This window comes from Apis florea, unplaced genomic scaffold (assembly GCF_048593485.1).
Source record: "Apis florea isolate Af1SG1 unplaced genomic scaffold, ASM4859348v1 contig_3683_pilon, whole genome shotgun sequence".
Classification (NCBI taxonomy): Eukaryota; Metazoa; Arthropoda; class Insecta; order Hymenoptera; family Apidae; genus Apis; species Apis florea.
In genome coordinates, this window is record NW_028256803.1 from 83,809 (window position 1) to 216,634 (window position 132,826).

At 31.1% G+C, this 132,826-nt stretch overlaps 1 protein-coding gene and 4 long non-coding RNA genes across 17 annotated transcripts; 2 read left to right on the top strand and 3 right to left on the bottom strand.

Annotated features, from left to right (window-relative positions):
- Positions 1-12,723: 12,723 nt before the first annotated feature.
- Positions 12,724-116,318, top strand: LOC100865130 (uncharacterized). Of its 12 annotated transcripts, none has more exons than XR_015294221.1 (12): positions 12,724-13,171; positions 34,815-35,023; positions 44,656-44,791; positions 53,212-53,345; positions 56,457-56,769; positions 72,825-72,926; positions 106,232-106,682; positions 106,774-107,336; positions 107,554-107,706; positions 108,155-108,257; positions 108,410-109,141; positions 109,227-109,591. XR_015294221.1 is itself a non-coding variant. In XM_086914515.1 (7 exons), exons 1-7 carry the CDS (start codon positions 13,135-13,137, stop codon positions 115,944-115,946), a joined length of 1,155 nt encoding a protein of 384 aa, XP_086770641.1. In that variant the 5' UTR covers positions 12,724-13,134; the 3' UTR covers positions 115,947-116,312. The 12 variants fall into 12 exon arrangements, 6 of the variants coding, with proteins under 6 accessions (XP_086770641.1, XP_086770644.1, XP_086770645.1 ...); XR_015294222.1 differs by having other exon boundaries at positions 107,589-107,706; XR_015294220.1 differs by having other exon boundaries at positions 106,774-107,706.
- LOC147656554 (uncharacterized) lies at positions 17,719-18,636 on the bottom strand. Its single transcript, XR_015294230.1, has 2 exons — positions 18,300-18,636; positions 17,719-18,093 (listed from the first exon to the last, which is right to left on the bottom strand). It is a non-coding gene; the product is annotated as an uncharacterized LOC147656554 (long non-coding RNA).
- LOC147656555 (uncharacterized) lies at positions 19,638-22,049 on the bottom strand. Its single transcript, XR_015294229.1, has 2 exons — positions 20,486-22,049; positions 19,638-20,319 (listed from the first exon to the last, which is right to left on the bottom strand). It is a non-coding gene; the product is annotated as an uncharacterized LOC147656555 (long non-coding RNA).
- On the top strand, positions 67,336-69,305 carry LOC147656556 (uncharacterized). 2 transcript variants are annotated; one of them, XR_015294226.1, is made up of 2 exons: positions 67,336-68,190; positions 69,079-69,305. It is a non-coding gene; the product is annotated as an uncharacterized LOC147656556 (long non-coding RNA). The 2 variants fall into 2 exon arrangements; XR_015294227.1 differs by lacking the exon at positions 69,079-69,305 and adding an exon at positions 68,253-68,799.
- On the bottom strand, positions 69,317-70,386 carry LOC147656557 (uncharacterized). The gene is made up of 2 exons (XR_015294228.1): positions 69,789-70,386; positions 69,317-69,714 (listed from the first exon to the last, which is right to left on the bottom strand). It is a non-coding gene; the product is annotated as an uncharacterized LOC147656557 (long non-coding RNA).
- Positions 116,319-132,826: the final 16,508 nt, after the last annotated feature.

The following is a 132,826-nucleotide window of genomic DNA, read 5'->3' on the forward strand; positions in this document are numbered from 1 at the left end:
GGAAAGCGAAGAAAAGAGAGGAAGGGAAAGGAAGAAGGACGGTGAGCTTAAGCAATCACATTTTCAAGATCTTAATATAGAGACACGTCATCGTCTCTGTTCCCCTCTGTTCTCTCAACCATCTCTCCACTACGTGTGCACCGTATACATCTTTCTCTCTCTCCCTGTGGAACTGAGCAACGATGAAACAGGGAAACGGAGAGAAAGAGAGAAAGAGAGAGAGAGAGAAGGAGAAATGAAGAGACAGAGGGTGGCTGGAGGCACTGGCAAGGAAGGGTGGAAATAACGGTGGCTGTGCAGAAGTTTTCGCATTGCACGTAAATTACAGACGACATCGATGCATCCGAAGTTTCCTATATTTGCAACGCTCCACTCCCTGTGAAACAATCCCGCGGTACCTCCGATACTATTCGCGGAGGGGGAGGTAGGTTCCTGTTCCCCTTCCGGGGAGACGTTGGTTTGATTTACCAGGGCAACTTTAATCACGACACGCTATGGCTAATTTTATTCCTTAACCTGGCTGCAATCAATTCAATAAAGGAAAACGCGGTGAGAAGGGAAAGGATTTGCAGGAATTGGAGGGAAGAAAATAGGCGCTGCCCCGAGCGAACGATGAATCTTATTTTCTGATTATGTAAAAAGGGAAGGCGTAAACGGACTTGATCCAACGATTTCGTTGAAAGTAACTTCTGCTTGGATTGGATTTTGGTTTTACGTTATATCGGGGTTGAATCGCGAGTTGTGGAGGCTGGGAGATGCGGGATAGGTTGCCAGGTCTCCCTGTTGACGTTGATAGGTACCTTGGGTCTGTTCTATGGTCGTGGAATTTCTTACCTTGTAATCGATTTATTGTAAACATCGTTGAAGGCACGAAGATAACAAGTATAGAACAAAGGAGGTTAGATTGGGGTTGGATTTCCCTTGTAAGGTGAAACTCGTAACAGAGTTTGAAGTAAGATTTTACGATAATCTTGTGTTGTAGTTTCTTATACCTTTTTTGAATAAAATGTAACGGGATATTGTGGTGGATTGTCCGGAAAGTTTGTGTTCGTTTTTAGGCGAATAGAAGAAAGAATAGTGGAGTCATTTTGATCCAAATCGATCATTATTTCATATCCACGTTTAGAATTCTTTTCAAATTGACATTTTTTTCAATATATTTAAAAATATGATAAACTTTAACTTGGAAAGTTAAAATGTTTATTACACTTCAATAAAATGTTTCTGTATCGAAAAATTATTATCATGTTCGAGCATAAAAGCTCTTGATATTTTAAGGCAAATTGAGATCCATTGGTCAACCGGACAAACTGCTCGAATATTTCTCAGGATCCAAATGAATAACCACGAATTCGTTTTATCTAAATAATACGGGGCCTGTCTGTAGGACGATTCGGCCGCCACGGCTTAAACAATCACATTTTCGAGGTCTCAAACAAAGGCCCTTGTCCCTCGTTATTTCCCCCTTTTCCGTTTAGATGACAGCGGCGAGACAGGGTACACAGACGTAGGGTTGCTCGAGGCCAAGCTTGAACATCGTAGAGGAGAAGAGTTAAGCTCAAGAGCTCGTTCATCTTCTGCGTTTTGTCACTCGATCGACAAATGAGAACTCATTTATTTATTAATATTTATACGATTTTAATTATTGGAAAAATTAATGTAATGGACTGTCGTCTATCTGAAGTAAATATTTAATTAACTCCATAGAATTTATTTATCAATATTCGTAATTGTCAATATTTATGATTAAAATTTATGATTATTATTGGAAAAATTAATGTAATGAATTGTCTATGTAGAACGAGCATTTAATTAACTTTGTTTTAAATAATTAAGTGGCATATCTATGCAATTTCCTTGCATAAAATTGTCAAAATTAACGTTCAAATAAGAAGAATATACACCAATCATTTTCTATATTATAATCAACGAAAATTTTGTAACAATCTCCTAACTATTTTAATTCCTCGAGCACGGTTCATCACTGAAAATACATTTCATAGTAACGTGAATTTTTCCTCGCTATTATTACATTATATCATTATTATATTTAAATATTAAATATGAAATTAAATAAAATACATAACGACTTGATTATGACGTGTAGGAAACAATAACATTAATGATAATTTTCCTCAATTTCAAATTTATCAAAAAACTTCTGGAAGAACAAGAAACACTACCTATCAATTTCAAATTCTTCAATAAAAATGATTCTTATTTTCATTTTTATAGCGGATTATATTAACCCTTTATCCATCGGAAACCGAGTAACAAAAGGAAATATAATTTTTTCAAATTGAATATTCAAATATTCCAACTCCGGTATTTAAAATTCCCGTGGAAAGCGTACGTTATTTTAAAAAGACAGAGAGTGTCAAGTGTCCCCGCGTTTTATTCGCACAACCCTTTTATTCAAAGGAAGGGGCGAAAAAAAAAGAAACATTTCAAATCTAGAGTGGAACATATCCCGAGTGACCAATTCTTCCAGGGCACCGTTCTTCGCTTCGCTTCTAACGCGGTTCTGCGTTTCCGCCAAAGCAGCGCGGATAACAGATAAGATGGATAATGGAAAAACTAGCAACCTAGGAGGGGAGAAAAAGCGACGAAACGACGGAAGGAAGATAGAAGGGATAAGAGTGGTAGAAAGGTAGAGTCGTGAAAGTTTTGCATCGGGCACCGACTTCGTTGCAGTCGGAAAAACTCGACGGTTGAAAGGATCGGAAAGTTTCGCTTAATCAAAGCAACGTTGATTCGAAATTGGAGGGTGTCCGTGTATACGTGCACATCTACGTGTACACCAAGGTAAACGCGTGTAGGCTTATACCCAGATCGAAAAAGATAATTATTATTGCTATTTCTTGACGAAAGAACGAGAACGGAACACTCGCGATTCGTAGAAAAGGGGCTCGAGTCTTGTAACGTTTGTTTAAATTAAAAAATGCATGCGTCTAAGCTAATTAAACCGGACGCTGCTTCCTTTAAAGCATCGCTGTCTAATCCGCTCGAGAGAAGAGCAACGTGTTTGCAACTTGTTGTTGCGTTGTTAATTAACCTCGACGCCGTTATTTCACCCCTAACGAGCGAAATTTTTCGCTTGCCAGGGACTTTCGATTGTTTTAACTACGCACACGCATGCGTGCGTTTCTTTTACTGGTTAATGGAAGAAATGGAGGTATTAACGTATTTATACGGATAATGTACACGCGTGTTGCGGGATGAAAAACAATTACATCCGTGAGTTTCAACGGTTTTTTTCACAAAATAAACGCAAGCAGGTTAAGCATATGTATGCTAACGCGATACGGATATTTTTTTGCGGAGAATTGCAAAAATTTTGACTTCATTATATTCAAAAACCTACATGTACTCTACGATATATATATATATATATATATATATATATATTATATATATTATATATATATATATATAAATTTGAGATATTCTATTGAAAGAATATTTATTGAATAGAGAAAACAATAAAAAATAATTATTCTCTCTAGGAATATTACGATTATTGAAGAGAAGTCAAGAATACTCGAAGATCACGAATAAATCGAAGATCACGTGGAAATCATCGAATCCTCGATGAAATTGAAAATTGTGTAAGTTATTGAAAAATCAAGCTAAGGATACTTGAAAGATTCATAAAAGATTTATATAAATTGATAATATAGGCAATTTGATTTTATAAATTTTTAAATTCCTGAATATGATGTTTTAGATATTGTCACTATTTTATAACGATTCACTTAATTTCTTCATTTAAAACTTACCAAATTCCCGTTTAGAATTAATTAATTCGCCAATACCGAAAGTTTATTCAAAACACGATTATAAAAAAGATGAAAACTTTCGAGATAAAAAGAGGATATCAACGCAATCGATGTACAGTTATGCTAAACGCTTTTCGAAAACTGTCCAGCCGCCTCTTAACTGAAATCTCAAAACTTGAAAAGTTCCCTCTTCTAAACTCTTCCGCCGGAGACGTTTCTTTTCAACTGGTGGAAATTTCGCCTCGACCGGGCACCGTGCACCTTTAAGTGCTTTTGTCAGCTTCGCGCACGTACACGTGCACACAATCCCCGTTGAATTACACCCGCTCTGTCCGAGGCACGCGCACACGTTTTCAAAATCTCAACTTACAAGTCCATTATACTCGGAAAGTCTCTCACCTCAGGAGAGAAACACAGTCGAGAATTTAACAAATTTTTCTTTTTTAGATCCTATACCATCACCCTTTATTACTTGGGTCATTTCAAACCGAACGATATCTGTTCGCGTTCATTTCCTCTCGTCGTTCTTCCCGTGCCTTGCAAACAAACTACGAGTTGAAATCCGCGTCTCTAATAAGATTGAAAATTCGCTCGATAAAACATGAATAATTAAATGCACGCGCAACAAGCGATCGAAATATCTCTGGTTCAACCACCTTTGACTTTCTTACTTTCTCGCTCCAACAGGTAAACAAACGATACACGTGGCAATTTCCAGCGAAATCTAATTCACGCCCCACACTTTCGCAGTTTCCGTGTTATCAACGCTTCAGCGGTTTCGTTTCCGCGTTTGAAACGAGTTTTGTTGTTGCTGTTGTTGTTGGTGGTGTCTTCTTAACGGGGTTCGCAGATGTCATGGAAATCCCTGTTCCTTGCAAAATTTCTGGAGACACGGTCGGACAACATCGCGTAGAAAGCGAACATCCCTGCTCCACCATAAACGTCACAGTTCATTTCGCGTGACAAACGAGATTTGCACCGTTACACACCTTCGGCAAATCTTGGCGCGGCATCGCGTACCAACCATAATATAATTCGTTGGATAAATTGAAAACGTAAGGGAAGAAGGATGCACGGAAAACATTGTACGTGTATACCACCGTGAAGGACCTCTCTTTGAGCTCTTTTTCGTGAGATGAATTTTGCCGAGGTGCCATATTTACGATGTTGGGTAGTGTTGGGTAGTAAGCAGCTTATTACGGTTGAATCCTTAAATTATTGTGGGGGAAAGTGTAAGTGTCTTGTTTAATGCAAACACGTATTATTATCGATCAAGAGGGTATTAATATTCATTACTCTAGTAATTGTTGAGTAATCTTGAGAGACTTTGAGAATTGAAAGAGTGATGAAATTTTGAAATGAATATGTTTCTTTCTTTTGTAACAATCATTAGATGTATTATTCGAAAAAGAGAGAGGATTCGAATTTTGTATCTGTCGTAGCTTAATTGTACGTTGGATCGAATTAAATAATTAAATTAAATGGAAATTTCTATTTCTTGTGAGGGAAGATAACTTTACATTTAGCAGTGGTATTTTTCTTTAGCGTGTTTCCTTCTTCTAGAAATTTATGTTATTATATGTTATGAAATATCGAAAATACGATGTACAATTGTTAATATACTTGTCCGTATTCTGAAAGAAAAAATAAAAATGTTAATATTATTTGTCGAATAAAGTATAAACATGGAGGAAAAAACACATAATTTTAAATAGGAATTTCTTTGTTCCAATATCTTGTGAAAATATCTACAAGAGAGGAAAAATCAAAAATCCCGTATTTCGTTCGAAATATCGGATCTTTTTGTCGCTCGACTAACAAGTCTTACAGTCGTATCGATGGAAAATTTTATGATAACCATTTTGTGATACCACAACATAAACGTTTGAATAAATTGAAAGTATTATTTTTCAATTTCATCGAATGATACCAAATCGAAATTCGTTAAAGATACTATTAGAAATTCCTATTAAAATATTACGAATAGGGAAATCGAACGCTATATTTAGTGAATTTTATAATATTTTTTTTTTTTTATCCTATAGATATCGAGTATCAAAAGCATTAAAAGTATTCATGGGAAAAATAGTTGGGGAACTTCATATTCGGTTATAAATATTGAAATTCGTTTCGTCCAAGGAATAAATTGCGTCCAATGTTTTATGTAGTTTCCAATGTCGGCTTTCCATCGGGGAAAATTCTGTCACTGCGATCATTTTCGAATATTAGAAAATTCACAATAACGAAAAATATAGCCACAAGAGAAGACTTGTCGTACAACAGTAATAGTCGCGGAGTTCATTTCGTATGAGGAACAAGTTCCAGTGTGGCAGCGCTGGCAAAGATTGCGACCTCGTCACAGTAAAACCCGGCTCAGTTCCCGCAGAATTGTGAGAAACGTTCTGCAATAAAATTATTATGATCAAAAGAACATCGTGTTTTAATGCGAGCATCAAAGTCGGTTTCATACGACGTCGCCAACGCCACCTTTTTCGAATGTTTCGTGAACATTTTGTCATAATGGTTTTGAATCGTAAAGACTTCTTCAGAAATCTGATAGTAAGTATATGCAGAAATAATCTTATATTCCCCTGTCTTACAAATTAATAAATAATACGAAATGAACTAGATACGCTGACAACGAGTATGCAATAATATCTCGCTATTTTATGAAAGAATCGAAAAAAGAAATTTATCCCGATAAACGAAACACCGATTTTAACCTACCTTTCCCTCTATTTATTTCCTTTGGTGGATAATTTTTCAGAACGATCAGAATACGAAACGGAATAAGAATCCCACGGTCCAACGAACGAGCCGTCATCGTTTTCGTTTTTTAGAACCAAGTTTCACAGTCGTATATTCACGAACACGTCGCGTGTCCCAACAAGGCAGACGCAGTCTTTCGGAAATATAAAATATAACCGGAGACAAGCGTAGGTAGTCGCGAGAGAAAGAAAACTCGGCCGGTGCCTACGCGTGGAACCACGTTTTGTCCTTTCTGTATCCTTCGCGGGTCTACGTAGATGTTGCGGAAAACCTGACACAGTTTCTTCGAACCGTAAAAAAACTTCGCCTGGAATAGGAGAAAATCAACGGATGACGGTGTACCGTGGGAACTCGGCGTTCGTTCTACCCGCCAACTTCGAGGATTCTCGTTCCTCGTGTGCAATCGAGTTTCGTCATCAACGAGAGTAGACGATCTCGCGGAAACTCTGACACGGCGTTTTTCGAAATACGCTACATTCGTCGAGACATCGCGAAAAAAAAAGGAATAAAGAAAGAAAAGAAGAAAGGGAGGGGGGAAAAAAAGAAAGAAAAGGAGAAAACTCAATGTTCCTCGTTTCGAGTAGTTCCCTTTCAATCTCGCGAAGTTAAAATACCGTGGCAACCGGATATGACAAGAGGTATGAAAGTGGAATGCCAAAATTGAACCTACCGTTTCGCAAGGAAAACACGAAATACTTTATTTCGCACTTTAAGCCTCGTCCCAAAGGGACATTGTTTGTATACGAGCTACGTTGCCTGTTCGTGTTATCGTTCGAGTTCGTGAATACTGAGAACTGTAGTCGATGAATACGAAGAATTGTAGATTATTTACAAACAGAGCTACAATTCTCAATGAGGAGCCTTTTAAAAAGAAATTAATACGATAACGACGATGATAAATAGAAGCTTATTGATAATAGAAATAATCTTCTTCGAATCTAAATGTTTGTTAAAACGTTTGTTGTGATTTTGAAATTCTATTATTAAAAAATTGATTCGAAAATTGTTTTAGATCGAGATATTTAGTTATATTCACTAATTTAATATATATTTTATTTGCACGTTTTCTGACCATTTGTCTACAGATATTGTCTCTCGTTTTCCATTCCAATGGAAGATAAAATACTTGTTTGTGCCTACGTACTGTTCTATTTTGTCTTTCATTATTTGTGAACTATTGGCGTACGACGATGGTGTACGTGGATTGTCAGTCTGAACGAGGTTTTACTGGAAGGACAAGAAATTCCGTTACATCCTCTCTCGAGTCGCGAAAAATTCGACTAAACAAAGGCATTCTAATAAGAAGAGTTAATCCGAACCTCGTTAAAATTATGTCGGGTGACCACGACACAAAATATAACAGGCTCCATTGACATCCAAAAGGAAGCGCATGAAAACGAGATTCTATTCCAAAGCTCCTTCGAACGGTCGTTTTAACAAAACTCTGGCAAACTGTGGCTGGAAAACCCCTGACGCAGCCTCTCAAAAACGCGCCAGTTTCCCGCAAATTGGAAGAACCATGGACGACGGTGAGAAGCAATTTCAAGTCCATTGCTTTCGCTTCTATTTCTGGCTTTCGCCGAAAAATCTGATTATTTAAAAAAAAAGAAAAGAAAAGAAAAAGGAAAGTGGAAAACGAAGATTCGAGTTTGAATTAGGTAGAAACGATCGAAATATGTATGGTATCGCGTTCAAAACAACGTCGGGAGTTTTATAGACGAGTATCGTTGCCATAGAGAGAACGATATCGTCATGAACTCGCAAATGTTGCGGAAATTTCACCCACCGTGTGTCTTACGCCGCGTTCACATTGACCAGAACAATTCTGTTCGTGAACAGAAAGTTGCTTGTATCATTAACGTGAATAAGAGCAATATTGCATCCATATATAAGTTGTTGTAAAGTTTGATTTTTGCAAACAGTTCGCTGTTAATTTTCGTCGTGCGTGTATTGAAGCAAATTTTGAAATTAAAAACAAAAAAAAAAAGAATATATAGTTGTTTAAACATAGAGACATCACTAAAGATAAAATATATTTTAAAAATATATTTTTTCGAAAATACAGTGATACATCCAGTACCATAGATTTACCAGATTGACTAGAACATCATAAAATGAATATTGAATAAGGTAATTGTGCAGAGAAATACGAGTTGGATATCAAACTTTGACATAAAACTTTGCTCGAACCAGAATTATTGATCAATACAAAATTTTAACGGACTATACACGTGATCTTTAATGTGCAGCACGTACTTAACATTACAATTACTAGATGAGCATAATAACCTTTAGTAACAATAGAGTCAACTGTCCTCTTTTGAGTAACAAATCTAGAATAAAATGCATTTCCGTCTTCCTAAATATCACATCGTCGAAAGTTTTATATTTAAAATTGTTCCATTTAGCTAGCGTTTACCAAAGTTAGACAACACACGATCCGACACTTGACGATTAGCATAACGCTGGTGTAGATGCATCCATAGATGGAGGATTTGAATCTACGTTCCAGAACTATCACAAGAGGTGACAGGGTAGAGAAACTATGCTGATAACGTAACATCATTTATCTAATTTAACACGAAACCATAACTCTTCTGACCACGAAATATTCCCTCTTGCTCGACAATAAAACAAATCTTGAGGAATTCGTTATTACCGTTCGATTATATTTTCTCTGTCTAGAAGAAACACCTTCTAAAACGCTTTTGGTCAGTGTGTACGCAGCATTACGAATCGAAGAGAACGCAACGACAAAGGGGGTTGATGGAGACCGCGCGACAACGTCGTGAAAAAAGGAAGCGGAAGATAGGAGAAGAAGGGTGAGTAGCCTTCGTGAAAGTTTCGCGTGACACGCCGTTGGGGGTGCTATCGTTTCATTCGTATAGAGACGGTTTTGTTAGCCATGGGGGAAGGGCTGTCGACCAAGGGTTGCGAGGAATCTATCGGTAGGCCAGATTTTACCCCTGTGTGCACGCGAGTTTCCTGCTGTATAGTTTTCCTCGCAATACCTGGGACTATTTCGTGCCGGTTGATAAACACGTGTAATGGAAGGAATTGACTGTCGTTGGGAAGAAGGGAAGATGGAAGGGTGGATAAAAAGAATCGTAGAGAACACGGGAGAAGAGGGTAAAAGTGATTCCGCGAAAATAATTTCCCTTTTCAATCGTAACGCCGCAGAAGAAAGGCTCGGTTCATTGTTTTCGTGTTAGAATCCTTTGGTTAGATAGGAGGTCGGATTTGTCGATAGGAGATTCATGGAGGGCATGTGAGCATGGAGAAAGATTCGTATTGCGTTAACGAGATACGAATTCGGGTATTAGTCGCTGATTTGCATAGAGAGAGAAATTTCATAAGTGTTTTTATCTTTTTATAGTGGAGGAATTTTAAAATTCGATGGATACGTAGTAATTTCGTATTATCGAAATTCTATTTTTATTTCGTTTTGGGATTAAATATGTGCTTTTGTCACCTATTTGTGTATTTTTAAAATATTCGTAATATTGCTTTTTTTTTTGTGAATGCATCCTACATACATATTTACAATCGAAATTGTAAAAATAAAACGTTAAAACTTTATATAAATTTTATATTTTATAATGTAATTCTATTTGTATTTTTACCTGCATGTTTCACAATGTTAAAATGTTTATTATTAATATTAAACGCTTATTATTATTAATATTATAATTTTATGTATAAACATTCATAATACATGATTATTAATATTAATATTTATATTTTATTAACATGACTAAATTAAAATTATATTATGATAATATTAAAATTTGATATTAAATTGATATGGATAGAAAAATTGATTACATTGAACCGTTTGACGAGATTAATTATAATCTCCTAAGGTATCTCTCATTTCAATCGCCAAAATTAGAAAATCAATAAAGCTTATCATATTTCTCTCATCCGATTTTTATGGAATCTTCGCTGATAAAATCGCGTTAAGTATTTCAAAAACCGCGTTTATTGCGCATATTTCTATTTTTCTTAATATAATATAATTTCATCGGTCAAAGTCCTCTCGTAATTTTTCGATAATCTTCATCTCGTATACACACAATCCGTCGAGTAATTTCTCCGCATTATAGCCAGTTACGCGGCCGCGTTAATTAAAATCTCTCTCTCCCTCTCTGCCGAAAAACTCGTCACTGAAATCCCAAACCGAAAGATATGAACAATACAACGATGAACGAGCAAAACAACGACCACACACTACTTGTTTCGGAATTGATGTGTAGACGATCGAAGTGTCTGCACGAACGTACTTCTCAAAGCGGGTGAAAATATCGTTCGTCGCGCGAGCAACTCGAAAGCCATTGTGTATTATTTAATGACTTCGAGATCTATTATCGTGGAAACTTTCTAAAAGTCTTCTTGCCTGGACGAGATTAAAAATACAATTCCAAAGTATAATTCTATCCCTTGAACAGAGTTCACCAAATCCATTATATTCACCGAATCCCTCGTATCTTGGGGATGCGTCATCGAAAAATCGTGCAATCTACGGGAAGAAGTTAAGTGTGACGAAGCACGCATGTGACAGAGCCTTTGGATCCGGTGGCAAATTTTCCGACAGATTATTCTGAAAAATTGCCACGGCAGAAAAGCAAGATCATGGAAATCCATCTCCTATATATTTTCTGGCCACATATTAACAGGAAATTGGATGTTTCGCGTTACCCTGTTTGGACAGCGTTCCAGATTCGCAATTTCTTTTTTTCTTTTTTTTTTCCTTTCTATGAACCATGCATTTTTTCAAATGCATCGCAGGATCGAAGATTTACGAGTGAATCCTTTTACCCCTCGAATATATGTACAAAAAAAAGAGTGACATATTTAAATCGATCGAGATACATTGAATCTATTTATATCCGATCATCCTCGAAGACACTCGATTATGCGGTAAGATATATCGATATCAGCCTTCTTCCACGACTTTGTGCGAGGCAATTTTTACCAGAGATCGAGATGAAATTGAAATTTACCATGCATCGACGTTCCACTAACAAAAAAAAAAAAAAAAAAAGAAAAAAAATTCTTTGACAGAATTTTATTGACGCAAAAACCACGGATTTCTCTTTCATACATACGATCAAGGATTGGCGTGAATATATCGTGGTACGAAAACGAAAAAAAAAAAAAAAAAGAAAAGAAGAAGAAGAAAAACAATAATAGAAGAAAGAAAAGTGGATCCCCCGGTGGACAACTTCACCTCGAATCGCTTACGAAACCCCTGAAAATAAAGTCGGCAATCCGGCCACGAAGGGTGCATACCGGCAGCAACCAACAGGTGTTACGTAACGAAATTTCATTAAAAAAACAACGAACGGCATCGACCCTCTCGCATCTCGGAATAACCTACTTAAATTCGCCAGACAATCTCGAGCCAACCCCTCTCCACTACCCCCATCCCGACTCCATCAAGTGGAGTGACTTGAAATCAGCCGCGAGCCGCGGGGAAAAGTACCGCGAGGCATTCGTGCGGATGGGATCTCCTTCGAGGAACAACCTCTCCTCTTCTTTTTCCGTTCTCGCCTGTGTCGCGCGCATGTAAAGGGATTGCCTGGTATCGATGGCCCGCCAAGTATTAATCGACGAGAACAATGGATTCGCGCACAAAGACCGAGAATGCATTCCCTTCCCTGTAACGCGAAGAAACGCTACGAGTTTAGCGTTCCGCGTACAACAGAGAGTCTGGCTTCGCCTTATCCTGTGCTCTAGAGAATACACCAAGCCAGTCCCTTCGAAGAGTGAGGGTTTTTGAACGCGAGACACATCGAGTTAACACGAAAGAAAAGGAGAAACAGAAGGAGAAAAACGGGTAGAGAGAGAGAGAGAGAGAAAAACAGGTTGGTATGGGTGGACGTAAGCGAAGGAAGGGGTTAGCCTATCGGCTCGGGGTTGCTCGGAATCTATCGGTGGGCCAGATTTCACTGACACACAGTTCTCCTCCCCGGCACACGCAAAACGATATCCTCTCACCGTGACCCCCTCCTCCCTGCGCCGGTGGTGAAAGACGGCGGAAGGCGACAGAAGAGGAGTAGCGGAGAGATCGGTTGCGAGGCGCTTGCGCGCGCACTCGCACTCGCGCCGCTCCTCGACGTCGTTTTGCAAGGAAATTGATTCTGCGCGAAACGGCAGGCTACGAGGGAGCACCGCCAGAAGAGCCGGGCTCCGCAGACCGCGCACACATCGCAGAGGGGGTTGCTCGCAACTCCACGCTCGCCTCCACGCTACCGCCGAGTAGTACGAGACTCGCCGCCTCTCTATCTACCCTTACCCGTCGGGGGCACCACGTCGTCCGTTGCGCGACGCTCGCTATTATGTAAGGGGACGTCGTTTGGCTCGCGTCGTCGAAACTGGGGTCAGGCCGAACGACGGTAAAGGACACGCACTGGACACGCGAAGGGGAGAGAAGCACGCGCTGGAAGGGCGACATGCGAAGAGACGCGTCGCGCCGGCCGCGTTACGACCACACACATCCGTGCCACCACGAATATCGTAGGGACGACGAGGGACGGCGATCGCAGAAATAAGACGCAATTCGAGGATCGGAGGAGAGGCATCGATGGAACTGAAAATTCTGTTGTTCGTTCATGTTGTGGGTGAGTGATCGGTTTATTGTTATCCTTTGGCCCTCGTGTCGTGGTAACGTGGTTTCGATCGGAATTTTCTTTTTTTTCTTTTTTTTTTTGGTAAATTGAAATTTGGCTTTTTACCGCGGTCACGTTTTATGCGAGGAGAGGGATCTTCCGCTCGTGCTAGAGGAGGTGAGTTCTACTTCTTCACGTTTCCGTCATTCTATCCGCTTGACCCTTCTCGGCCATCCTTGCGGGCCGTTGCCCCGATGTCTCGAGTCTTGTATGGATTAGGCTGCTCGAAGTCGATGGGGGGAAACGATAGTAATATTTGATGCGTGTTTATTCGTGGAAGTTTATTCATGGTCTAGGCAAGTTTGTGTTTTCTTCGTGCGAGGGATCTTGGATCCCCGGTTAAATTCAAGCAATTCTCTTACGGCCCGGCGTGTATCGTCACGTCGATGCCCCTTCGTTTTGTGCCGGTGGTTTTCTCTTTGATAGCGCGAGATTGAAGCGGAGGGTGGAAGGAAGACCAAGGCTCTCGGATGAGATCAGAGGCATGAATTTTAAGTATGATTTCATGCACCGGAGCAACGGGGTTGTTTGGTTGAAAAGCGTGCGGTCGGCTCTTTGAAGGGATTGAAACGCGATTTAATTTCCAGCCGTGCCGCCAGTCAACATTCTTTCGACTAGTTTACGATAGTTTGTGTATTTTCTATTTTCCAGTCTTTTGTTGCCCGAGAAAATAACGTTTAAGAAGAATGGATGGAGAACTTGCAAAGAATGTTTTATACAGTGATGCATGATAAATAAATGTGTGGTTACCAACGAGTCAAAGAAAGTGTATAAAAATTTCGGTGAAATAGTCGAGATCGGATTTCTAACGGATCGAATCGGTTCAATTAAAAATGAACGCATGAAATCAAGCTGTTCGTACGTGGACACGAGAGAAAAAAAGAGTGGGAGAGAAAGAAAGAGAGTAACTCTCGTCGAAATATATTGACGCTTCCGTGAAATTTTGTAATTTCGCCTCGCTTCACGTGTCGCGACCGTGTGTATCGACCGACTCTTTGTTTAGGGAGTGGAAAAAGCATAAAAAAAAAAAAAAAAAGAAAAAAGAAAAAAAGAAAAAAAGGAAAAAAAAGGGAAACAAGCGAGAAGAACGAAAAAGTGAATATATACACATGTATGCATATAACATATAAAAAAATACGCATAGAGGAAGAGAGCGTAACAAAAAAAGAGTGCAAGGTTGAAAAAGAATGAAAAAGAGGAGAAAACTGCGAAGAAAACTCGGATGTCGAGATCGTTTTCGACGATACAGCCGAGAGGGGTGAAGGGGAACGTGGTACTCTCGTCACCACGCGGTTAAAATATTTGTCCTCGCAACTATTTATTCGGCGAACGCGAATTGAGCAGTTCAATTGGCGAACGCGTTTACCGACGAATATCCCATCGACAAACAACGATATCGACTGTCAGGGGGAAAAAAATTATTTCGCGCAGATCCATGCTGGTAAATCAAGGTGCAAAAAAAAAAAAAAAAAAGAAAAAAGAAATTCGAGAAAGAAAAGAAAGAGACGAAAAACGAAGATAAAGAAAAAAGAAATAAAGTTGAAATGGTGTATGAACAAAGAAACGTAGGCAAAGATGTAGATAAAGATATAGACGAAGACATGGACAAAGTACGAGATACGAGAGAGAATGGGAATCGGAAGGATTCTTATCCATCGGAGCATTGAACTCGCGAAAGGGGGTGGCTTGCGACGTCGAGACGCTGGTTGGCAGGGTCACTGCTCCGATAAAATGATCGAGCAGAGCAGTTTCTCTAATAGAAATTTAGCAAATTTGATGAATAATTGTGCCAATGGATAATTACGTTAAGCCTGCTTGAACGGTTTCACGATATTCTCACTCTCTCCCTCGTATTTCATTCGGTACAACAAATCGCAATCCTTCCTCCGATTAGTTTGGCCTGATTCTCGACCAGCCACCTTCTACCTCGTTCATCGTCGGCTTATTTCATTGCCACTTTATCGAGTTCTCCATCTTTCTTTTCCTACCTTTCCTGCTCGATCTCTTCCTCTTCCATTTCAACCCCCCTCGAAGGAAACTCAACGCGGAAAAACCGTATCGATGCCACGGCTAATCGAATGTATCTGCCAGTTTTACGAGTTCACGCGGCGCGCGTATAGAAACGGGTAAGCTCACGAGAGAGGAACACGAACGATCCCAAGTCTCGTGTGGCTCTCAACCGCGAGAACATCCCTTTTCGTCGATCGCCGACGTGAAATACGATCGTGCGGCGTCGAAACGTCGATTCCATTGTAGCGATTCCATCGACATCGAGCTCTCTTCTCCTTCCTCTTTTTTCCGTTTAGTCTTTTTATTCTTTACCCGCGCGGCGCCGCTAGATTGTTTTCCTTGCCCCTTCCAACCCATCGTCCCATCCTATCACCTTCGACATTGCGCGCGCGCGCGCGCGTCTTTTCTTCCACGATTTCTTTCCACGTTTTTCCTATCTCTTTTTTCTATTTGTCCTCTTTTTTTTTTAATCATATCTCGGTAAGCCTCTCCCAATACACGTGCACTTGCATCGTGACATGAAAGATGCAAGTCAGTCTACTGGAACGTGTCACAACTTCGTCGCCCAGAGTTTTCTTTTATTTCCCCCTGTTCTTTCTCTTTTTCTCTCTCCCCTGATCCTACTCTCTCGGTTTCCTTTCCCTGTTACAATTCTTTTCCTCTTACAACACAGTTTCTCTCTCGCTTTCTCCTTCTTACTACTTACTATTTTTCCATTTCTCTTCTTGCAACTATATCCATCGGTTTCTTTTCTTTTCTTTGCTGGTGGCTGGTTTCTTTTCCACCCTTTTCCTCAACCTCCACTAGAGGTTAACGAGTCACGACGATTGTCATCTTTCACGCGGCATCGCTTCCACGTCGGTCGACGTCGGCGCTGCCAACCGAGTGAATAGTTCGCCACTCGTGGAACGCGGATCTGTGTTCCCTTTCCATCGTGGGGAAGCAATTCTTCCGGCGAGCAAGCGACCCGATTTATTCACATCCATCCGGTCGCCGCTTCTTATTCCGCTCTTACGCAATCGGCGATTCTTGGCGTGCGAGTGAGCTCTCTCTTACCCTATTTGTTTCGTTCGGGTATAGTCTATCACTGGAATGAGAAGAAAGAAATTTTTTGATTCGATTGATTTGTTGAAATGGAAAGGACAGAACATGATTAATTGTAGTGAAATCTTGATCGATTGATTTAATTGAAAGGTAAATAGGATGGATTAAGCTGGATGGATAATTGAGATATATGGAGAAAGGATTAACTTATTATTCGTACTTTTTTTTTTAATTAATTTCATCAAAAATGGAAAGTAAATTTTTAACAGAAATGTAAAAATAATAAAATACGTATAGGGATCTGTAAAGAAGAAAAATATTAAGAAATTAGAAATTCAAATAAAGAGTTAAATTTATTTTTCTATAATAAAATAATAATAATTGAATTCAAATCGTATTCAACTGGCTTCAAGTTTGATATGTAAATATTATTTAACGATACATTTAATCATTAAATTAGTTAATAAATGAATAATTTTATCATTTATATTATATAATATATTATAGATATATAATAGATATGGAGTCGGTATTTTATGTAACATAAAATACGAAATAAAAAAATAAAAAATAAAAAAATATTTTAATAAAATTGACAAACAAACAATAAAATAATTGGGAAAGAAAATTAATTGTCTAAATGAATTCTTTAATGGATAATTATTTAAAAATTATTTAAACAATTTAAATTTTTTATGTAAATAATATCCAAGCTTCCAAAATATATAAATAATGATCAATTCAGAAAATATACTTGTAGAAAAAGAACGTTTTGAGAATTATGTTTTCGGTTTACGTCTCTCGGATGGGAGGACTGCCACAAGATAATCAAGTGAATGAGGAATGAAGGAGCTTTAGGGATAGAAGAGGAAATAAGAGAAATCTTAAAAGGACAGATGGATAGATGAGAGAAATAATAAAGCTAAAGGAAAAGCAAAGGACAAAGATTTGAAGGAGAGAAGTTGCACTTAATTGCATCATTGATCTTTTAGCTTATAGCAAGAAGTCATACTCGTGTAACGAGTTTCGATTCAATATTGGAAAATTGTAATTTCAATAAAATTTAGTTTATAATTTAACTTTATTAGATATCTTTAATATCTTAATATAACATTTCTAACAGAGTGTTGTAAAATAAGTAACTTAATAGTTGTAAATTTAGTAGTAACAGTTATTTTAAGTAGTTAGTAAAGAAATCATAAACCAAAGATTTCAGAAACTTTTTACAAGTTGACTTGTATACAAGTAAATATAAAAAAATAGAAGAGAAAGTTAGAAAATATAACTTGTTATTAATAAAACGAAAAGTGAACATTTCAAAAAATGTTACACATATATATTATTTTATAAAAAGAATTACTTTTTTTTTATAAATTTAAATATATTTAAATGATTATTTTAAAGTAAAAAAAAAAAAATAACAGAAATGAAAAAATGTTTGAAAATTGATAAAGAATTATAAATTTTAATCAATTGTATATTGCATATAACATTTATATATTCTTATAATAATAGAAATTACAGAGACTATATATTTTAATAAATAAAATTTTTTCTCTTACATATTTCTCTTTTGTCGCAAGAAAAATTAAGAAACTTTCTTGGTTACCTGATATATTACTGTTCACGGTAACAAAACTGCCAAGATTTACCGTGATTGTAGTACTTAGTCTTGTCGTCGTTAAGACGCTGGGTTGTCGTAAATGCAACTCTGGCGACACCATCCACGCGATCTTGCTAATTTGCATTGGTGTTTATCATCCGGACTGGGTGAGAATTGTCGAGGGTACGTTCTCTCTCATGAAGGCACTACGAAAGACCTGTGTTTCAAGCCGAAAATCAGCGAGACATTCTCGTTGAACATTTAGTATCGCACCCGACAGAAGTAATTACAAGTATAATAGTTTCCGCAATGTGGTGACGTCGTAATACGGATCAAGCAATCGAACATGTAAACTTCGATTGCTTGAATGAGTTAATTTATTTGCATCTAAGAAGATAAGGATTTCATGAAATTATATATTACCTTTAGTTGAATTCATATTGAAGGTTGCAGAATGACCTGAATAGAATTCTAACTGCATTGCATCATTCGATGTTATTTGGTGCTTCACTTTTAATATAATTACGCAAAAGTCACTGTACACTTCCCACAAGTTCATCACTGAGATTTTGAATTCTTATTTTTCACAGTTTCTATTAATTTTCTTGTCGAAACACTCGAGCGCGTAAACTGACGCTAACCGACAAATTTAAAATTTCATAGGGACTTCAATGCCCTCTATTTCAAGATATAGAATACTCAGCAGAGTTCTGATGTCACTATGATAATTGGTGCTGCGATCTAGTTTCTCGATTTAGCACTACAATATATTTTAAAAAATAGTATATATTTTAAAAAATAGTAAAATAGTGAAAGATACTTCTCGTCTTTCAATATGCATATATTCTTCGTCTCCAAATTTTTTCACGATTTCTGTCAAGATCCTCGAATAAGTATAACACCTGACCGATTTTGCGATTTTATAATAACGATTATGCTAAAAATTTGATTTAATCTTCTATTAAAAACGAAAAGTATTCTAGAGAAATTCTTATAAATACAATAATTAATAAAGGTACTTGATAATTTTATTTTACATAATTTTTTTTAGGAAAGTTGCTGTAAATTTTTTAACACAAAAATGAGATTTTAAACTTTTATCTTCTATGTTTTATTAATTTATTTGTCAAAATATTCAAACATATAATACGATTTTACGAAATTGTATGTTATTTCTGGTTAAATTCATATCGGAAGTTGAAGAATGTCATTTCGATAGAATTCTAACTGCACTGCATTAATCGATGTTATTTGGTGTTTCACTTTTAACATAATTATGCAAAAGCCATTGTACACTTCCCACAAGTTCATCACTGAGATTTTGAATTCTTATTTTTCACAGTTTCTATCAATTTTCTTGTCGAAACACTCGAGCGCGTAAACTGACGCTAACTGACAAATTTAAAATTTCATAGGAACTTCAATGCCCTCTATTTCAAGATATAGAATACTCAGCAGAGTTCTGATGTCACTATGATAATTGGTGCTGCGATCTAGTTTCTCGATTTAGCACTTCAGTATATTTTAAAAAATAATATATATTTTAAAAAATAGTAAAATAGTGAAAGATACTTCTCGTCTTTCAATATGCATATATTCTTCATCTCCAAATTTTTTCACGATTTCTGTCAAGATTCTCGAATAAGTATAACACCTGACCGATTTTGCGATTTTATAATAACGATTATGCTAAAAATTTGATTTAATCTTCTATTGAAAAACGAAAAGTATCCTATAGAACTTCTATTATAAATACAATAATTAATAAAGGTACTTGATAATTTTATTTTTCATAATTTTTTTTAGGAAAGTTGCTGTAAATTTTTTAACACAAAAATGAGATTTTAAACTTTTATCTTCTATGTTTTATTAATTTATTTGTCAAAATATTCAAACATATAATACGATTTTACGAAATTTATGTTATTTCTGGTTAAATTCATATCGGAAGTTGCAGAATGTCATTTCGATAGAATTCTAACTGCACTGCATTAATCGATGTTATTTGGTGTTTCACTTTTAACATAATTATGCAAAAGCCATTGTACACTTCCCACAAGTTCATCACTGAGATTTTGAATTCTTATTTTTCACAGTTTCTATCAATTTTCTTGTCGAAACACTCGAGCGCGTAAACTGACGCTAACCGACAAATTTAAAATTTCATAGGAACTTCAATGCCCTCTATTTCAAGATATAGAATACTCAGCAGAGTTCTGATGTCACTATGATAATTGGTGCTGCGATCTAGTTTCTCGATTTAGCACTTCAGTATATTTTAAAAAATAATATATATTTTAAAAAATAGTAAAATAGTGAAAGATACTTCTCGTCTTTCAATATGCATATATTCTTCATCTCCAAATTTTTTCATGATTTCTGTCAAGATTCTCGAATAAGTATAACACCTGACCGATTTTGCGATTTTATAATAACGATTATGCTAAAAATTTGATTTAATCTTCTATTAAAAACGAAAAGTATTCTATAGAACTTCTATTATAAATACAATAATTAATAAAGGTAATTGATAATTTTATTTTTCATAATTTTTTTTAGGAAAGTTGCTGTAAATTTTTTAACACAAAAATGAGATTTTAAACTTTTACCTCCTATGTTTCATTAATTTATTTGTAAAAATATTCAAATATATAATACGATTTCATGAAATTGTATGTTATTTCTGATTGAATTCATATCGGAAGTTGCAGAATATCATTTTAACAGAATTCTAACTGCACTGCATCAATCGATGTTATTTGATGTTTCACTTTTAACATAATTATGCAAAAGCCATTGTATACTTGCCACAAGTTCATAACTGAGATTTTGAATTCCTATTTTTCACAGTTTCTATCAATTTTCGAAATACTCGAGCGCAGTAACTGGCGCTAACTGACAAATTTAAAATTTCATAGGGATTTCAATGCCCCCTATTTCAAAATATAGAATACTCAGCAGAGTTCTGATGTCACTATGATAATTAGTGCTGCTATCTAGTTTCTCGATTTAGCATTTTAGAATATTTTAAAAAATAGTGAAGGATATACTTGTCCTGTTTCAATTTGCATATATTTCTCGTCTTTCTTCCGTGGTGTCTAGCAAGACTTTCGAATAAGTACCCTGTCTGACTGATTTCTTGATCTTATATTTCAACTTGGGTCTGATTTTTTATTGAAAAACAAAAAGTGCTGTATAGAACTCTATTGTTAGTACAACAGTTAATAAAGGTATTCGATAATTTCATTTGTTATATTTTTTCATTATGAATATTGCTGGAAATTTTTTAGGCATGAATAAAATTTCAAACTTTTATTTTCATGTTTCGTTTTTATTTGTAAGGATATTCAAACACATAATACGATGATTGATTGATTTCGCGATTTAATGACGATCATTTTGTTTCGATCTTTCATTGAAATGTATAGAATGCTCAGCAGAGTTCTGATGTCACCATAAAAATTGGTGCTGCTATCTAGTTTCTCTTCGATTTAGCACTTCAGTATATTTCAAAAAATTCTAGAGGATGTACTTGTTGTCTTACAATTTGCATATATTTCTCATCTTTGAATTCTTCCGTGGTGTTTATCAAGACTTTCGAATGAGTACTTTGTTTATAACACATAATATGATGTTTGATTGATTTCGCGATTTAATGACAACCATTTTGTTTCGATTTTTCATTGAAATGTATAGAATACTCAGCAGAGTTCTGATATCTCTATAACAATTGATGCTGCTATCTAGTTTCTCGATTTAGCACTTCAGTATATTTTAAAAAATAATGCAGGATGTACGTGTCGTCTTTCAATTTGCATATATATTTCTTGTCTTTGAATTCTTCCGGGGTGTCTATCAAGACTTTCAAATAAGTACTGTGCCTAGCCGATTTCTCCATCTTTTAATAACTAATATATCTTGGGTTTGATTTTTTATTGAAAAACGAAATGTGCTGTATAGAACTTCTATTGTTAGTGCGGTTAATGAAGGTATTCGATAATTTTGTTATTTATTATGAAAGTTGCTGTAAATTTTTTAGGCCTGAATTAAATTTCAAACTTTTATCTTTTATGCTTCATTTTTATTTGTAAGGATATTTAAACACATATTCAAATACGATGTTTGATTGATTTCGCAATTTAATGATAACCATTTTGTTTCGATCTTTCATTGAAATGTATAGAATGCTCAGCAAAGTTCTGATGTCACCATAAAAATTGGTGCTGCTATCTAGTTTCTCGATTTAGCACTTCAGTATATTTTAAAAAATAGTGCAGGATGTACGTGTCGTCTTTCAATTTGCATATATATTTCTCATCTTTGAATTCTTCCGCGGTGTTTATCAAGACTTTCAAATAAGTACTGTGTCTAGCCGATTTCTCCATCTTTTAGTAACTAATATATCTTGGGTTTGATTTTTTATTGAAAAACGAAAAGTGCTGTATAGAACTTCTGTTGTTAGTGCAACGGTTAATGAAGGTATTCGATAATTTTATTTGTTATGTTTTTTTATTATGAATGTTGCTTAGGTATGAATAAAATTTCTAACTTTTATTTTCTATGCTTCGTTTTTATTTGTAAAAATATTCGAATGTAATATGTTGATTGATTTCGCGATATAATGATAACCATTTTGTTTCGATCTTTCATTGAAATGTATAGAATGCTCAGCAAAGTTCTGATGTCACCATAAAAATTGGTGCTGCTATCTAGTTTCTCGATTTAGCACTTCAGTATATTTTAAAAAATAGTGCAGGATGTACGTGTCGTCTTTCAATTTGCATATATATTTCTCATCTTTGAATTCTTCCGCGGTGTCTATCAAGACTTTCAAATAAGTACTGTGTCTAGCCGATTTCTCCATCTTTTAGTACTATATCTTGGGTTTGATTTTTTATTGAAGAACGAAAAGTGCTGTATAGAACTTCTGTTGTTAGTGCAACGGTTAATGAAGGTATTCGATAATTTTATTTGTTATGTTTTTTTATTATGAATGTTGCTTAGGTCTGAATAAAATTTCTAACTTTTATCTTCTATGCTTCGTTTTTATTTGTAAAAATATTCGAATGTAATACGTTGATTGATTTCGCGATATAATGATAACCATTTTGTTTGATCTTTCATTGAAATGTATAGAATGCTCAGCAGAGTTCTGATGTCACCATAAAAATTGATGCTGCTATCTAGTTTTTCTTCGATTTAGCACTTCAGTATATTTTAAGAAATTGTGGAGGATGTACTTGTTGTCTTACAATTTGCATATATTTCTCATCTTTGAATTCTTCCGTGGTATCTATCAACACTTTCGAATAAGTATCCTGTTGGCCGATTTCTCGATCTTGTAGTAACTATTATATCTCAACCTGCATTTGATATTTTATTGAAAAACGAAAAGTGCTCTATAGAACTTCCATTGTTAGTACAACGGTTATTACAGGTATTCTATAATTTTATTTGTTATATTTTTTATTATAAAAGTTACTGTAAATTTTTTAAGCATGAATAAAATTTCAAACTTTTATCTTTTATGCTTCGTTTTTATTTGTAAGGATATTCAAACACATAATACGATGTTTGATCGATTTCGCGATTTAATGATAGCCATTTTGTTTCGATCTTTCATTGAAATATATAGAATACTCAGCAGAGTTTTGATATCGCTGTAACAATTGGTGCTGCTATCTAGTTTCTCGATTTAGCACTTCAGTATATTTTAAAAAATAGTGCAGGATGTACGTGTCGTCTTTCAATTTGCATATATTTCTCATCTTTGAATGCTTCCGCGGTGTCTATCAAGACTTTCAAATAAGTACTCTGTCTGGCTGATTTCTCCATCTTTTAGTAACTAATATATCTTGGGTTTGATTTTTTATTGAAAAACGAAAAGTGCTATATAGAACTTCTGTTGTTAGTGCAACGGTTAATGAAGGTATTCAATAATTTTATTTGTTATGTTTTTTTATTATGAATGTTGCTTAGGTATGAATAAAATTTCTAACTTTTATTTTCTTTGTTTCGTTTTTATTTGTAAAAATATTCGAATGTAATACATTGATTGATTTCGCGATATAATGATAACCATTTTGTTTCGATCTTTCATTGAAATGTATAGAATGATCAGCAGAGTTCTGATGTCACCATAAAAATTGGTGCTGCTATCTAGTTTCTCTTCGATTTAGCACTTCAGTATATTTCAAAAAATTCTGGAGGATGTACTTGTTGTCTTACAATTTGCATATATTTCTCATCTTTGAATACTTCCGTGGTATCTATCAAGACTTTCGAATAAGTACCTTGTCTATAACACATAATATGATGTTTGATTGATTTCTCGATTTAATGACAACCATTTTGTTTCGATCTTTCATTGAAATGTATAGAATACTCAGCAGAGTTCTGATATCGCTGTAACAATTGGTGCTGCTATCTAGTTTCTCGATTTAGCACTTCAGTATATTTTAAAAAATAGTGCAGGATGTACGTGTCGTCTTTCAATTTGCATATATATTTCTCATCTTTGAATTCTTCCGCGGTGTTTATCAAGACTTTCAAATAAATACTGTGTCTAGCCGATTTCTCTATCTTTTAGTAATTAATATATCTTGGGTTTGATCTTTTATTGAAAAACGAAAAGTGCTGTATAGAACTTCTATTGTTAGTGCAACGGTTAATGAAGGTATTCGATAATTTTATTTGTTATGTTTTTTTATTATGAATGTTGCTTAGGTATGAATAAAATTTCTAACTTTTATTTTCTATGCTTCGTTTTTATTTGTAAAAATATTCGAATGTAATACGTTGATTGATTTCGCGATATAATGATAACCATTTTGTTTCGATCTTTCATTGAAATGTATAGAATGCTCAGCAAAGTTCTGATGTCACCATAAAAATTGGTGCTGCTATCTAGTTTCTCGATTTAGCACTTCAGTATATTTTAAAAAATAGTGCAGGATGTACTTGTTGTCTTACAATTTGCATATATTTCTCATCTTTGAATACTTCCGTGGTATCTATCAAGACTTTCGAATAAGTACCTTGTCTATAACACATAATATGATGTTTGATTGATTTCTCGATTTAATGACAACCATTTTGTTTCGATCTTTCATTGAAATGTATAGAATACTCAGCAGAGTTCTGATATCGCTGTAACAATTGGTGCTGCTATCTAGTTTCTCGATTTAGCACTTCAGTATATTTTAAAAAATAGTGCAGGATGTACGTGTCGTCTTTCAATTTGCATATATATTTCTCATCTTTGAATTCTTCCGCGGTGTTTATCAAGACTTTCAAATAAGTACTGTGTCTAGCCGATTTCTCTATCTTTTAGTAATTAATATATCTTGGGTTTGATCTTTTATTGAAAAACGAAAAGTGCTGTATAGAACTTCTGTTGTTAGTGCAACGGTTAATGAAGGTATTCGATAATTTTATTTGTTATGTTTTTTTATTATGAATGTTGCTTAGGTATGAATAAAATTTCTAACTTTTATTTTCTATGCTTCGTTTTTATTTGTAAAAATATTCGAATGTAATACGTTGATTGATTTCGCAATTTAATGACGACCATTTTGTTTCGATCTTTCATTGAAAAATGTGGAAGATGTGGAACTGTATAGAATCTTGATTGTCACACAGTAATTTGTTTCGCTATACAATGTTTTAATTTAAAAGCTTTGTTTGATCGTGAAAGCTGCTATATTCTTCACAATCTATGATTGAGTTTTCTAAGCTCTTTCTTTTATAGTTTCTATTGATCGAAATACTCGACATGTAAACTGATTCTGGATCGATGTAGTGGAGAATGGTACAGTCTATTACATTACATTTTAGTTCCATTTTGATTCAGTAGTGAAAAGTATAGTTTTATATGGAATATATTAATTTAAAATTTAATTAATTTACTCTCTCTAGTATGAACGATAAAATATTCTTCCTATGTTTATTTTCAATTCTAACTAAACATGAAATAATATTAATTGAAATCATGTTTTATAAAAATTTTTGATATTTGCGATTTCTTTTTTTCACAAGTTTAAATTTTTTCATTTTCCGAGATATATAACATTTAGTACATGAAAATATTCAATCAATCATCATTATATTTCCTAATTATTAATTAAGTCTTTTCACGATAATAATCTATGAGATTATTGAAATATTTGTAAGATTTCATCGTAAGAAATACGATTCACTAAAATTCAGTTAAATTCGTGAGATTTCATCTTTATAATCGATTTATTCGAATGAAAATCAAGCTTAAATCTACTAATACTAAGGGAGATTGTTCTTTGGTCTTTTGGTAACGTTATGAGTTATTGAAACCACTCTAGCACTGATGATTTTCTCTGAACATACGAGCTTTCACAGGCCCCAAGATTTAATCGTCGCCGTCTCGTAATGAATTCGCCAGGGTTTTCTTAAACGACCGGCACACCCGCCGCCAATTACATCGCCGATTAAATTACGACCGCCTGCTGGAAGGTGAGTTGGTGTCGCGAATGAAATTCCAGGGAACCGACTGTTCTAGAAATCTTGATACTTTCGGATATTTGATGCTCTTTAATCTGCTGACAATTTAAACGGAGTTTTATTATTATATATTTCTCAAAAATAGTTTCTAAAATCTTTCTTTTTTAATGTATCAAGTGATCTATTCGAAGTAAATTATGAATTAAAAAAATTAGTTGAATAATTGATAAAATTTCTCGCAATTTTTTTTGTATAAATAAAATATATTATTAAATAATAATATTTATTGATATATAATAAAATTAAAGATAATATTTTCTTAGATTTCTAAAAAAGAGAAGTTTTATATCTATTATAAGTAATAAGTTTAAATAGTATAGCATTTTAATGGCATTTTTATATTTTTCTCTAGATAAAACTATCCCTGGAAGACTAGTTAAATTTCGACTGTTTGAGGTTCATAAAAAATACATTTCAAGATATTAAAACTGGCAAAGTAGAAGGTGAATTTAATTATACGTTTAATTCTTAAAAACAAATAAGTTTTATTTGGCTCCATTTCTAATAATAAAAGAAAAATTTCTTCTAATTTCTTCCAATTTATTCATTATCAGATAAAGTGATCTTTTATTATTAAACATATTCTCATAATAAGTAATAAATTGTTTCTTCAATTAATGAACATAATCGTTATTTTTTCAAAAATATTTTCTCATATACTTCATTTCAATTCCTTAAGCAATTAAAATATTCCAATATATCTGGTACACCATGCAAGTTAAGTAACTTGTATGAACTATATTTCATGTCATATATTTCTCTCTGAGAAAATTCACTTCATCAATATCACTTTATCCTTAAACGATAGTAGATACTACAAAATCTTTGATATACTGTTCAAGTTAACTAACATGGACTATATCTCATGTCAAACACCTGCGTGAAATTCCATTCTCAAGATAAAATATATTTTTGCCAAGTTGATGAACATCAAATAAATTACATTTTTCCTAAACAAATATTTTTTTTAAAAAAAATCTATGAAATATTATCCAAGTTAGCCAACCTAAACTATATCTTGTACCACATTCTTTTCCTCAACAAATGAATGCTTCTTTGAATTAAGAACATGAAGAATTAATAGACATTGTGAAATTATTTTTCTAAAAATATCTTCATAAACTATTATCTGATTTTATTTTAAATCAAATATATTCTTTTGCAAAAAATATTCTAAAAAACAAATATATTTTTATAAATCATCAAATTATTGTCTCAAAAATATTTTATTAATAAGTGTTTCAAAATTTCAGATATCCAACTATTGCAAAGTGTAAAACACGCTTCAACAAATTCCTCATTATTCACATTACATTTCCTGAAACACGTAATCTCCTAATTACTTCCAACAACACGTCCTTCCGTCCATCTCTTCAATCCTTCATCAGAATCCACCTCGTTCCTCCAAAAACATTCACCTACAAGGATACAAGCGTTCATTAAGAATCTTCTTTAAACAATCTCACTTGCGATCTACGATTAAGTTACGAGGGTAAAGGTATGCACAGGGTGAAGTCGCAAATGAAATTCCGACGAATGGAATCCGCCAGAAATCTTAACGATCCTCGCTATCTCTTTCGGACAGCGTGGCACAGTGACTGGAAAGCGCGGTGGTTCAAGGAAGGGGATGCAATTTAAATCTGTGCCCACCCGCGACGCCACCCTCTATCAAGCGGGGAACGAGACGTTTAAAATGCCTCTGTGTCCGATTAAATCTTAACAACCTAATTTCCCTCGCGCTCACCTCTATTCGATGTTCCATCCTTCGATCCCTTCCCGACTATTTTTCATCCTTCCTTCCCTTCTTCCCAGTCTATCTTTCTCCTTTAACCCTATTTTTTTTCGTCGATCCGTGGATTACTTTTGATTTTCTTGAATCGAGAGTTGAATTGGAACGAACGAGTGAGAACGAGGAAGGAGGAGAACTTGGTTGTTGCAGTTCATTCAACTGTATGTTGAAAATCGCCCTCCTTTGAGGGTTGAAATGGACCGATTGTGGACACCTGTGGGCTGCGTTTGATTGGGTTAATAGAGAGACGTTCTTCTGAGGTTTCCATTCGCTTCTTGCGATCAAAGATAGGGTGATATGGACGTTGGTTTGTCGGTGGTAAGATCATGTTCAAAATTATTGAATTGTCTGGGAATTTTGTTTATACAGATAGCATGAATTATATCGAATAAGTTATTGATGAAAGAGAAAGAGATGTTTTTTAGTTTTTGAAGGGATGATAATGGAAAATAGGAATTTGTGTATTTTGTTATTAATTTGATTGAAATGTATGGTTGTTTCTTTTTTTAGTTAGCTTTTCTTCAAAACAGAAATTAAGTAATTAATTTTTAATAATTGATATTCATTTTATTTTTTTAATTATTGATTGTCAATTGTTGATACACACATAATAGAGTTGATACAAATATTTATATTGGAAATTATAAATTATTGGGGAATTATGTTTTCAAAAATGAAATGAGCTATATTGTTGATTGGAGATATTAATTGATATCTTCTAGAATTTTATTATTTTTTTTTTGTTTCTTAAAAAACAAATGGATTATTTTCACTAAGATATTTAATAATTAATTTCTATCGTTATTATAATTATCTTTAATATCTAATAATTTATTAGATATTGTTGTAGAACATATTGTTGTAAAATTGGTCATCTCTATTATTAAATTTAAAATATTCTTATTATTAAAATATTCTTTAAAAGTATAAATTGAATTTTTACATTATTATATTAAATTTTGTTATAGTTTAATTATCTAATAATTGAAACAATATTTAAATAATGTTAAAAATATTCAAATAAAACATAGTAATAAAATCTTTTCGATCAATCTCATATTTTAATTTATTTAATTAAGGGATATTTAAATATAGAATATCCAATTATTGACTTAACACTGAAAATTTTCGTTTTAAATACATACTTCCATGTTAGAAAAAATTATTTTATAATATAAAATAATACATTCTGCATTATGTGATAAATTAAAAATAAGGAATACGTTATTTTTTCAATTGTTAATTTTTAAAAAATGTATAATCATTGTTAGAAATTGTAATTGTACATTTTAAAAGGAAAATTATTATATTTATGGATTTATATTTATATTGCATTTAGATTTAGATTTATATTGCATATTTTGCTCCATTATCTAAATTTCTTTTAATTGAAAAATTATTTAAATGTTCAATTTTTAATACAAATAATTGTTAAAATAGTTAAAAGACAACTATATTTTCTTTATTATAAAAAATATTGAATTAAAAGTGGATGAACATCAAATTTTTTTTATAATTTATTTCATCATTTGATTTTATTCTTCAAATTTTGCAAAAAAATAAATTTCAAATTCCCAAGTGTTAATAATTAATTTTGATGAAATTTTTCGAGAGAATAGTTTTTGGAAAAATATTTGACCCATATTCTTTTTATCAGTGACCATTTACACCTAGATAGTGAAAATAACTCTCAATGTAGCGGAAAAACAAATTCTCCAATAATTCTCGGGTATTATTCGTTTTGTAAAAAAATTATTTCAAAAATAATCTTTTAACAAGTTTAGCTGCATAATCCGTTTTTTTAAAATGTCCATTCATTGAAAAAAATATATTAAAAAACGATATCCTTTCATTAATTTCTTTCGTAAAGTGATAAACCATTTTTGCGTAACTTTATTTACGCAAACTATACACCAATTTAAAAAAGCGTAGATGCTATAAAATTTTATGTTATTACGATATTGGAGTTTTAAACCAAATTAAAATATCGGAATTTTAAATTAAATTACAATATTGCATTTTGGAAGTTTAAGTGAAATTACAATTATTGAAATATCGGAATTTTAAATCAAAATTTCAAGCTGTTAAAATATTGGTATCATTACCTCGATTTAAAGCTTTATAATGAGTTGTGAAAATTGGAGAATGAAGATATATAGGAGAATTGCAGATATAATGTTTGCAGAAAGTCTGCATTAATTTTTCACTATTATTATTCGTAAAAAGTATCATAGTTTATTTCATTGGTGAAAATGTTTACACAATTACGATTTCGAATAGAAACAATTTCATCGCGATATTAATTTCAGGACAGATGTACGATAAAATTGTACAGAAAATCAATACTCATCTTTCCTTGAATAATTGCATCGCAATCTGAAATCTGGTTTAGATACTTAAGCAATTAAGACGAATCTTCGTTCATTGAAACTTCAATATCAGATGTCTTTCTAAATAATGCATATTCATCCAAATGCATGGATATGGAGACTATGCTCTAGATTTGCCTAGTTTCGGTCTAGATTCTACGTACTAGACAAAATTTAGTTGAAATCGATGGCCCCTACAACGTTTTCTTGGGATTTAGCGAAAATATATACTCGCCTTGCGTTAAACCAGTTAAGTTATACGAGAAATAAACTTATCAAACTAATTTCCAAGAATGCGAAAATTCTCGATTACTTCTCCTCTGTATAATTGAGAGGAGGAAAGTCTACAAGTGGCGAGATCTTTAATTTGAAGGAACTATGTATATCTAGTCTGAATGAAATTATAAATTTTAATAGAAAGTTTTATATATTTTAAAAATATATTGATAATAAATTTATAAAAATTATATTCTAAAAATTACAAAAGTTAAAATTATAAATATAAAATTAAAATCATTAAAAAATTAAGAAATTTAAATTTTGTTTGATATACCAAATATATTATAAAAATATTATATATAAAATTATATTATAAAAATCAATAGGAGTTCATATTATAATAATCAAAATCATATATATATATATTTTTTTTTATAACTTTTATAATTTCGATAATTTTATAAAATAAATTTAATTCTTAATATAACGACTTTCATAAGAAAATAATTTTAATAAATCGGTGAATAAATTTTATATGATTAAAAATAAAAATTAATATTACGAGATTAAACGAACAATTTATAAATGGTTGTAAATTAATAATAATAATAATAAAATTCCTCTAAATATATACGAACCTCTGCTTTCTACGCAATACTCGTTAAAAAAAAAAAAAGAAAAAATACACTTCAATCATTTCAATTTAACATTATTTCATTCCACGTTAAAAAGAACGTTGAAAGAGATCACATTTGATTTTACATCGTAATACGATAATACAAATTTCGATACGACTATAGTACGTGAAATGATTACGAGCATTTGAATACAATAACACGAAAGTAGGATAAATTACCGGAGAAAAAAAAGAAATACACGATTACGTATAAACAACGGGGCAATATTTTGGTGCTTTAAATATCTGGAAAAGATTGCGCTTAACTAGCCCGTAGGATATTAAATTCTGTTGGTCGTAATCAGCGAAATTCATTTCGCTCGGCTCATGCGGTATTTGTCTGTTGTGCTTTAAACTGCATTCAAAGTGGTGGATCTGCTCCGGACAGGTCGATTGAAGTGCCTCAAACCCTTTCACGATTTCCACTGATGACAAACATCGATCTTCCTTCAGTGTTGCTCGCGAAGCGATGTTCTTCTCTTCTCTATAGACATCGATTATTGTTATGTCAGCTTTTATTGCAGTATTTGGGAAATCGTCTTTTGAAATAATAATTGAAAACTAGGCATTTTCATCGTTTTCTTTTTTTCTTCCTTTTCTCTTCAGAGAATAAATATGATTAATAGTCCGATCTTCTATGTTTTGATACAAATATTCATCGTTTGTTAAATGTCAAATTTAAGTATAGATCCATTTAATTAAATAAGTGCAAAATACATAATTGAGTATCTTATATTTTTAATTGAATTGAATCTCGTAAAGGGATAGATTTAAACTATTTTTAAATCAGTTTTTGAATTATTACGCGTAATGTAATTAAAAACATAATTTCGCAGTATAAAGTAACATAAATGCAAACATCGATAAAAAAGTAGCGATTTATTACTTTTAAAGTGTTTCGTGTAATAAAGATGCAAATCCGGTTTCTCCCTTGGCAAACGGATTGTATTTCCTTTGATATTTTGTGCGTATTAAAAGCAATTTCAAATTTGAAAAATTAAAAACTTATCAATTAACTAATAATTATTTTTTGAAAAAATATATTTTTTCCATTAATGATTCCTTTTTTAATGTTAAGTCAACGTAATTTTTTTGTTAATTTTTCTAAAATAATTACAAAAAGATGAATTAATTTAACTTCTTTATTTCCATAATCATCATGCCTACTAATACCCATGTATATTTATAAAATAGAATAAAATTTTCATTAGAAATTAATAATAAAATTCCAAAGAAGTTTAATTCGATTAAAAAACGATAGCCATCGAATATAATATAGAAATAAGAATACTAAAAATATATTTAAGAAAGAAGAAAATAGGAAATTTCTTTGATAAATATATCCATTGTAAAATTCAACTTCTCTGTTTACCAGTTCGAAAACTTTGAGAAATATACGTAGCAAATGGGTTGACGTCCATTTTTCCAAATAAAATATTCACGTCGGAATTTGTATTATTCAGCCGCATCGTGGCGGAAGTCGCAATTATCCCTAGAGAAACGCGAGTATCTTGAAGAACGTGGAACGAAGGGGGGTTGCATTTACAAAATTACGAACACGCAACCCGACGAAAAACTTCAACATTTTCAACCGTGTAACTCAATGAAACATATAATTCTCGTGGCGCAATGCATATATCTGAAACCAAGCTTACACTTGAATTTAACCTAAAAAAAAAAAAAAAAGAAAGAAAAGAGAAGAGAAAAGAAAATTCAACCCTTGAGTTTCTTGCTTCCATGCCGAAACAAAATTCAACGATAAAACCTCATGCTTTCTTGTCGTTAAACGCATTGCTCTGTTATGTAATACATGTGTGTAAAAAATATTAGAATATTTAAAAAAAAACGTGGAAAATGATTGGAGTATTATCAAAATCTTTAAGAATCATTGCTTTGTTTGAAATTTGAGATTGTAAAAAAATCTTACATTTCCATTTTTATAATAATCTTAAATTGTTAGGAGAGATTCAATATTATAATAAAAATTGTAAAAATCTAAGAAAAATTAATTTCATATTATAAAGGAAATTTTAAACTTTATTATAAAGAGAATCTTTTCTAAAACAGTTTGTTTTTATTTGTATAAAATTGAAGTACATCATAAGTTTCGAGAGGTATCGAATTAACTTGATCCTCATTGTTTATTACGTTTTGTTATTAGCTACTGTTTCTAACAAGAGAATCAACAACATTGAATTTCATAAGAGTTGTGTCATCGAAACGCGAATAAATCACGAATAAATTAGTTTTTCAACAGAATCCATATTCAAGCTTATAATAAAAATGTAAAATGGTAAAGAGAGAATTCATATATTTAATATTATGGAAAAAATTAAAATTATATAAATAACAAAATATTTATTCATATTCATATTAATGTGCATATTTAACACGATAATAAAATATAATATCCATATTTAACATGATATGATATAATAAAAATTTCACTATTTATGTACACTTTGCATGATGAAATTAATTTTTTTTTTTTTTGCTTGTATAATTATTTATCGTCTTTCAATTAATTTTACAAAATTTATAATCTTCCATTCTATTTATTTGATATAATAAATATTAGAAATGATATCATTTTTATTAAATATACAGTTGTAAAAATATATTATAAATAGGGAAAGTTCTCAAATATATCTAAGTAATTCCTGTTAAATAAAATTTATATTTCGACTTTTGAGAGTTCGTGTCCACATTCGTGTTCGATATAGAAAATACGAATAATATTCTAGTCTTATATCAATTTTCATATTAAATAATTCAAATTAGATAAAAATATTTCGATTTCCACAGGTTTCCACAATTCGGTGGAAAATATGAACAAAATTTAACTCTTATAGATATTTTCATAATTAATTCCAATCATATTAATTTTTATTTTTCAATACGAACTGTGAAAATTCGAATATATATCATTCTCTTAAATAATTAAATTTGTATTTCGACTTCCAGAGATTTCCACAGTTCAATACGAACAAACTTCCATATCTCACAGACATTTTCAAATTACAAATGTTTCACTCTATTTATAAATAGGGATATTTATAAATCAGAATACACTCTTTCTTCTACCCTTCCTTTTTTTTTTTTTTTTTTTTTATTTCTTCAAACGAGTACGCGAATAATATTCGAACTCGAACCCATCATCTCGAGCTCATTAATTCCTCGTTCAAGAGGGTCGACACTTTTCCACGAGGATCGATCCTCTCTAAAATAGAAAAGGAACTTCCGAATAACGCGCGCATGTTTGAAAATCAGCGCACGATATAGAAAAAAAAGAGAGAGAGAGAGAAAGAAAGAAAAAAACGACATCAAACTGACGATTGTTTCTGTTCCAGGAATTTGCTCCGGTTTGCGAGAAGTCCGCATCCAGATACCGACGGCCGTGAAGAAAGGTGACTCTGCGATACTGAACTGCTGGTATGACACCGAGGGTGATCTTTTATACGCCGTCAAGTGGTACAAAGGGGGTCGAGAGTTTTATCGCTATGCCCCGAACGAGATCCCGATCTTCAAGACTTTCCCCATCGGGAACTTGACGGTGAAGGTGAGCTTTTTTTTTTCTGTCTATCTTTCTGCTCCACGAGGCTCGACCTCGTGCCCCGCGAGCCTACTTTCGCCAAAAGGAGTCTGTTGACCATTTAACAGCACGTGAACCACGTCGGATAATTATCGAGAAATATTCAGATTTTTATAAGGGGGGTCATTTCCGCGAGGATAATATTGGATCGCGTAGAAATGAATCGTTCAGCAGATACGTAGTTCGCGTAGTATTGGTAAATTTTGGATTTGGATTTACTTCGTGATGTATTAGAGTGGTATCGTAACTGTTGCACTTTAGTTCTCTAAGTTTAATTGTAATTAATTCGGTTCAAGGTGTATATAAATTAGGGAATAAATGGCTATGATTTTAAATAATTTTTTATTTGCGAAGTATCGTCGAGGGAATGAAGTTTCGAAAAGATTTTCAGAAAGATTAAAAATATTGATCATCTTTGTCGATGTAACAATAGCAAGATTATCTCGTATAGATTCGAAAAGAAATGAAAAATATCGATCATTTTTTTTTTTAATCAGCTGTTTCTGAAAAAAAAAATAAGAACATTTGAAGACTTAAAAAATATTTGATGGAAAAAAAAATATTCTGTTGAAAATTAAATAAAAAAAGACTAGAAGCTTTCTTTCTTCTTTTATTTAATATTTTCATATAACTTGTTTTTATAAAATATCAGTACTTATTTATAATTAATACAATACTGATAAAACAAATAAGAAAAAAATGCTTAAAACTAAAACGAAAGGAGAACGAATCATTTGGAAATTTATTTAACGCTGCAAAAGGTAGTTGGTTAGAACAATAACTGATCGTTCTGAAATATGATGAGGAGGTAAAACGCGAAACTTTGAGCCGTTCCTTTAATGAACAGAGAGAGAGACAACGGCTTCAATTCCGCCGAAGAATTATTCGAATGTTCGTTTTTACGATCGTGTTCCTAAAAGAGAAGAAGGGTTCTTAAGGAATCGATATATTATCGCGACGTCTTTGCGATTATCCCTGGGGATATCGTAAACAGGGCTCGTTCTCTCCCCGTGTAACAGGGATGCGTTAATGTTGAGAATAAACCGAGGCTTCTCTCACTCGTAAGAGGAATCCCGTTGAGATATTATTAGTCGTTTCTCTTTTCTTTTAGAGCTATATAAAGACATTCCGATATCCCAATTTTATATTAATAAATAAACGTTCCAATTTCTCCCTTTCATTTGTGTTTTTTTTAAATTTAAAAATTTTTAAATACATTGTGTTTTTAAATTTTGGAAGTTTTAAAAATTTGTCTACATGAATTAAATAATTTATACGAATGTTCGAAACACGTTATAACAAATTTAAAATAATTTTCGAGCAGTGACGAATATCGATATAATTAATTTCATACGTTCATACGAAAAATTTTAAATAATTTTTGTATTATTATTTGTGTTTGTATTACGTTCCTGATTTTAGATTTTACCTCATATTTATACAATTTTTCACGTTTCATTTAAAGAATCGTTCTATTGAATAAACACGATTTGCATACATCATTTCACTGTTTGCCTCTAATGGATTAAATTGGTCGATGAAATTCTCTCTCTTGTGGTACAAGAAAATGGAAAAATATTGTTACTCATCAGTGATTCTGATGAAACCTCGCTCAATTCCTAAGACGAAGGGGATTAAAGGGCCTTCGACATGGGTTCAATAGCTTAGAATATTCGGCGATAAAGGGGGTGTTTTATGCGGTAACGCGTAAAACAGGAGCGAGGTGGAATTCCTTTCGAGTGGAATGGCGGCTTAATGGTCGTGGTCTTATAATCGTCTCTGCTCGAATTTTAATCCCGGCGGGATACACTTTCCCCTTTTCGACGGGCTCTTCTTCTCTCCTTCGAAAGCTGGACCGCCTGCAAAAGACTGATTAGATCTCATTTTTATCGTAGAATCCGAGAAAAATTCGTCTTTCTGGGTAAAACTAATAATATGAATTTTCTTCCTTTAATCTAATATACTTTTAAACATTGAAAAATGCTATGGAAATTAAAATTTCTCTTTTTATCAATATCGTACGATTGAACTTTCTGATTAATCTTCGAACAGTTGAAAAAATAGTTCGATTGTTAAATGAGATTTATATCGTATAGCTGGTGAGAATTAATCGCTGAAAGGGTGTTATCTGACGTATCATCGTATATCTTCTTAATTTCTTTTATTCGTTAAATATTTGATACGATTACATTTCGAAGAAGTTAATCGATTAATCAAAAGAATATTCAATTGCTTCAATTGGCAGTTTTTAAATTTTATTTATTACGTTTCGTTTTCAAATCATTTTTTTCTTCTTTTATTATCCATTTCAATAATACAAAATTTATTAAGAGTAGATTTGTCTTATCTCCTCCCTTAATATTTATTACGATGTAATATTTTTATATAACAGATCAGTATTTCACGATTTTTTCATTTTACTTAGGAAATTTTATGGAAAAAAATATTCGTGGTTTCCTCGACCAACGTAATTCAACATTGATAAAAATAGATAACCAGGTGCTAAATGCAGCCTCCCATTGAAAACGTCGGATTTAATTTAATTCGAAGCATTAAATAGCCGCCATTTTCCGCCAAACGCGGAAATAAACGTTTGTTTAACACGCGGGGAGGGTTTGATCTTCGACCGAGACAATCGAATTAAACTCCCCCAACCCTCCCCCCCTCCTCTTCCCCCGACCTCTCTCGAAAGTATAAAAAGGATGAAACGATTTATACAAATATAAACCGGTGACGGTTCGTTGAAATCGAAATTAAACGGGCGAAGGGATTGCAGAATTATAATTTTATTGACACTCGGCCATTGTGTCAACCCTTATGTAAAATTGATTTATCTCGTCTCGATGGAGATCGAAATCAATGTAATTCTTTGAAATTAAATAAAACCACCGGGGAAATTCAATCCTCCGGCCTGTCACTCTTTCACAAACAAGGAACGCTCGCCATTTCGAAACGGGAGGAAAAAAACGAATATTACCGCCGCTCTATCCGCCCGTTCGCATTTCAAACTTTTTCGAACTATGCTATAGCGGGCTTACAACGGTTCCGCTAACTGAACAAATACATTTTAATCCTCTGCCCAGAGTGGCCCCTGTAACGTAGAAGTTACGCGTACCCGCATCTGTATCTGTATTTTTATATTCCTTCTTTTATTTGCTTAACACCGTGGTACCGTTGTTTTTGTTATCGCATCGCAGAATCGTTGTTCCAAGGAGTTTATTTACGACAATCGTTGCTAATGGCTTTGAATTTGAGCGTGAAAATTTCGTGCGCCGCACGAATGAGGAAAAAGAAAGGGGGAGGGGGAAGGGAAGGGGGAGGAACGAGAATAGATCAAGTAGATTCGAATCCTCTGGAGTTTCGGGAAACGAAGTAAAATTGATGTAGAATCGAATGGTAATCGATTAAGTTTGGAACTTTATGCATCTTAATAGAAATTCTCCATTCGTTTGAATCGGTTTTCTTAACTTCATAGATTTGATCGGTTATCTTTCGATTTAATCTTTACTCGAATACGAAATGAAGTTAAATTATCTATATTATACGTATTATGAAAATTCTTATGAAAAAATTTCGTGCTTTTGTCGTGGAATTCGACACTTTTTATTATAACACGGGCGATATTTAATTTTCAAAATAACGTTTACATACCAATTTCGATGAAAAGTATTCGCGAAATAATAATGGCAATTGATGAACTCTGCGTATATTCCATTCTTTTTACACGTTAATTCAATAAACACGTTGCTGAAATTATTGAAATGATTTACATTATCGTCAATGACAATATCCAATGCTACATAATATTCAAAAACGAGATAAATACGAGGAAATGATACGTGGAATTTTATTTTAAACGAAAGACACTGTCATTTTGTTATTTTTCCCCCTTTTCGTAATATAAAACATAAAAGATTTTTATACCACTAATGACCATAAAAACTTCAAGATTCAAAAACGAAAATAAAAATGGAGAGGTCAGTCGTTAACGTCTACACAGAATACCTGGACCGAAATATTTCAAAAACCATAAGCCACAGAAAAGAACGAAATTTTTTCCTCCAACTAATCCATATTAAAATTAATCCAATTCCTAATTTCACTATCTCACAGAGATCAAAGCGAGAAACAATAACCAATTAAAACGCTCTACCTGTGAGTTTCACAAAAAACTCGCAAACGAAAAAATAATAGAGGAATAATCCTTTCCTCTAAACTCGTTTCTAAAAGCAACGAATGTTCAAAAATTTAGTATTCCACACTACGTCATAAACGCAGGATGAATCAATCCTGATTCCTTTTTTCGTGGCTTTAAACTATGAAACATGAAACTCTAAAAGCAAAAAAATTTTTATTAAAACTAATCCAATCCGTAATTTTATTAGCTCTGAAAGATCAAAGTTTTATTTACGAGCTTCGCGAAAAACGTACGGAAAAAACCAGAGTTAACAGTAACAGTTAAAAGTAACAGAAAGACGAAACGTTGCAAATAATTCATAAAATAATCTATTATAATTATTATCGCGAATTTTCAATATATACAAAATTACAAAATTACAAGTGATGTACATATCGTGCATTTTAATAATAAAAATCTGTCAATAATAAAAGGATATTATTGTTCTTTCTAAACTAAAGTTCCCAAAAAACAAGAAAATCATCGTGTTAAAATTTCCATCAAGCATCAACAATGTAATATGATACAATTAAAACAAGTTTCATATCTAACACTTTCAAATTCAACTCACAGAATAACAATTCTCGAACAATCCAATATCAAAGATCGAGAAGCGAGAGAATAACACCGACAAATTAAAACGTGTTGTTACAACCCGACAAAAATCTCCAAACATCCCGAAAAAGATAATACGAGGACAATCTTCCTAAACTCGTTCCCGAAAGTGCAACGGACGCGCCGCTGTTGAAATTTCGCATTCCACACCGCGCCATAAACACACGGCGAACCAGCCCCGCTCCTCTTTTTTTTTTTTATCAGACCCACTAAATCCGCCGGAAACCGCGTTCGCCGGTCGCGCCGCCATTTACCCCAACCGAATTCCTGCCGCGCGTTCGGCCTACGAGTCTACGCGCGAATAAATCGCGAGGTGTCGCGAAATTCCGCGTAACTGGCCGACGTACTGCGCCGTTACGGAGCGTAATGTCGCTCGTAAACTGAGCGAAAAGCCAACGTGCGGTTCCGCGGGGTTGTGCAAGGGGGTGGTTCGAAATCGATATCGCAAGGAGACGAGAAGGACTTTCACGTCGATCCACTGGTTGTTCCGTTTTGTTTTTCGTAGCGACTCGAAAGCAATGAAAAAAAAAATGTAGTCGATCCACGCATGAGAGATAACATTTGATGTGTCAAAAGTGATCCATCTTGGATGGATGAATACTTCATCTTTTTGTGGGCCGATGTAGAGAGCCAATTATTGTTGTCGGTGGATTCCGCAGCAATTAACTCCGTCGAGTTGAGCCGATGAAAAAGTATCGATTCGATCCGAATATTAAATATTATTCGTGCTGTCAAAAGTGATCCATGATCTTGAATAGGATGAAGCTTGAATATCTCATCTTTTGTAGATTTGGTATACAGAGCGATTACTGTTCCCGGTGGGTTCGAAAGTAATGTCGCGAATAATCCTCGAAAATAATTAATCAAAAAGTGAGGATCACATTTTCAACGCGTACATCAATCGTAGATATTAAGTATTATTTGTCGAAAATAATCCATCTCGAGTGGATGAAGATTAAACATCTCATCTTTTATAGGCTAAGCTGCTTTTTTTCCGCTTGCCTCAGAAATAGAAGAAAAACACGTTTGTGTGTATTTATGATTTATTGCACTTTCGAAATGCCCTTTATATCGAACGTTCAAAGGCGAATATTAAGTACGACCGTGGGCGATACAAGAGCAAAGTGATGAGGAATAGGATGAACGAGGAGGAAGAGGAATGCCTTGAACGTTGAATATGAAATCCTAGAGATCTCCTCGTATTTTTCTTCGCTTCTGAAGGCCAGAAATGGAATTGGACGCGCGTAGAAAATATCGCATGTACTTGCAATTTGTGATTTGTAACACTAGCGAGATGCGCTTTGTCTCGAGCTTTGCTTCGAGTGTGGCAAAGTGAACGAGCAAGAGTTTTCTTGTTGGCAAAAATCTTGACTAGAACCCCTCATTTTTTTCTCCCTCTCTTACACTTCCTCCAACGAGGATCCTTCTCGCTTGTCCAGGGATGAAACAATGCTACGAGCTGACCGCTACCCTTTGTCTTCCGGTCGATTGATCGATGCGGTTGGTTCCTCGTTGTACCTGTTCTCTCTCTCTCTCTCTCTCTCTCTCTCTCTCTCTCTCTCTGTCTCTCTCTCTCCTCCCTTCTTTATTATGCTTTTTTTTTTGTACATAACGCAAGTTGTGTATGGACAGGTGAAGTCATAAATCCTCGACTGTCAGAGTCGATTCATAGGCATCGAAGATGCCGGACTGGCCGTGACAAAAGACTAGTCGCAGTGGGGAACATGGTTCTTTTTGTCGCGAATTGTTGGCTGACGAACGAGGTGGTGATATAGTGCGCACGTTTTTGCAACGATGATTAAGCTTGACGTGTTTTGCTTCCTCTTTGGGATTTCTGTTTTGACGGTGACTGGACTGCGGATGCTTTTGCAAGCTCGCGCTTTTGTGAATGTAAGTAAGGAAATGCTACAGTCACTCAGGTATGTCTTTGTACGTCGCATATAAAAGGCAACTGTTATTAAAATAAATTATATGCATAAAATGTAACTGTTGTCGACGACGTTTTCAAACGTCTCTAATAAACTGACAGAAAAATGTTTTGAATTAAAAAATTAGTTTTTCATCGATTATATGTTGCAATTTCGAAAAAAAAAAAAAAAGAAGAAGAAGAAAAGAAAAAAGAATTAAGGTCATATTGAATTTTTTAAAGAATATCATTTATTTTTGTTTCAAATTCGTCGGAAGATTATTTAAAAGACTTCATCGATAATTACAAAAGGACACTTTGAATAAAATTTATTTCTTAATACATAAAGAAATAATAATACAATTTTTATTGTACAATGAAACTTAAGATTCTATTTTAATAAAAGTACCGTTTTCTTTTTTTATAAAGTATATACAAAAATTTTCTTACGTAATTTTATACCGATATAATTATTTCACTTACTAAATATTGTAATTAGTACTTACTTTTCTTTAAACGTCGAGTATCTCTTATCCATCCTTCTTTCGCATCTTTAACTTTCTTATTAATTTAATTAACAAACAACTGTTCTCTCGCCAGTAATGGTGACAACGAGGAGAACAATTCTTCTCGTCATCTATTAAAAAAGAAAGATTGTACAGTGGCAATAAAATGAAGGGACGATTCTCTCGTTGATATTAACTGAGCGCATTGGAGTGTGCATAAGGAGAGGAATGGAAGGAAGAAAGATGAGTTGTTCCATAATATTACGGTAAATAGCACTAGTCTGTAGGCTTGATGCGTGACAATGGAGACAAAAGACATTTGTCGTCATTGTTCCTGTCTGTTGCGCACCTGAGCCATCTGACTTGTCCAAACGGACAAATTCAAATGAATAGAAATCAAACGTTGACAAATTTCTATCCTTCGTAACCGGATATATCACAGCTGAAAACTCGGTTATAACGTTACCTCTGCTCGCGATTGCCCGTGTAGAACGATGTTTAATATCTCTTGCAATATTTAATATCTCTTCGTTTATCTTAGACTTTGCAGTGGTAACGTTCTCGCGGATTAATTATACGCCTGGCTCCTTTTGTTCTAAACTGCTATTGAATTTTATGCTAAGCAGATGGACAAATTACAGTATTGTGCATAAGTCGTGAAGCACTTACGAGTCGGAAATGTTTTGTTTCCGTAAATGAATATACTTAAATATACTTGATATTATTTTAATTCTGTTTTCGTTTTGTCCAAGAAACGTTTAATCCAACGATTATTAATATTTTCCGTGACCTCGTTTCCATCCAGAATCGTTATCGAATAATTTTTTAACAAATGTATTCCATATATCGTTTCATTGTTTTATTGGAACGAATGAATTAAGGATACTCGGTATTATTTTAATTGGATTGTTATTCCTTGAAAGGAATTTAATTCAACGCTTATCGATATTTTTTAGTAAATGTATCTTACCCGTGATTTGCCTTTCCCCCTTTTTTTTCTGGATTTTCTTCTATTCTATTCTGATTAAATCTTTGAAATATAGTTTATATGTATCTTGTAATAATAAATTTAGATGGGGACTCTATGGCAATATTTCAAAAAGATTCGTAAACTAGGAGAAACCATAAACGAACAACATCATAGAGAGAATATTTAAAGATTCATTTCCATACGAGAGTATGTTGAAACGGTTCCTAAATCTACCTTTAGTAACCATTAGTTACTAGTCGGCAACGTAGATGGACCGAGACTTTCACGTACGATCATATCCGCGCAAGATCATATTCTCGTAGAATCACTCACAAAAGATCTCGTGTGTATCCTGCATGATAGTTATTTTTATTCAAATAACTTCGTATAATAACATAATTATTTCTTGAACGCAATTTTCATTCTAAGAAAAGATACGAATATTATTTCATGAAAATATTCGAATAAGACGATGAAATATCTTCTTGGTTTTAAAAAAAATACATCATTTTTATTATGAGAAAACAGATTTTTTTTCACTTCTGAACAATGAGAAAAATCGTTACATGACAAATATGTTGTATAAAATTATAACAGAATTTCATTCAAACAATTTATAACTAAAACTATATAATAAAAGTTCGAATAATAGTTCACGTTCACATAAATGAATTTAATTGGCAGGATTCATTTAATTGGGTATTAATTAAAATTTCGTGCCAATAATGAAAATTCTACGTACATAAATATATTTAACTGTTTGTGAATATGTGTACGTTTTACATTTTCCTTTTTCTTTTATAAATAGAAGTCAAAATTGGATTGGTTAACTAATAATTGGTTTCGGTTAATATTTCATGGAATTTTCACGGATAACAATTAACTTTTACAACTTTTATCAGTAATTCGAATTTTTAAAACATATGTTTCATTATTTTTTTCGAGGAATGAATTATTGTAACTTGTAAGTAAAAGTTAATTTAACATTTAAGAACGAAAATTATACTTTCTATTCTTCTAGATATTGACAAATAACACAGAATTCTTGTAGATATTTTTAAAAAGCCTACTATCAAAAAAAAAACTTCGCAAACAACCACGTATTTCCACGTAAATAATAACTTCTTTCAAAATATCGCAAAAAGAAAAACAAAGCACGTTGCAATATTCTTAACAATTTTCGACCCGTCAAATCCTTTATTCTGCAAGGAACAACCCCTTCAAAAATAAACACATCCCCCTCCGAAACTATTCCCTGTATATCCCTTTCCAAAAGAAACTTCCGTTCCACCAAGTTTTAAAAAAGCAGCCAAGAAAAGAACTCTTGGTTGAAAGGGCGGAGTTGTAACCCTTGCGAAGCCATCAGGAAAGAAACAACCACCGATACACGGCTGACTAAACCGTGGGGTTGGATCTTTGTTGCAGAAAAGCGAAAGCAACGCGACCCAAGTCGCCCTGACCAACCTGGAGCTGGACGCTGCGGGGGTGTACAGTTGCGAAGTCTCCGCGGATGCTCCTTCCTTCCAGACGGCCTGTGTCCAAGACACCATGAACATCGTAGGTAAGAGGATGTGTTTATTAGTCCCTTGATCCGAGATAGGGGATGCTTTATGCGCACCATTTGCGATGATATTGTGCATAGAAACATTTCCTGCGTGCACTTGTGTAGGATGAATCGTGTAATTTGACCACTTTAATTATCTTCTACTAATTAGAAGATGAAGATAATAAAAAGATATTTGTACACGTAGGTTTGGGTAGAAGATTAAAATGGTGGACATTTGATTTCTTCTATTTCTTTTTTAAACAAGTGCACACATATAGAGGATGGATTATCTAACTTGATCGATTTAATTTTATCTTCAGTTACATTATTACAGTGAATTAACGAAAAGAATATTTTGTCATATATTCAGGATGGACACTTGATCTTTTTTTATTATTTCTTTTTTGTTCTTGGTAATTTTTATTTCATCTTTATCTTCTTTATGCATGATTATCTAATTATTTTATCCGTTGATTATCGAGATTAATTCGAATTTGAAAAATTCGAAAAAGAAAAGGTTTCTTTTCGTTTAATGATGCAGCAGTTAGATTTATCGTCTACAAAAATTTTAATTGGTCCATAATCGTTTTAATTCTTCACTGATTGATTCTCAACAAGGGTATGATAAATGTAGATCCGCCTTTAGATCTTGTTGACGTATCTGAATAAATTAATACAATATAATACAGAAACAACAACTTGTGAAAATTGATACTATGTGAAAGAATAACTGATAACAAGACAATCAACGAGATAATTATTGACTTTAAACTTCGACAAAAAGTACTAATATTATATCGTCATAAAATTAAAAATAAGAGAAGGAACGTTTCATCCGACGTCTTCATGCAAACGGAATATTTGCACATTTTCGTGGAAGGGAGGCGATATGACCTTATTGATTCAGAATGACCAAACATACCGGCAAAGTTATTCCAGCTTCCACTCTCGAATACCTTCTCTGAAACACCCTGTATACACACGCACACGTACATATCACAGAGACAGACGTGCACGTGTTAGCCCGCGAGCGTGCTTTCGAACTGCGAATTAATGCCAGCCACCGGCTCGGTGGACTTAAAGGCTTACGCGAATCGCTGTGGACCGAGCCGAAGATAATACTGCGGGTACACGCGGCGGAATGAACGGGAATTAGGTGTCTTAGGTGCCCTGGGAATGAAGCTACCCCGCGGTTAGGTTTTGCTCATCTAGGTTTCTTTTTTTTTTCTTTTTTCCTTCTCTCCCTCTCGAATCCTCGGCTGCGCAATTGGCCGCAGCTGTGAAAATTTATGTCGACGTTTTACCTCGCTGATTTCCCTTTTTCTTTTCTCTTCTCCTCTCCTTTTTTATTTTTTACACCTCCTCCCCCCTTCTTCGTTTTACCTCCTCTCGAGGAATTCGCCAACGGGGATTTTAAAAAGGGGAGAGGGAGATAGGAAAGGGGGGTTGGAGAGAACGTTTGTCAACACTTTGCAGCTCGTCGAGCGACAAATTGGAGAGTAACGGGTAACGAAGTTTCGAAAGGGTTGAACACGCTCTCTCTCTCTCTCTCTATTTCTCTGGTTCGCGCGCGTGTTGCGGAACGGCAAATTTAAGGAACGGTTTCCGTTTGACGATGCATCCTCGCCTCGGATCGAAGGCAAAAGGGAGGAGGGAGGGAGGGGGACCGCTGGCGCGATAGCAGTTATCATTTTGCTCTGTGTCCCGCGCGGAAACTTGTTAAATGGTTTAATTGAGAGACTAACAAGACCGTGTCTAATGTTTTCGAAGGAATGTTAAACGACCGAATTGGAGTTTAACCCTTTCGCCGGGGGAATACGCTACGCGCGCCTTTATGGAATAGTTGAATCGCGAATATGTACGCTCGTAGCTGTAAATCGAGCGCAACAATGTGAAAGTAGAAAATAATTGCAAGGAAATAATTCCATTATCCCGAAGTCGAATCTACACCAATTTTTCCCAACTTTTTCGTCGCGTGACCCGATATTATGTGCAGTGGAAAAGTTTTCGTACGCTGTCCTACGGGGAAATTTATCTAAATCAAAAATCCTGATTTTAATAAAAGTGTATACGTAATGAATTGTATATGCTGCAATTTTTTTTATCGACAGATAATCTCTTTAAGAGTGGTGAAATTAATTCTTAAATTTTTTTGTTGTTTTTTGAATTTAACTTGGCAATTTCTTTTCTTTTTTTTTAGTGATAGTGTAATAGAAATATCGAAAAATTATACATTCTTTATTTGGAAAATATTTTGCATTATCGAAGAAAGATAAAAAGGAAATAATATATGTATATATATTGAAAAACGTTGATCTATATTATAAAAATAATAATTTTAATAATTATGAAATATTTCAGAGATTAATTTAGCATTGAATAATTAAAAAAGCTTATGTAAACGTATATTTTGTTTAACTATGTATACAAGATATAGCAAATTTTATTATAATTTCGTTTTTAATTATTTGCAAAAGAGATGCTGAAAATGATTACCTTGCATCTCAATATTTGCATTTCATTGTTATCGATGCGGTTAACTCTTTGATATTTGCGAAAAGCTTGTTTAATTTTAAGTAGAAATATTTCAATATTTTCAATATGCATATACAATGGATGTAAAGTTACGAATATTTGAGTAGATGTGAAATGTTTTATAAATTTAATATAATATAAAGAAAAAAAATTATTGAAATATAAATTGGAAGTAAACTATATTACAACTATATTTCATATAGACATTTAACTCTAAGATATAAAATTATAATATGTTGAACAAGAATTATTAATTATTATACGAAACTGTAATAACCTTCAATCTTAGAGATTCAAAAGCAAATGGTAGTAATATGGGTCATCGTGATTTCAAATTATATACAGTAATAATATCCAATGAAAATTCTTGTCTATTATTTGTTGTAACGTCACACCATTTCACAAGTTACAGTTGTATATTTTCATTAGAGTTCCTCTGCGCAATTAATGTTGTTAATGTTGCAGAATAAAGTTTGTATGTACTTTTGTTTAACGAAGATTTAGAATAGTTTATTTTGCGATTTAAAAAAAAACTAAAAAACGTAAAAATTATAGTTTCAGTGATGGAATGTTGGCAGCAATACGAACATTTGTGCAAGCAATCCTTAAAAAATTTGTTGTTGAAAGAAATTTCCAATAATATTTTAAAAGTAACAAAATGCACTTGTAATTTACAATTTTTCTACAGTTCCAGGATTAATTGAATTTAGTGTTCAACCTCAGACATATAACGATTTTAATAATTCAGAGTTTATGTTCTTCCAATTTACAATTAGTTGATTTTAAAATAATAATGAAAATAATTCTTTCTCAAGGAAAATAAAAAAATTTCATATGAAATTTTTCTTTCCTAAATTATTTTTATATCTTAATTATTCTAAAACTTTAACTATGTCATCAAAAAAATAGATATTTCATATTACTTATCATTTTTTTTAAAACTACGAAATAACGAACACGCCATATTACAATCCAATTTACTATCCCTTTCTTTACTCGCGTACGATCGAGTCAGACTATCGAAATTATCATTTTGATGCATTCATTTATATGTATAATTATCGTCTGTTCGAGCAGAATTACAGTTTAACGGGCGTTTTACGACATCGTTAAATCTTATCGTCTAGCGTCAACTGTAAAATTGCGAGGCCAGGCATTACCGAATTGCAAGGAAAACCCCTGACAGAGTTGTCCGTATCAGGAAATATGATTAAAACACCGATCGAGGGAAAAGTAAAGCGGAACAGCTAGTGAGCGTGGTCGAAAAAGGGGGTTGGTTGAAACCGGAATAAGGCTAATGAACTGCAACCTTCCCCGCTTAAGAGGGAACAAAACGTTTTCGAACTTTACCACGTTGAAGTTTCGTGCGTGCAAATTATTGAATTTTCATAAAGCCAATCTGTGTTTTTGATTCATTAACGATGGTCGATGATGATGGCGGTGTTGGATTGGAAAATTCGCGCGAGCGAAATAACGCAGTGCCACATCTAAATTTCATCCTGTCGCGAATTATCGAATTTCTCTCTTTATAAAAGATGTTCCGCGTTTAAGATGTGTAAACTTTGCCGATATAATTCTAAATAAATTTAAATAAAGCATAACAATGAAAATATAACATGTTTAAATAAGCATTTTGCTTGTAGTTTGCTCAATGCTTTAATTAAAACAAAAATATGAAATAAGTTTCGAAAAGAATAATTCATTTGCGCATAGTTTTATGTAAATTGTGTTTACTATTTGAAGTCGAATTAATACTAATTTTAATACTAAATACGTATATTTTATGACATCGCAATAACTATATCTGTTCCTTTGGAATTCCAGATTTTTATTTATAACTTTTTTTATCGAAGCATTAATGAAAATATTGAATTTACGTAACATTTTATACCCATATCGGCAAAGTTTGGTATCTTGAACTCTCTTATACAATCTTGTGTAAATAAAAAAACATTCGTTTCAAATGTCCTATCACGCATTCTATTACGATTTATTTTATTCATTTGTATCCAGGTCGTTTTAACGCCAATGTAACAAACCGTTTCGAAATCGAATTAGCCGGTGTTTTTCGAGAAACGATACTGTCGTTCGAATTACAAACACGCGAACCGCCGACCACCGAAATGGTTCAAGAACGACGATTGTTTCGAGTTGCTCCGTGTTTGCGATCGTGTGTTTTTTCGAACGTGTATGTAGTATACGCGAAAACTCGTTGCGCTCTTTGAAACTTTACCGGTGATTTTTTATTTCCGGTGATCTCGAGGGTGGGACGGAAAAAATCTGTGGTTAACGTTGCGGCTAAATATTAGATTGTACCGTATGAAAATGCGGTTTCTATGGATTGAAAAGAACACACGTTGAAAATAATAATTTTTATTCGATTATATACACGTATTTTCAATGACTTTTTCTTAATAAGTTACTATTTGTGATATGTATGTATATATTTTTTTTATAAAAATTAGAGTCTCGTGAAAGTGATACAGGTATTCTTCTAAGAATCAATACAAATGTAAATCAAACTATGGGGAAATTATTATTGAATTTAAAAGAAAATTACAAAACTGTTACATATATTAGAATTAAGGAAAATTTTGAAACCAGAAGCGTAGAAGTGAAATTATTTTTAACAAAATAACACGAGAAAATTCTTCCTAAGCTGAAGAAAATTTGATCGACGAAGAAATTGGAGCAGCATGTAAAAAGAATGTTGATAGAACTTAATTTTAAATGATTTTGATCAGATTAGAGTAGTTTTATCTGTCTTTTTGTTTATTCTATAATGAAAAAATTCTTGCTGCTTTAAAATAAAATGCATATATTATTTTCTTGTTATATTTAAAAAAAAAATTTATTTTATTCCAACTTTCTATGCTCCTGGTTTCGTATAACACGAAATCCATATAACACAGAATGTATTTCTTGCGTTATAGAGGATTTTACTGTAACTATAATTTCACGTTATTTTAACTTATCTAGTAGATACAGTTTGAAGTTGCAAAACATGATACTAAAACTGAGAATATACAAATATATACAAATATGCGAGAGAAATTTTCTTTTTTAAATATCAATTTATAAATATGAGTTTCACGAAATATTTCCTGTGCAACTTACATTACGATTCTCAACTTTCCAATTACAGTTTTTTCCAGTATGAGATGAATTTTATTTTTTTAAAAACAGCTATGTATATGACAGAAAGGATGATAATCAGTTGGAGAAGGATTCAGTGTAATAGAATTTCGTTCAATTAATTTTGCTATCGTCATTTATATGCGATTATGCATTATCATGCAAATGTAGATTCATATCTATAATTAGTAAGATTTATTTTCCTCAATTTTTGACGTATAATTTGAATTTAATAACAATATATCATTGTTGTTCTTTTTTTAATAATGAATAATGATCTTTTCAGAATCTATTCTTTCTATCAAAATCTTTTTTTTTTTTTTGTAGACATAATGATGGTTTCGATATACGTTCATTATTTTCATTAGCATCCATTGTCTTTTCACGAACAAAAGCGAAATTAATATTTTGGCATGCTTCAGCTGCATCCTAATTTAAATTCATATAATCACAATATTATTCGTTCGCGAAAAATAATTAAACAACAGCTCAATAAGTAAAATAAGGGTAGGAGAAGAATACCAAAAAGTAATGATTTAGGATTATTTAGGATTATTATTTTCATCTCGTAACATTTTTCCCTCATCTATATAATAATTAAAATAATTAAAATAATTCGTGAAAAAGAATTTCTCTTATAAAGTCCATATTTATTATTATCGACGTATCATTACAGATTATATCTAAATCTTCGAAAAATACAGAAAAAAAAACTCGAGTAACGTACAAGAAAAAATTCAGATCATTTAGAAGTAACTTAATATTCAGTTTATCGTGAATCGTTCAAAAATGGAGAATTTAATAAATTCGCAAATTCCTACGAAACTCTCGTCGTTTCGATATTTCTATTCCACGTATTTTTATTAGAGACGTATTGAAGATAGTATGGATAGTTCGAGAGAAATGTCGATAAGATGTGCACGTTCTAGGAACAAACCGTTCTCGTTTTATTCTATTTTTCCCGCAAAATCACGTGACGAAATTTTCCCAAGATACCTATAGCAGAGTATGAAATTTCGTTAGAAAAAAAGAGGCTTTGATAGAACATCTCGCCCCTCGTCCCGGCGAAACGTTTAACGAGTGTAACGAGAAAAACGTTTGCACGTGTCGAAAGAACGTGGGTGCTATCCTTATGCAGAAAGTTTTTTTTTTTTTTTTTCAACTTTTTAATAAGTCCCAAAATTTCGAGAGGAACAGCAATAAAAGGCTTGGTGTACATGTACGAGGTAAAAGAAAACTTTTTTATCAGCGACGAGTGTTCAACGTAGTCGAGGAAAGTTTCCTGGCGCTCTTCACATGTTTCGTTTCTCGACGAACGTTGGGGCTAGTCACTTGAATTCTTTCTGGCGGAATAACTAGAAAAAAGGTAGAGGGGAGGGAGGGGGGAGAGAAGGGGGAGGAATAAAAAGGAGGAATACGAAAAAAGACAGGGAAGAAAAGTAAAGACGAAAAATAAAAGGGAGAAAAAGAAATAACACAACTCGAGAGGCTCTCGCAAATCAGGAAAACGATACGAAACAAAGAAGGGTAGGATAAGAGGGATAAAAAGAAGAGAAACACGCGAACAGGAGATCCCTATGCTTAAATGGTCCCGTTATATTCCGGATGGAAAAACGAAACTCGCGATATTCAAATCTCCTATAATAGTGCAACCGTATGTACGTGCACGTATGTATACTCTCGTTCATGAGTACGTGGCCAGTTTAATTGTAACAATTATCTGAAAGAAGTTAGAAAATCATTAGCGAGTTTCGCTTAATTTCATGTACTTATACTTTATAATATATCTGAAGAATATATCTTATCAATACATATAATATCTCGTAATGATAATGAATAATAATTAAGTTTTCTTTTCGTTGTTGATATGTTAACTTATATATAATTATATATTAATTATATAATAATAATAATTTTATATAATTTTAATAATTTTGAATATCTAATTTTTCGAACTTGTTCGTATAAATGATTCCACGTAGAAAAGATTAAATTAGATAGAATTTAATAATAAACAGTTATTTTATAGTAATAATACATGTAATCATAAATCACGTGGAAATTATTTTGATTTTACCACACTTAGAAATCAATGTTTAAGAAAATTAATAATTTCGTATATTTCGTATATTCTCCACTTTAACATTATCCTTAATTTCTGATTAATATATTGAAATAGCTTATATACCGGTTAACTCGAAATAGTATGAAATTATAACGTCCACTTTTCCATCGATTGGATTTGTACCATACGATTCATCAAACCTCAATTGAAGATAAGTAACATACAATAAGCATATTTAACCATACGTGCGTCTCCATTATCACACGAAAATTATCAAACGCGAAACACTTCCCCGGGAAATATTTGGCGCGCTCTATCCTGAAAACAGGGATCGGGATGACAATGCCGTGCATCTCTCTTACGAATGCATTATTCCGATATCGAAACGCGAGCGCGAATTGCCAGACATAAAAGAAGAATTTTTCATCAGCACACGTCGGATAGCACAGTGGATCTATCGACTCGTTCTATGCACACGTGAACACACTGGTTTCGTTGGCGCATCCGAGAATCTTGAAAAGTTTCCTCTACACTTATATCCAATCCCAATCCATTATACATGTGTGTGCGTGCATATATATATATATAATATACATATATAAAATACACACGTAGGAATGGTCGAACGTCAAAGCGGCGTTTCGAACATGCTTTGCATACTTCCGTGCCCCGTGTGTACCTGACGTCTCTTGTTCCGCAGAATTACCCTCTCAAGGGCCGTCGATACTCGGGTTAAGGAGGAAATACCGGATCGGCGATACGCTACGTTTGAACTGCACATCCGGACGGAGTAAACCCGCGGCCAATCTCACCTGGTACATCAACGACCGACAAGTACGGTTTGGTATACGAAATCGTTGAATAGCTAGACTAGAAATTCCTAAACCCCTTACCCTGTGTGTCTTCCCGCCTTGCCCTCTCCCCGGTATATATACCCCGCTTCTCTGGCTCCTGTAAGATGCAACCAGCCCAGTTCGGGAACACGATTTTCAACGGTGAATTGTGGAAGACTGCGTGAACCATTCAGACGCATCGGTGGAAGTTGGGGAATAGGTGTCTGAGATTTTAGAGATCGAGTTAATTGTTACGAGGTGGAGGGGATGCCGCAGTTACGGAGTTCGATGGATTAACACGTTCCTCTAACGAGAACCACGGCCACGGATACTCGAGCTATTGATTGCGCTAAATTCGTGGCTCGATTTCCTGGTTTTGTTTCAAGGTGCAGAAATAGAAAGGGATTCGATTAAGAAAATTGAAATATATTTGTATGGTGCGAGATGGACGATCGAATTACGATGTTTCGAATGGCAATCTTGACGGTATCTTTGTAACGATATCGAAAGTCTCTTTGATCTAGAGTTTCTATTTCTGCTCGATTCGATTTGCCTTGATAGGAGGTGAAATTTGGCGGAAGAATCGAATTAATCTCTCGCCTCGCGATTTCTTTGATTGGTTAAACGATCATTAAGGTGGAAGATTCGAAGGAAAAGCGATTTTGTTGACGAAATTTTTTAATTCGAAAGTTTAAATAGAGAAATTTGTGTGCTTTTGTATATTCAAAGGGAATTATATTTACGAAAATTTAAAAATACATAAGAATAATTTTTAAATTTTTATTATTTATTTAGCGAATCAAAAATTATACGTACTTTATTATAAAGCAGTAACCTAGCTATTTTTATTTTTAATTGATAAAAATTTTCTTACCTTACATACGGGATTACCGTTCAAAAAAAGATTCAAAAGCACACATAATAATCAGTAATATTATCTAATTATAAGCTACTATTATAAAATGAAATGAAACTTTGATATCGTAAGACAGAAGCATTAAATATTCATTTATCGAACAGTTTAATATTCTCGCTTTCCCATGTTCTATTTCTATTTTTTGTCACCAAGAATTGTTCAGCTGATCAAACTCGTAAACCCATATTTAAATATCAAATCTTGTCCAAACAATCTATCTATTGATTTAAATATCTCGATTAGTACATCAGATGTCATCTCTTATACGTTATTACGAAACAGATAGAGACATCTATTGAAGCGTCATCGAATTAATTCCACTATAATTGATTTATTAAATTATAGATAATTTTTATAAATTAATAAAAACAGAAGGTAGATTCGAATTATATTTCCACGAAATTTCTGATACTGGAACATTTCTCTCTCTCTCTCTCTCTTTTTATGAAACGCTTCGCAAGATATTTTATTTCGAATAGCTTTGTTCGAGATGAATACACCTGTCCCGATTGGAACGAGGCGCAGAAATTTGATTTCGCAATGAAACGTTACCTAACGAAACCTCATAAACGTGTTTTCCCGCTGTCTATTCCTTTCATGAATGACGTATTATGGAAAAGCAACGTTGCGAGCGTAGCAACGTTATGGAGGGAGAAAATACAGAAAAGCTGAAAAAGAGAAGAAAACAAAAAAAAAAAAAGAAAACAAAGAGTAATTGAAGTTTCTTGGACGTGTAATGATGGCGTTATCGAAACACAAGGCCCTATCGAATCGGTTGTCTATCAATTCGTTGTTCCATGCGTTCCTATCGAAAAAATCTCATTGTTCCTCGAAATACCGATACTTTTGACGTGCACGATCCTCTTTATCGGCATTTTGGATCGACAGAAGTTTGTTTCGCTTTGTCTTCTGATCTTTCGTAACATCGTGATCGAATTATTCTTCGTAGAAAATATTTACCCTTAAGAATTGAAAGATATATATATATAGGTAAAAGGAGGAAAATAGATGTTCTCCTTTTATTGTTTTTCTTCGATAATTGAAAAGGAAAGGGTGTAGGAAGGAAGGAAAGGAGTTTATTAATATCTTGGCGATCCAAGTAGTACTTGTGCCCACGAGGCACATCTAAGTTTGGCCAAACATTAGCTATAAATGCTGTTATCGTTCGCAAGTGAAACATTTCCTGACATAGGAATGTGTACATTCGTGTAGCTGTGGCTTTTGTTCGATGCTTACATTTTATCTTCTGTATTGGCCATTCTGTACCTTCCATGTATTATTATTGTAGTAGAGGCACAAACATCTTATCCTTTTAAAAGTGGAGATGTTGAAAGGAAATAAATGATTCGAATGTTTCCAAAAATTTTGTTGAATTTTCTATTCAACTTTATTTTTAATTTCTCGTATTATTTCATATTATTATATATTTTTGCTTGTTTTGATAAATTCAGTTGAAAGAATTGAATTCGATTTGAGAAAATTTTATTCTTTCAATACTGAAGAGATCAATCTTTGAAACGTCTAAATTCAAATTTATAATTTATTTTTCATTTTTTCCTAAATTAAATAGAAAATTTAGAAATAAACGTACAAATACATAAAATCATATATATATATATATGCTTACATTCTTCCATTCCATTTCGAGTGGTTTGGATAAAAAAAGAAATATTTAACATCCACTATCGAGATTTAAATTTGTTTTCCATTCTATTTATTTACACGTACTAGGGGAAAAAATAAAGAGAATCTCGAGAACATATAATTTATATGCATTTTTGGAATCATTTATTGAACTTTGATATCACTTTTTCCCTCGATATCAAATTTTCCATACAAATAACACTCATTTTCAGAAGAGAAAATATTTCCAATATTGTTATTTCTTTGAAACTAATCGATCGTCGAGATAACTTCCCTGGTAACCATCGCTAAATTTTACATTATCGAACTCATTAACCGGCCCCACGAACGACCACCAAGTATCCCCAAACGTCGTAGAAACCTTATTACCCGAAACGCTTGAAGCGATTAACGAATTCCTATAGTTGCTAAGATCCCTAATTAATCGCCTCCATCCTTTAAATCGATCCACCAAGTTTCGATTGATTCACCCACATCCAGAGATCCCCGAGGAGCCAGAAAATTTTCACGTAACACGTTCCATCTGTTTAACCTCGGCGAATTGTCACACAGCCGCTGAAGCCGCATGTCCGCACGTACAGTCCTTTGGACACGAACGAGTCCGAGTGGCAGATTTCCCAGATCGGCCTTCAATTTCTCGTTACGCACGAGCATTTCGCCGGAGGCAAGTTGAAAATACGTTGCAGCGCCTCGATATACGATATTTACTGGCAGAGCACAGAGGTCAGCTTCGAGGAAGACAGGGCACCGCCGAAGGTGATACAATACCAGCCAGCTGCGACCATTGTGGGTATCGACTATCTGCAACCACCACCCAACTTTCAGACCGGTCAGAAGAAACCTGATGGCCATGTTGGAGTGAAAGGTAAAAATGAATCTTTGCATTTTTGGTTTTTTTCTATTTTTTTCTTTCTTTCTTTCTTTCTTTCTTTTTTTTTTTTTTTTTTTTTTGTTAAGAGAAAGGAGAAGAAAAAGAAGAGAGTTTTGAAGAAGATTCTTGTAGAGGGGGAAAAGGGGTGATGGTTGAATCTGATAATAGGCTTACCCAAGTTCGAGAGTTTTGGTGTCTTTAAGTTTCGAGGTGTTTACAAGAAGGGAGGGCTTTAATGGGGACTGTCTGTGTCAATTGATTGGACTTTTGATAGTAACGCTAGTTAAGGATTGTTTTTAGATATCTGGAGGTCGATTTGTGTTGTTTTTGGAGAGAATTTTTATCTACTTCGTAGATAAAAAATATCTTTAATATATTTTTAGAAGGATATAACAGAATTAACAAATAATAATTTTTAAACGTAAAAGAATAATTTCATTTAATTTTAAGATTTCTAATTTTTTCAAAATCGAATTTCTATTGATTTATATTTTTCTGATATTTAGGATCAATAAATATGTTTATCATTTACTTAATTTACAAGTTAAAATATCAATTTTGTTAATTTTGATATTTTATTAAATATTATTTCATATTAGAATAAAACATAATTTTTCGTAACATACAAAGATAAAAATCGAATCCAAGATACATATCTATTTAACCATTTGTCGGATTAAAACCATCCATTGTTCGAAGATAAAACGTGGAAATAAGTTTTCCAGATGTTGAGGTAACTAAAAACTTTTAAATGAATATTTAAAAATTGTGAAGTAAAATCTAATATGGCCATAAATCATATTATTAAATTAACAAAGAGAAGAACCGTTTTAATTCGAAATATGCTGCTTTCATGGAAAATAACATCCTCGTATCTCTATCAAAAGAGCCTTTAATATTTTCCTTTACGTAACTCATATGTACTTCCGTTTCTGAATTAACACAACCAATTAGATATACTTAAGACACGCAATCCATAATGTCAAAGTGCAATGAGTTCAAACTGTTTCATTTCCACGTATAAAGGTTAAATGCTTGTTTAAAAATAACGAGAATATTTTCAATCATGTTTAACATAAAATAATTATGGATCTTTCGTTAAAAGGGAAAATCTCATCGTTGATCCTCCATGAAAATATAAAGCATTGTAAATTTTAAAGAAGTTTTAAATATATATTATATCTTAAATTGAGAACTTTGCAGCAAGAGGGAAGGGTAGATTTGACAGTTCCATTTTCGACAGTTCTATTTTCGACAGTTTTTGAATTATGGTATATAACGTGCTAAAAAAAAAAAAAAAAAAGATTTACATCGTGCGGTGTAGATTTTAGCAAGGAACAAGCGATTTAACAAATATTGGACTTTTTTAAAATACAAATATCCATCATTGCTATATATATATTTGTGCAATGAGAATGCAAATTGATATTTTTATCAAACAAAGGATATTATTGACTTAGAGAACAGCGATAACTCGATAAATTATACGTATTTTATTGTTAACGAAATACTTTTATTGACACTTCGAATAAAAGTTCGTCAAAAATAAAGAGTTGTCAACTCGATAAAAACAATCAATTCGACAATCAATTACTTCTATAAAAATATATATTTCTTCGATTAATCTTTTTTTTTTCCCCAACATTAAATGAAAGCAACATTTTACAAGCAATTTTCGTTCAATTTCCCTAAAATTGTTACAAATAAATCTGCGCCTTTTAACAGCCTCGATTGCGCTACGCTTTAACCATTGTTTCATTCGCGAACGAATCCACCCCAACGAAAGACTTCCGCTCCGCTTTAACGAGTCAGTAATCCGTTTCAGACTGATTAAGTCCACCAATCGAAATTTCCCGATCTTTTTTTCCTCTCCTTTTATTTCTTTTTTTTCCCTCCCTCCCTCCCTATCCCTATCTCTCCCCCATTCACCTATAAACGAGTCGACATAACGGCCGAGCCATCCGCTTGTTTGTCCACCGTGCGTGGTTCGGATAATCTGACCGGTCGAATTATCCTGGTTAACGTCAAATAGCTCGGCACGCCATCAAATAATTCGTTTCACGCCAGCTAATCCGAGGCTGCGGCAAAGATAATTCCCGACGTATTCCAGGATTATTTGCTGCGGCTTTGGATTATTTGGCGCATCAAGTGAGCCGCACTTCAACGGCATGCACAAACGGCCCGCTCTCGAAAACACAACGACGCAGGTAGCAACAGCAGCAGCAACAACAACAACAGCGGACAATCGACCGACCACCAGCAATGAATGACAATGAAAAGACAGAGCGGAAACGAGACGAAGAGGGGGAAGAGAGGGAGACGAGATGATATCGGTTTCCTCCGTTCCGTGATCACCGGGGCTTGGTTTATTGTATAATAACCCGGGCGTTGGTCACGATTCAATTGAAATCATATCATCGGGGCAAAAAAATACACGCTCGAATTCGTTGATCGTGGGGCATGCGAAAACTTCGTTTCGTTGTTTGAGCTAGCTGTCTCGTTATAGAGAAACTATACTGGCTTTCGACTCCCCTCGTTCCATTCTATCCCTTTTATATTTTTCCTATTTATCCGTTGTAAAGCAAATTGTTTAATTGGGCTAATTTTATGACGATGAGAGATGAACCACTTTTTTTTTCTTTTCTTCCTAAGATCGAATTACGTTTACGTAATTGGGGGAGGAAACGAGTAAAGATTTTTGTTTATTGGTATGGCATGTCGAGTGATATTACAACAATGTCCAATATAACAAAAATTGGTTTAACTAACTCGGTTTAATTATACAATGGATTAATTCATTCGAGTTAAATAGGATTTGTATTAAAAAATATAGGTTTTTAACAAAAATATAATTCCACATTTATTGTAACGATACTTTATATTTTACAGGGTTTTAATCACCAATCATAATTTCAACGTGATCACAAGAATTGTCTTTTCAATTCTTTTATCAAAGATTAAATATCTTCTAATTGGACAAGATAATTTTTAACAAATTTTGGACGAAAGATCAAAGAATAGTTTTAAATCGAAAGTGTCGATAAAATCTTTGCCTGTTTTTACATTTCAAGTAAATGAAATTGTAATTAAGAAATGTCTACGTGTTCAAATTGAAAAGATGAAATTTCCCATAAGCGCGATTTAATTAAATAAACTTCTACTTGTAAATGCAACATGCACGGAACTGAAACAAATTACTAAATGTTATCTCACAACTTACGTTGAGATCGGTCCATCATCCGCCCGCAGGCTCCGTCTCATCCGAATTTATCCTAAATGAAATGCATGTTTGTTAGATCACGAATCGGTGATCTCACAAGCGCCAAAAACATGCGCCGGAAACCATCAGATAGTCAGATTTTGCGGCCGAGTTAACCCACGCTTTAACCCATTCCGCGTAATTGCAACGGCAAATAACATTAACGTATAAATATTATAAACATGCGGGGACGCATAGTTCACGCGTGTATAGTTTTAACAAAGTGCAACTATAATATAATATAATAGTAAACTCGACGAATATTAACGATAATTAATGCCAGCGTGTGAGATTCATGCCCGGCCATGCTACTTTATTTACCCTGCGGTCGCCTGTACGCCCGATTTACGCAGCTTCGAACGCGTTCAGGTTTAAATTCGCTAAATTAACCGGGCACAAACGAGCATTGTAAAAGGTGGTAATACACGCGATTAACCGGTGTCATAATTAGGCGTCGTTTATGCGGATAGAATAGGAAATAAAGGGGGGCCGTGTATGAAACGGTGGAGGATGAGAGAGAGAGAGAGAAGGGAGAAGGTTAACGTTACGGTCACGGTTCGCTCGCGGTTCGTTCAAATGTTATTCGAGGCCTCGAAGCGTGACTGGAGTGAGCCCAGGTTAGTTAATTCACAGTGGAGCATTGAATAATATTTGATCGAAGCCCCGTGACTGGATCGAGTCGGTGTAAATCAAGTCAGCGATGGGGGTTAATTAGCGGATCGACACGAGTCCATCGGTGATCGAGCGACGAAAATCATTTCTGCGCTTCGCGTTATTTATCGTTGTCGGAATGGGAATCGAAAAAAAAAAAGAATAAAGAAAAAGAGGAGAGGGAGAAAGAGGAAATAAAAAAAAAAGAGGGGGAAGAGGAGAGATTTTTGTTCATTCACCAGTAGGAAAAATCCGTCATCCATCATCGTTCGAAAGGCGCGATCGAAATTCTATGACCTACATCCGGAGGCGGCTATTAAAGCATAAGCGTACCCTCAATTTGAATTTTTTTGCGTTATTATTCTCGGGAAGCGCGGTTTTATTACTTTCAATTCCCGGTGCTCAGCAACCGACATCGCTGACTACACGGGGATATATTAGCATGTAGAATGGCGCGAATTAATTCGGAAAGTTTCGCGCCTCCACGCAGGGAGGGCCTTGTGTTACACACCGTGGACGGATTTCGTCCCTTTGTTCACGGTTGAAAAGAGGATCGGTTCGATGATACGATATCGATTGTTAACGTAATCCGTTGGTTTTCGCTGGTAGATTCGAATCTCTGCTTTTTTTTCTTCTTTTTTTTTTTTTTTTTTTGGAATTGAAAATTTTTCACGAACGTGGAATTTATTTAATTCTATTTCACGTAACGCGAAAAAATTAATATTAAAACGTTCGGTGAACGGGGGATGAAAATTGAATTTAATATAACGATTCCCAGAGGAAAAACAATATTGCTGCGATGAAAAAAAATATTGCATTCTCTTAATTTTTGATGGATAGGATTTTCAAGTAAATTTGTGTAATGAATTACTTTCAAAAAGTGAAATCGTTTGTCCAGATGGTATGTTTCTAATACTAAACGATAAATAATATTAACAATTAACATTAATACTAACAATAAACTAAACAATAACAAAAGTTTTTTAAGCAATAAAGTTTCAAGATAATGGAAAATTCTGATTGTATTGATATTATACATGATATTATTTTGCAAGAAAATATTATAATTTAATAATAGCGACATTACCGAAAATAAATAGATACCTAAATATAAAAATAAAAATAAAATAATTCGCATGTATTAAGGCATAAGAAACATAAAACTGAATACAAAAAAAAAATTTCTTTATTTTTAAAGAAAAATAAAACTTATTACACTATAATAAATATAAGACATCCCGATATCTTATTTATCGATTTATCAAAGAATTGTACTTCTTTTCTCGCCACACCAACTATTCGAAACCTCTGCCATTCGCTAATAACCCATTTTCTCTATGATTACGTTCTCTAATTACCCCATTTATTTTCGAAAACAATCGCGAGAAACGTTTCGCCCGTCCGTTAATTTCGCTCATCCATTTGTCGAACAAAGTACCATGTTATTTTGTCGCATAAACAGAGACCACGTCGTAAAATACCCAATTTAACCTCCCACCCCCACTCCCCCTCCCACCCCATATCGCTGGGAGGCAAAAATTCACAATATCCTCTGCTCAAATACGGTCGAGAATATACATTTTCCCAGTTCTCGATCCTCTCTCTTAAACTCGATTTCTCCACGTTCTCCAAAAGCTGCGGTTCCAGGCCACGGAATTCCCTTTCATCCATCTTATATAAATTCATTTATTCATCCCTTCGCGTTCCAGGCGGACACGGATCGCCGCGAGCACGAAACGAAAACGACACAACTTCGAGTGCAACACCATCTGTGTTCTCTGTTTCCAGTTCTCGGCTCGTCCAGATCGGATGCAAGACTTCCTTTGGCACGGCTGGTCCTGGGACTCTCCCTTTTGATCGCCATTCGTTAACCGTACCGCATTCAACTACGCGCGCTTTGGAGCTGTTTATATAAATCGACGTGCTTGTAAAGAAAAGTCCAGGCCGCTTTGTGTCACGTGATGATCGTCCTCCGGCGATAGAGAAAGGGCCACGTGGTCGCGCGCCCTTTTCTGGATTAGGAGGAAGGGAAGAGGAGACGCGTGGCTGGAGATCAAAAAAAAAAAAAAGAAAGAAAGAGAGAAATGAGGGGGGGGGATGAAAAGAATTGCACGAGGGTTGTTTTCAGCCTTGGACAAGATCTAGACTAATGAAGGGAAAGGAGCAGCGACAATGGACAGGGGATATTCGAGCGGGGTGAATCGCGAGGAACCGCATACCACTTTGCTGCCATTTTGCGATGAATTGTTTATTTATCCAAATGATGATGACTATGGTGAACGAAAGAGTGAATTCGATGATCCATCAAGTGCGAGATCAGTGAAAACGAGACGAAACGACGAAAATATACGTGGAATATTTTATTATTAAATTTTACTTGCTTCTTTTTAATCATGTGTTTGCAATGTTTAGCTTATAATATTGCGTTAAAAAAAGAAAATGACACGTTTTCTTTTCCATATTTTTTTAAAATTTATGAAAGAAGAATTAAACTGTAACTGTGGACATATATGTCCATGTATCATCTTTATCGTTCTCACTGCCATTCTCTCTCACTGCCATTTTTTATTTTTTATTTTTTTTTTGTCTTCTCTCCATACGTCAATTCTAATTAGAAAAAGAGACGGTTCGATGATATCGCGCGATTCGCCTAAAACGAAGAAAAAAAAAGAGAAATAATAAATCGGAGAAACAGTGAGCGAGAAGATGTACCTGATGAATCGGATATTCGACGAGTCACTTTGCGTTGCCACTGTTATCCAGTCTGATATTCTTATAAAAGTGTGATTTAACGAACGAAAGAATCGTATATAACTACAGCAGTTGCGCTTCAAACGTTCTTTCCCGCGCAAAAAAATGTTCGTCGTTGAAACGCTCTCTAGCGGGAGAAATGGGCGAGAACAAAAAGAACAAAAGGGGAGAATAAAAAGAAGAAAAACGAGAAATATCGGCGAAAGAAGAATTTATATGTATTTATGATTGAGAGACAAAAGAAAAAAAGATGATCGTTTGTTATCCATCCTCTCTTCATCAATTGCGTTTCTATTCGTGTGTAATCCATGTGTAATTTCATCTCGAAGCTTATTATTACGTATTGGGTTTATTAAATTAATGCCATTTGCCGTTCAATTTAATGCGTTCCCCTTCTCCCCGATACATTTGTCAACCGCGTTTGACATACCTACGAACATAACGAATAATAAAACCGATTACACAGTCACGTTCTGTTTACAATGAATATCGAGCTTACTGTTCTCCCCCGGCCTGTTTCCGGTTGGAACGTTGTTTCCTGTTGCTCACGCTGGTATATCGTTCGCTTCGAATCGGTATGCGCGCACAAATTGCATGTCTTGCGAATTGTCGCTCGAAGATTTATTTATTTATTTTCTTATTTGTCGTTTCGCAGTGACGGACGAGGCATAGCAATCGAGCGAAAAAAAAAGAAGAAGAAGAAACAAAAAGAAAAAAAGAGAAAATTGATAATGAATAGAAAAGAAGAGAATACGATAAAGTCGTATATATGTATATGTATATGTATATTATTGTATTAACGAGCGATGTGTGCTAGTATTAGTTACGAATTATTGAATAAGGATCGCAACGACTGAATAATACTCTACATGATTTTCTAATTGTAATAAATATTTTTGAAACCGTCATCTCGTTTCTACGTAGCTAACACGAGCGAGTGTTCGATAGGGGAAACGTGTTTCATTATAGCCAAAGAGAAAAAATGAAAAGAAAAAAAAAGAGAGAGAACTCGAGTAAGAGTGGTGTAATTAATATTTTCGAACGGATCTATATAAAAAAAAAATAAATGTAAAGTGTCAGAGATATTTCGCGTGTCCGCAGCATAGTTTCACGATTCTTTGTGTAATAGAAATGATGCTAGTCGAATTTTTGCCAATTTTTTGGTATCGATGCTCATTATGTTCCTCAGCTTGTCACGATACGAAAGAATATTTATGATAATAATAATGATATGACCACAATATCGTTTCATTTTATATCATACCATCATACCGTCATTTCATTTCTTCCTTAATCCATTCTAATCTTATCTTTATATCGAAGAAAATTCTTAACGATATATTTTTTTTCTTTTCATTATAAATTTTTTCACATTACGACCTCGTTTCAAATAAATTATTTTTCATCTTACTACTTACATCCACAACTTTACAAATTATTTCCAAATATTAATAAATATGTAAATAATACCATATGTAAGAAGAATATGAAATATTCATGCTTCTTTAAAAACTATCTCACATTGTTTGATTTTCCACAGGAAATCAACCATTTCTTTTAAAGCCGGGGCAAAGGAACGCTTACAAGAAGAAAGAGAGGGGAAAAAAAAAGAAAGTAATTTCTTCAATCTCTCAATACCACTTAACCTTGTTTTTTAAATCCCTGCTTTATTCAGTACGATATAACATTATTCTCAATGACCGCTCATGAAAATTCACCATAAAACGGATCAAATATTCTGTGCACAAATTAACTGCAGCTTTACAGATCAGTAGAACGGGATAAGGGGTAATTTCGAGGAGCAATTTTTCCGGATGGTCATTCCTTTCGTTAAAATCGAAAACCCCTTTAACGAATCCCCCCATGAAAATCAACGGTCAAAGCGATTGGAACGCGTCGGCTAATAAATATTGTTTTATCAAACGATAGCTGATTGAATCGTGCTGCCACATTATTACTACATTTGTTTCCGCATCAACGGCAATAATGCTGATGAAATAATTCAATTACCAGTTTCGTATGCAATACAATCATCATGGCAGTGCAACACGGCCCTCTCGTCTAACTTCGTTCCTATTAATCCTCGAAGATGCGATATTCACAACCGGCTAATCCGTTTATTCTTTCAAATCCGAAATCCGATATCCCGTTCGAAAGGGCACGCTCTGGCGCGTCACGATTTTACTTACACGAGAGGCTTAAACGTTTCGGCTCTTCTCTTTTTTTTTTTTTTTTTTTTAATTGTATATTCTGAACTGGCATTGAATAAAATTTGTTTGGTCTTGTCCTACAAATGGATTAATATTTTTTTCGTTCTTTTTTTTTGTTTTTTTTTTTTAAGGAGAAGAGGTAAAAAAGAATTACTCCGATTACGCATTGAATTTTTATATAGATAGATCGAATGGAGGGTATTTTATGAATAAACTCGTGGTTGTTTTAGATAATTCTAGATTTTTAACAATTATAGATTTTTTCAAAATTCATCTTGTTAAAAAAATCGAAGTTAACAGTAGAATAAAATATATTTCGCTTTAAAGTAATTTATTAGATAATTAGAGATTTTGTCTGGGATTTTAATTATTTTCCTTTTAATTTGTAATCGAATTGCAGTAAAATATAATGAAATAAGAATTTTTATATCTTTAATTCTGTAAAAATGTTTATTTATCATTAGATAAGATAGAGATAAATATTGTGACGTATTTAGTTTGATGAAACTAAAGATATTTTATCTTTTATTTTAATCAGTATATATTCATGGTATAAGTTATGTAAGATTATACGTATGCTATTCTAGTTTGTGGAATTATATAGATAAGGATTAGTTTTAGTAATGAAAGATTATGTTGATAAAAAAATAAAAAAAGAATAAGATTGTGTATACTATGTGTATACTATAATATGTATACTAATATACTAAAAATAAATATAATTTAGCTATTTTATCTTTATTTAATAAATGAATTATTAAATAAATAAAGTAAATTAAAAAATGAAGAAAATATCTTTCTAAAATTGCAAAAATTGTATTAAAATATTGAACGATAAAAAATAAAATTTTAGAAACTTATTCATAAATATAAAAAATAGAAATTTCTTCTGTTCTATTTTTGTTACACTTTGTTATACTGAATAATATCAACTGATCGAGATTAGTGTTTCTTATTGGAAATAATTATCAGTAAATTACATGTTTGCATTCGTAATAAACGATCGTGCAATATGTGGAATGCGTTTGAAACGGCAATGAATGGATGAATAAACAGTATTCAAAGTTTCTTGTTCAATAGATAACACAATTAAAACGATTCGATAATTGCTATCTAGTAGCATATCATAATATATACATATACAATCGTTATTATTTAAATAAAATAATAATAAATAAAAATTACGTACAACCATTAATTTGAATTTTTTTCTTTTTGTTTAATTTTATAACATATATCTATTTTTAAATTTTTTAACACTTTTTCTCTTGAAAAAATTAATAAATACACTGTATGATTTGTATACTTAAAAAAAAATTGATGATTCTTTTTCAGCAAATCTATATTAAATAAATAGCACTATCTTCCGTAACGAATAAAATGAAATACAAAATATCGTTAAACATTTCAGATTTTTAAAGTTTAGTGATTGGAATTTAATAAAATTCCAATACAAAACCATCAGTTGTTCGAACTAATAAAAGATCCGAACATTTACATTTCACTAAATTCAGCAGAGAAAAAGTAATAGCTTGATATAAATTTTATAGATAAAATTCGTTAAAAAAACAACATTGCAGTAATTGAAACTCAAACATTAAGAACTATGATATTCTGTTAAAAAGAAAAAAATTGAATATTCATAAACTTTTAATATTTTAAGTATTATTTTGAAAAAAAATATTTTTAATTTATTATTAAAAGTATGATTTTTAATATTATCCGAGTTTCATATTATTTCATACATTTTATATATATCCAATATAAATTCTATTATAAAAAAAATTACGAAACATTTCAAGAAACTTTGATTCACAATTAATTTAATCATCATTTCGATCGAAATCCTTCTTCGTTTCTAGTTGAACGTTTAAGAGAGGATGCAATATCCTAATCGGTCTGCTGCGCCTCGTAACTAATCGAACGTTTTTAGCTGTTCTGCCCGATGTTCCGATTTTACAATCAAATTAAGCGTTAATGGAACATATCATCAAGCGTGCACGAGTCGGTCGGGATTGGTGAGCAGATAATATAGGTCCATGCGCTCGTTGCCTAAAAGGCAATCGATGCTATTTCTCTGTATATGTGTCGGTATATATACATCAAGCGCGTGTGCACTCGCACCAATGAGCAGAAAGTATCGATGTGTAGAGAAACATATACGTACACACACGAATGATTACGAGCCTCGGTTGCCTAGAGACGGGAAACACGGAGGAGCACGGCGAAAGACAGAAATTGGACTACAGTCCTGCCTCCATTTGAACGGCACGCGGATTACGTCGAGAAACTTTTCATCGTCCCTTGATGATTAATAACGCGAAATTTATCGAAATTCGGTACATTGATTTTATCTCGCATCCTGCTTTCCAACTTTCGTTAAGAATGATGCAACCATGCCACCAGCAATACGTGTTCTTCTTCCGATTGAATCGCGTAGTGCGTCATAACCTCTATCTATTCGTGAATTTTCGTGATGGATCGATGTAAATAGCCGAATATCTACGTTCAATGTGTATAAAACGATTGGCAACGTACCGAGTCGTGAGTTAAATTTTCTCTGTCATGTATAGATAATTCAATTGGTTTAATTAGCATCTTTGTAGATGAAACGTGAAGTGTTCAGCGAACATTTAGGAAATCGATAGCGATTTTTCTCATGGAAACAATCCCGGTGACCGTCTATATCGAGATATGATTCTTTTTTATTCACACGCGTCACGTGGACGGTTTGGATGAACTATGTTTCATATGCAGCAGCTGTGTAGCCACTGATGAAACGTGCGACGTTCTTTCGTTCCTTGTTCATCCTACTTTCGTTCTTTTTTCGCATTTTTTCTCTCATTCTCTCTATTTTTCGTTTACGGGTATATATTTTTATCTACGTGCTTACCCACGTTTGTGCAATTGTAGCTCGTTACGATACACGAATTCATGTTGTCAATTTCTCTGTAATGCGGACCAATTTTTTTCGTAATTATGATTGTTGCATTTATTATTATTATAAAATTGCATATTGCACGTGTGTGGCGCGTGTGGAGGATTATTTTTGATAATTGTTTAACTTTCTTTTAAAGCGGCGATAGAATTTCGTATGCAACGCGAATATTGTACATATAGTATTAAGAAATGGTAAATAAAACTTAAAATTTTTATTTTCTTATTTATTCGAAACGAAAATATTTTTTATATATTCTTATTTATTCAATGATTTGATTTTATCTTGATATACTTTATTATTCAATATTTAGTGTTCTATTTTATATTTTTATAATGTCTTTAAATAATAATATCATAGATAATATTATAAGCATTTGTATTAAATCAAAAATTTAGGTAGCTATATTAGCTTATATTTTATGGCTTATATTATAGTTCTTTTTTATTAGAATATTTCATACTTTAATATAGAGAATATTTTACATTCTGTAGAAAAATATAAATCCTAATGCATGACCGTGATTAGATGCACTGAAAAAGTATACAGTTTGAAGTAGATGCGCATAAACTTTGAAGTAGACCACAAAACAATTTGGCCTCGATCCAGTTAAACTGGTGATATGCCGTACATTATTGGTGTCGTACGGATTTGAAAATTTGCCTACAAGATTTTTGGATTTTTGCCTGACAGATATGGAAATGATATCGATGGAATGTAAGTTTCGGCAAGAAATCTAACTTTATATTCATCTTTGTATTAATTTTTAGAAACTACATATGCATATGTGTCCATAAAATGGATATTAAATATATCTTAAATTTGTATGCATGAATGATAAATCGTAAGATAAAAATTAAGTAAATATAAAAAAAAGTTCAATTTTGTCTATATTTATAATGTTATATTTTCGAATTGGGTTATACTTGAGATAATAGTATCTTTAAATGTAGAAATCTCGTTACTCTATTATACGTAAACTTTGAAGCCGTCACTTGCGCGGCTGGTAACGCTAACTCTTGCAAACTATCCAAGCAGAAATACGTAATGAGACTACATGTCAATGGATGGCACCACCGATGTATAAACTTGAGTAGCAGTCTCATGCAGTCCCGAGGCATGTGCCGTTCCTGCAAACGTTGTACATAACCGCTGCTTACTTTGCTTAAAAACGTTATCTATCCATGCATAATATACTCAATACCATGGGAAAATATTTCCATGTATCGAATAATTTGTCAGGAACATTTCAGAAATAATCTGTTCGCTTGTTATTGTGAAATATTGACCGCGCTTCATTATTGATTCAATCCGTCAAACACAAGTTGACAAAACATTCATGTTTTGTTTTCACGGTTGTGTATCAGACAGAGCATGCATCGTTTCTGTATATAGTCAATAACTTTTCTGATGTATTGATAATCTTCGTCGAAATAATTCGCATAGTCGTATGAAAGTAAAATATATATAAAGTATATTACGGATGTAGATACTAGTGAGCAGATAGAAAAGTGAATCAATAAATGCGTCTGGCTGGTTCATGTTTAATTTTTCACATCGACCTCTTTCGAAGAATTCACATTGTTATTCGGTAAAATGAATCCTTTTCATAAATCGAAACTGATAGATTCTCAATTGGCATTTTAATTCAACGATGATGTTATACTATCACGAATATTTATAACGCATATTAATTTTTTTGCATAAATTATTTTTTTTCTGATCGAATATCGCAAACGTGAATTTACATCGCATTATATATATATATATATCATTACAACGTCACGAAACTGTCAATATATGACGATAAATTAGCAGAGTTCCAATTTTATTCGTTGGGGGTCGCTGATTTACTGTGATAATTCCTATGTCGAAATGTATATTTCCATGCCACATAGAAATCACGCCTGCTCTCTGTAGCGAGAGTGGTAAATTGTTACAATTTGAAAATTTCGTGTATTTTTTAATATAAAAGCACTTCAAATGCAGAACTGAATGTAAATGCGATGTTCAAAAATTTTTTTACGGATGTTCGATGATATTACATCATGGATACTATTGGTAGTAATTAATCTTGATCTAGAAGAATATAAAGTTAATGTATTGCAATTAATACAAAAATATATGTTATTAAAAGCATTGAGTGTTATAGCTCTAGTATCAAAAACTAGATTTCTGTACGAAATTATATTTTTTTGCGGCAAATTACTTCTGTGTTTGCTCGATATAATTTTCACCAATCGTCTGGCTAGTAGCCAGGTTAATTCTATGTGCGGGTGACGCGGTTTACTCGAAAATTTATATTTAGCTTGAAAATTAGATTAAAAATTTTTGTTTCGTGACTGTGTTATTAGTTTTATTGCTCTACAGATTATAGTATTATTCCATACTGAAAATATATTTCAATTTATCAGTTGATCGAAATCAATATTCCGATGATAAAAAGTTTGTAAAAGTAACGCAGATATCAACAAGTAGTATAACATTTCTTCCATATAAAATCAATATAAGTAATTATATATATATGTATATGATTATGTAAAAAGGTTGCGTTCCAAGAAATATCTTTGTTTTAGAGAGAAATCGTATTATTGATATTCAATTACATAATTTTATATGACACGTTTCGTACCACGTGAGCTTAGATCGACTAGTTTCGTTTTAATCGACAAGTTTGCCTTCACTATTCGCATTTCGAGGTTGCAATTTGTTAACTTCGTATCCATATTATATTCTATATCTTTATGAATAAAGATGTGTAATGTGTAACAATTCAAGGCCTTTATTAATTGATCTGTATAAAGGTGCTCATCGTAAAGATAAATGATCTCTTGTTTTTGGAAACGTGAAATTTTCAAGTGCATTGAAAAATTTATTATGTATACATTAAAAATATATTTGTAATTACAGTATTTTATTTTATTAATTAAAACGATTATATTTGATATATAAATTTTACTATTGTGTATTTTCCTGTACATGTCAGGACTAGTCAGGATTAATCGTATGAACTTTTTATCATGGAAGAAACATTATGAAAAATAAATTGTATTTGGGTTCCTGTTTCCACGCATCGTATCACTAGATCAACTCTCGCGTTAAATAAAATATAGCGACATATTTTTACGTTTAAATTGGAAACAATATATAAATGTCTCTCGTCGTTTCAGAGAATATCTTTTTTAAAAATTTTAAGAGAAAGATATTTCACTCTAATATTTTCACTCTATTGCAGAATATTGTAGAATTTCCAGTTGAACAATATTTAATATTTAATCATTATAAAATTGTATACGTAAGAGAAATATCATGCAGTTGATATTCGATAAATATAGAAAATGAAAGATAAAAATGAATGAAAGAGATGATAATATTCTTCGGAAGAATAACAAGAGGAACTGCATTGAAAACTACCAGGTACATAATAGCCGCATTCGTCCAATCGACAAATTTCTCAGATGCAGTTGTAACGACAAATACAATGGCGATGAAAACAACAGTGTCTGGATCACTCTAGAATTAATTCAATGCGAGTGGTGAATCAAAGGGCGAATGAAAACCAGGAAAATCTCGAGGACCATGGAAGACGTCATTAATTTCTTCGGGCGAAAGATGCAAGATGCACAAATCTCGTTGGATGAAGCATCTTTTTCATTTGGTGAAACGCTGAGTTTGTTCTATCACCACTCGAGGATAAAGTAGTTCCGAATTATATAGGCTAGATATTATTCGTCCTTGTCTCCGTGGCTATAAGTTTCTCGGACTCTATTTCATCACGAGACCGGCTTAAATTGCACTCGCGCATCATCCATGCGATTTTTGAAAAGTTCCTTCGTCCGGCGGTTGTGTAATTAAAATAGACCGTATCTCGAACAAAGCGGAATTTTTAACGAGTTATTTTTACGAGATAACTCCGACTCCTCCGTTTTTCAATGTAGTGGCGAACTTCCCTTTAATGCATTATTTCATGGTTCGAACGTATGAATTACGGTGAAAGCGTACGGAGATTCGAAATATACCACTGTCTTAATTAACTAGAGAAACAAAGAAATGATTATATATGGTAATGATTGAGTATATAAAGCTTACACGTAATGGATTGGATTCATAACGAAGCGTGAATTTAATAAAAATTTAAATTATTTTTATAATGTAGATTCTTTCTTTTATTTTTATCGTCTCGAAATTGTCATACAAATTTATATCAATTTTGTAACTGCGAATGTGTTTCTTTTTTTAGACGTAATCTACGTACTTCGTGGTACTACGTATCGCGGTGCCTCCAGCTATGCAATCCTCATTACACGATGTACTAATACAAGTGAAAGTATTTCACATAAAGGTAGTTATTGTTTATTTCCATTTTATTTCATATTTTATATTACGTTTATTATTACGATATATTTTAATACTTTAATAATACTTTACTTTATTAATATTGTAATAACAAAAAATTTTCTAATCTTTCTAATAGAACATATCTATTAATTATAATATAATATTTTGAACTTGATGAAATGATTATTAATGCAAACACTTTTATCAAAAAAGAGTTCAATCTAAATATAGTCAGTTAATAAAAGTATGCTCAAGCTGATATTTTATTTAAAAAAAAAAAATTATTAAGTAATTTATTATGTTCTATCTAACATTTATAAAGTTCCATTAAAAATGGATTTTTTCATTGGTTTTAATAATACATTTTATTAGCTGTAATGTGTGTAAAGTGTACTTTTGTAATCAACTGTAATTATGTACTCATTATTATCAGGCAATTCCATGTAACAATTGCGCAATATCATTTTCCCATTAACTTCGTCTGTTTCATCGAAATATATATCTCAATATTTTCGACTCGTATTAAAACTAACCTTGATAAAAATACATTTCCCTACCGCAACCAAAAATGCAACTCACGTGTTGGTGATCCCGCTTATATTATCCGTTCAAAATACACAAGAACCATGAAACGGGCTCGAGAGTAATAGACAAAGAACAACGTAGCCGCAGTTTGAGGAACAAAGACCGAGCTCGTGTACGCGACAACGAATACGGAGGAATAGTCGAGCAGAAAAGGAGGGATAACGGCACGGAGTATCGTTAACCGGTATACAAGAGAGTGCACGTTCTCCAGCGTGCAAAAGTGGCGGTGAGGCACGAGTTAGTATCGCGAGTGAACTCGGTCGACACGCAACTCACGTCTCCTGTGTTTGTCGAACCATATGAATCGTTCGATGTCGATCGTCTCGGGCGGGAAAATCTTCATGGAATGTTTCAAACAATCGTGACGTGGACGCTGACATCGAACATCGGTATTCTATTTTTGTGCTCGCGCCGGTTGCTGGCATATCTTTAGGCTAGAAGAACAGCCAATATACGTTTAGTTGCCAGTGTTTGGAACGTGAAAGGCTGAAAGAGTGTGTGCAACTCAAAGAGGAATCCACGGTGGATCGGCCCGTTAGTCGGCAGGAATCTAGATATAACAGAGAGGTACGTCGTTGTGCTCGGCGGAGTTTCAAGCTGAACTCGTTACGAACGAGTTTGTGCATCGGCCAGAGAATTTCTAAGTCCCATGAAACTTCGTCGCCGGAGTTTCGAGCAACAATGTTAATCGCGACGATGCGAAGTAACGTGACCGGGACACCGTGACCCAGGTCCACGGTGTGCTGTGCATTTTCGTCTCGATTGTCAGCGAGAAAGTATAGTATCTTATCTTATTTGGCGATCTCGTTTTATAGTTATCTGGATCGAGTTCAACGAGAACCGTCAATTTTCTTTTATTGCAGACTACGACATCACTCCATTCTAGTGGCTTTTCTTTCGGTAATTTCCTCCGACAGAAGTTTGTCTCTACAGGTTTATTGATTACGCACCGTTTCTTAGATTTCGTCGTTTCTTTCTTCTTTCTTCGTATTTTTTTCTTCTTTTTTTTTCTTCTTTTTTTAATGGGATCCAAATTGAACTCTCGTTCTTTATAGATCATAAACCACTTTACAAAGAATATCGACAGGCATGCTCGATTTCTCCGTACTATTGTTTGCAGTGGGTACAGCTTGCTATCTCGATTGACGTTGTTTATCGGTGGGAAAAGTTTGCACGTGCTTTTCGCACGTACGATACTCTAGTTAAATTCGATCGATTGGGGAATACCTACGAGATTTTAGCCCGAGTTTCATCGAGGTTTTTTCGTGGAAACTCGGCTTACTTAACTTATTTAACAATTGTTTGAAAATACGCAGCAGAATGTGCTCGTTGATAAATCGTCATTATCCTTGAGCGAAGGAAGCCACGGATTATTATTGCAACGAGATTACGATCGAGCGAGCTCATTCAGTTATACTCTTTGAATCGTCAACACGTACTCGCAACAAGAGTTTGGTTGATGCAAGAACATTGACACGCTGTGTTGATGACTCACGATGCCTGTTTTTATTGTGTCTGCTCTCTTTGTGGTTTCATTCGTGTGCCGTGACTTGGATCTGCTACGTAAGAATTACTAATCCTCCGGATCAACATCTGAGGTTTGCTTTGTCAGAAACTTTTTAATAATAATAATGTTTGTGTGTTTTTATTAGTCGTATATACGTTATATGTATTACGTTATTAATTAATTATAGATAATAATGAACTAAACAGATTGTATCTTTCATCAATCTTTTTTTCTCTATTTTTCTCTTATATAATTATCGTTTCCGAGTAAGATGACTAATATCTGATAAAATAAAATTCCGAGATGTGTGTACAATATATTTGATGTATAGAATGTATTATCTGTGGTTATTATAAATTTTTTTTTCTGTGAAAATTTATTGGATTTATAATAAATAGTGAAGTAATTTAATATTTATATTTATTTTACTTCAATATTATTATATTTATATTTAATATTTAGAGCTGATGTTCAGAATAATTATTTATGACTAATTACATCTAATTTTTAGAATAACTTGTATTTAATTCTAATATAACTATGCATCCAGTTTTAAAATCATTTGAATTTTGAATAAATCGTTTAAAATTGTTGAGTAATTTAGATTTTTTTTTATTATTTTTCGTGACATTTATCGACAGTTAATAATTTTTGAAAATGTCATCAATGATAGACTACCAAATTGAGGTTTACTTTACAGTTTGAAATGTCCATCAACGAAACCAACATTGACACGTACGTGACACAAACATATATGCTCGCTATATTTGCTTCAAAAATATACTAAATATTTTTCATATATGTAGTTATGTTTACATTTTTTTTTTAAATTCACGTAACATGCTTTTTTTAAAAATGTATATTATTTTGCTTCGTAATTAAGTGTTAAAATTGTTTCATATAAGTTTAAATTTAAACAAAAATCAAGTCTTATAAACATCTTATAAATATAAAACTTAATAAGTTTAAAGCATTGATTTCTAAAATAGTAAAATGTAATGTACAACACAGTAAAGTATAATGTACAAATATAATGTAAAACTCTACGTTCAATCATAATTTTGCAATGTAATTTTCCTCTTACACAATCGATGCGTCATTTTGAAAATATAAAATAAAAAGTCAGTATTTCTGTATCCCAGATTCAGAGTCAAGTAGCAAATCATTTTCTTTTTAATGTGGCATTTTATTCTAAAAAATTTTTTATTCTTTTTAATTTTCAAAAATATTAAGCCTGAAGTCCTTTAATTTTCGATTGTAAAAATAATATTAAGTTCTTGTTATTCTTTATCTTCATCCACTACTTAAATTTCCAAGTATATTTTCTAACATTAAATATCCCATAATACTTCTTGATTCCATGATTATATGTAATATTTCATAGTTTTAAAGATATTTTAATACTATCTTTAATCTATCAAATTAAATAAAATATTAAATTGGATTAGATATTAAATGGAATTAAATGAGGCTAGTAAATTCTGATTTTATTATCCAGATTTTATTATATATTAATCCAGGATAATATTTATTTATTTTTTCCAAAATTGCAGTACATTTCATTTATTAAAACAATACCAAGTCTGTTTTCGAATCTTATCTCTTATCATGATAGTTTGGCTTTTAATGTACGAATTTAGATATTATTCTATCTATACTATATTATCTACTATCGATCGGAAAATAATTTAAAATAATAACTTATGAAATAATTTATTTCTATTTTAAATCACTAAAAAATAACATATAGAACTATTTCTTCTTCTTCTTTTTCTCAATTTTAATTATCCTGATCCACATATAAAGAATTTAAAAGCCAATCAATATCACTTTCTCTTATGAAAATAACTTACGTAGTTCAAAAATCTGTTTATCGTTTAAACTTTCAATCAATAAATAAATTAAATTATTATTTAATTAATTAATATTAAATATTTGATTTGTTTGATTGATTCGTCAAGTGAAAGTTTAAACAATAAAGAGATCCTTGAAATTCGTAAATCATCTTCAGAGAATAATAACTTCTAAATCCTAGTATAGTAACTTGTACTAACTTCTAAATCCTCCGTTTGGTTCTCGAGTTACAAAATTAAATCCACAATTCACTATCCACTATCGATCGAGAAATAATCTGGAACACTTATCGAACGATCAAAATCCACGTTTACCTCTATCCCGACCTACCACAACCGCGCAGGAACTATTCCCGCATAAGCGGCGGCCATCTTTATCGATATAACCTACGAAATAAAAAGAAAGCCAGAATAGTGCAGCAAGGACGCGCTGTTTCTGGTGCGTCGACAACTTTTGCCAGCCAATTGAGCTGACATAAAAGCCGGAGGAGGAATTGCAGCCGCGGGTCAACGAATCGTCCACTTGCACGAACACAAAGGAACGATCCAAGCACACAGCCGACTCTCTTTTCTATTCCTTCTGTATCTATCTGTCATGCCCGATTCCTCGACCTCCTCCACGTTGTATTCTTCCGCGAAACGCGTCATTCCTTCTCTTTTCGCGAAGTCGATTGTTTCTCTTCTTGTATTTTCTCTCTGTGCTTCTTTTTCTCTTTCTTTCTTTTTTCCTTTCTCGTGATAGAAAGCAAACGGCTTGGTCATAGTTCCGTTTACGATCGATTGCAATCAAATAGCCTCGTAAATAGTATTACCTGGTGCGACGGATGCTTCAGTTTGATGGAACAACGTTTAACGATAGAGATATTGTTTTACTGGTCACGTTGTGCTTTTTTGGCGATTTTATACGTATATACGTATATATAGATTGCACGTGATTATGATGGATAGTTATTTCATACGGGTTGTATTGATAGTGGAATCATTTTAGCTTTTGATAGGGTTAGAATGCTTGGTAAACAATGGGACGAAGTATTAGATGATAAAACGAGATTGATGCGCTGGTATAAATTGTGAAATTTATGAATTATATGTACTGTTATGTTATATTCAATGATACGAATCTGTTACGAAATCTATTAAAAAGATTTTTTGCATTTTATCTCTTGAGGGATTAAATTTGTTAGATATTTCAATATTAATAACTATTTGCAACATTTATAAGTAAACGTAACTGTAAATTTTTAATAAAGATATGCAGATTATTATTGAAAGAAATATATTATGATTATGTATCTCTTTTTATTTTTATTCTGCTATATTAATTATAATTTTCTATACTTTATACTCTTAGATAAATTATTTTGATGTCGAAAAATAACAATTATTGCAAAATGCTTTTGGCAAAATTAATATCTATTAATTTTTATTCAGATAGAAATATGATTATATGTATATTTGTTTTCATATAATCATTTGTATACAGTGCTTGTATTTAAGTATACATACATTTATATTGGTAGTGTAGTGAAAACAAAATATTGATACATTAAAGCACTAGCTTTATAATAGAATTAGAGGTTACGTGATCACTAGGTTCAAAATAATAAATTTTATCCATCATCTGGATAACGTAATACATGTACATCACTAGAACAATTTACTTCAATATATTATTAAAAATAATTAGTGTTTAATTATTATTCATTATCAATAATGAATCTAAAATAAAAAATGTTAATAACGTTTTATTTTAATAATTAAAGTATAAAAATTTGATAAACAAATTTCAAAAACAGAATATCACATTTAAAATAAACAATATTTTTTTTTTTCATAAACACTTTGCAATAACTTAATATAATATGTGATATAATATCGGGAAATTTAAGCATCTCTCTAATATCATATTCTTGTAATTAATATATGAAAACTTTCGATAAAATAATTATTATCTAGAATATAATATTATATTAAATAAGTAATTTAATATACTGCAAGTAAATTAGTATATTTTGTTAGATTAAAGTAGTTTAACGTAATATTAATAGATTCTTTCAAATATTTCCCAACATTTTGTTCATATAATTAATATCTATATGAAAATTTAGCATGTTATGTATATCTATCAAAATATAATATTTTAATAAAATAATATCTCATTTCTATAATACAAAAATTTTATAAATATTTTTATTAGAGAATGGAATTGTTACAATTTATTATTGTTGTTAATATTGAAAAAATTATTATTGTTAGAATTGTTACAAAAAAAACAAAAAATATTATCTGTTCTATCCAAATTTATATTTATTGTGAATGATTCACATGTATAATAATAACATACTTTCCTAATTTATATAACTAATCCTTTCTTCTTATATATGAATATGAATACCTAGAAGTTGAAACGATATCACATCAATAACATGTATTATTATCAGACAAGGATTAATCCTTTGTGATTCTATATCAAGCTTGATATTTCATTTCGCTCTATCTTTTCAATTTCTATAAAAGCTATACATTCTTTTTCGATAAAACTTAATTTAGTTTAATCTTTTCGTTATGAAATTTCACTTTATTGTTTTTTAGAAGAATAATGTTTACATTTGTTCATATATTATACCTATATAATTAACGATATAATATATATATATATATATATATATATATATATATATATTACCAAAGAAGTCCTTTGAAACGATATATGGACGAGGGGATACTTTATTCCCTTGTTCACAGTCACGCGATGTTATATGATCTTATTTGTAGATGCGCCACTTCCGGTCGAAACACATGCTTATTTTTATAGTGTTTATAGAATGCTCAATCAAATCTTCTTATTGTTATCTTATAAAAATAATGATTTTTAAATATTCAGATTCGCATATTAACAAAAATTACTCCGATTTTTAAATATTTATGTAGAAAATTGTATAATAAAAATTTTTACTTATTTATTTCAATGGTTATACAAATAAATGGCTATAGTAATAAATAAAAGAGATTTATAGCTTACCATGATAGATATTGAAAAAATATTAATGATTTATCGGGATGATAAATATTAAATATATATATTTTATATTTTTCTATTACATTTTTAATATTCCACTGGTATTTTTACAACCGACTCTGTACACATGATCTCCAAAGATAAAATATTTATTTTATCCTTATCAAAAATACAATCTTACGCATTTGTGAGGGATATAGTGGACCATAGCTTATTTGATTATTATAAAAGAGGGTCGTGTCACTGAAAGCATTGGGAAACACTGGGTTAAGGGAATGCAATCACGGTCCACTCACGAAGTCGCATAAATAAATCCATGATGGCGTATAGATGATCCCCTTTCCTGTCGTTCCGCGTAGGATTACAAGTGATCGCGTTACGCGCCGTGTAAAAGTAGTTAGTCCAGATTCACGAATCGCGGTCGAAGAAATCGAGCATTATTCCTTCTATCGGTTTCAACCGATTTCTCAAGGTAAACAACCAGTGAAATTCAGCCTCGGTTGTTAAATCCATGAATAAACCGAGCACGCGCCGGTCATGAAGTTATTGTAACCGTTTAATATTATTGCGAAATCTTTGATGCCCTTTCCATCCACGACCTACATTTCTTTTTTCATTGGCGGTGTTTATGCAGGCTACGTTTTTTCACGCCCTCTCGCGAGCCTTTCATCCGATTTTCCTGCTATTCTGTTTGTATATTCGGAATACCGAGTTTCTACCGGTTGAATTTCGGTGTTAAGTGGCGTTGGCCTCCTAAACTAGAAATAGGAACGGTTTTTTGTTTCCCCAATCGAGTCAGGTTTTCGACAATTTTTATTTTTTATTTTTTATTTTTTTTATTTTTTTTCTCCATACGAGAGATCAAATTTCTTTCCTTGCGATAGGATGCACGTGTTTGGCTTTGTTGCGTTCTCATTGCATGTGTACAATGGTTTACGAAAATTGAATAATAATCTTGTAGAGAAATTCATTTAAATTTTTAATAAAAGTTTGTACATATGTAGAGCATGTGTAGAGCATAAAAAATTACATGTGATTTCATTGTCAATGAGAAATCTCGAAGTGACATCAATCCCTGAAAATTTCAATCTTTTCATTTATTTTTTTCTATTTTAAATATAATTTTGTCTAAAGGTTTTTTTTTACAACAGAGTAATAGAATATTAAATTTTGAATATTTTGTGATTTAAAATTTTGCTTTATCTCGTTTGGTAATAATTAATTATACTTAAAAAATCAAAATACATTGAAACTTTAAACATTGATTTTATTACTTTCCTTAAACGATATTTGATAAAAAAAAAAATGCAAAATATATATCCTATGTGCTCTATAAACTCATAAAATAAAAAAATAAAAAATTGTAAAATTTGATTTTAAAAAATAAAAAAAAATGTATCAAATACATCTGAATCGCAATATGTTATAAATAGGGATTAAATTCATGTTGATTCATTGTCTGCATGTGTATCTTGTTTAATAATAGTTCAGTCGTTCGTTTAGAATTTCGAGGTTTTCAAATTTTGACAGTAATTTTACGCTGCTGTCGAGTTTATTAGAATTTATCACTCTTAATTGTGTTTCGACCACGGTCGTATGTACAAACTTTTTTTAATTAGGCTCGAGTTATCGCAACTGATAACTTCTATTCACGGTTCTTTTGTTATGGATGAATGGAAATCTCAGTAATACCAACGAATATGTTAATTATGTAAAATGTTTTTGTGAATTGACATAACAAATTGATACATTTGATCGAGATTAATTGTTTTTTTTTTTTCGATAATTCTTTTTCTATTTATAAATGTAGAATATTAATTTTCTTATATCAACAAAAATTTTATAAAGAGCCAATTGTACAATTGACAATGTGTTTAATCTGAGTTATGTTTGTTTTAAAAAGAACGCAATTTTTCATTATGATTACACGCGATCACTAACCAGGCAAATGAATCATTTTTATGCGAAATCAAATTTTTATGAACATAATTGGAAAAATAGAGCTTCAATAGAGATATCCTTTAAATATTTTGTTTGATTTTTTTTTTTTTTTTTTGCATATCATGTTTATTCTATAGATTTTACATTCAATTTCGTAATTTTACATAAAAGTTAAAATGTAATTTAATCATTAGTTATTTTAACGATGTTGATACTTATATTAATAAATGATTCATAGTAAACTATAATTTTGTAATTAACAAACAGTTATGAAATGTTATAACGGATTTACTAATAAGAATTTTATTACCTGCCAAATGAAAAGATGTTAATTCAAATAATTTGATATTTATGCATATACTAATAGAATATAAAAAAAATGGAACAATGTCAGATTTAGAACAATCGTACTTAAAGAAAAAGCGAGGAGTTGATCATTCGAAGGAAAAATAAATTCATTCAAAATTCACAGTGATTTCATAGTGATTTTAAATGATTTCTTGATTTCAAATATTCGTATGATATTGATTTTAATTTTTTTAATTATATGAAAATGATTTATTTTCTATTTAAAAATAAATAATGTAATATTAACTCTTTATTAAAATCGCAATACGTGAAAATATTGGGGTATCTCAGTATCGAGCATGATTTAGCTGATGGCTGTTGACATTATCCTCATTTAAAATTAATAAGAAGAACGTTGTTTGTTAAGGGATAAATTGCTTCCTGGTTCATAACGATAACGTGATATTATAATATTATGAAGTGCAAATGTTGAAGTCACTCTTCTTTATTTTTTTAAATTATTTTTTTTAAACGATTTTAAATAATTTCAAGTAATTTCATCTTAATATTTTATCAATATAGTTTCACTGATTTCACATTGATTTCACACCGATTTCGTTGTGAAAAGTGCTTGAATAACTTCACGAATGGTTAATCCTCTGGAAAAAAGATTAAGAAATTTGGAAAATCAAAGTATTATAAAGCTTTGCATATAAACGAATGCAAATCAATTGATTTGTAGAATAATAATAATAATTTTAATATCGAAAAATATTTTAAAATATCGAGTATCAAATCTTAATTATCAAAATGGTATTATCTATTATCAAATTTCATTTAAATGTTGAATATCAAATCAATAGATATTTTTTCATATTTCATAGAACCAGATTATTTACATTTAAGTCTAATTATATTATTATTACTCTCGTGCTTCGAGAAATAGATAAGTAAAGTTATGTTTAATACCGTTCGTGAGAATAGACCTGGGACTATAGTCGTACGGCACAGGAATTCAAAACTAAAACCGATACCGAGAATTCAGACTACCCCCCGAGCTGACTCTTGAAGATTCGAGAAGTTTATCATAACCCCTTCCTTTGAGCTCGTGACAAAAGCAGGCTGATATAAGCATCGTAGGAAACAAATCATACCATGCAAACGTGATCAAAGAGAATAAGACGTTTGTAAAAAGATAGTAATAAAAATCCACATGCACGAAATCCAGTGAAATTCAGTTCCAGTGAAGTTCTTTGAATCCTGTCGAATTTCATTTCTTCTCGTATGGTAAAAACTGTGCTTGAGGATATTCAGTTTTCAAAAAATCTGAGAAATTTATTATTATTTTCGATTATATTATATTAAATGCTTAAAGTTTTCTTAATAAAAATAAAAATTCCAGTGAAATCCAATGAAATTTCCTTTGAATTGTTAACAACTCAGTTAAAGGAATATCGATATTAAAATTGCTAAATTCTTAGCTCTTGTAATTCTTTTTATTATAAATAAATCTTTTGCGAAATTAATTTTGAGTTTTAGTAAAATAAACACGGAAACAATTTTCAGATTAAAAATAACCTTAATTTTTTTTCCCCCAAAAGAATAGAGAGATATAAACATTTTTAATTTCTCCACGGTATGTCCATTATACGTTATTAGGGAAGTATTTTAGAATCTAATAATTGACAATAAATTAATTTATATTTAAGTAATATTAAGTTTTCATTATAAAGCAAGAATTTCAATATTAATATCATCACATTTGGAACGCGAAATGTTGGATATTAAGTTTCGTATAAAAAAATTTTCGATAAAATGACTTCAATATTTCGCACGATTGAAGCATAGGATTTTACAGCACGAATCAGTAACAAGACAAAATAGGAATTGGTACATTATTTCGCGGTTAGCGCTAATTTTCCGGCACGAGGCGAGGCCGTACCGCAATACAAAGCCTCAATCGCTTTGCACCTACGCGTGAAACGTGGGCGGAGATTATTAAAGTTCCACGGGACTGTAGTTTGAAGCTGCTTTGTGAAAAAATGACGAAACGGCGCGTATTGTCACATCTCGTATTTATAAATGAAAGAAAAATAAATTTTTTTTATATTTTTCGTTTAACGGAATTGATAATAAACATTTCTTTGTAATAAGAATATTGTTAACAACGGATTAAAATTGGTAGTTACGTTCGAAATTGAATGAAAACACGAAGGTAAAAAAATGGCAAATGGTATTTGCAAATTATTTATTTATTTATTTTTGCATTGCAAACAAAACGTATTTTGATATTAATAATTAAAACTTTTCATCTTTCAAACTTGAAAGAAGATCGAAAACGAAGATCAAAAACGAAGAAGATGAGTTGTTTTACTTTTTTCCTTTAAAATTAATTCACTTTATATCTTTCAATTTGATACAAATTTTATCTGTTTGTGTTCTTTCTTATAATTTTCTTTCCTTTTCTTTTCTTTTATAAATTAGTAAGCAATAATGAACTCTTCAAAGTTTAGCGAAAATCACTAGTCTTCAGTATCCCCTAAATATCGTATCGACGTATCGATTTTGCCATTTAATGATAAAACTATTTTAATAATAATATCTGAAAAAGAATCTACCTCATCGATTTTCATGATTTTTGAATATGTTACAGAGAACGAAATTTTGAACAATTTTATATGTAATTATATATAATCGTATTTCGATTTTAGTTTTGAAGATATTTATAAAAAAAAAGATCTTCTATAAAATTTTATCAAATATACATTTAACAGCGTATATAATCATGCGACCATTATTCATCTTCTGTTAATACATATAAATACATCACAGCAATGTGTAATTATTACGTGTAACGGGTGAACGGTCAAAAAGCTCCTGCCTTATAAATTGTGATAGGCTTGAAATACCTCAATGTCATCTCATACCGAGCATTCCACAGATTCTTTAAATCTTTTGGGTTTGTGGAATGCGAAAATAAAATATAAAACAATTCTTGGACAATCGAAATTATTATGAGAACGATATCAATCTCATATCTAGTATTTATTGTTATAAAATCATTGTCATAATTTGCTCATTTTATATTTTATTTTTTTTTTTTTGTGTTAAAAGTGACGTTCTATAAGCAGATTAAATAAGATGATATTATAAGCTCACCCGTTATAGATTTTGGGTACCATAATGTATTATAAACGGTTGATAACTGGCAATTACATGCTAATGCACGCTTTATCATGGATATGGGTATACATATAGGTAAAATTCTATAATAGTGGCAATTTTTCTTTCTAAATATCTCGAAAACTATTATCTCGAAAATAAGAATAATTATATATGGGAAAAATTTATTTAAAATTTTGTTCTCTGTAATATTAAAAAATTATCAAAATTGAGGTGTTTCTTTTTTAGATGATTTTTTTCAATTTTTTCTATTTGATATAAGGGAGGGAAGAATTGTATATCCAAAAAGTTTATGAAAATATCAGAAGAGCGTAAAAATAAGATGGATAATTTTAATGAAACGAGTTTATTGACGATGCTCTGTTCATGATTAATATTTTTTCGAAACGAATGTTCCGAATTTTCTTTTTCCTTGACGCATTTTCATGTTTATGAATTGCAAGAGAAAAATACTGCAATGGCTTGCCACTATTGTACAGGACCCTTGGGTTTTTGGTGTTGCATGACACTTTACATAAATTATTCGAATATTACAAAAGGGAATCGTAACTGAGAGAAAGATTGAAAAGTATCGCATTACATCGTCAAGAAGCCTCGTTTCCGCGAAAATTCGATCTTGAATTTCTTCTTAATCCCTTTAAGACTTTCTCTTACAAAAGCTCGCCAATTACCCTCTTACATGATCGTTATATCGACAAACGTCCTTTGATCTCCGCCGTTAATCGAACGTGTTCGAAACTGGTTACACGTCGAATCGTGTCAAATTAAGTCATTTTCAATCACGCGTTTCCCAATAACGGAATGGTATAACGAGCCACTCGAAATAATTCGCGTCGTTTCATTTGATTAGCAATCAAACTATCGACCCTTTTCATCGACCACCACCTCGTCGTTTTATGTTTCCATAGAGTTCTATCCAAGCCAATTCGAGTAGTCGTATCTTTTTTTTTTTTTTCTTTTATCATTCGAAGATAACCCTGGTGATATCAGGGAACTCTTTACACAGCAAATAATAGCAACGAAGCAAGTTGCGCAACGGAACGATCATTTCCGTTGTATTCGATATTCGACGACACAAAAACTTATGTTTTCATGGATCATATATTTCTTTTCACGAGTAATGCTTTTTTACAATAATCGATTGTCAAACAATTATTTATTTATCGTAATCATTTATTATCATATCATATTCGATGTTATATGTCATTGTTTTCAATTATTTTCGTTAAAATCAATTACGGATATATATTTAACTATATATCTGAAAAAATAAATTCTTTAAATAATTTGTACAGTGTATCAATTATAGAGAAAAATTCGAAGAAAACAATGAGCAAAATTAAAAAATACATTTATAAAAACTTTTACAAAATTGAGTAGATAAATATTAACTTTAAATTAATGGAAAAATTAGTGGCAAAAATTGCTTTTAATTTAAAAGTATTTTTAATTTAATTTTAATTCAAACGCAGTTATAAGAATTAATATATTGTAACGAGGCATTAAATGCATTATTGATAAAATATATTTTCCAACATAGTATGAAATAAATACATAAAATTGATTTAAATAAATATACACGAATATGCGAATTTATAAATTTTAATAAACTTTTTTTTCATATAATCGTTAAAGTATCTGCATTAAAGTATCTTAGCATACTACTATAAGCATACTTATGAACCGGAGTGTACGTGACAAGGATGTTATTACGTAACATTTGTTATACTATACAAACGTCCTCGTTTCGCAATCACGGTTTTTACGTTGTTCGGAGATGGTAAAAAGTCGACTCGCGTCTTCTACTTCCGGAAGTAGTATTTTGTAGCAAGGGGGAACGTTTTATTGAAAATCTGCGCGAGGAACGATAGAAATTTAGAGGATCAAGGTAGGGGCTTTGCGCGCGGAATTCAACCTTTAAATTGGAAAGCTGTTTGAAAACGTATCAAAAGAGGATGTATAAACTCCTTTCCATTTTACAGAACTTCATGTTTCGTTATTTATCAGCGGTCTTTATGCGCTCGCTTTCTAAATATGTTCTTGCATCAAGAGTATCGATTCCATTAAGATTTTATTAGAGAAGATGGGCGACCGTTTAGCGACTGTTGAATAAAATATTAACTTTTAAATTTTATTTCTTACTTTATTAATGCCGTTAAGAATCGGCAGTTTGGTAAAACAACGATGTAAATTAATTTTTGATCGTTATAATAAATTAATCTGGCATAAACTTATTAATTACTCAATTAATTATGAAATGAATGATTTTTTTTCTCTTTTTCGTGTTAGTCGACACGAAATCTTTCAGATTTTAAGAATTTTTAATAAGATATTGCATTTAATGTTAGAAAAAGTGTATTGTAATTATTTTCTTCTTGTTAAATAATATATTTTGATATATATTTTTATATTAAGTAATTATAATTTTAGTATTTTAATAACAGTTTTTAGAAATAATTTTTAAAGATATTTCAGAATTGAAAAAATAATACTGATTCATAATTTTGTATTCCTGAAAAATGCATGCATTCCTTTTACTTTATTCTTTCATTCTTTCTACTTTCTACTTTATTATTAAGAAATACATGCATTCTTTTTACTTTACCTGTCGTAAATAATAGGAATAACTGATCTACATCTTCATTCAGAATTCTTACACCTGCTGTTTTTAATAAAGGTCCATTACTTGGTAAAAATTGCGAAGTTTAAACCGTATTTATTATTTAGTAAAACCATTGCTATATCAGCACTGTATACTTCCCCTATAATTTAAGATACGAAATGAAATAACATTTTTCAATTATTATGTTATGTAATACATTTATTAAGATAATAATCATTCTGATAATCTAGTTATCAATAAAATTATCAATAATCAATAAGTTGATAATATTGAAATGTCCTCGACAAATATTATTAAGATTGAAAAATATTAATTATATTGATAAATTGATTTTTCAAAATATTGATTTTTATGTTTAAAAACTCATTCAGATTGCAAATTATCAACGATTTGTCAGATTTATCAGATGCAATAGCTAAGATTATATTTTTTTTTTTTAGATTTCAGAGAAATGATAATATATTCTTAAAATTTTATTTTATAAGATTTGAAAATTATTAATATCTCCTTTCATCGTTATATTTTCAAAGTTATATTCTTTGAAATTTCAAAATCATCTGATTTGATTCCTTTCTTTCATAATTTTGTATTAGTTTAGATTAAGATCAAAATGAATACGATATACGATTGTGAAAGAAAGAATAAAAAATTTAGAAATTTTAGGAATGATAAAATAATTATATAATGGGATTGGTAAAGAAAAATTTATTTTAATGAATATTCGAAATGTGTAACCTTTATCAATTCCATATAACCGAACTTTGTTTTATTTCAGATATATGCGAAAATATTTTTAATATTGCATACAGTAAGCACTTATGTTTCGACGCTTATTTCCATATCATGTAAATCATTCATAAAATATCATACGAACTCGATGGAACGAATTTTACATAAATAATTAACCACAGATGATTTTACTCCGAAACAATTTTTCTCTCTTTTTTGTATATCGATTTTTAAAAACTCTTATCGATATCTTAAACTATTAAATGCAACATTGCATTAATAGAACATATAATTTTTAATTTTTTTTCAATCATAATTGTATTATGTTTTTGATTAATAATTGTGACTTTGGAAATTCCGAGAATTGTTTAATCTACTCTCCATCATTATTTCTTTTTTTAGTTAATATTTAAAATGTTTTGAAATTCTAAAAATTTGAATTATTTAAAGTTATGGTAAAAATATTTTGATAAATTGTCAAAATATTTTTTGTGCTTTTATTTTGCATTATTGAATTCTCGTATAGCTTTTATTATTAAATTATTTACACTAAATATTTTAGAAAATTCAAAAAATTCCAAAAGCACAAATATTTTATTACAACAAAATTTTTTTGACAAAATTTCCTACATACAATAAATATCTGATTTAATGATTTTTTCTTTTTTTTTTCAATAATGTCACTGTAGATTTTCTTTTAAGCTTTATTTCATTACTAAAACGAGATTTTAATCGATGGGACTCGAAAAACTACATAGTGCAATTTTTATTATTACTTGTAAATTGTTCTACTACTTCGTAAATATTACTAATAACGAATCAAAAAGCATTGAAATTCTTACGAAATTTTAACAAAAATTAAAATCCTCTTTATCTTATTTTTTTATTAGTTTCTTCTTACTCCAAAAATTCGAAACATCGAGCGAGCAACAATGGTTCGTTAAAATTTAATTAACCAATCGTTGTACATGCATCGATAAATAATAAATAATTGCACAATGTGATAATTACATTATTCCATTCAGGATAAATAATTGAATTATTTTATAATTTAAATCTTTAACCAAATCTTACACTCTATACTTATCTTTCTTCACGAAAACTCTCCTCTTAATCTTTCATTTTTCAAAGGACACAACCGATCCCTCCCTAACCTTGATTCCTTCACGGTCGATTTGTACGCACGGAGAATGCAGCCAGAAGCGAATCCAAGAACGGGCAAACGGGCATGGCATCGTGCGTCATCCCACGGCCCCGTTCTATGGGGGCCTAGAACCTCACCTAGGGGCCCTTTATCCGGCCTATCGTCTATTGAATAGAAAGGACGAGGGGAGGGAGTGTTCGTTTAACTTGGAGTGCAAGCAGGTGCGTTCAACCCGCAACTAGTGTACAGTTTACCTGCGGGAGCGTCTGCCAGTAAACGTTCGTGCCTCGTTCCGTTTCCGTATCGCGCAGAGATTTAGTTCAATTCGTTGTTTCAAAGTGATAATTGATCTTGGATGATTTAACTACGACAGGTATGCGCGAGAATCGATTATTGATAATTTTTTCCTTGTGTTATGCATTACATTCTTTGGTGAATGTCATTATTTTATAAGCAGTGCATCTTGTAGTTTATTTTTATAGTTGTTTGTAGTTGTTTGAATTATTGAAGAAATAATAACACTTAAAGCACGATAATTTTTTAATAAAATTTTTTTCTTTCTTTTATTATTTGTTGTTTAGTGCTACGATGTCAGATTATTTGATAAGTAGCATATCTTATTTATTTATTTTGCTCTTTATTGAAGATTAATACTTTGTACGACTTTTTTTTTTTCTCTTAGTAATTTTTCTCTTCTGTTGTGATTTCTTTAGTGAATATCAGATTATTCCATAGCGTATCTTATTTATTTTGCAGTTTGAGTTATTGATTCTCTAGTTGATTATTAATCCTTTGTTCTCGGGAAATTCTTCGAAGTGTTTTTGTTCACAAGGATGATAATAGCTTTTGAAATCAATGCACAAATAATTTCAATAAATTCTAATACGTTATATATTGTGTTTTACTTTAATATAATTTTAAATTTTATGAAGCTTTTTCATAATAATAATCATCTTAAAGATTGAACATGAATCTATAAAGAAAAAAATGAATAATTATAAATAAATATTGTTGAAATTTTCAATAATTAAAAATAGTCTTGTAATTTCTGGAAAAATATAAATTTATATAAAGACTTCGTCTAAATGGAAAGAAAATATATTTATTACGACATAAATCATATTACAAATGATGCTATAATACATGTCAAATAAGATTCGATACTATAAGACGAAAAGTTAATCAAAGAAATTGTTTTTTGCGAGGACATTTTCATCAGACGTAATTTGTATCTAAAATTAAATTGGAATATTAATAATTACTGAAGGAATGTTTATTAACACTGTACCTTGTGTCAATATTATTTATGGAATATGAAATGTGTAAAAGATCATCTGCATATCTGTACCATTTCTCAATAATATTGTTTATTTTGTAAATTTAACTATTTCCAGTGTTAAATTTTCTTATATCGTGTAAAAATAATCTTCTTGAAAGTGTTATTTAAATCTGAAATAGAAAATGATTAAAATTTTAAAATGTAAATTAATCAAGAATTTTAATCAGATTTTTAAATACATTGAAAATTTTCGCTAAATATGTAAATTATTCTAAACGAAATTTCACGTAAAAAAGTTAATTATTTATCATTTCATCACATCGATTTTCCAATTATCGCATTACTGACACAAAGAAACAAATTAAATTAGGAAAATGAGAGACAAATATGAGGGTTAATTAATTATAATGAGGGTGTATCTATTTGCACTTTTTTTCCTTGTTAATTCAATATTATATTACATGTAATCACGTTTAAAAACATTCTTATGAATATTATTATATATTTTGAATTACATCTTCAATATTTTTAATAAAATTTAAATATAGTGCCACTTCTTCTATCATTTTCTTATCAGGATGAATGTCTTTATATAAAGGGAAAGCGTAATTTCAAGTTTTTCCTTTTATTCATCTTCAAAACGGTCTCTCTTTTAGGATGTTTACAATTCGAAAATGAACGATAATTATCTACTAATGGAGGACGAAAACCATTAGCCAAGTTAGATCAATAAAAATTTTCCATAGAAGAATTAATATTTGCGGTCTATAATATTCATCCTTTCTTCTTTGAATATCATTTTCGAATATCTATAACAATTATATTTAAATTCTATATTCTTCTTATTTAAAATGCTCTCGAGTATTTTTTTACTTTATACATAAAAATATTTTAAATTCTATGTGCTTTTTAACATTTAAATTGAGTTAGAATACTCTATGTATCTTTTAAGATTGTTGAGATGAATTTCAAAATGAATCATTCACAAGCTAAATCTATGATGTCCATTTTATTATAAAATTCCTTTGTCAAAATAATTAATATTTTCTTTTTCAAAATTGATTTTCCAAAAACCAAATAATGAAACCTTGATGAAATATGACTCGAATACGTAGTCATGATTTATCAATTCGACGCGTAATCATTATTCTTTACGAGACAACACAATACAGTTTAAAATGGTAGAGAAAGTAAACGCAAAGTAAAGAAAAGAAACGACAATAAATAAGGACGCATATCGATCTTGTCCGCGCAAATGGCGGCTAATTTAAACTCCTCGATAAAAATCTCACTATGCTTGTGTTCCTTCCAACAAAGAATTCACAAAGAGAAAAAGGTGAATTTCAATTTTTACACACGTTTCGAAATGATGAATAAGAGATTTTTTTAAAGAAGATAGTATAAAATACGATATTATCTCATATTTTTTACTCATATCGATGTTACGAGATATCATTTTCGATTCGAATGCAAAAATGTCGGCCGTGGAATGAATCATAAGGTCATCGTTCGCTATTGAAGTGTGCCGCACTTGGAATATTTTTGCACAAATTCACGCATATGCACGCGGTGAAAGTGCAACTGTTGTTGTTCTATCTTGTTGAATGCATACGGGGTGATATCGTGAAAGCGTGAGTGCTCGTTTTTAATACGCGCGTCCGATGAATATTTCAGGTGGGACTTTAATCACACAGGGGTCCGTGCTCGACAAGATAACGTTAGTTGTTTTTCTCGTTTTGTCGTTTCGCGCGACGCCATTCCTTTTTTCTTCCTCTCCTTCTTTCTTTTGAAAACGACGAGCATTGAAATTTTCTCGCGAAATAACATTACTCTAAACCCTTTTCCGCCCTGCGAAAACTCTTTCTGAGAAGTGCACTGTTTCTGATTAAACTTTTTAGAAATGTGTCGAAGAATTATTTCTTCTTTAAGAAATTGATTCGATTAAGAATTTTATTGGATCGAAGTTTCTAAAAATTGGATAATTTAATTTTGATCGATTTACCTTAGATTTATCTTGTTTTTATTATTAAATTTAAATATTCTATCTCTTGCTTTTGAGAAGTGATTTTTGGAAAGTGATTGTATAAATGAGCAAGACTTAAAAGAGAAGTTCGCCAATTTCGAAAAATTTGAAACTTCGCAGAAATGAAGTTTTGCCGGTAACGAAATTTCTCCAGAGTTTCGAGTTTTTCTCAGTTTTCAATCTGCAAAACTTTCGTTGTTAGTCGAATAATAGATGTTATTAATTTATCATTATGTTAATAATTTTGTTATTAAAATTTTGCTTTTCTTTTAAAATGATATCGAATTAATTTATACGTCTAAAATTTTGTGGGATTAAAAGTTAAGAATAAAGCGATTAGAGAATATATACATTGACAAGTGCCAGATGGTCCTTTCATTGGTGGAAAAAAGAAAAAAAGAAGGGATTGGAATTAAATTTTTGCGTTCGATTCCACAGGATTTCTGAGGCTCTAATTTAATCGATGAATCTTTAATTAATAGAGTCTCTCGTGTGTGACACTTTCTTTTTTTTCTATTTTTTTTTTTTTTTGTACTTTAATTAATTCGATGAAATTCACAGACTACGAGAAATACTGAAGGTATAGATAAAAGTGGCTGGTTATTCTACGATAATGTAATCTTTACCTTGTAAAGTATCAGCCACTTTGGTCTCTCCGGTTATATATTTCTCTTTCGTATTGCAATAAAGCTTTGTACCATTCACCATGCATTTTCCACTCGTTTCTCGTATTCCTTTTCAGTTACGCTGATTGAATTTTCTTTTAATCCTTTAAAAAAGAATCATCTACCCTTCTCTCGTATAGAAACATGCCACGGTAAAACGAGCAAAAACACGATTTCAACACTTTCATAAAAATTTTCACCCTTTTATTAATGAAATTTTCTACTATCTATCAATCTTCCAATTGAACTTTTAATTGAATTGAAAAAAAAAGAAAATAAAAAAAATAAAATAAAATAAAATAGTAGAAAATGATTTAAACACTTATCGTAAATTTAAAAATATTATATTTTTAAATGTTCAATCCTTCTCAACTTTTGATGTAAATTGATATTACTTTTTCATATCATATTTATTTAATTTAAGATTATTTATTTATTTATATATTTATTTAAGATTAGTTTGCCCATTTAAAATACAAATTAAAAAATTTCTTCTCGAAATAATCAATTTTTATTCGTAACCAAATGGATCTAACATTGCTACGAAAATTTAAGATATTCTCGGAATCTTTGGAATCTTGAAGGATTGCTTCAGATCTGATGTATCTCTTTAAGTTGTTAAACGACACATGTCCACAACTTTTTCAGCCAATTAATATTTTAATTTTATTTTATTTTTTGATCATAGATAGATACTTTTTACACCTAGTATTCGATATATCAATCTTATTTTTTAGACTATTTTCTAAGCTTTCAAACATTCAAAATTATTAAATAATATCTTTATTTCGTCCTGTAATCAATTTTCAATCATATCCAAATAAATTTAATTGTCGTTTATTAAATTTTATTAAATTTTTATTTTTAAAATTTAAAATATCTAGATATCATTTTGATCTCTTTGTAACCTATTGCGAGTATATTACATAACTATATTACAATATTACACGCTACAAAATTTAAGGTGTTTGAATATTATTTCAACTTCTTTGCAATTTCACAATATTCTATGAATATCACGATACTCCATTACAAAAATTTAAGATAACGAAATATCATATTTGTCTCCTCCGCAATCTCATTGTGTAAAACTGTACAGAAAACCCAAGGCGAATGCTCGGAAATGCAAATGCAAATGCCCGAGGAAAGCAACAGAGTCGTTCCACGCCATAATACCTCCTAATCACACTTCCGCGAGTCATCCATCTCCATATTAATCGCCGTTAATAACCGCAAACACGCACGATCGATGCGCGATCTCCATAAACGAGCGCAGGCAAGAAAAAAAGAAAAAAAGAGAAACGACAGCAACGTTGAAAATAAAAAGAACCAACGACTTTGAAAAAGAAATTAATTTTTTATTCAATCATCCTATCCCATCTCGATCGATCCGGAAAGGAGCGATCCTTTTCTCAAAGTTATTCAAACTTATTCTTGCAACTCTCTTCTCGTCTTCTTCTTGAACCGATTAGAAATCATGACGACGTACGAACATACACGAACGTTTTTCACGATGCGTAAATCCTTGCTTCTTGTTTAGTCACGCCCAACTATTGTTACCACGCGGAGGAGAGGGAGAGATCGTTCGAGAAAATCGCTCGACATCGACATCCACTTCGCCTTCCACCTTTCAATTACGCGCGGCCTGTTTACTCGCCGGGGTTGGAAGGATGGTAAACAGAGTCATACGTTTCTTTTTTAACGTTGCCTACCTCGCGGCTATCCCACCCTCCTCCCCTCTCTCCTCGTTAATTAGCAGTTTAATTAAATGAAGTTTGCGTTCTTCTCTTGCGAAGTCCCTTGCCAGGGATCGCGGGGATTTCGATACAAATTTTAACCCGAATCCAACGAAGATATATATGTGTGTATGTGTGTACGGTTGTGTTTACAAGGATGTTCGATATTAAAGATTTAGCAAAGCCAACCGGCGATGAGCACTGTGATTATTATTGGATACGTAATGTCGGGTCTATAATGAAAGTTCGTGCGATGATTGTATACGAAAAATGGACAGTGGAGAAGGGGTTGGTTTAATATTTGTGTAACGACAGGGCTTACGTTTGGATTATCTTGAATTTAATTTTCGATTTTTGACACTACAATTATCGTTTTGAATTTACAATGAAAATAAATAAATTGTATGCGATTATATCCGTATCTGTGAAAATCTTTTCAGTGAGTATAAAATAAGAAGTACAAAGTTTATCATGTTGGTAGTTCTAGTCTCTTAAGATGAAGGATTTCAGGTCTTTCTTTCTTATTTAATCCTTTCAAGACTAAACTTTGTTAAAGATAAGAAGAAAAAACCCTTTCAAGACTAAATATTTTTAAGGATAAGAGAGAAATTCCTTTTTTTTTTTATAAATTATTTAGGTAACAATTTTTTTATGATGTTTTTTTAAAGAAAATATATTGCAATTGAAACATATTACATTTTCAAAAGAAATATATTTATCATTTAGTTATTTAAATAGATATAAACCAAGTATACTTTGTAAAAATATGTAGATATTATCATCAGCATTAATTTTAAATTTCATGAGACGATTATATTTATCAATTTGATTATATTAATCATCGTATAGTACATTAAATATTTAAATATATTATACATCTGTAGTCAATTTTCAAGTATGAAACATTTGTTTTTTATAAAACATATTGAAAGATATCGTTCCTTATTTTTCATTTGAAATAATCAAACGTACAATAAATTAACCATTTACACAAAATAATTTTCTTACAAAATGAGATACAGAAATTAACCGAAAGATCATTTTCAATTGGAAATGACGAGAGTTTATACAAATAACTTTTGTTTGATAACAGTCCATTTGTTACTTACATTCCTTTCTTCCTTTTTTTTTTTTCTTTTTTAATTCCAAACGAAGAAATTAGGAAGAGAATTAGTCATTAACAAAAGGTTTCTTTTCTCATTTCGATTTCTCAACAACGATTTTTAATTCTCTCTCCTCCCTTCCCGTTTCCCATCTCAAGTATTTTTCTATACAGATCCTAACGAGATTTTAACGATCGTCAATCTAACCTCTAATAAATTCCTCCGACACTGCTCGAAACGAGGGTGGCGACAAATAGCGTATCATAAAAGAAGCGTATCGAGTAATATGCTTTTTACCCGAGTTTATTACCCGACCTCGTCCGTTTCTCCCAACAATGAACCGTTTGAAAGACTACATAAGCCAGTGGAAATATTGACCATGCAGTCGGTTAAGACCAGACCAACGTATCACGCTTTCCTTCGCCAAACGGTTCATCGCGAGGCAACCGTACGAAGTGTGCAAGAACGTAATTTTCCAGTGTATTATTCATGATGTGGGAAGAGATGCCGCGGAAAGTGAGCTCGATTCCCGAATGAATAAACCGAGAGATATGAATAAGAGCCGCATATGTACGTGTATATTAAACTGAATCTATTACGATGCTAATCTTAAAATTCTCCGTCTCTTCTATCTTGACCCTTTAACTGTTAACCGCGTCGCTTAACTCTTTGACTGTGATTCCACTTTGTGCCCTTCGGCATTCCGATTTCCCTTTGTTCCGCGTACTCTCTTCTCCTCTTGGACTCTTATTAAATGGAACTTCTCTAAATGGATTCTAATTAGATTCATTAAGTGTCCGATTCTGGCCAAATACTGTGTTTCTTTCCTTTCTTTCCCGCAAATTATAATTAAACTCAATTTTTGTTTGTTTAAACCTTTTTTTTTTTTTTCAATTAACACCGTAGAATGACCTCTCCCTTACCTTTCTCATATTTTTGCTTACGGTTTCAAATAGTTTGAAGATCTTTTCTGGATTATTTATACTGATTTCTTTGTAATAAATCTCGATATATATTTTAAATTAATTGTTTAATGATTATATAGAATTATCAATTTAATCTTTTCTATTAACGCTGTGATGTCTTTCATTCTATTTTGCGTTTATCTAATAGAACGAATATTTCAAAATTCTCAATAATATTGAAAATATTAAATATTTCTAAGCTTTCAAATATTTTGAAAAAAGATTCGAGTTATTTTGTAATTTTTTTTTCTATCCTATCCTGTAATCCAATCGGTTTTTCAAATAATTGTTTAAAAGCTTCTTTAAATCTATTTAACTTCTTGAGTGATGAATTCATTAAAACTAGAAAAAGTTTGTTATTTTGAATTTTCTCGTTTATGAATATTAACATTATGAATATAACGAGAATTTATTAAAAGATATTTGGAAATATTTAAAAAAGAAATATCTTTATACACCTTTATTCACAAGTATTCATATTAAAATAGTTATTTATTAACAAAAATATGTAATAAATCTGAAAATCTTTAAGTCGTTAAATAATTATTTATTCATTATCGAAGACACAAATATCCGCATGAATATACAATTCTGATCGATAAATAATTTCTCTGATAATCTGGATGGATTATAACGTTTTATACCGAGGACCAATACGTATCCTAATATTTATGAAAGAGGTAATACGTGATTATCTTTGCATCTTTCAGATTCATGTTTAAATTAACAAACCAAACGTACACGCATTTACGTCATTATCTTTCAAGAGATTAAAAGTGAAATGAATCCAACGATATTACATATAGTTAATCCTATCTTGTAATCCCATAAATTTTAATCAAAACCTTGCACTCGATATATTTTACTCAGGCATTGATTTACCTCCCTTGTTGAAATTTGATTAAAATTTTCGAGATGAAAATGAATCAAACGAATCAAATCCTCTGATTTTTTTTCTTTTTTTCTTTTCTTTTCTTTTCTTTTCTTTTTTTTTTTTTTTTTTTTTTTTTAATTCCTGTTTAGAGACCAACTGAGAAAACAAGGAGGAGCATTCATATCAGTCGTTTCCTCTCGGCTGAAATTCCTGGGCACATTCCACGGATTCATTCAGACACATGTACCTAGCTCCCTGGAAACAGATTCTCGCATCCCAAGTAGCCACTCAATCTCGTTCATGGTATCCCGAATACTTGTCATTTGTATCCAACCGAGACATTTATTCAAACACTTGAATGTGTATCCATCCCGGCCGGCTATAATGCGCGGTGTAATTTACATTTACTCGTGATTAATACGCTATCGTGACTGCTCGAAATAATTAAGGAGTGACGTATCTCGTGATAACATCGTTTAATTAGTTCCACCAATTATTTTATGCGTTTGATCATCAAACCGGTTAGTACGTCTGAGCATACTGTTATTAAAGTCAATTAGTAATTAAGAATAAGCCTGAGGGCTCGTTATTCGCGATCATACTGTATATCCTATTCTGTGTATCTTTTTAAAAATTAGCAAGTTCTGTGAAATTGTAAGTTAAGTCTTTCTTCAAAGAAAGGAGATGGAAAATTGTTCTTGCAAAACAACTTGCTATTACAGATCTTGTTCTTTGTTGCGTATGATATGTCATATGCAATTGAGATCGTATTTTCATTATTTTGAGAAATTTAGAATTGTTTGGGATAGAATAACCTAAGACAACAAATAATTTTCCACGTTGAGGATGAAAGAAGATTATGGAAAGAGGATTGAATTAAGAGTTGATTAGAAGAAATTGATTTGACATCGTTTAAAAATAATTCCATTAGTCTTGAAATCTTGGAATCTAACTGATTAATACATAACGAGTTTTAAAAGTTTATTCTTAATTTTTTTGTTGAATAGAAAAGAATGATAAGGTAAAGATCATTTCCTTAATGATTTAAGGAAATTGATCTAATGTTAATCGAATCCACATTCTGATAATTTTAGAATTAAGAAATTTAAATGTTCAAATTAATATACATCTAAAAGTACATTGAGGAAAAAAAAAATAAAAAAGAAACATTTACATTTCCATCATTCTTATAGTTTATAATTTCAGATTAATATGGAGACAGTATACTAGATATTTTTAAAAAATCATCATGATAAAACAAGATTGATTTTAAAATTACAAACTCGTATGTTTAGATAGACACCATGAATTATATTTAAAATTAAAATTATATGTAAAATGCAATATTATACTACTACAAAATATAAAAAATCTAATTTTCAAAATGGGATTAATAACGTCTCAATAGATGCTTGATTCTGATATTAGATATCAGAAATAATACCAGAAAAATTATAACAACTCTAAAATCCGTATATAAGAAATTACTTTGCGAAATAACATCTTATTAGTCTCTAAAGAATAAAAATAAAATTTCACGATCCAAGCATTTATTTGTTCGTTGCATAAATATACAATACTTTAAAAATATAAATATATAACAATCCTTCACTTTGAGAATAAAAGAAGAAGCAACAAAAGAATTAACGAGCAACTCGAAAAAAGTAGCAAAGGGTCTACCAAACATAATGGCGAAGTACAAAGTAGTACAAAGTAGGCCTTCGGCCAGTATCTCAATTGGCAATCGAGAATTCGAGCGGGTTCTCGTTATTGGAGAATATCCTGGCCCTGAGCTTTCGTATTCTCGCGAGATTTACAGAATGATCTCGACGATAAGCGCGATCTATGCTCGTTAGTAAGTAGCGAGGTCACCGCGCTCCGAGGTTACCGGAAGTCGCGGGCATCCGACAATGGTGTCACGGCGAAGACTCTTGTTAACGCGTGGCGACTGAGTCACGATCCTCTGTTAATTCTTCTCGCGTTCCTCTTGAGAACGAGTTCACGTGATTTCGTGCACGTTCCATCATTGTTTCTCGACTTGTTCGAAATAAGCGACAATCACGGTATTGACAAATTGCTCCGTGAAATATTTCTTTCCAATTTTATATTATATATAAATTTAGTATTTTAAATTATTTGATAATTCTATTATCCGCTATTATTTTTTCGAGTCGGTTTTCATCAATATCGGAATTTTCTTGAGTTATTCGATAATTTCTTTGTTACTTTTCCTTTCTTTATCCTCTGTTATTTTTCTGACGGTTTTCCTTTTTTTTTTTTGTTTATCAACTCTTTGAATCCTCTCAGCAAGTTTGTATTAAAAAATTTATACACGTTATAATTCTTACGTCTTCGAAATTTTAAAGAAAGATGTTGATTGTTTAAGTATAAGTGAAGTAAATGTAAAGAATACTTTTTCTATTAAAATGTTTTATCGTAGTGATTTATCGAATGAAATATAATAAATGATAAAACTATTTAAAAAAAATAATAATACTAAATTGTATACCGTTTGAAAAAAACAAAAGATTGTTTATTATGCAATAAATTGCATATTATTCCATATGAATGATAACTTTCAAAAAACGATTTAAAGTTCGTTTTCAAAGAATTGATATATTTCTTATTTTATTTCTTAGAGCAAAATATTAAATTAAATACGCAACTCTCTGTTGAAACTGTTCATTATGATTTATTGTTTCAGATTTAAATGGCATTAATAACGGCACTCATAAATAACACTAAATACTTTTTACCAACTTTGACTAATGCTGTCTGGCATCGATAGTAATAATAATCATACAAAATTTTCAAGTAGTTAAAAATAAATTCTCTTTCTCTTATTAATTAAATTAGAGTAATCAGATAAATCAATGTAACAATTTTCTAATAGTCTTTAACAAATAATTTTTATCGATTTCATTTTTTCATTTAATTATTGATTCATTAGATTAATTAAATATAAAAAAATGGACTTCTATCATAGACTTTAAATGAATTCTGAAAAGTTAATAAGAATATCATTCTTATTATAGGGATGAATTATTATTTCAAAATCAAATCTTGAAATCTTTCCCGAAAACAATTTTTATCGATTAATTAAATTCCATTCAATTTAATAATTATGTATTTCAATTAAAATGAATCTTAAATTATAATCTCATCATTTCGATTCACAATTTATTAGGACATTTATTTATATAATTAAACAATGAAAAGTAAAATTTAGAAAAAGTATTTGTGTTAATCTTCTACGAAAAATTCAGGATATTGAAGCTTTCCAATCACAAAAGGAAAATTTTTATATCATTATACGTGTTAATTGCAATTTATTTATTATTCGATGAATATAGAATGTGTGTAAAAAATGATTCATGTTTTGAAATTATCGAAGGGTAGGAAATATCAAAGAAAGTTATGAAATGTATAAGTAAATAGTAAGAACTTCAGTCTCATGAAAAATTAGAAGAAAAGAAAATGAATAAAAGAAAATTGATTTCTGAGTTTAGAGTGAATGTTTAAATATTCTTCCATTTATACAACCTGGTTCTTTATATTGAATTTTCTCCCTTTGTAGGAATTTCATAAAGATTTGAATAAATTGTTTGATTAAAAAAAAAGAAGCCATTTCTATTGTAAATTTCTTTATCTGATATTCACGCAAAATACGATGCATAAAATCTTTTTAAAAGAGTTTAAGTTTATTAAATTTTCAAAAATTAATTATTCCGATAATATATCAATTATATATTACAAATTTATTTCAAAATAAATCGATATGATGTAATAATAAAATTTAAAAATAAAATTGATTTAATTAATCGTCAAGAATTTGCTCATTCTTAATTTACATGCAAAAACATTCTCGAAAATCTTAGCTTTTATTTATTCCTTATTTCTATCATTTATATAAATATTTCTTTCCTTCATAGAATTATTTTATTTTTAAGTTATCAAAAATTAAATTTGATCAATCTTGAAGTAAAGAATATACTTTAGATTTATCACATCGATTATTTTTTAATATTTTCAATATTTTTACAGATTTATTTCTTTCAATATTCTTTATATTTAGGATTTTTTTCATTAATTATTTATTATTCATTTATTATTTGTTCAATTATATTGATATAAAATTTATTCTAATCTAAAATATATTCGATATATATATGTATATACGATTAACGATCAATAAAATAAAAATGATATACGGTTCAATTAAACTTATCTAAATCAAATTAATTAATTTTATATCTTAATAATATAAAGTTCACAAAAAAAAAGAATAATTTTTATTGATAATTTTATCTTAAAATAGATTACATTCTATAATATTGTATATCCTTTATTAAATTTGCTTGTTCCTTCAAATATTTTTTTTGTTTTCATCTGTATTTGATAAAAATAAGAGAGAAGAAGTGATGAACGATAAAGAGGTTAACAAAGGACACTTGATTCGTAAAAGTTTTTCCTTGTATCGCAATAACCACTCGAAATGAATCGAATCACGATCGCGGTTTTCCAATCGTAATCGCAATGCGTCACCTATTAGAGGAAGTTCGGATAAAGGAGAGTTGGCGATCATTGTTCGATTCTCTACGCGTTATCGTCGACATTACCCAGTCGTAACGATGCTAATCTACTTCGCGTTATTTGCGGTCACTTGACTATGTCGCGATGATAAACGCGCGGTAATATTGATTATTAATATCGAGTAATTGTTAATGACCCTGGAATGATCGAAAGACAATGTGTTGCGCAGCCGATGATAAACGATTATCATTCGATGATTCAATTCTATTATTGCAGTCGTGAATGAAGACAAAAATATCTCTGTGCGAAGTTTTTTTTTTTGTCTTTGTACATTCTTCCTTCTTGAATATATTTATGTAAAAATTAAAAGAGAGATTTATTAAATTGGAGAAGAATATTAAGCTTTTGATTTTTGATGCCACTTGGTTCTATTTTGTATAAAAGGAGAGGAGAAGATTTGTTTAATGTTAAATTTTTAATTAAAAGAGTGGTCTTCTGGCGTTAAAGGAGTTCTTGAAAAACTTACATGAAGCTGTCGACCTAATTCATTTTTACATATATTCGTTTGAAAGAAGAATACCGTATTTAATAGCATAGCATATACTAGATTAAATAAAGAATATTCTTTCGTTAAAAAGAATTTATTTAAATCGATATTAAAGTATAAGAATGGTACAAAGTTTTGCAAGATATTTTACAAATAATTGTATAGAATAATTTAAATTAAAAATAAAATTAAAATATTGCAGAAGATATGGCAGTGATTTCAAAGTTTTCATTTTATCATATTAATAATTCTTATAATAGCATTATTATATCGAATAATTTACAGACTCATCATACCGAAAATCTATGCTTCATTCTTTCTAACAATTGGCGGTACTTAGCCTTGGCGAGATGGATTACAGTATGAAACTTTAAAAGTCCATAGATTCTCGAAATCCGCGGAGAAGCGTCTTAAAACTTTTAGAAGTTTCACAGGATCATTTGCAGCGCGCTGGTAATGACTTGAAAAGTTAAGCGATCCGAATTTTCCCGCGCAATGGCGGCAACTGGATTTTGTCACGATGTTTGTTCCATTTGTTGATTATCTAATTAAAATTTTGATAAGATCATAGTCGAAAGAACTTTCATATTTTCTATTCTATAAAAATATCCTTTTCTCACTCGTTTCAATAAATTTTTTAATTCTTTTACGTTAAATATTGCGATATCGATCGATAAATTTTAAATCAAAATAAAATTATTGATTCTAAAGGAAAAACAGAATTTTGAATAGTCGAATTAAAATTTTAATAAAATCCGAAGATGAAATATCTTTTCTATGAAAATATAATCTCTTTTATTCGCAAAAGTTTCCATAAATGTTTCAATAAATTTTTCAAAATGATAATGTCGTAGACAGATATACGATTTAAAGGATGATTAATATGAAATTAAAATGAAATTCATAATTTTAAGAGCGAGATAGGATTTTGGATAATCGATTGGGCTAAGGCCACGATTTATCATTTCTGTTAATAAATTTCTATCATACCATTGTCCGTAAGTGCTGTTCTTTCATCCTGTCATCGCCATTAATCCCTCCTACAGTTCCTGCAGTTAGAATCCTCTTCTTCTATCTGTCGCTCAGTTTGTGGTATAAATCAACTATAATCGACTTGCATAAGTTTTATAATTAGGATTAATTCTCATTGGATTTAAATCGTCTACTCTTTCATTACTATCTTAAATTTACTAGGATTAGGAATTTCTAATAAATTTCAGAATATTTTAATACTCTAATATTAGTTTTTTTATGTACAAAAATATTATGCGTTTCATATATTTTACATAATTTCACATAATAAAAAGTAATAGCTTAATATTGTACAATACATTAAACATTATGATCGTAGGATATTGCGTATCATTTATACGTAGAACACTATGTCTAGAATATTCAGTACGAAAAATGATGAAGAAGAATTTTAAAATTAATCTCGCAATATCGATTATAAATTATAAATATATGTAATATTAATACTTAAATTCTTTTGCAATTCTTTAACATTATTAGATTAACGAGTAATAGTTCATTGTAGTTACATATTGATTATAGTTTTCTCTTGTCTATTTTTATCTCTTATGTTGAATAGAACAATTAACTAGATTGTAATGCATTCGCGATATTTACCTTGTTCTATTATCAAATTCCATTACTGTAATGAAATAGACTTTATAAACAAATAATTTATAACTTGCTAAATAGATTGTTATTCGGTTAATATATGTATATACATTCCTTGTAATATATTTTTTCAAAAATATATTATTATCCAATTGATACGTTATTATTAAAATTCGTTATTTATTGTATCAATTACATACGAAAAGGTTAAAATTTTAAGATTAAAACGAAATTCTAAATACTTCCAAAAACTATAGAATAACAGCATAGATAAATTTAAATAATTTATCTCCTTCTGTCCTCAATAAATTCCTTCCCAAACGAGAACGTTGACATTCGAAACAATATTCCCACAAGATCCCATAAATCTCAACCATCCACCATTCTAAACAATAACCATTCTCCCTTCGTTTCCATTATTTTCTAGTTCCAAGTCCGAAACCAATTTACCCAGCACACCGTACAAAGAATTAAATCGTTATCACGTTCTGCAATCACGGATCCACAATTAATCCACCCTTTATACACTGGCTCTTTTACGCGGCGATAAACAAACGGTGTGATTTTCTATAAGAACAGCAACGAACAAATGTTTGCCAACGTGCTCGATAAGAGAGTAACGAACGTAAACGGTGCTCATCCGAGGGCTGTTTCGTATGATCGTCGTTAAAACGAAATAATCGTGGATCTAGATTACAATAAATCTCGATAATCGAGAATTCGAGGGCGAAATAGAAACAAAATTCTTTTCTTTTTTTTTCTATTTCTAACTTCTACAATTAAAAATTGTTCTCATTATATAAAATGCAATTTTGGATGAAGAAATTAAATCTATAATAGGTTAGAGAAAATTATCATTTCACAGATATTCTTAATTTGTTCATTTATATTATGGATACCGTTTATTTTATTCGTTTTAAAATATTTATAATATTTTACAATATATGAAAAGATATTTTTAACAATAATTTATTGAGAGAATATGTATATTTAAGAAAAACGTAAAATTAAAATCTCGTTAATTTTAGAGGATTAAAGTGAGGATGTAATTTTCATTTTTTGATTCGATTTTTTCATTTCATTTATTAGATACGGATCGAAGTAAAAAAATGGAGAATAGCGCGAGCATCAACATGTCCGCAAGGCTTTAATAATGTGCAGAAATCGGTTGGATCAAGAATAGGGAATAATGCAAGCTATAATAGTCCCGTTGAATCGCGGACGTACAGTCGTACACCAATTTGCAAATAATGCGAAATTTACCATTCGACAACTGTCATTTGCCTATAGAATATTTGATCGTTCTATCGAACGATTTTCTATTTCAACTATGGGGGATGGATAAAATATTCTGGAAGGCGACGTATATGTTTGATTATCGACACATACATATTTACACATATGAAGGATATATTCTTGATAATTGATAATTGAATATTGGTAATTGAGTTGATGATTGAAGCACGATTGAAAATTTCTTTTAGATAGATCAATAGAGAGCATCGATAATTTTATTTTTAAAACTTGACATGGCATGAAGGTAACAAATACATAATAATTCTTTTATATATATATATTTAAAACTATCTTGTATAATTTTAATTTTTGAAATAATAATTCTTTCTTTCAAGGTAAAAGAAAAGGAGAAGGAGAATTATATTGAGGAATTCTTTATTATATCTTTAATAAAGAAAAATATTTATTTATCATTATCTTCTGTAATTATAAAAAATATGGATAAAATTATGGAATGAATATTATAAAAATTATTTAAATATTAATTTTTAAGACAAATTGAAAGCAGATAGACTAATTTACGAATAGACTTTGAATGAAGAACTTTTACGAATAACATGTTTTCTAACGGATAAACTTCGGACATTGCTTGATTACCTGGTTCAAAGATTAAATGTTGGACGTCTTTTATGTGTGATATGTGTTCATGATATATTATTTAGAAAGTTTGGAATCTTTAAGCATGACAGGCGACACGTCATACTCGTTTAATCGAATAAGAATATTGTTTCTAAAGGATTTGACCATGGAAGACGAGGGGCTTTAGTAAGAGGAGTATGATTGATCGCTCAACCATCAAGAGATAAGCAGATTGACGAGAAAATTTTTAACAAGTATGAAAAAAGTAATTAATAAAAATTACAAACACTATAAAATTATTAAAAATATACAATCTAAAGTAAGTTTTTCTTTTTTAAATATCGAATTAAATTGCATTTCTTCTTCATGTTTATGCTTCACTCTATTGCCTTCTCTTCTCTGGTTCAAAACTCGGGTCTTGATCGATCAATGATAGTTAGAGAGTTAATCGAGAAAAGACTTTTATTTATCTTGAATGTTTGTGGTACGAACTAATTTCTAATGCTTTTCTTTCTTTATATTTACACGTAAATTAGATTAGAAACTTTGAAATTATTGCCGAAAATTGTAGAAAAAGAAGAATTTGAACTAGTACTCGCGGAGAAAGAGGATCGATGTCGTAAAATGTTTGTAAACTATAATATTAGTTTCCGTACGAGAAACCAGTAGAAACGAAAGTTCTTCCTCTGGTAAGTAAATATATGTGTAAACGACTGTTCCTATTTCACTATTATATTATATCAGGTAGTTTGGCTTTATCGCGTTAGTTTCGAAATCTCATGAACATTTAAATTATTCTTACAATTAAAACAAAAAGAAGGAGAAGAATCTCTTGATATCAATTCATTCAAGCGAATCCAAATAATTTTTTTAATAAATCTCCAAGAAATAAACTGTAAGTAAGATGGACCATTGAAATAATTTTTGAAGTATCTGTTCGATGTTATAATTATTAATTTAATTATTTTTCGTAAGTAAAAGTTTATTTAAGTTTATTGCATAATATGTATAAATATTTATTTTTTGGATTTGAATCGAATGTAAGAATTTCTTGCTTATACAATTTAAACTTTATAAAATATATAAAAGCAGGTATAAATATATTTTTAATGTACTATCTTATATAATTAATTTCAGATTGGTTCACATAACTTATAAGAATAAAATAATTGCACCAAATGAAGAAGATTGCAATTGGATCACTGACATTTCTATGAAAAGTTTTTCCTTCTTGAGAAAAGTATTACAATTTTTATCGTATCAGACATTGCTAGTTTAAATTCCTTTTTATCATCAACTAAAAATTTAAAAAAATAAACTTGAACTGAAACTTGATAAGTTATTTTCAAAAAAATATAATTTACATGATTTCTAAACTCTCCTGAATTGCAGATCCACTTTATAATAAAAATTGGCTTACCTTAGAATTTCTTAAGCTTCTTTTATCATTAAAAAGAAAAGAAAAGAAAAGGAAGAAAAAACGAAGAAAAGCCAAAAAAAAAAAACAGCTCTCGAAGTAAAAGCAAATTCATTTTCACAAATGAATCCAAGAAACTTTTTGCATCTTTATCGTCATAGCGGAACGTTGAACCATCAAACCTCTTAATCAACCAACTTCTAAAAACGAACACACGTGATCCGGGTTCGTTTCTTACGGGGAGATCCGTGGAATTCCTTAATTTTGTGAAATTCGATCAAGATACACGATATTCGCGTGGCCGACGCATTCCACTTCTTATCAACGAAATATCGTGTCGCTGTTTAATTCCAGATGACACGATCTCGAGCAAACCTTACCTATTCCATATATTTCCTCCAATCCTTTCCTCCGGTCCTTTTCTTACCACATTTCGTTTTTTTCTCCCCTCTTCCGCGATCCTTTCGTTCTTTCGCCTCTTATCGTGGCCAATACACCAGGTATGTGTGTCGCTCGATAAGTTGTATTGTTCCTGGCCGGGTTGGTTCGTTGCGTCGAGCTTATCGACCAAGAATGAAAAAGGAAGTAAGGCGAAATTCGTCGCGCCAATCGTTTTTCGACCACCTGAAATGTGCTCCCTACGGATGATCGATTCTCGAAAGGAAAAAGGAAGACTTCGCCTTCTATTTCTGATAATCGCGATTTAAGTTTGTTTTCTGACTTTTGTATGTTGTTTTGCAGTTAATATTTTAAAAGCTTATTAATTTTAAAAATGTCAATTTTTCGTTGCAGATAAAAAAATCCTTGAGATCCAGTACCGTTCCTGTAAAATTTTTTAATTTTTATCTCTCTATCTATCAACGTTTATGATTATCTTTTTATGGATGATTTATAGTTACATTATGGAAATATTGGAAATAGTGGAATATTTTTAATCATGAACGCAAAATTAAGGCTTAAATATTATTTTTTTCATACTGGAACTTGTAGTATCTAAAATCTATTTTGCATATAAATAATTGTAAAGTGATAAAAATAAGTAATAAGTAATACGTGTAATTATATTTCTATTTCAATGAAATGTAATATTAATATTTTCATATTCTCAATAAATAAAAAATTTAATTTCATTTTAATGAATGATTTTGGTTTGATTATTCTAGTGTTAAAATTTTTTTGATTTTACCTTTTAACTTTCCTATTTTTTGGTTCTCCTCCTACGACTGATAATTTATCTTTGAAACATTGTATTTTTAAAAATACAGTCAACCCTCTTAAAACACGTATACGGTACTCTGAAAACACGATAGAACAGGATAAAAATGGTGACAGTCCTGCTATAACTTGATGTTATAACACAGTTTCCATATAGTAGAGCTTAGTAAATTTGGACAATCCTCATATAACACAAATTTTGACCACACTATTTTTATTGACATTTTCTACGCATTTCTCTGATTTGTGTTGCAATCAACTCTCTTATAATACGATAGAACATGGTTTAATAAACTTAGACTTATATATATCTTATATAGTTTGAATATTTTTACCACAATTTTTTTTTGTAACACGTTCTTTTTATTTGTATTAGTTTTATATTTCTCTTAACAATTTCGATGCAATACAGAATAAATTAATCGTTTTATAAGAGGGTTGTAAATTTCGCTTAACACGGTTTCGATACAGCACGAAACGAATTAACCGTGCAGGGAGAGTTCACTGCATAATTTTTGAATGAGAATCTTAACTAGGCCAATTGGTTTTTCGATTAAAATATACGTTGGTTTTCCATTTTTTACGTTTTTTTATGCCATTTCTATTTTCCACTTTTCTCACAATTAGACTTACATTTGAAGCTATCATTTTAGAAAACACGAAAATGTAATATTCTTCGTTTAAACCTAAAAAATATTATAAATTTTGAGGAAATTAAAATATTTAGAGTGCTACATCTCTAATTTGCATAATAGGCTTCTACAAATTACCTGCAATATCTTCTAATAAATTTTTCCAATTTTCTCTACCCAGATCAAAAATATTACGTAAATTCTAAAAAAGTTGAAATATTTAAAGCACTAACGTACATTCTTTCCTACAAACTTTCTTCAATTTCTAAAATCTCCAACTTGCGTAATAGGCTTCTACAAGATACCTCCAATATCATTTCAATAAATTTTGCATCAATATTTCACTGCACGATTCTCATATATCTTAAAAAAAAAAAAAAAAAAAAAAAACCAAACACACGTACAGTTATACGCAAACAAAATTATTCCGTGAAAATAGTTCTCTTGCAAATTAAAGAGACACGCGACGCGAAGTCGTGCGGCCATAACTCGAAGACACGCGAGATGAAATTATTCCGTGGCCCTGGAATTGTTCGTACAAATTGAAAACCACGTCCCGCGAATCTGTAATTTAATTTGTGGCCACTATTATCCCGCGTATGAATGTATTCCACAGCTTAGCCGGGTATTATTTATTTTTCTAGGATAATTTTATATCATACGCTCTTGTTCCTGTTTGGGGCGAGAACGTTATTTGGCGCCTATCCTTTGGGATATTCGGAAATAGGAAGCGCGAAGATGGAGGCGGTTTGCGAACGAAACCAGCATCATGCTCGATTTTTATCACGGCCCCCTGTTGATCGACTCCCTCCTTGCGTGAATTGCAGCTCGCCACGTTGCGTCGAAACAGGTTCATGGATATATATTCCTTATCCAAACCGTCTTATATGGTTTATATCGTCCCAGTTTCCTAAGCTTTTGTAGCGGATCGTACAGAGTTCTGCAATTCTCTTCCGATAGATATTGGATCGGTTGAAATATTGCCTCCATTTTTGTCAATAAGTAATAGTCACAGTGTGTCGGATGTCTTATTAAATGCAAAATGTAATTGAACGATTTTCGAAAAGCTAAACTATTTTTGGAAAGTTAAACAGTAACTTAAAAAGTAGGAATTTAAAATAAAATTTCGAAATTTTGAAATATTGCGGGTATATTGTTGCAACAAATAATATCGATACAATAAACTTTATCTTTTTCAAAATATTAGTTTTTCGTCGATCTGACAATTTTAAAAATTTTAAAATATACAAATGTGAAGAATTATTTTTACAACTTGCAAAAATATCTAATATTCAGAGAGACTCGTCCAGATATGTTTATAACGGAAATTGCATAAATTATATCCGCGGATGATTTTTTGAATACGAAAGATGGAGGGAGACAGACGTCAAAACTAGAGAAAGATTTTACACAGTAATTATAAGGTTCAAAGTTTCAAACATTCCATATGAAATATTTAACATTGGCCTTAATGGTGATTTGAAAAATGTAACTCGCGGCAGAGTGGCCGACCTCGCTGCAAGATTTATTTATCTTTCGTGTTTAATTAATAAACCGAGTTGTAGAAGACAAGCGTCTGGCTCGTCACCATATTTCAGAAAATGTTCGAAAAGGATTAACAAACAATGCGCGTGCTTATCATGAATAAATGACACAAACAACGCATTGATATTTCGTAACAAAAGGTTAACAAAGAACGCATCTACCGCACGCTTTGCTCCATTTTCGCTTTTCAATTATACCGATGTTGTTGTTTCATAACCACAATCCTGATGATTAATCGGGGCACAAAGTTTTAATAGGTTGTCTGCCCGGAAATTGTATCATCTCTTCCACGTTGTAACGATATATTGTAACGTTTCTCCCTTCTTTGTATTTTTCTCCCCCTCCTCTCTCTTTTCCCTTTTTTTTTTATGTAATATGAAATTATATGATTGCACGTTGAGAATTATTATATTCACGTAAATGAATATTTTCAACAAATGTATACGATTTCTCTGTTGTTTTTGAGAACAGTGGAATATTTTCTAAAGGATTGAAACTATTAAAGGAATATTCTTCCAAAAGTTATTTTGTAGAGAATGATATAGATATATTAATAGTTTTTCTATAATATATGGATGTGTAAAAGTATATATATAAGAATTATGTAATTTATAATGCATCGATACAGTTCGTTATTTCTTGTAAAAAGAAAGTATGAACATTATTTACGTTGAAAAATCATTATTGTAAATGGTATTTTAACTTGAGGTTTGTAAAAGTTTGTATCGTGTGAAAAACAAGGAACGCGCGAAGCGATACTCAATTGTTCGTTCGTTCTCAAATTTTCACAAAATTCAAGTTAAATTAAACAAAAATTAAAATATAACCACGTTTCTCTTAAAATAATAATTTTTCAACATAAATAACACTTTTTTTGTACAAATTAACAAGTTCCCTCGATTTTTGTGCATTGAAAGTTATATTATATTTAATTTAAAAAAAAGAAAAAAGAAAACTACCTTCCATATAACTCCCACGTATCCATCTATAGAAAAACTAGTAATTCGGCATGATGTATCTCTTTATATCGAACAATTTTTGTAAAAAACAATTTTTTCACACTTTCATTCCTTTAGGAGATAGATATTTTACTAAAATTCGATAGAAAAATATTCGAGCCGTTGAAAACCGGAAGCCAACAACCCCAGAGCCTTATGTACTAGTCATTTTACCGTGGCGTGTAGGCTTATTCGATTAATCGATCGAAACTGACGTGACTCGCGTCGAGAGAGTATGTCCCGGGAAATATTAATGACACCAGACGGAGAGCTTAAAAAAAAAAAATAATAAAAGAATATATTTTTCACGCTAAATTCTATCTTCGTTGAAACGTTTCGTAATTGATGATCCGCCATCTTGATCGTAATTAGTGGAATTATTGGATATATCGATTTATTTTATTATCTTATTTTATTGTCTCTCTCGTCTTGATTGGAAAGTGTTTGAACGTTTCAAGCTTCCTTATTAATTTTGCTATTTTATCGTCTAACATATATCGTAATACAACGTTTATAAATATTTGCGGTTTGTATTTGGAAAATAAAGTAGCAGAGAGAAGTTAGTTATATTGTGCGCGATATTTGTGTATAAACTAGTTTAAGTGGAATGCAATTTATTAGTTTGATGAAAAGTAACTTTTTTGTTAAAAGTTGATGTTGGTATTTATTTTATTGCCTTGTTTTTATGTATAATCATTGGCCACGATTGGAAAATGAAATAGTAAAGGGAGGTTATTATATCGCGAGTAATATTTTTATATGTGTAAGACTGGTTTAAGCGGGATGCAATTTATCAGCTTAGTGAAAAGCAATTTTTTTTTTTTTTTTTTTTTTTTGCTGAAAAGACTGTTTTTGTTACTGATATTTATTTTATTGCCTCGTTTTTTTCTGTATTTATAGTATTCTGTGTTTATGATTGGGCAAAATTTAAACAATATCGAGCGATATTTCCATAAACCTTTAAAATGAAATGTAACCAAGTTGATTAACTAAGCATACTTGTCAAAATATTAATTTTATATTTATTATTGATATATTTTATTATTTTACTTACATCCATATGTTCACGATTCAATAGGTAGAAAATAAAAAGAGAGGTTAATATATTCTCAGCAATGTATTCATACGGAATACATTTAAATCAAATGCAATTTATTAGTTTCACGAAAAGTAACTTTACTTAAAAGTCATACAGAAGAGAGATATGATTTTTTTTTTTTTTTTAATTTTATGCCACTGTGTTAATTTGATACCATGCATGTGTAAGTTTAATGTGTAGACGGGATATATACTTGTTAATCTGTACAATTTCGTAACCCAGTTTTTAAAGTCAGTGGATTCATAGTTACTGTTTTTTATTACTCGTTTTCAAATATCGTGTTGAGCCAGTTTGGACAGCATCCACAGTTTCGAATTGGTTTAATCCACACGTGGAGCATATAGGTCAAAACGTCCCAAGGGAGTCCAACTTCCGTTGACGTTATATTACGATTAGTTTCACATTTGCTTCACTTGTCGCGTAATAAAATTCCACTTTATAACAGTGTTCCATATCTCCGCCGCTTACTACCACTCAAATCCGTAAAACTTATTCAATAATTAATAATCATGTCGAAAAAGTAACAAGCAACAGGATGATCATTAGTGCAAAACCGGAAAGAACATGGAAAATATTATCTTCTGAAACTGAGCTACGTATTCTTTGGAAGTAAAAAAAAAAAAAAAACATCCAGATAACATTTGCACGTATATCAAAAAAGAAAAATTAAAATGATCAGAGATATAATCGAATTGATATTATAACGAATATAATGAGTTAAGAAAATTTTATAAATCAAAAGATTATCAGTGTTAATTAATTTTTTTGCATAATAATATTGTATGGTTGATAATAAAGTAAATTATAAAAGCAAATTTCTAAAATTGTGAACCAGCTTCATTTAATTATTTTCATAATTAATTTTATTTGACGCAAAAGAAGGATAATATTTATGCAGTAGGCTCTGCTCCTTGCATGGTAATTTGCCAACAAATAATTGGATTATATGAATATTTGTACAAATTTATATTTTTTTAGAAATATAAGTAAAATGTAGATTTGTGTTAGATTTTTTTTCCACTAAATATCATATTGAACAATGTTTTTTTTTTAATACTTTATATATTTTTGCACTTTTAAAATTTCTCATAAATATATAAACGTTTGCAGTTTACTAATAATAATATTGAATTAGTGAATTGACAAGTGACATATTGCATGTCATGGAATTCTACGTTACAAATAGTCTTTTTTATTAATTTCAAATTTTAAAAACGAAATATTCTATAACTTCCAACTTGTCACTTGTCAATTCAACAGTATATTATTAATCATTATTAATTTTTCAGTTTGTAATTGTCAATTCAATGTATATCAATTTAAATTTGTATGAAATGAATTCCAAATCGAAAACAAGATAGATATTAAAAATCTATCAATCGTAAATTCGAAGCTCCGAAAAGTTTCTCGAAACTTTAGAGAATTATTATAAACCAAAATAAAAAACTATCCTAATCCTAAGTTTAAAGAATTTTACAAATCAAAATTTCTTGAAAACATCCAACCCTTGATAAGATGGATATTTCCTAAAAAAAAAAAAGAGGAAAGAAAAAAATAAACGCGAATAAACGAGAAATCAACTTCTTTCGAACATTACTTTATCTTACTACATCATCTCTCCTCTTATCTCTCGCCATCTTATCTCTCTCCTCGTATCTATTCGAAGAATTATTCTATCCATTCACATTTCTCAAACACATTTACAACATATCTCGCGAAACTGTTCGCGACTACACGCAAGAATATACGCTGTTCCGCGGCCATTTTAAAGAACTTCCGTTTTAATTTATTCCCGGAAGCGGGCGCATCCGTGACACCGGCCAGTGCGGCGCGAGGACCAGGATCAGGAGGAGCAGCACCGCGCTTATTTCCAAGGATTACCACGTTTCTCGAGGATGGGCTGTTGCTGCTGCACGGACGAGCCATCGTCCAAGGTGGAGCCTCGGGTAAGGATTATTTTTTACGATTACGCCCGTTGAAATTTCCGCCCGGGTATTTCAATATAAAACTTCTGGTCGCGTAGCGGTGCGGTAAGTGAAACGGGTCAGGTCAACGTGTTTCGCTTTAAACTTCCCGCGTAAATTCTTGTCGCGTAATTGTGGAAGAGAGAAAAGTAATTATTCGTGGACACGTGTGTACGTAATACGTATACGTTTTAATTATCGTTTGTATGCGCGTTGATGATAAATTATTCCAATATTTGGATGTTCGACGTACGTTTAACTTATATAATAAATATTATGGATGTATGCATAATACATACGTATAATAGTATAGTTGATTTATCACTCGTAGAAAGTTCATTTTTTTCTTTTTTTATTCAGTAGTTGGATTGATGAAATTATGCTTTACAATAATCGTTAGAAATGAGAATTAAATAAAAGAATAGATATTTTAAAGTCGCGTGGAATTATAGTGGACATTCGTTTTTTGAAATCATGCCTTTTGATTCATAAAGGTATCATCTTACTTAAAAAAACAATTCATGAATCTATAAGTAAAATATTTGAGATATTGTTTCTTGTATATTTAATCACTTTGATAATAAAAAATTTCTTAATTTAAATTAAATTTTCAAATTGACCCACAATTAAATGGGATTACACCACTTCGATTCTCAATTTTATTATTTTGTTAGTGTATTATTGCGATCAATAACAATTATATCTTTATGAACAAACAAAATCTTGTTATAGAAGATTAAATAACAATATATCTTTCTTTTCTCGAATTCTTGAATTATAAATATAAAATGAATGAATTATAGATAAAAAGCAATTCGGATAGCGAATGTCAGAATTAGCATACTTGTGCACTACACGTTAACACTTTCTTACGACGGTAAATGCAGATAAATGGTTTAATTATAATTGTTTGTTTCTCGTATTCCAAAATGTAACTGAGCAAGGGGTGGTTTTAAACTAGTAATCACTAGCGTGGATGGAAACCGTGTATTCACAGTAACAGATGAAACTGTTGTTTTTGTACTTACGTATTCTCAATTAGAGAACTGTACCGTTGATGTACAGGATGGTATATAAATAACGAGATGACTAAAGTTCAAGTTTTAGTATGAAAAATCTCGATTCTCTTGAAACATGAACGGAATAAATATTGGATATTTTGATCGATTTAGTAACGTAGAAATAAATAAACACCCGATAATGACAGAATGTTCTCGTTATAGTGGCAATTACTGTTCTCTGTGATTATACTGTTACACTAACGAGAAATGCAGAAGCAATAATTATCTTTCGTACTTATATTGTAATTAGCAATTAAACAAACAATGAATTGTAAAACAGCAAACTGATAAATAACTATTATCTTGTTGATTATCTTGGTGATTATTTTATTATCGGTGCATAGAAATTACGGAGAAAATAATTGATTGAAATGTTGAATGAACACAAATAACACATTGCTATACTAAAATATTTTTCGTTGATACTAGTAAATGTATAAACATCATCCATAAGATAAATTTTCAAATGGATATTTTAGAATAGTGAAAGGATTAAATACTTATAACGAATTATTATTCTAATAATGACAATGTTTTTAGGAAGTTTCCTAAAAACTAATATAATGAAAATAAATTTAATAAAACTTATTTTTCAAATTTTTTTAAATCATAAGAAATTTAATTTTACGTAGAAATACTTATACCTAAATCTTTATATAAACTTATATAAAAAATAACAGAGATTTTTCTAACAAGATTTTGAAAATTAAATTAAACATCAATTTAAAAAAAATAAATTAAACAATTCATAAATCACACTAAAAGTTATTCAAAATAAGGATAAAATATTCCAATATTGAAAATATGTCAATATTTAAATATAAAATATTTAATTTTTTGTCCTATATAAAAGTCCATACGAATCCATAAAATTAAATATACAGAATTTTCTCCCCTATCTAATAACTAATAATTAATATTCGTAATTTATGAAATTTTTATTTATGTAATATTAATATTACAAAATTTCGTTTTTCATCATCTCGTATATTATATATTATTTCACATAATAATAAAATTTTCATTCGAAAGAGAAGGATTCAGAGAGGGAAAAAAGGGGTGGCTTGATGAAGTTTATAATTTTGTTGTTTGAGAAATTTACATAAAAAACACGCGTATTAGCTTCTCATGGCCGTTAAAGATTAACATATAGTATTGAACGAGTTTCTAGGTCGCCATTCTTTAGATAAACTTTCATTATGAAATTTCATGGTTTCCCTGTAAAGGCAAAATTAAAGGGATAACGTTTAAAAAAACATTAATTTCACAGGATTAAAATATTTGAAAACGTAGAAAATAACATTTTTTCACATTGTTCCAATAAATGTCAATTTTTATCGCTCTATTCAAAAAATCATATTTTTCTTTTTCAAACAACAGTAATATTTTTTATCCCATATTTTATTATCTTATATTTTCAGAAAAACAGACAGATATCGAATAATTGATAAGCTCTAAAAGATTTGTTTTTTGTAACAATACACATTACCAACATATTATCTGATAATTGTCAAAACAATGTCAACGTATCAATAAATATGCATACAATAGAATATATTTATATTCTATTTCATATTTAATATCAATATTTACTATTATTAAACTCGTAATTAATATTGTTTCTTTAATATTCTAATATCTATAAAATTATATCTTTAATTTTCTAATATTGTTTGTAATCTTCAAAATCTCATGTCAGTTTTATCACAGACAAGATTGAATAGATCTATCGTCCAATAAATCTTTATGTCATATATCCTATTATTAATTTTAAAATCATATCCAACATTATCGATTCAGAATATTATGAGACAACAATGTTTATAAGAAATTGAAATTAAATAATATATAACTCTTTTTGTTATAAAAATTATAATTACAATCGATTTATATAATTGAAATTTATCGCTAAATATTGTCATTTATAAATATTGTTATTTTTACATCGGAGTTTCGCGCAAGTGATACATTGCTCAGTTTCCTTTTATATATATTTTTCTATTTTTAGAAAGAAACAGAAGATATTTCAGTTAATGTAAAAGAAAATGCTAACTTGAAATTTTAGATTTTGTAAATCGTTTCTTTTAATCTAAAGTTTCTTGAAAATTTTACCTTGCTACGTCTAAATCACAAACAAAGAATATTCAGATACATCTACTATATATTGAGAAATGTATAGCTGTATTTAATAAAACAACATTCATTTTTATATATTCCTTACGTTTCTATGTATAAAAAAATAAATAGCAGCAGGATATACTGCCGATGAAACTGTATAATTTTTATTTGAAACATTTTTTAATATTCCCAAAAACAAGCGTGATGCATTAGATAATACTATTCGGACACTCGATAAATTGTATTATGCAATCGTTTATTAAAAACAATCGAGATATTCCAAATAATACGAATACACTGTACCAATTCAAAAACTAAAAAAAATCATAAAAAATACACTAAAAATGGCCATGATAGTTTCCATGATAGAAGATAAAAAGAAGTAAGAAGTGGAAGAAGTAAAAATCTAGATTTATGTAAGTTGTGAAAAAAAAGTGTCGCTAAGAAGAATGGTAAAAAATTATATATAAATTATTTATTTATATATATAGTAGGAAGAGTAGGAAGACGATAGATATGTAATAAATGTGTAAAAACTCTTTTTAAGTTATGTTTTCCTAATAGAAAATTGAATTTTTGGCCAAAAGTATCGATCTTTTGTTCGAACATTTGGAAATTTCCAAGAACTTGACGTCATTTCTAAGAAATTTAAAAATTCTCGGAACTCGACGTCATTTCCAAGAAATTTAGGAATTCCGAAAATTTGATGTCATTTCTTGGAAAAATTTTTCGATCGACCTCTTATCGTATCATGTTCTCCTAATACAAAGTCTTTTTGGGCAGAAATTTTGCTATCGCTCGACGATTTTCAAACTTATTCTTTTTTCTTAAATATCTCCTTTGTTTTTTAAGATATTAAAAAATGCTTGAAATAAAAGTTGAATGGTTTCGAAAGGGCTACATTTTGGCGCCTTGAATTTTTTCGTAGGTGCACTCGTAAAAAGTTATCGAGCATAACTTTATCTGTTTAAATAGCATCGTGTATTTTTTAATACCCCATTCTAAGCATTTTGGCGTTTTGTATAAAAATATATAGGACCATTTATAGTAAAAAACCATTAGTTTAAAAGATATTTGATAAAATTTAATTATTATTTAAACTACAAGTTTTTGTCTGGTATGGCTTAATAATTTTTTATAGAGAATGCTAAGATACATCCACTGATGTATTAAAAAATGTGTAGTTATATTTTATAAGACAACATTCATTTTTATATATCCCTCACATTTCTATGTATAAGAAAATAAGTAGACCTTTTTGAAACCGTTTAACTTTTATTCTAAAAACTTTTTAATAATCAAACAAATTTTCAGTGTCACAATGGACAATAGTTATAAAGAAATGTAAGTGGATGATTAGTAGATGTATTTTTAAAATTGAGAAAACTATCGAAGAATACTTAATACCGTAGAAAACAGTAGCTTTAAAAAGGTAAGTACATAAATTATATACTTTTATCATTTTATTTCTTAATCCTAAATATTCCTGTGATCCTACTCCTATTATCCATATTTCTCTATCCTGAATATTCCTGTGTTTCTATACTCCTGTTATTTATATTTTTCCATCCTGAATATTCCTATGTTCCTATTCTCCTATTATCCGTATTTTTCGATCCTAAATATTCCTGTATTCTTATATTCCTATTATCCATATTTCTTAATCCTGAATATTCCTGTATTCCTATACTCCTATTTCTCCATTCTGAATATTCTTGTATTCCTATGCTCCTATTATCCATATTCCTTAATCCTGTATATTTCCGTGTTCCTATATTCCTTATCCCTTTAGAATTAAGGAAACTGTTGAAAAACAATTAATTAAGCAGCTGTTAAAAGGTAAGTAATAAAAGGTAAGTAGAGGTAAGTATTTTACAAATTTTGAAAATTTTCTAAAATTTTTGTAGATAAACAAATCGATGTACATTTAATGTACATTTTTCTAATAGAAAATTTTTTAAATTTTTTGACTTTTTTATAAAAAAATACAATTCAATAAGGAAATTATATAATCTTTGTTACATACATGGCCATTACCTTATATGAACTTCATACTCACCTTTTATGTATTTATCTTGCTCTAATGTTTCCAGGAATCATTTTTTAATAATATACTTAAATCTAAAGGAAGGAATGTAGGGTTAGGAGTAAATATTTTTAAAAATAGAACGTATTTAATTATTGAAAAATAACGTTTATTGAATATAATTTAAAATTAATGTTACATATTTTTTAATTAAATATTGATTTAGTTATTTGTACTTATAGATTATTTGTACTTATATATAAGTTACAAAATATTCATTCGAATTTTTGGCCAAAACATTGGATATATTGTTCGACCGCTTGGACATTTCCGAGAATCTGACGTCAGTTCCAAGAAATTTAAAAATTCCAAGAATTTGACGTCAGTTCCAAGAACCGTAGGTACACCGAGAAATTGACATCATTTCCAAGAATTTCAGAGATTCCCAGAATTTGATGCCATTTCTTGGAAAACTTTTTCGAACGACCTCCTATCATATCATGTTCTCCTAATACAAAATCGCATTTTTGGACAAACATTTTTCTTCAATCCCGGGAATTTCGTTATTCATTCTTTTTGTTAAATATCTCTTTTATTATTAACAATATCGAAAAAAGTTTCGAATAAAAGTTGAATGCTTTCGAAAGGGCTATAATCTGGTGCCCTCATTTTTTTCGTAGGTGGACTCGTAAAAAACTTTTAAAGCTCAACTTTATTTTTTTAAATGGCGTCGTGTACTTTTTATAGCATCTGTCGATGTACCATAGTATCTTCTATAAAAAAGTACTAAGACACTTTTTGCAAAAAACCATTAGTTAAAAAGATATTTTCAGATTTAATTAATTTAATTAAATTTGTTTATCTCGTAAACTGTAGGTTTTTTACTATATATGGCTTAATACTTTTTTATAGAGAATGCCAGGAGGCACCAATTGGTGTATTAAAAAATGTATAGTTTCATTTAAAAAAACAACGTTCCTTTTTATAAATCCGTTACGCTTCTACTTATAAAAAAATAAATCACATCATAATGTTCCTCCCTCGAAATCACGTAACTTTTATTCGAAACATTTTTTCATATCTCCAAAAACAAGCGAGATACACGTCATTTTTTGGAAAACTTTTTCGAACGACCTCCTATCATATCATGTTCTCCTAATACAAAATCGCATTTTTGGACAAACATTTTTCTTCAATCCCGGGAATTTCGTCATTCATCCTTTTTGTTAAATATCTCTTTTATTATTAACAATATCGAAAAAAGTTTCGAATAAAAGTTGAATGCTTTCGAAAGGGCTATAATCTGGTGCCCTCATTTTTTTCGTAGGTGGACTCGTAAAAAACTTTTAAAGCTCAACTTTATTTTTTTAAATGGCGTCGTGTACTTTTTATAGCATCTGTCGATGTACCATAGTATCTTCTATAAAAAAGTACTAAGACACTTTTTGCAAAAAACCATTAGTTAAAAAGATATTTTCAGATTTAATTAATTTAATTAAATTTGTTTATCTCGTAAACTGTAGGTTTTTTACTATATATGGCTTAATACTTTTTTATAGAGAATGCCAGGAGGCACCAATTGGTGTATTAAAAAATGTATAGTTTCATTTAAAAAAACAACGTTCCTTTTTATAAATCCGTTACGCTTCTACTTATAAAAAAATAAATCACATCATAATGTTCCTCCCTCGAAATCACGTAACTTTTATTCGAAACATTTTTTCATATCTCCAAAAACAAGCGAGATACACGTCATTTTTTGGAAAACTTTTTCGAACGACCTCCTATCATATCATGTTCTCCTAATACAAAATCGCATTTTTGGACAAACATTTTTCTTCAATCCCGGGAATTTCGTCATTCATCCTTTTTGTTAAATATCTCTTTTATTATTAACAATATCGAAAAAAGTTTCGAATAAAAGTTGAATGCTTTCGAAAGGGCTATAATCTGGTGCCCTCATTTTTTTCGTAGGTGGACTCGTAAAAAACTTTTAAAGCTCAACTTTATTTTTTTAAATGGCGTCGTGTACTTTTTATAGCATCTGTCGATGTACCATAGTATCTTCTATAAAAAAGTACTAAGACACTTTTTGCAAAAAACCATTAGTTAAAAAGATATTTTCAGATTTAATTAATTTAATTAAATTTGTTTATCTCGTAAACTGTAGGTTTTTTACTATATATGGCTTAATACTTTTTTATAGAGAATGCCAGGAGGCACCAATTGGTGTATTAAAAAATGTATAGTTTCATTTAAAAAAACAACGTTCCTTTTTATAAATCGGTTACGCTTCTACTTATAAAAAAATAAATCACATCATAATGTTCCTCCCTCGAAATCACGTAACTTTTATTCGAAACATTTTTTCATATCTCCAAAAACAAGCGAGATACACGTCATTTTTTGGAAAACTTTTTCGAACGACCTCCTATCATATCATGTTCTCCTATTACAAAATCGCATTTTTGGACAATTTTTCTTCAATCCCGGGAATTTCGTTATTCATCCTTTTTGTTAAATATCTCTTTTATTATTAACAATATCGAAAAAAGTTTCGAATAAAAGTTGAATGCTTTCGAAAGGGCTATAATCTGGTGCCCTCATTTTTTTCGTAGGTGGACTCGTAAAAAACTTTTAAAGCTCAACTTTATTTTTTTAAATGGCGTCGTGTACTTTTTATAGCATCTGTCGATGTACCATAGTATCTTCTATAAAAAAGTACTAAGACACTTTTTGCAAAAAACCATTAGTTAAAAAGATATTTTCAGATTTAATTAATTTAATTAAATTTGTTTATCTCGTAAACTGTAGGTTTTTTACTATATATGGCTTAATACTTTTTTATAGAGAATGCCAGGAGGCACCAATTGGTGTATTAAAAAATGTATAGTTTCATTTAAAAAAACAACGTTCCTTTTTATAAATCCGTTACGCTTCTACTTATAAAAAAATAAATCACATCATAATGTTCCTCCCTCGAAATCACGTAACTTTTATTCGAAACATTTTTTCATATCTCCAAAAACAAGCGAGATACACGTCATTTTTTGGAAAACTTTTTCGAACGACCTCCTATCATATCATGTTCTCCTAATACAAAATCGCATTTTTGGACAAACATTTTTCTTCAATCCCGGGAATTTCGTCATTCATCCTTTTTGTTAAATATCTCTTTTATTATTAACAATATCGAAAAAAGTTTCGAATAAAAGTTGAATGCTTTCGAAAGGGCTATAATCTGGTGCCCTCATTTTTTTCGTAGGTGGACTCGTAAAAAACTTTTAAAGCTCAACTTTATTTTTTTAAATGGCGTCGTGTACTTTTTATAGCATCTGTCGATGTACCATAGTATCTTCTATAAAAAAGTACTAAGACACTTTTTGCAAAAAACCATTAGTTAAAAAGATATTTTCAGATTTAATTAATTTAATTAAATTTGTTTATCTCGTAAACTGTAGGTTTTTTACTATATATGGCTTAATACTTTTTTATAGAGAATGCCAGGAGGCACCAATTGGTGTATTAAAAAATGTATAGTTTCATTTAAAAAAACAACGTTCCTTTTTATAAATCCGTTACGCTTCTACTTATAAAAAAATAAATCACATCATAATGTTCCTCCCTCGAAATCACGTAACTTTTATTCGAAACATTTTTTCATATCTCCAAAAACAAGCGAGATACACGTCATTTTTTGGAAAACTTTTTCGAACGACCTCCTATCATATCATGTTCTCCTAATACAAAATCGCATTTTTGGACAACATTTTTCTTCAATCCCGGGAATTTCGTCATTCATTCTTTTTGTTAAATATCTCCTTTATTATTAACAATATCGAAAAAAGTTTCGAATAAAAGTTGAATGCTTTCGAAAGGGCTATAATCTGGTGCCCTCATTTTTTTCGTAGGTGGACTCGTAAAAAACTTTTAAAGCTCAACTTTATTTTTTTAAATGGCGTCGTGTACTTTTTATAGCATCTGTCGATGTACCATAGTATCTTCTATAAAAAAGTACTAAGACACTTTTTGCAAAAAACCATTAGTTAAAAAGATATTTTCAGATTTAATTAATTTAATTAAATTTGTTTATCTCGTAAACTGTAGGTTTTTTACTATATATGGCTTAATACTTTTTTATAGAGAATGCCAGGAGGCACCAATTGGTGTATTAAAAAATGTATAGTTTCATTTAAAAAAACAACGTTCCTTTTTATAAATCCGTTACGCTTCTACTTATAAAAAAATAAATCACATCATAATGTTCCTCCCTCGAAATCACGTAACTTTTATTCGAAACATTTTTTCATATCTCCAAAAACAAGCGAGATACACGTCATTTTTTGGAAAACTTTTTCGAACGACCTCCTATCATATCATGTTCTCCTAATACAAAATCGCATTTTTGGACAAACATTTTTCTTCAATCCCGGGAATTTCGTCATTCATCCTTTTTGTTAAATATCTCTTTTATTATTAACAATATCGAAAAAAGTTTCGAATAAAAGTTGAATGCTTTCGAAAGGGCTATAATCTGGTGCCCTCATTTTTTTCGTAGGTGGACTCGTAAAAAACTTTTAAAGCTCAACTTTATTTTTTTAAATGGCGTCGTGTACTTTTTATAGCATCTGTCGATGTACCATAGCTTCTTCTATAAAAAAGTACTAAGACACTTTTTGCAAAAAACCATTAGTTAAAAAGATATTTTCAGATTTAATTAATTTAATTAAATTTGTTTATCTCGTAAACTGTAGGTTTTTTACTATATATGGCTTAATACTTTTTTATAAAGAATGCCAGGAGGCACCAACTGGTGTATTAAAAAATGTATAGTTTCATTTAAAAAAACAACGTTCCTTTTTATAAATCCGTTACGCTTCTACTTATAAAAAAATAAATCACATCATAATGTTCCTCCCTCGAAATCACGTAACTTTTATTCGAAACATTTTTTCATATCTCCAAAAACAAGCGAGATACACGTCATTTTTTGGAAAACTTTTTCGAACGACCTCCTATCATATCATGTTCTCCTAATACAAAATCGCATTTTTGGACAAACATTTTTCTTCAATCCCGGGAATTTCGTCATTCATCCTTTTTGTTAAATATCTCTTTTATTATTAACAATATCGAAAAAAGTTTCGAATAAAAGTTGAATGCTTTCGAAAGGGCTATAATCTGGTGCCCTCATTTTTTTCGTAGGTGGACTCGTAAAAAACTTTTAAAGCTCAACTTTATTTTTTTAAATGGCGTCGTGTACTTTTTATAGCATCTGTCGATGTACCATAGTATCTTCTATAAAAAAGTACTAAGACACTTTTTGCAAAAAACCATTAGTTAAAAAGATATTTTCAGATTTAATTAATTTAATTAAATTTGTTTATCTCGTAAACTGTAGGTTTTTTACTATATATGGCTTAATACTTTTTTATAGAGAATGCCAGGAGGCACCAATTGGTGTATTAAAAAATGTATAGTTTCATTTAAAAAAACAACGTTCCTTTTTATAAATCCGTTACGCTTCTACTTATAAAAAAATAAATCACATCATAATGTTCCTCCCTCGAAATCACGTAACTTTTATTCGAAACATTTTTTCATATCTCCAAAAACAAGCGAGATACACGTCATTTTTTGGAAAACTTTTTCGAACGACCTCCTATCATATCATGTTCTCCTAATACAAAATCGCATTTTTGGACAAACATTTTTCTTCAATCCCGGGAATTTCGTCATTCATCCTTTTTGTTAAATATCTCTTTTATTATTAACAATATCGAAAAAAGTTTCGAATAAAAGTTGAATGCTTTCGAAAGGGCTATAATCTGGTGCCCTCATTTTTTTCGTAGGTGGACTCGTAAAAAACTTTTAAAGCTCAACTTTATTTTTTTAAATGGCGTCGTGTACTTTTTATAGCATCTGTCGATGTACCATAGTATCTTCTATAAAAAAGTACTAAGACACTTTTTGCAAAAAACCATTAGTTAAAAAGATATTTTCAGATTTAATTAATTTAATTAAATTTGTTTATCTCGTAAACTGTAGGTTTTTTACTATATATGGCTTAATACTTTTTTATAGAGAATGCCAGGAGGCACCAATTGGTGTATTAAAAAATGTATAGTTTCATTTAAAAAAACAACGTTCCTTTTTATAAATCCGTTACGCTTCTACTTATAAAAAAATAAATCACATCATAATGTTCCTCCCTCGAAATCACGTAACTTTTATTCGAAACATTTTTTCATATCTCCAAAAACAAGCGAGATACACGTCATTTTTTGGAAAACTTTTTCGAACGACCTCCTATCATATCATGTTCTCCTAATACAAAATCGCATTTTTGGACAAACATTTTTCTTCAATCCCGGGAATTTCGTCATTCATCCTTTTTGTTAAATATCTCTTTTATTATTAACAATATCGAAAAAAGTTTCGAATAAAAGTTGAATGCTTTCGAAAGGGCTATAATCTGGTGCCCTCATTTTTTTCGTAGGTGGACTCGTAAAAAACTTTTAAAGCTCAACTTTATTTTTTTAAATGGCGTCGTGTACTTTTTATAGCATCTGTCGATGTACCATAGTATCTTCTATAAAAAAGTACTAAGACACTTTTTGCAAAAAACCATTAGTTAAAAAGATATTTTCAGATTTAATTAATTTAATTAAATTTGTTTATCTCGTAAACTGTAGGTTTTTTACTATATATGGCTTAATACTTTTTTATAGAGAATGCCAGGAGGCACCAATTGGTGTATTAAAAAATGTATAGTTTCATTTAAAAAAACAACGTTCCTTTTTATAAATCCGTTACGCTTCTACTTATAAAAAAATAAATCACATCATAATGTTCCTCCCTCGAAATCACGTAACTTTTATTCGAAACATTTTTTCATATCTCCAAAAACAAGCGAGATACACGTCATTTTTTGGAAAACTTTTTCGAACGACCTCCTATCATATCATGTTCTCCTAATACAAAATCGCATTTTTGGACAAACATTTTTCTTCAATCCCGGGAATTTCGTCATTCATCCTTTTTGTTAAATATCTCTTTTATTATTAACAATATCGAAAAAAGTTTCGAATAAAAGTTGAATGCTTTCGAAAGGGCTATAATCTGGTGCCCTCATTTTTTTCGTAGGTGGACTCGTAAAAAACTTTTAAAGCTCAACTTTATTTTTTTAAATGGCGTCGTGTACTTTTTATAGCATCTGTCGATGTACCATAGTATCTTCTATAAAAAAGTACTAAGACACTTTTTGCAAAAAACCATTAGTTAAAAAGATATTTTCAGATTTAATTAATTTAATTAAATTTGTTTATCTCGTAAACTGTAGGTTTTTTACTATATATGGCTTAATACTTTTTTATAGAGAATGCCAGGAGGCACCAATTGGTGTATTAAAAAATGTATAGTTTCATTTAAAAAAACAACGTTCCTTTTTATAAATCCGTTACGCTTCTACTTATAAAAAAATAAATCACATCATAATGTTCCTCCCTCGAAATCACGTAACTTTTATTCGAAACATTTTTTCATATCTCCAAAAACAAGCGAGATACACGTCATTTTTTGGAAAACTTTTTCGAACGACCTCCTATCATATCATGTTCTCCTAATACAAAATCGCATTTTTGGACAAACATTTTTCTTCAATCCCGGGAATTTCGTCATTCATCCTTTTTGTTAAATATCTCTTTTATTATTAACAATATCGAAAAAAGTTTCGAATAAAAGTTGAATGCTTTCGAAAGGGCTATAATCTGGTGCCCTCATTTTTTTCGTAGGTGGACTCGTAAAAAACTTTTAAAGCTCAACTTTATTTTTTTAAATGGCGTCGTGTACTTTTTATAGCATCTGTCGATGTACCATAGTATCTTCTATAAAAAAGTACTAAGACACTTTTTGCAAAAAACCATTAGTTAAAAAGATATTTTCAGATTTAATTAATTTAATTAAATTTGTTTATCTCGTAAACTGTAGGTTTTTTACTATATATGGCTTAATACTTTTTTATAGAGAATGCCAGGAGGCACCAATTGGTGTATTAAAAAATGTATAGTTTCATTTAAAAAAACAACGTTCCTTTTTATAAATCCGTTACGCTTCTACTTATAAAAAAATAAATCACATCATAATGTTCCTCCCTCGAAATCACGTAACTTTTATTCGAAACATTTTTTCATATCTCCAAAAACAAGCGAGATACACGTCATTTTTTGGAAAACTTTTTCGAACGACCTCCTATCATATCATGTTCTCCTAATACAAAATCGCATTTTTGGACAAACATTTTTCTTCAATCCCGGGAATTTCGTCATTCATCCTTTTTGTTAAATATCTCTTTTATTATTAACAATATCGAAAAAAGTTTCGAATAAAAGTTGAATGCTTTCGAAAGGGCTATAATCTGGTGCCCTCATTTTTTTCGTAGGTGGACTCGTAAAAAACTTTTAAAGCTCAACTTTATTTTTTTAAATGGCGTCGTGTACTTTTTATAGCATCTGTCGATGTACCATAGTATCTTCTATAAAAAAGTACTAAGACACTTTTTGCAAAAAACCATTAGTTAAAAAGATATTTTCAGATTTAATTAATTTAATTAAATTTGTTTATCTCGTAAACTGTAGGTTTTTTACTATATATGGCTTAATACTTTTTTATAGAGAATGCCAGGAGGCACCAATTGGTGTATTAAAAAATGTATAGTTTCATTTAAAAAAACAACGTTCCTTTTTATAAATCCGTTACGCTTCTACTTATAAAAAAATAAATCACATCATAATGTTCCTCCCTCGAAATCACGTAACTTTTATTCGAAACATTTTTTCATATCTCCAAAAACAAGCGAGATACACGTCATTTTTTGGAAAACTTTTTCGAACGACCTCCTATCATATCATGTTCTCCTAATACAAAATCGCATTTTTGGACAAACATTTTTCTTCAATCCCGGGAATTTCGTCATTCATCCTTTTTGTTAAATATCTCTTTTATTATTAACAATATCGAAAAAAGTTTCGAATAAAAGTTGAATGCTTTCGAAAGGGCTATAATCTGGTGCCCTCATTTTTTTCGTAGGTGGACTCGTAAAAAACTTTTAAAGCTCAACTTTATTTTTTTAAATGGCGTCGTGTACTTTTTATAGCATCTGTCGATGTACCATAGTATCTTCTATAAAAAAGTACTAAGACACTTTTTGCAAAAAACCATTAGTTAAAAAGATATTTTCAGATTTAATTAATTTAATTAAATTTGTTTATCTCGTAAACTGTAGGTTTTTTACTATATATGGCTTAATACTTTTTTATAGAGAATGCCAGGAGGCACCAATTGGTGTATTAAAAAATGTATAGTTTCATTTAAAAAAACAACGTTCCTTTTTATAAATCCGTTACGCTTCTACTTATAAAAAAATAAATCACATCATAATGTTCCTCCCTCGAAATCACGTAACTTTTATTCGAAACATTTTTTCATATCTCCAAAAACAAGCGAGATACACGTCATTTTTTGGAAAACTTTTTCGAACGACCTCCTATCATATCATGTTCTCCTAATACAAAATCGCATTTTTGGACAAACATTTTTCTTCAATCCCGGGAATTTCGTCATTCATCCTTTTTGTTAAATATCTCTTTTATTATTAACAATATCGAAAAAAGTTTCGAATAAAAGTTGAATGCTTTCGAAAGGGCTATAATCTGGTGCCCTCATTTTTTTCGTAGGTGGACTCGTAAAAAACTTTTAAAGCTCAACTTTATTTTTTTAAATGGCGTCGTGTACTTTTTATAGCATCTGTCGATGTACCATAGTATCTTCTATAAAAAAGTACTAAGACACTTTTTGCAAAAAACCATTAGTTAAAAAGATATTTTCAGATTTAATTAATTTAATTAAATTTGTTTATCTCGTAAACTGTAGGTTTTTTACTATATATGGCTTAATACTTTTTTATAGAGAATGCCAGGAGGCACCAATTGGTGTATTAAAAAATGTATAGTTTCATTTAAAAAAACAACGTTCCTTTTTATAAATCCGTTACGCTTCTACTTATAAAAAAATAAATCACATCATAATGTTCCTCCCTCGAAATCACGTAACTTTTATTCGAAACATTTTTTCATATCTCCAAAAACAAGCGAGATACACGTCATTTTTTGGAAAACTTTTTCGAACGACCTCCTATCATATCATGTTCTCCTAATACAAAATCGCATTTTTGGACAAACATTTTTCTTCAATCCCGGGAATTTCGTCATTCATCCTTTTTGTTAAATATCTCTTTTATTATTAACAATATCGAAAAAAGTTTCGAATAAAAGTTGAATGCTTTCGAAAGGGCTATAATCTGGTGCCCTCATTTTTTTCGTAGGTGGACTCGTAAAAAACTTTTAAAGCTCAACTTTATTTTTTTAAATGGCGTCGTGTACTTTTTATAGCATCTGTCGATGTACCATAGCTATCTTCTATAAAAAAGTACTAAGACACTTTTTGCAAAAAACCATTAGTTAAAAAGATATTTTCAGATTTAATTAATTTAATTAAATTTGTTTATCTCGTAAACTGTAGGTTTTTTACTATATATGGCTTAATACTTTTTTATAGAGAATGCCAGGAGGCACCAATTGGTGTATTAAAAAATGTATAGTTTCATTTAAAAAAACAACGTTCCTTTTTATAAATCCGTTACGCTTCTACTTATAAAAAAATAAATCACATCATAATGTTCCTCCCTCGAAATCACGTAACTTTTATTCGAAACATTTTTTCATATCTCCAAAAACAAGCGAGATACACGTCATTTTTTGGAAAACTTTTTCGAACGACCTCCTATCATATCATGTTCTCCTAATACAAAATCGCATTTTTGGACAAACATTTTTCTTCAATCCCGGGAATTTCGTCATTCATCCTTTTTGTTAAATATCTCTTTTATTATTAACAATATCGAAAAAAGTTTCGAATAAAAGTTGAATGCTTTCGAAAGGGCTATAATCTGGTGCCCTCATTTTTTTCGTAGGTGGACTCGTAAAAAACTTTTAAAGCTCAACTTTATTTTTTTAAATGGCGTCGTGTACTTTTTATAGCATCTGTCGATGTACCATAGTATCTTCTATAAAAAAGTACTAAGACACTTTTTGCAAAAAACCATTAGTTAAAAAGATATTTTCAGATTTAATTAATTTAATTAAATTTGTTTATCTCGTAAACTGTAGGTTTTTTACTATATATGGCTTAATACTTTTTTATAGAGAATGCCAGGAGGCACCAATTGGTGTATTAAAAAATGTATAGTTTCATTTAAAAAAACAACGTTCCTTTTTATAAATCCGTTACGCTTCTACTTATAAAAAAATAAATCACATCATAATGTTCCTCCCTCGAAATCACGTAACTTTTATTCGAAACATTTTTTCATATCTCCAAAAACAAGCGAGATACACGTCATTTTTTGGAAAACTTTTTCGAACGACCTCCTATCATATCATGTTCTCCTAATACAAAATCGCATTTTTGGACAAACATTTTTCTTCAATCCCGGGAATTTCGTCATTCATCCTTTTTGTTAAATATCTCTTTTATTATTAACAATATCGAAAAAAGTTTCGAATAAAAGTTGAATGCTTTCGAAAGGGCTATAATCTGGTGCCCTCATTTTTTTCGTAGGTGGACTCGTAAAAAACTTTTAAAGCTCAACTTTATTTTTTTAAATGGCGTCGTGTAC

Coding starts and splice junctions, on each gene's coding strand:
- LOC100865130 (XM_086914515.1), top strand. CDS start 13,135: ATGGAACTGAAAATTCTGTTGTTCGTTCATGTTGTGG. Junction 35,024..44,655: donor TCGGGAACTTGACGGTGAAG/GTGAGCTTTTTT, acceptor TCTTTGTTGCAG/AAAAGCGAAAGCAACGCGAC. Junction 53,346..56,456: donor GGTACATCAACGACCGACAA/GTACGGTTTGGT, acceptor ATTGTCACACAG/CCGCTGAAGCCGCATGTCCG.